The sequence below is a fragment of the Salmo salar genome, chromosome ssa10 (genome assembly GCF_905237065.1).
Source record: "Salmo salar chromosome ssa10, Ssal_v3.1, whole genome shotgun sequence".
Lineage (NCBI taxonomy): Eukaryota > Metazoa > Chordata > Actinopteri > Salmoniformes > Salmonidae > Salmo > Salmo salar.
In genome coordinates, this window is record NC_059451.1 from 96,595,952 (window position 1) to 96,740,130 (window position 144,179).

The 144,179-nt window shown below is 43.4% G+C and overlaps 1 protein-coding gene, 1 long non-coding RNA gene and 3 pseudogenes across 2 annotated transcripts; 2 read left to right on the forward strand and 3 right to left on the reverse strand.

Moving 5' to 3' along the window:
• Positions 1-3,371: 3,371 nt before the first annotated feature.
• On the reverse strand, positions 3,372-68,692 carry LOC123724568 (serine/threonine-protein kinase WNK1-like). Its single transcript, XM_045688743.1, is given in 27 exon segments — positions 3,372-4,782; positions 4,972-5,174; positions 5,348-5,449; positions 5,622-5,809; positions 6,307-6,947; positions 7,426-7,504; positions 7,656-8,676; positions 8,902-9,045; positions 9,147-9,198; positions 9,305-9,430; positions 9,602-9,718; positions 11,578-11,737; positions 13,852-13,931; positions 16,565-16,702; positions 17,118-17,153; positions 17,507-17,584; positions 17,727-17,887; positions 18,013-18,149; positions 18,151-18,422; positions 18,528-18,629; positions 18,879-19,098; positions 19,310-19,398; positions 21,221-21,378; positions 23,016-23,236; positions 23,395-23,567; positions 64,457-65,730; positions 68,417-68,692. Coding segments are annotated over 26 exon segments (5,853 nt in total). The 5' UTR covers positions 65,258-65,730; positions 68,417-68,692; the 3' UTR covers positions 3,372-4,428.
• A 5,186-nt stretch (positions 68,693-73,878) lies between these two features.
• LOC123724493 (uncharacterized) lies at positions 73,879-75,104 on the forward strand. The gene is made up of 2 exons (XR_006757045.1): positions 73,879-74,699; positions 74,812-75,104. It is a non-coding gene; the product is annotated as an uncharacterized lncRNA (long non-coding RNA).
• Positions 75,105-91,588: 16,484 nt separating this feature from the next.
• Positions 91,589-116,774, forward strand: LOC123724569 (ELKS/Rab6-interacting/CAST family member 1-like; annotated as a pseudogene).
• A 12,445-nt stretch (positions 116,775-129,219) lies between these two features.
• On the reverse strand, positions 129,220-131,915 carry LOC123724488 (F-box/LRR-repeat protein 14-like; annotated as a pseudogene).
• A 2,369-nt stretch (positions 131,916-134,284) lies between these two features.
• The window catches only part of LOC123724570 (E3 ubiquitin/ISG15 ligase TRIM25-like), a 10,666-nt pseudogene continuing 771 nt past the window's right edge, over positions 134,285-144,179 (reverse strand).

A 144,179-nucleotide genomic window follows, 5' to 3' on the forward strand; every position in this document is an offset into this window, starting at 1 on the left:
TGAGGTTGCTACAACCTAGCCTATGAATGAAAGTTTACAACGTAGGTGCACACAGGTCGAGATACATTTTTGAGCTGACACATGGACAGGGACACATTCAATACCGCCTTACACACTCTTGCCTACGTCTAGCTGATATAGAGTGTAATCATTAGTCCAACAGTTGCAAACAAGTTTCTATTGGACAAATTCAGGTATGTTTATCCCATTTTTGTTCCCGTTTAAGAAAAGTTTTTCAACAGAATCGGCAGAATTAATATACCTCTGTGTAAACACAGTTCACTTTCATAGCAGCCACATTGTGTTTATGCGCTGTCCCTTCGCTTGTGGACTTCAATGCACAACACATCGGCTGTATGTGGAAGAAAAAAAATATTTCCATGCCAAACCATATAACCGCTACACACAGCCTACATCGTTGTCACCATATTAGCTAAAGTAACGTCATAGTCAACATGGCTAACAGAACTAACGCATTAATAAACCCGCTACAATCATGCAACGTTAGAGTCCAGTCAATAAGCAGTTTAGCGTTTACACCAGTGGGCCTCAGTGGCAATAAATTAGTAAAACCAAAAGCTTACCTAAGCTAGCTAAATTAGCATCCCTCTGTTTGAGCAGGGTGTTTGAGTAGGCTAAACTAGCTACGTGAAACTGAAGAAAAAGAAATCATCTCAATTTCTCCTCTTTTGGAAGATATTTTGTTCAAAACTGTTCAACTATTGTCTTTCTCTTTGAGTCAACTACTTCCCACATTTTATGCAGTGCTAACTAGCTGTAGCAGTATTCATTCTCTGATCCTTTGATTAGGTGGACATGTTGCAAGAGCTCTGATAGGTTGGAGGACATCCTCCGTAAGTTGTCTTAATTACAGCATTATTCTATGGAAGTGGGTGAGAACCATGAGCCTCCTAGGTTTTGTATTGAAGTCAATGTACCCAGAAGGAGCTAGCTGTTCTCCAGCAACACCATGGTGCTACCCTACAAAGTGCTGTTGAGGCTACTGTAGACATGTGATTATATTTAGTATAGTCTTATCCAAGGATAACTTTTTAAACATAAAAAATAAAATCAGAGGATGGTCTTCCCCTTCCTCCTCTGAGGAGCCTCCACTGGCAGAAATAAGCATACACTAGGTCTACTTGGTGCATGTAAAAGACAACACAGTCATAATGATCAGTTCTATTTTTATTTATCTTTTTTACATTTTGTACAATGTGAAAAAACATACACAAAACTATAGAGTAGACTGGTTACAAGAGCCAGAGGACAGGTATCCAAGGGTACAACATTAAATAACTTAGTGATATGTCATTTTGCCGGGATCATCTTTTAACCACTTGAGGATAAATAACATATTTACTGTTAATAGGATGACTAGTAGCTTGTGTGAGCATGTGCTGTACAGTGGGTTGTGTTGTAAGTAAGCCCAAGGTCTAAAACCAGTTAGCATGCAGAATTCAGGAAACATATTGATACATTGACAACTGAAAGATGTGCCTGTGACAGCGGTGAATGGCAATTAAAGATCGGCACTTTGTGTGGACTCACTTACAGCAAGGCAAAGATGAACAAAAAAAAAAGCAGGATCTCAGTTTTCCAAATATCAAAAACACTGTTTTTCTAAAGTCAGTAACAACCACCCTCAGCATGCAAACGTCTCCATTCCCCCTCGGTTCCTATAGAACTTTAATCATAGCATATTCTGCAATGTAGTAACTTAATATTCTCTAGAGAAGTGAAAGTAGTTGTTCAATCCAGGACTGGGTAGGTGAGAAGGGCACTGTAGTGAGGGGAATGGTACCATTCATGTGAGGTGGCAAAGAAGCAAGAGTATGGTATCAATGAGGGAAAAAACAAGACAACGGTTTAGTTCTCCTTTTCTTAAAATAAGTGCTGCTATGCAATACTGTACTGATTACATTCATTCAGAAAACCTACTAACAGACAAATCTATCTTCAACAACAAATATAGGATAAACAGCTTACACACAAACGCCGTTGGTAACGACAGAAAATAACTTGTCTTCATACAACCCTGTGTGCTCTGCATTCAATTAGTCAGTCTTGTGTTGGTATACGACTGTCACCTGCCTCTTCTGACACTGACTTGTTTAGGTATGTTAAACTTCCTCAACCTCCACATTAGACATTTACCTCTGTCTGAGGACGTTTCTGATGGATCTCACTGGTTGGTAATAAAAACATGTCTTTCAGTCACTGGACTTTAAGCCATCAGAACCGCAGGGCTAGGTGATTATGGTGGAATTTCTCTCAGTAGTGAGAATGCAAGGCACTAAAGAGTTCTGCAAGTTTTTACTGTTACTGTGTGGGGGTGGGTTACAGCAAGACACATAGTACTCTATGATGAGCATTATGTGAAAGCATCATTTACTGTGTGTGTACAAACAAATATGTATGCATGTATGTATGTATGTATGTGTATATACGCATGTATGTAATGTATGTGTATATACGTATATTTGTGTATGTATGTGTATATACGTATATTTATGTATATATACACATATATACACATGTGTATACATATATATACACGTATGTATGCATGCATGCATGTATGTATATATATATAAATAAGTGTGTGTGTGTGTGTATATAAATGTGTATTTATATATGTATATATAAATGTGTATGTATATATATATAATGTATGTGTATATACGTATATTTATGTGTATATGTATTTATATATACACACATACATACATAACACACATCTACACACACACACACATACATACATACATACATACATACATACATATGCACAGTAAAACAAGATAAAATTACAGGGTGGTGTATGATAAGAGCAGAAGAAGCACATAACTACTCCCCTGTGTGACAGATTATAATACTAATAATAACCCTGCAATTGCACTTTTATATTCCTTTACTACATGTTGTTTAACAACCTTTAATAATTACTGTGAAACATCAAAATCTGATCGCTGAACAGGTCGATAAAGAACATCTCTTTTGTATTTTTATTTAAAATATACACATAAAACAAGCCACAGAAACCCCAGACAATTTGTCATGATTCTGAAAGATGACAACTGGAAATAAGGTTAAAGACATTTTTGTTGACATTGCTTAGAGGTCTGTGTGTGAACACCATGCACCGTTCACTCGCTAGATAACCCTATGCCTCTAGAATGTAATGCCTTTCTAACAGAACTGTACCAAGGACCATAGCCTTGCTTACCAGAGTCTGACTACAGTACTCCAGGTGGTGAGGTGAGACAACTGACTGACACAGTAGCTAAGGTCGAAAACCAAATGATCACAGTAGCTGAAGCCAACAACTCAAACCACTGAGCCTAACCAGTCGCTAAGGCGTGAAACCTAAATCACTCATGGATACAGTCACTTCAGGGTAAATCCAAAGCCTGGACAAGACAGGTGAAGTAGATATTAATAAACTATCTACAGACAGGTCTGTTACTTAGCTCACACTAACGTTAGGTGATGGTCTCAAGAAACTAACACACCCAGTCAGGCAGAACGTCACATCAGACCAGCTCAGAGGGACAGATGGTCAAATATAACCATAACTTAGGACAAGAAATATCTCTATATACAAAGACAATGTGTATATGTGTTTGGGGGTTTAAGGCCACTCTTACACAGGGGGCTCACTCCTTTCCTCACATTGCTATTACTGCATCTTACTGTATGGCGATCAAATGAGTAACACTAGCCAAACACTATCCACTATAACCCTACCTAAACAACTTCCATTCACCATCTTTCACTCATTCCACCTCCTTGCTTCTCTACATATATCTCTCTCTCTCTCCTTTCCTTATACAAACTTGTTACCCACAATTAATCAGTTTCTTATACCATTCAATGCCTCAATCTCAGCCAATGACAGTAGTGCTAGGAGGCGCATGTGTATGTGTTTGTGGGGGTTCTCTCCATCTGCTAACTCTGTCCTAGGTAAGGCCAGTTACAGTCAAGAAGTAATTAAGAGTTCCCCCTCCCTACCCTCCTGTTTAAGGGAATGATGAGATCACAATGGTGCTTTCAACAGATGTCTTTGGCCGTTGCCAGTTGTGCCCTTGGGTCCATAGCTTTCATTGGACAAACCCAAATTTCAATCACAGCCTGCTTCCACAGCCATTGGCAGAAAAGACTGGGCCCTGGTAAGGGTGAAGGTGTGATTGTGTGCTGTGGGTATGTATTGCACTCTCCCTCCAACTGACAGACATCGCTCTCTGTCTGACAGGACTGAACCACAGCCTCCTCTCCTCCATTTTCACTTCATCCTCTTTATTTCACCTCACCAATTAGTGAAACAGAACGTCAGATAGTAGTTGTTCTCCTATGGCTCTCTTCCTCCCTGCCCTCAGTCCCTATCAGCCCAGCCTTATTAACCCAGGTCCAGGGCTGCAGACTGGGCTATGTGGGCCTCAGGTTGGGACCTCCAGGGTTGCTAACAGGTTTCTGGGTGGCTCCCATGTGGAAGGCCTGCTGAAGGGGGGCTGAGGCTGCGGAAGGGGCCTGGTACTGGGCCAGGAGACCCACCTGACAGGGTCCTGCCCACTGGGGGGCGCTGTAGGGGGCTGTGCCATAGCCAAATCCCTGGGGAGGGGGGCCTAGAGAGCCCTGACGCTGGCAGAGTGGGTTGGAGGGGTTAGTTGTAATGGGGAGGTGGGCACCTGCCAGGGTGGTAGACGGGAGGGTGGGGCACAGGTGGCCGGGGGCAGAAAACTTTCGGCTCATGTTTGCTTGTGGAGGGATATGTAGAGGGATCTGTAGTTAGGGAGGGGCCATAAGAGGGAAAGACAAGGGGAAGTTGCAGCTCAGTTTAGTTACATTAGCACATAACACATGTTCAAAACTACAATTAAGAGAGAAAAAAAGGGCAAAAATGATGTAAAATAGAGCTAAAAACGATTTATTGAGATGCACTGGTCTTTAGACTGAGAAGTGTGGCCTTACGTCATGTCCCTGGGCTGTCCCCTTGGGTCCTTTCTTGCCCTGGGAGAGGCTGATGGCGTCTCGGGCCCAGTTGTCAACAAGCTGGTGCAGGTCGTCTGTGAACGTGCCCTTTCGGTTCTGTGTTAGGGCCGGCGCTGGGTTAGGGCCTGATGGCTGGGACTGGCTGGTGTTCACTCCACTGTCTGAACTGGTCCCACTCACTCCTGGAAGGAACACAGGGACAAGTTCAACCTGGGAAGCCAACTCATTTCTCAATCAAGTTTGGCTTCTCTTCTGGAGAGTTCTCTCTTGGTTTGAGGAATATTGCTTAGGTTTTCCTTTTTAAAACATGTAGTGATGAAGCATAGACAATAGGAAAACAGCTCTGTGTGCTTACCCATGGTGGAAGTCCGGCTGTCTGACTCAGAGACCCCTGCAGTGGGGGGAGACGTCTGCTTAGGGGGGGACGCTGGGGGGATCTGGCCTGTGACTGGAGCTCCTAAACATACACACCAATCAGAGAATTGAGAGGAGAGAAACAGATCACATTACATTTACACATCCTAATCTAGCAGCCTCTACCCTTTAATATCGACTAATTAGTTGTTGCTTGCAGTCGTGTAAATTTCCATTCAGCAGTGCACAGACAGACCAATCATAACTCTGGTTACCCGAGTGCTGGGGGCTGGCCTGGGCGCTGCTGCGGGCTGATTTGCTGGCCTTGGTCTTGGGCCTACGTCGGCCCCCGGCCATAGCGGGGGAGAGGACAGCTGGAGGAGGTGGTTTACCCAGCCTGGTGAACAGAGCATCTATTTCCTCCTTCTGCCGTGAATGGAGGGTCTGGATCTCTATCATATGTCTGTGGAGGGGAGGAGAGGGCAGGGTTGGAACTAGTGCTGGCACAATTACTGTGTAACCGATGGTTATGGATGAAGAGCGTCATAAAAATAAAATGACTCATAACCGTTTATTTTTTGTTGTTGTTGCAAGGACCGGCTGACTAAAGGCATTCATGCGGTTGAGTCAGTTTCTGTTGTAACATGGACTCTTAACAATGTGATTAAACTTTGTTGCTCCTTGCTGAAACAAGCAAGTTGTTGGAGCAAACAACTGTGTATATATTTGCTATTCTAACGGTTATTAGAGGACTCGGTCATTTGGCTGGCCAATTACCGTCATCCAAAATTCCATGACCATCACATCCCTAATTGTAACAAAATACAGTACAACAGTCACCCCTCTCCTTTTATCCTTTACTTATGCAAGTGATCCCATTGAGATAAACAAATATAACAGAAATATAGCCCAAAACAGCAAACTAACAGGTTAAATATTGGAGAAGTGAAGGTAACGTACTTCTCTCGGAGGCAGCTCACTTCGCTCTGGAAGGCCTCGTCCTCAGGCCCCGAGTCATCCTCGTTGTCGCTGGTCATGTAACGGTTAAATGAACCACTGTTCACGCCAGGGGCGGAGCTACGGAGGTCAGAGGTCGAAGAGGAAGGGCCGTTCTGATGGGAGAGGCTAGACCCCGGAGGTGCTGTGGGATTCACTGCGGCTGGCATCACTGAGAAACGGCCCACCTTAGAGACAGAATTAGGGCTGGGGCCAGTGCTGGCACTAGTAGACACCTGGAAGCGTCCGATGGTGGTAGGCTGTGTTGGGACAGAAGAGAGTGCATCGACGGAGTCTCCTCTCCGGACCCCTTTGGAAAGGAGGGATGAGGAGCGGTGGAGGGTGTTTTCCGGGCTGGAGAGGGAGGAAGAGGAGGAGGAGGAAGAAGAGGAGGATGAGGAGGATGGGGTGAGAGAGGAAGATGAGGCAATGTTGGAGGGGTCAGGAGTGCTGCCGGTGCTAGCGTCTGCTGCAACGGAGACTTGGAAGCGTCCCAGTTTAACGACCCTTGTGGAGGGCGAGGCTGCCTCACTGCTCCCTGGGATGGTCTCTGGGCTCAGAGCTCTCCCTAGCTGGCCGTCCAGACTACCCACAGGCTGCTGGGACTGGACACACACAAACAAGACATGTCAGTAACAAACATACCAACACAACTCACTCAGAAAGTACCACTCAAAATAACTCACCACTACTACCACAACTCATACCTAACAACTAATATAAAATGACTACAACCACAACTCATACCTAACAACTAATATAAAATGACTACAACCACAACTCATACCTAACAACTAATATAAAATGACTACTACCACAACTCATACCTAACAACTAATATAAAATGACTACAACCACAACTCATACCTAACAACTAATATAAAATGACTACAACCACAACTCATACCTAACAACTAATATAAAATGACTACTACCACAACTCATACCTAACAACTAATATAAAATGACTACTACCACAACTCAAAGATAACGATAGTAAATAATCACCTATTCCACACACCTACAAAACTCACAACTTCACACAACTTACAACTTCTCAAAGGGACAAGTTGTGAAAAGAACTAACCTGGTTTGGTCCTGGGAATGGAGGCAGTTGCTCGGAGGTAGGGGTGCCTGCCTGCTCGGAGCCAACAGGATACACCTGACAGACACAGGAAGATTTCATTATTATCATCATCGAGGTGGGAGAAAATCATACTCAAGTTACAACTGAGGAAAGAGTAGAGGGGGAAAAGCATTTAGTACAAATACTGTATCTTCTCAGTCACTAGACAAAGTTCCCTCCATTGTACCTGTGCGCTGGTGGCTTGACCAGGCTTGGCTGGAGGTGTCTGTGCATGTCCCCCTGGTGTGAGGCCCTGTCCTGGGGTCGCGGTGGGGCCCTGGGCTCCCTGTCCCCGGCGGTGAGAGACAGGTTGGAGGGGGGCACCATGACCGCCCCGGGGGGAGGGGAGATGGTCCCTGTGGAGGGGGAGGTGGTCTCAGTGTTGCCAGTGTCCGCGGAGGATGTGTCCTTAAAGAGGGAGCGCAGCTTCTTATCCAGGGCATGTATGTCATCTATACCAGGGACCTTGGACTGGGACTCTACACCATCTGGGTCCCCTGGCTGAGATGGTTGGGAGGGCAGGGTAGAGGGTGGAAGTTGGGTGGAGGCCATTGCAGGCTGTGCCACAGGGACAGAGGAAGGGATAGGCTGGGACGAGATGGGCTGAGTGACAGGTATGGACTCAGGGATAGGAACAAGGTCAGCTGCAGGGTGCTGTTCTGAGCTGGCCACAGTTCCAGAGTTACTGGGTGGAGCTCCAGAGACAGGGGGGAAAGGGGCAGAGCTGCTTCCCAGCTGGGGGGTAGCAGCTGGGGGGACAGGTGCCGGGGTGGCCTGGGGAGCAGCTGGAGGAGGAGATGTGATTGGGGCAGGGGTAGGCTGAGAGGGAGCAGCTTGGTAGCCAGGCTGGGGGTGTGGGGTGGGATCAGTGGTAGCAGGTGCAGGGGCTGGAACTGGGGTTGGAGACACCCTCCCAGTGGCAACTTGGCATGTGGAGGGGGGAAGAGTGGAGGACCCAGAGGGGATGACTGAGACAGGAGGCAGGGTGGAGAAGCTGGTGTTGGTGGGGACTGTAGCCTCTGGGGGAGCCAAGGTTTGGTGAGGGTGGGAGAGAGGGGAGGCTGGGCGCAGGGAGGAGGGGACTATGCTGGTGTCTGGCTCGGCTGGGTTGCCCATGGTGGCTCGTCTCTCCCCATGCGGCTGCCTCATCTCAGTGAAGGCCTGCTGGAGGTGGCCCGAGGGGGCAGACAGGGACAGGCCCAGACTCACTGGGGTTGAAGGGAGGAACACAGAGTCACTTACATAAATTACTTGTTGTAAGTGTACAGGTTATCATCATGACTTCAAACATACTGGTATATGCATCACGGAACATGTTTTATTCTTAAATATTCCAGAGATGGAAGAGGGGCACATGTTTGGAACACAGCGTTCTAACATACTATGAGAATTCTAGTTGCACTCTATGGCCCACAGATTCCAGTCCATCTCACCTTGAGGGGGCTCATCCCCAAACGAGGTGTTAGCAGATGGAGGGCCGAAGAATTGCTCCCTCAGACGGGACTCTGGGACAGGGCTGACGATGAATCTCCGGCCTGCAGAGTGGACTACCTGAGCTGCAACGCTGGGAGGAACACCTGGAGGGCAATGGGTTAGAGGTGAGGGGTCAAGGGGTGAGGAGGTGGAGCTCAGACAATCATCTTTCAGTAGAGATAGTAATGTGTAGGTGCATGTTTACCAGGCAGATGAGTGGGCATGTCAGGTTGCTGTGAGGGGTCATCCACCACAATCTGTGGAGAGAGAAGGACAACACCATGTCAACTAAAGGCTGCCCAGGAGTTAGTGGGCGGGTACGTGAAGAATGACGTGTCGCTGTGTATTGTTTGAGTATGTTACCTGTGTAAAGGGTGGTTGAGCGTAGCCTTCCTTCATGCCCTCTCTATCGTCTGCCATTTCGATGACCTCACGGACCTGCTCGATGAACGACTCACGTTCGCTCTCCAGGATAAACTCACTCAGCACCTGAGAGAAGGACAGATATTGAACTACAATACCCACAAATCGTGCCCATTTCAATCCACATAGATCTGTAGAGCTATCAAATTCCTTTACTTTTGACTACAGAGCCTTGGGGAACATTTGATGGAGATTCAATACAATCCAGATTGGTGCTTGTGTGTTTACTATCATTACCATGATCTGTGCAATCTCCTCTGGGTTATCTCCGTCCAGGTCAAACTTAAAGGTCACCATCTTCCTGTTGTGGGTCTCCAGCTGGCACTCTGCCACCCGGTCTCCCATGTTGGAGATCTGAAACAGACACACAAAGATTAGTTCCTTCTTCCTGCTATCCAGGACCTCTATACCAGTTGGTGTCAAAAAATGGTCAAAGACTCCAGCCACATTTTACATTAGTCATTAAGCAGATGCTCTTATCCAGAGCGACTTACAGTAGTGAGTGCATCCATTTTAATGGAACCCACAACCCTGGCGCTGCAAGCACCATGCTCTACAAACTGAGCTACATGGGACCAGCTTCCAGCCACCCAGGTCATCTCTCTGCTACTGCACGGCAAGAGGTACCAGAGCGCCAAGTCTAGGTCCAAAAGGCTTCGTAACAGCTTTTTACACTGCTGCTACTCAATGTTTCTTATCTATTCATAGTCACTTTACCCCTACCTACCTACATATTACCTTAATTACCTCGACTGACCTGTACCCCCGCACATTGACTCGGTATCTGTACACCCTGTATATAGCCTCATTGTTATTTTGTTACTTTAATTTCTTTAAAACAAAATGGCATGGTTGGTTAAGGGCTTATAAGGTCTACACCGGTTGAATTCGGGGGCATGTGAAAACATTTTATTTGGTGTGTCAGATGACACCAACTGAAATGTACATGTAACAATTTCAAATATTTTACTGAGTTAGTTCATATAAGGAAATCAGTCAGCTGAAATAAATGCATTAGGCCCTAACCTATGGCTTTCACATGACTGGGAATACAGATATGCGTCCAGTATCTGATGTGACCACCATTTGCCTCATGCAGCACAACATCTCCTTTGCATAAAGTTGATAAAGCTGTTGATTGCGGCCTGTGGAATGCTGTCCCATTCCTCTTCAATGGCTGTGCGAAGTTGCTGGATATTAGCGGGAACTGGGCCGTGCTTTATCATGCTGAAACATGAGGTTTTCACATGACTGGGAATACAGATATGCGTCCAGTATTCCCAGTCAGTTTTTCCTAGCCACCGTGCTTCTTTCACATGCATTGCTTGCTGTTTGGGGTTTTAGGCTGGGTTTCTGTACAGCACTTTGAGATATCAGCTGATGTACGAAGGGCTATATAAATGCATTTGATTTGATTTGGATTTGATTTTGATTTGATTTGAGGTGATGGCAGCAAATGAGTGGCATGACAATGGGCCTCAGGATCTCATCACGGTATCTCTGCGTTCAAATTGCCATAGATAAAATGCAACTTTATTCGTTGTCCGTAGCTTATGCCTGCCCATACCATAACCCCACCGCCACAGGGCACTATGTACACAACGTTGACATTAGCACACCGCTCGCCCACACGACGCCATGCACATAGTGTGCGGTTGTGAGGCCGATTGGGCGTACTTGAGACATCTGTGGCATTGTGTTGTGTGACAAAACTGCACATTTTAGAGTGGCCTTTCATTGTCCCCAGCACAAGGTGCACCTGTGTAATGATCATGCTGTTTAATCAGCTTCTTGATATGCCCACCTGTCAAATGGATGGATTATCTTGACAAAGGAGAAATGCTCACTAACAGGGATATAAACTAATTTTACACAACATTTGAGAGAAACAAGCTTTTTGTGTGTATGGAACATTCCGGGGATCTTTTATTAATATTATATTTTTGTTCAGTGTACAACTGGACATCTGTATAGACAGAATTGTAGAATTCCTGCAATTTTCCCAGAATTCACAGGTTTTCCTGGAATCCCAGTTGGAAGTTTCCAAGTGTCAGTAGGGAATAAGCAGAAATGTTGGAATCCTCCAACCAGCATTTCAGGAAAACCTGGGTATGTTGAGAAAGTTAATGGAAATTTGGCCAACAAAGGGGGCATGAGGAGATAAAGTTGCCATGTGGGAGAATACAGTGAGTTGAGGTGAAAGTGACTCTTACATTGAGGACGTTGAGCTTGGCCTTGGCGGTCTTATCATGCCGAGAGCGGCTGCGTACGGAGCGCCGCTGGTGCCGCTTAATCATGGAGCGCCCCTCGTGTCTACCACCCGACGCCCCTTCATAGCCGTCACTCAGACCTGACGCTGCGTCTGACAGGCAACTGGGAGATAGAGATGAAAAGAGAGGTGGGGTGGGGGGGGGGAAGAGAGAGGGGTGAGGGAGAGAGAGAGGGGTGAGGGAGAGAGAGAGAGGTGCGGGAGAGAGAGAGAGAGGTGAGGGAGAGAGAGAGAGAGAGGTGAGGGAGAGAGAGAGAGAGAGGTGAGGGAGAGAGAGAGAGAGAGAGAGGTGAGGGAGAGAGAGAGAGAGAGAGAGGTGAGGGAGAGAGAGAGAGAGAGAGGTGAGGGAGAGAGAGAGAGAGAGAGGTGAGGGAGAGAGAGAGAGAGAGAGGTGAGGGAGAGAGAGAGAGGTGAGGGAGAGGTGAGGGAGAGAGAGAGAGAGGTGAGGGAGAGAGAGAGAGAGAGAGGTGAGGGAGAGAGAGAGAGGTGAGGGAGAGAGAGGTGAGGGAGAGAGAGGTGAGGGAGAGAGAGGTGAGGGAGAGAGAGGTGAGGGAGAGAGAGGTGAGGGAGAGAGAGAGAGAGGTGAGGGAGAGAGAGAGAGAGGTGAGGGAGAGAGAGAGAGAGGTGAGGGAGAGAGAGAGAGGTGAGGGAGAGAGAGAGAGAGGTGAGGGAGAGAGAGAGAGGTGAGGGAGGGAGAGAGAGGTGAGGGAGAGAGAGAGAGGTGAGGGAGAGAGAGAGAGAGGTGAGGGAGAGAGAGAGAGAGAGAGAGAGAGGTGAGGGAGAGAGAGAGAGAGAGAGAGGTGAGGGAGAGAGAGAGAGAGAGAGGTGAGGGAGAGAGAGAGAGGTGAGGGAGAGAGAGAGAGAGGTGAGGGAGAGAGAGAGAGAGGTGAGGGAGAGAGAGAGAGAGGTGAGGGAGAGAGAGGTGAGGGAGAGAGAGATGAGGGAGAGAGAGGTGAGGGAGAGAGAGGTGAGGGAGAGAGAGGTGAGGGAGAGAGAGGTGAGGGAGAGAGAGAGAGAGGTGAGGGAGAGAGAGAGAGAGGTGAGGGAGAGAGAGGTGAGGGAGAGAGAGAGAGAGGTGAGGGAGAGAGAGAGAGGTGAGGGAGAGAGAGAGAGAGGTGAGGGAGAGAGAGGTGAGAGAGAGAGAGAGGTGAGGGAGAGAGAGAGAGGTGAGGGAGAGAGAGAGAGAGGTGGGGGAGAGAGAGAGAGAGAGGTGGGGGAGAGAGAGAGAGAGAGGTGGGGGACAGAGAGAGAGAGAGGTGGGGGACAGAGAGAGAGGTGGGGGACAGAGAGAGAGGTGGGGGACAGAGAGAGAGGTGGGGGACAGAGAGAGAGGTGGGGGACAGAGAGAGAGGTGGGGGACAGAGAGAGAGGTGGGGGACAGAGAGAGAGGTGGGGGACAGAGAGAGAGGTGGGGGACAGAGAGAGAGGTGGGGGACAGAGAGAGAGGTGGGGGACAGAGAGAGAGGTGGGGGACAGAGAGAGAGGTGGGGGACAGAGAGAGAGGTGGGGGACAGAGAGAGAGGTGGGGGACAGAGAGAGAGGTGGGGGACAGAGAGAGAGGTGGGGGACAGAGAGAGAGGTGGGGGACAGAGAGAGAGGTGGGGGACAGAGAGAGAGGTGGGGGACAGAGAGAGAGGTGGGGGGACAGAGAGAGAGGTGGGGGACAGAGAGAGAGGTGGGGGACAGAGAGAGAGGTGGGGGACAGAGAGAGAGGTGGGGGACAGAGGTGGGGGAACAGAGGTGGGGACAGAGGTGGGGAACAGAGGTGGGGACAGAGGTGGGGACAGAGGTGGGGACAGAGGTGGGGACAGAGAGGTGGGGGACAGAGGTGGGGGACAGAGAGGTGGGGACAGAGAGGTGGGGGACAGAGAGGTGGGGGACAGAGAGGTGGGGGACAGAGAGGTGGGGGACAGAGAGGTGGGGGACAGAGAGGTGGGGGACAGAGAGGTGGGGGACAGAGAGGTGGGGACAGAGAGGTGGGGACAGAGAGGTGGGGACAGAGAGGTGGGGACAGAGAGGTGGGGACAGAGAGGTGGGGACAGAGAGGTGGGGACAGAGAGGTGGGGACAGAGACATTTTGCAATTACTAGGACATCAATGAACACAGGGCCGTTCCATATAAATATGTATTTTTAATAGAACATATTGAGTAGCAGAAAAGACGTTCTGGTGTGAGCTAGTTCTAGGGCTGTTGTGGAGAGATGATGTGATGCCTTACCTCTCCACAGACTGAGGGACCAGTGTTGTCGGTCCTGCTGCCTGCTCGGCTGGCGCCAGCTGGGATACACTCACAGAGGCCTGAAACATCGTCACACACACTGTTCGTTAAAGAAGCTTTCCAACCATGTCATGTCAGGCATGAAAGCAAGGGCTGGATCTGGCTTCACCTTAAGCACTAAAAGGTGTGTGATCTGACCAAGGAATTAGCAGTGCTTTGAGCAAACACACTGAAATCAACTTGGTTTATTCTTTGCGTGCACAGATTTGCAGATGCTATTGCAGGTGCAGCGAAATGCTTGTGTTTCTGACTCAAACAGTGCAGTAATACCTATCAATCATTTAGAAAAACAATATACACATCCAGATGTTTTTATATATCAGAACGAGCACTCTCAGACCGGAATATAAATGTATATACATATAATGGACCGTTTGGACAGTATATAAATAGAAACGGTATGTACAGCAGTAGTTATATAGGATTAGCCATGACCAGAATGCAGTATATAACAGTGGTCACCAACCGGTCCATCGCAATAGACTGGTCCATCTCCAAGACATTCCTAGTTGATCACCAAACATTTCTGTAAAAAAACAATAAAGCCCTGCGTTCCTATTTTTGTATTTATTTGTTGTGCTGTTGGAAATAGGTGCACTTGATTCAGCAGCCCTAGTGTTCCCATTTTGAACCATTTCACGCGTCTGAAGGTAGAACGCCGGCAGGCCCAGAGAACAAATCAAGTGCCTCTATAGGCCTACCACTGGCCAATCAGATAGCTCAGATCATTGTCTGCAGTTTCCTCGAGCCATAGACTGCAAAAACAAATCTTGAACGTACAGCAAAGTTGATACTGTGAGATTTAAAAACTTGTTCAACACCGTTATAAGCCATAAAATGTGTGTTCTCCCTCCTTCCACTCACACTACAACCAGCACTGCAGCTGCAATGAATTACTATAGCAAAGTGTTCCCATACGCTTGTGTTATTAGCAGCTTGTGTATTTTTAATATCTATGAATATTTCACTTTCTCTGGTCATAGTAAAAACATGAATTGGTGCATGAGGCAGAAATAATGCAGTGCGACTTGAGATTCGCCATCAGCTGGAAGACTGTCCCCTTTTCTCAGCCGAGGGAGAGAGCGAGGATGAACAGTGAGTGAGGTGAGAGGCAGCCTCACCGCTGCACTCTACCTCCCTTCAGACTGACCATCAGATGCAGACCATCAGTCCAGTAAAATCAAAACTATCCTAAAATAAATGTATGCTGACTCAGCTGTAATATTACCAGTGTGATCATATACCAAATGGTTTAAAATATAATTTATAAAATGTTCTGAGATGAACATTGGCAGGGCAATTCAAGCACGGCCAATATGCAGTGTTAATGTATAGACCTATAGCCTACTGCACAAACCTCATAATGCTCATTGTTTTTTAAACATGACTTAAAACGTAAACCAATCTGAGCGGTAGATATCGGCTTGCATTTTGACTCAAAGTGATCTTGACTAAGGTTGGTGACCACTGGTATATACATATGAAGTGTGTAAAACAGTGTGTAAACATTAAAATGTCATGAGCGTTCAATGACTATGTACATAGGGCAGCAGTCTCTAAGGTGCAGGGTAGAATACCGGGTGGTAACCAGCTAGAAACCGTGACTATGGTTCAGGGCAGGGTACTGGGTTCAGGGCAGGGTACTGGGTTCAGGGCAGGGTACTGGGTTCAGGGCAGGGTACTGGGTTCAGGGCAGGGTACTGGGTTCAGGGCAGGGTACTGGGCAGGGTACTGGGTTCAGGGCAGGGTACTGGGTTCAGGGCAGGGTACTGGGTTCAGGGCAGGGTACTGGGTTCAGGGCAGGGTACTGGGTTCAGGGCAGGGTACTGGGTTCAGGGCAGGGTACTGGGTTCAGGGCAGGGTACTGGGTTCAGGGCAGGGTACTGGGTTCAGGGCAGGGTACTGGGTTCAGGGCAGGGTACTGGGTTCAGGGCAGGGTACTGGGTTCAGGGCAGGGTACTGGGTTCAGGGCAGGGTACTGGGTTCAGGGCAGGGTACTGGGTTCAGGGCAGGGTACTGGGTTCAGGGCAGGGTACTGGGCGGAGGCCGGCTAATGGTGACTGTTTAACAGTCTGATGGCCTGGAGATACAAGCCGTCTCTCAATTCCAGCTTTGATGCACCTGTACTGTCTTCACCTCCTAGATGGTAGCGGGGTGAACTTCTCATAGGACGTGTGTGTCTGTTTGTAGGCTCCTTAAACTACTAACACATGTCAAGCCTAACAACTAACACTAATCACACACGCTGCCCCTGGCCTGTGGGTACCTGCATCACAGAGACGTTTGTGGCCTGATAGAGGAAGTAGAGGTGCTCTGCATTGATTGGAGGAGACAGGATAGGAGGGCTTGGTTCATTGGCCCATGACTAACAGCCATGCAGGAAAAAGCAGCAGCATGCAAGAGAAACTCATGAAAGAAAGTGGATGAAAGAGTGGAGACCGACACAGAGCCGTTAGTCAAAAAGCAGAAAATAACTTAAAAAAAGGGAAATAATAGAAAAGAATGACGAGACCGTACATGCGTGATAAAACATTCACTAGATGGAATACATTGTGTGTCCTTGTTTGTAGATTGTCGGAGTGTTTTAGCGTTAGTATGAGGGTAAGCTGGGGGTTTTGTGCACTTGACCAATGTGTTGGTGTGGGTGTCTCACCTGTATTTGCTGGGCTCCAGGCTGGAGAGGTGGTAGTGCTGAGCTCTGAGGTGCATCGCTGACCTCTGGCTGTGGCTGCTGGATGTGCAGAGGAGGGATGGGCTGAGAGGGGGGCAACGTCACCTGCTGGGGGGGCACCTGCAGGGGGTAGCGGGAGTGACAGAGATAAGAGATCTGCACAAATCAAACAGCCATATCTCAGAGAAGACAAGACTCTCTCTTCATTATCTATTCCCCAACACACTGCTCTTCAAACAAACCCACCATCCCTCCCCCAGAGGCCGAACCAGCTCCGTTTTAAACTGGCTCTCATCCAACATGCAACTCCCCCAGGCACTTACCTACTGCATCACATAGGAATACTAGAAATCAGTCTCATATGGCCTCAGTACAGGTTTTATAGCATGGATTCTACAGTACACACACTACTCAAATTGCAGAAGGATAGCATATAAATAGTGTATGTATACCATATAAACAGTATATGTTAAGAGAAAGGCGGTGGGTATGACAGGGAAGAGGTGTGCGTTTGCAAGGGACAGATTTTAAGTACCTGAGGGGGGAGCGGTGGGTGGTAGTAACCTCCGTACTATAATAAGAAACAAAATACAACAAAGGGTAAGAGGGAGAGGAGAGAGAGAACAGAGGTGAGCGGAAAAAAGAATGAGAAAGAGGATGGATAGAAGAAAATAAGGAGAAAGCATAGGAAGAAAGAAAGAACCAAAAGGAACGCAGAAAGAAACAGAAAGAAAGAGGGAGAGAGAGAAGTGAGAGGGTCCACCAACGATTTCAACAACATGCTAATATTGGCCTTTTGGTAAGAGCCCACAGAAACCTCTGATCCAGATCTATTCATAGTGTTTTGATCGATGATCTAGGTGTGATCAGCTGAGGAACAGCAGTGTTGTGGTGGTGAAGTTGTATTGTGATGGTGACGTGTACCTGTTGTGGGGCCCCAGGGGCAGGCTGGGAGCTTGGAGCCCCAAGGGCAACAGTGGTATGCTGGGCAGCAGGAACCACCTGACAAACAGGACAGAGGGAGAAGGAGAGAGAATGAGATTGAAACTACATGGGACTTCGTGATACATGCAGAGACAAGAGTTGGGTACTGTTACTATGAGCACATATTAAATGCATTGTGTGTGCCACGTTAATGACTCACCATGGTCTGCTGCGGCTGACGCGATGGGTCTGTTTGGACAGGAGGAGGGGCCTGGGGCTGAGGCTGGTGACTGGGAAGAGAGGTGTATGACATCACCGGCTGAACCGGGTGCGTCTCATGAAGGACGGAGGAACCCTGAGCACTATCTGTCATTTGATTGGCTGAAAGAGGGAGGGGTAGAGAATGGGGAGATGGTTTGTCAATTGATAGTTCATAAACACTAGATTAAGACTATAATGTAGGTCAATAATACAGAGCTCAGAGCAAAAAGGCAGAAGGTACAGACCAGTCTCGGTCGGCTGTGGGTACTGGTCCACTTCTGGCCTCTCTGATTCTGTCTGGACTGGAATCTGAACTGGAACCTGGGCCGATACTGGGACTGGGACAGAGACTGGGAGCTGCCCTGTAGACTGGGGTATATAGGGGAACCCCCTGTGGCCCCAGCTGTGCTGTCTGAGAGGGAATGTAGGGGGCCATGGGCTGGGCTGGCTGCTGGGTGGGTTGTGGGGGGATGTAGGGGGCAGCCTGTTGGCCTGGCTGGGGGGCTGCCTGAGGGACGGGCTGGGCTGGTTGGGGGGCCTCTGTGCCGGGCTGGAGCCCTGGTTGAGATTGGCCCAGCTGTTGCTGCTGCAGTAGTTGTTGTTGCTGCTGGCCCTGCTCCTCCTCCAGCCTCCTCTTCTCCTGTTCCTCTCTCACCTTAAATTTAATCCCATCTAGTTTAGCTTAGTTTAATTCACGATTGCAATACCATACACATTTATCCAGGATTCAAACCAAAGATTCCACTGAGCCGGTACAGACCTGTTGCCTCTGCTCTCGCTTCCTGCTGATGAGGGAAACTCTGTCCTTGATGGCTTTAGCCATGGTCTTATGGTCCCCTTCACATACGTAGCCAGACTCCACCTGACAAAGAAAAACACACACACCGAACAGGGCAGTGTTAGGACTTGACTCACATTTAATGTTATTTAGTCTAGATGATGTTTCTAAGTCAAGGATTCCTAAATAATCAGGAAGAATAAAGATTGTGTCCCAAATGGCAGCCTATTTCCTATGGGCCCTGGTGAAAATGTATGCACTATATAGGGAAAAGGGTGAAATTTGGGACACAGTCAATCTCTCTCTGAAGTGGACATTGTGTTGGTCACCCACCATTTCCTGGGCCACATCCTCAGGGACGTCCTTGCTGAGGTCGAAGGAGAACTCGATGGCCTCGTTGTCCTTGTATTTCCCCTTCAGCTTCTTGACATCCTCTATCCTCAGCCACAGCTTGATGGCCTCCATCTCCCCGTCGTCCTCCTCGGCCAGCTCCACACGTACCCCTGTCTCCTCCTGGAAGAAGGCATGGTTCAGCAGGTCCTTTATCGAGTACCTGGGAGAACGTGAGAGAACAGAAGACGGAGAGAGGATGAGTCAAATCAACAGACATCTTTAACACTTTGAAACGGGTCTTATTTTGAGAAGGTCCTGGGTGGTTGAGTATGAATACTCTCCCTGTATCTGTCTCATTAGCTGGTTATGAAGCTCAAATCACCCTGGATAAGAGTGTCTGCTTAATGATCAAAATGAGAATGTGAGCTGACCTCTCGTCCTTGTTTTGTCGGATGCATCCCTCGATGATCTCCTTCACCTCGGGGATCGCCACCTTGTCGAAGCTGGCCGGCTTCACCCCCTGTAAGACACAGACCTCCCAGTCACATCCCACACATTGTCAACACTCTGTTTCCGTGATTCTAACTTCCGGGTCTATCCAGGGTTGCAGATAGAAATGTCTTGTACAGAGCTGAAATTATGACATATTTTACATGACAGAAGTACGTCTGTTCTATGTAATATATTTCTATCTGCACCTTCTGTGGCGTTGCTCTGTCGCCTCATATCAGAGAACAGTGTATAACACTATTGGGCTGCAGTGCACGCTATATGTTCAAACTCATGTAATTGTAATGTGATCTACTTGAGTGTTCCTTGTGGGAAAACAAAGTTGTTCAGGGGAAAAAGAGCCAAATAGTAATGGAGTCTTTTTACAGGCACTAACTTCGTGATGGTTCGTTGGACAAAGCGTATGAGGAAAATGAATGGTATTTTTGTAGGGGTTTTGGATAAACACAGAAAATAAGGTCTCTGGTAAACACAGGTTTAGGAGATCTTTACATTCTGTTCTATGAGATAAATCATCATCAGCTAACATCACGTTGTGTGAATTTTGAAGAATTTATGTAATAAAAGAAAACACAAATCACATAGGCTTCATAATTCATAAAGGTCATGTTAACTGACTAATCTCAGAACAAAACGTACAACATCTCCTAAGCCTGTATTAACCTCAGACCTTGGGAATGGCATTACCATAGGGATGTCTGAACAAACCAGAGGTAACTTATTTCCCGGTTTTAAGACTACAAGCTGGCGAGCTCCATAATCACCAGGTACAGCAGTCTTGTCTCAGAGCAAGGTTCAGCAGCAACCCACTGTGTCCAGGGCCTGTGCTGCTGAGGACCACTAACCTAGAAATCTACATGTGAACTCTGGAGTTATGGTGACACTCCCACTCTTTGAAGATTAGGGGCTGGTGCTGTTGCTGGGAGTTGGGGAGAAGAATGGTGGGGGAGAGCATGGATTCCAGAAAACAGGGGTTGATGAGGGGAGAGGAAGGAGAAGTGAAGGAGGTAAAGAGTGAGAAGGAGGAATGGAGGAGGGAGCAGAGGGTGTATGTGTGATAGTGTCCAGTGATGGATAGGTCTACAGAGACAGCAGCAGACTGTCTTATATGATATCTGAAGCTCTGATACAGTCACAAGGTTGCACACTTCTGATGGTCTCAATGCGATACGTCTGTGGCGTATATACTGATTCCTGGAATGCATGTTACTTATCAAGGGAGTTTAACAATGTTTAGCTAAGGTAAAAAGTAACCTGTGTCATGTGGCGCTCATGGAAGAAACAGGCATGTGGAGAAGGTGTACCTACTACCTCCCAACGTAGCTGATGATCAACTGTGCTCACTGAAACTGGCAGCAGACATTCCATTCCTAGAATGGCAATGCTGATTGGTGAGAAAATAGGCTCACCTTCAAGGCCCATTTCTAACCATAAAGCATGAAGTATCTATGCTGAGGTGTGTGTGTGTGTGTGTGTGTGTGTGTGTGTGTGTGTGTGTGTGTGTGTGTGTGCCAAGCCCCAGTTACACCCAACACAAATGACAAGTGCAAAAGATAGAGAAAAATAATGTAGGTTGCAGGATTGAAGGAGGTGGGAAAAGAGGTAACGGAGAGAGAGAAAGAAGGCTCGCAGGGAAGACAGAAAGAGTGGGGAGGAAAAGACAAAAGTGGCAAAGAATGGCCAATGATGCAAATTAAAAAGAAATGAGCTCAAAAGGGACAGCCTAGCAGTGAGAGGAGAAGGGGCAGGTAAAGAGGGAACTGGAAAGAGGAGGAGAGCGGGTGGCAGAGCGAGGACAACAGGCAATTGGGGTTGAGGCAGCGGAAACTTACGCTGGTGACTCTGCGGTAGATCTGTGCAGCGTTCTGGCACTCGGAGTATGGGTACTCTGAGGTGGCCATCTCCAGCATGCACATCCCAAAGGCATACACATCCACTGACTCGTCGTACTTCTCCTCATACATCTCAGGCGCCATGAACTCAGGGGTACCTTAAATCAAATACAACCATTCAGAACTCTGTGTCTCTGTGTGTTCGTCTCCATCTCCGAGTGTCACACCCCAAACGCCCCTCTTCTCCTCTAACCAAGAGGAGGAAGAGTGACCGGTCCTCCGCTGCCTCCAGGTGAGCAGAAGCTGCGAAGGAGAGTAGAGAAAGAGAGAAAGGAGAGAAAAGAAAAAGGGGGGGGGGGTGCGGGTTCAGTTAGACTGTAGAGAAAGAGGCACAAGTTTCTCTGTGTAAGACCTGGTTATCTGTGGGGTGACACCTTGTATAGGGAGTCTACAGAAGATGGCTGGTGTACAGAAAACATTGTAGGGGCGCCAAACTGGTGTTAGACACACACTGTCAGTTTAACTACTGACAAGCTGAAGAATGGCCCGGTTTACCAGTCAGAACCTGGTTAGTGAGTTGAGCATCAATGATCAGGGGCCTCAAAATGGCATAGAAGGGGCACAAATAGTAAAACTAGCTATGGAAATAACTTGTGTCAAGACCTTACATTTCACAACTAAACCCTCAAACATAACCCGTTTCATACAAACATACCTTTGAGTAGTCTGACTCACCTGTCCTCCTTGACCTGGGGAGTAAGGTGTTATGGTGATGGCCGAGAGAAGCAGATCCCATAGCTAGTTAGTGAAACAGTGCATTTCTGGACACCAGCCTTATTCAAATAGCAGATACTCTGCTCTCAATCTTCTAATGGTCTTACACAGAAAAACTCTAAATGGATATTTGAAATGATTAGTTTTTTGTAAGGTGTGTGTCACAGTGCACTCGCACACTTACCAGGCCATTACAATACTCACTGACCAGCAGTACCCTACTTATTCCTTTACTGCAGAACGGAGCACAGCTGAGGCTACAGCCTAGTCTCAAAACATACCCGAGAGTGTGAAAGAACAACAACAAAAAGGCTGATAAAGGAGAAGAGGAAAGTGGGAAGGGGGGGGGGCTTTCCAGACAGAAAAAAAGCAGACATTATTCTCTGTGCTCCTGAAATTGTTTAAAGGACAGAGACAAACACTGACAAAAACCTGTAGGGGCAAACCCTTCAAAAAACAGAAACGGCAAACGTTATTGGCATCACTGGCAAACAGACCACATATTTCCAAACCACAGAGCAAAGACCAGTCTGAGACGGAACACATAACCAGAGGCCATACCTGTAACCCTGGCCTGGCTAGCCTGACGGTTAAAGCATGACAAGTGGATTGAGATTCATATTTCACAGAAATTGGCACGACTTACTCTCAGTAGGAGCTTGAAAGTGAACTTTCACTTTGTGGAGGAAAAAGAGAATCAAATCAATTCTGTCACGAGTAACCAGCCCTGATGGACTCGCTGACATAACACAGTGTGTGTAAAGAGAGGGTTAGTGTCTCCCCACGGCCTGGCCTCCACTTCAGCTGTGGTTTGAAAAGAGAGCTGAAACATTGTGGTCTGCTTTCCAACCACATTGTCAGTCAAAAAAAAAAGAGAATAAATAAACCCCCCCCAATCTAACCCTTCACAACCTCAATGTTAACCACAGTATAATAACCTTACACAAGATATCCCTATTGGAGTGTAGTGAGGAAGAAAGCAGAGCACAGTAAAAGGTAGCTGGTGATGTTGGGGTCTTACCTATGACACTCTTGGCGAAAGAGGACCTCTTGAGTGTGGCCAATCCCAGGTCTCCTATCTTGACGGAGCCTGTGGGGCCCGTAATGAAGATGTTGTCACACTTCAGGTCCCTGTGGATGATAGGCGGGGCCCTGGTGTGGAGGAAGTGAAGGCCCTTCAGGATCTGCCTACACCAGCTCCTCAGAACTTTGATCTTCATGACCTTGAAGCGCTTCAGATACCTACAGAACCGGATGGACAGAACAGGACGGACATAGGGGTAAAGATAGACATCACACAACCATCCTCATCACATTTCACTGATTTGGGTAACTAGGACCAACAATTTAATCATGATGATAGACTGGTGTTGATGTCTGTGTGTGAAAGTGAGACTCACGTTTTGAGTGTTCCAGAGGTCATGAGCTCTGTGACCAGCACAATACACTTCCTGCCTTTAACAGGGGCCTCCCAGGAGTCGTAGAAGCGGACGATGTTGGGGTGCTGCAGCCCCTTCAGCATGCCCGCCTCCTCCTTGAACCGCTGGCGCTCCGACTTGGACAGCTTACGGTCCTACAGGGGGAAAAAAAATCATAGGAACGTTAATGTTACATACAGGAGAGGGAGAGCGTCAATACAGTTGAAAAGAGTGGATTTAGCTTACATGCTTATATGACAAATACTTTTTATATGCAGGAGAGTCAAATAACAATGGGAACAGTAGCCCATTACTAGTATGCCAAAGTCAAAGCAGTTAGTCTACATATTGGCAATTAGGCCTAGTGTTGTTCTTACAATAAGAATGCTTAGCTCACTAAACTCTTGGCAAGAGGACAAGTGCAAACATTTCCGTCAGTTAGCCTACAATTAGAAAGTCTTTAGCATGCTTGAGACAAAATGCTTCCGCACTTGTATCTTTCAAAGCTGTAAGGGGCATCGAGTTGGATGAAAGTGCTTTAGAGTATAAAGAACACTAGTATGTAAACCTATAGCCTCTAGACCTACAGGTTATCACATCAGATGAAACAGCTTTCAAACAATATCAAACAATCGTGTGCATGCTGGCTCACACACACACACACACACACACACACACACACACACACACACACACACACACACACACACACACACACACAGAGTCTGGGGTGTAGCGCAATTGTCAATGTTTTCTCTGGCGTGGGGCAGTGACATGAGAGGAATGTGTGCAGCTTTGGCCTACTTTTCCACCAAACGAAAACAAAAGAGCCAAAGCGTGAGAGATGAATGTGAAGTGGATACATTTGAAAAACCTAATTTCCCCTGTCTACTAACCAACTCCCCTCAGTCTAACATCGCAAAGCACGCAAAATGTCATCAGTAGGGACGGGCGTTTTTCTTGGTCAGGTCATGTGGTCAGGAAAAACAGATAAATCTACTCAGCAGACAAGGCCAGCCTACGACAATACAGCTTCATGCATCTATTTGAAACAATTGATTGCTGATAAAGAGTTCAAGTCAACATACAGATTAAGCAGACTACTACTCCTAGTGCGCTCTAATACAAACACAACGTTCAACAGGTGGCCAGCCTAAAGCCCTGACAGAATATCAATTACAAGTCAAATACCTTCATGCATGTGTAGGCTAGAACTCTTTATGACAGCCAATCCCTACATTTTTGGACAAATAAAAGAACCAACATTTTCTTCATCAAAAGAGCCAGCCAATAAATTGTTCTAATTAAAAAGTCAAATTTTACTTTTACAATAGGCTTTTGTAAATACTAAAACAAGATTAAAAATGGCCAGAGTCGTTAGGCCAAAATGAGGCTAATAAGCCTCCGTCTCAGGGTTGCCAGATATACTGCTGGACTGACCTACATTTGCACTGAGACCAGACCACAATATAAAACCTCAGCGCAACCTCAGTGGCAACCCACCACCATTCAACCCAGCCCAGAATAGAATCCCCTCAGTCAAAGACCTGGCACCCTGCCAGGTTGTCCAGGAAACACTCCCCATTGTTTGAGGAGAGCACAGTGGAGAGAGAACTTTCTCAACAAAAGAACAATGAAACAGCACACTGCACTGCAGTTAAAGAGGAACTGAGCTGTTCCAACTCTGGGGCTTAGGTCTGACTGATGAGTGTTGGGGGCCATTACTAGGGAGGGGGTTTTGGCAGACAGGAGCGAGAGGGATGAGGATTCTTTGGAAACGAGGCAGCATTTGTTGTAGGGGGAGGGGGACAGGGTTGAGGGGGTGACAGGAAACCAGAGTATATTTTAGTCATAGGGGTGACCCTGAGCCTGGATGAGGGCGAATGTCAGGGTCAAGGGGGTGACAGGGAACCAGAGTATATTTTAGTCATAGGGGTGACCCTGAGCCTGGATGAGGGCGAATGTCAGGGTCAAGGGGGTGACAGGGAACCAGAGTATATTTTAGTCGGAGGGGTGACCCTGAGCCTGGATGAGGGCGAATGTCAGGGTCAAGGGGGTGACAGGGAACCAGAGTATATTTTAGTCGGAGGGGTGACCCTGAGCCTGGATGAGGGTGAACGTCAGGGCCGAGGGGGTGACAGGGAACCAGAGTATATTTTAGTCGGAGGGGTGACCCTGAGCCTGGATGACGGCGAATGTCAGGGCCGAGGGGGTGCTTGCTGTGCCCCCTGACCAACTGACCTAGTTTCAGTTCCTGCTGGGCCCGTGGTGTGGGCCAGTGGTTCCCCTTCCAATTTCTTTGCTCTTTCTTCAGTGCATGTGGAAACAGTCAAACAAAACATCCACGGCAGAACTCAATAGCTGCATTCTTCACCCCCACCCACCATTGCCCTTTTTTTCTAATCCCAAACAGGCCCCTCACCCCTACACATTAGGGCTGGGCGGTATTGATGCACGGATCGGTTTGGGTTTTAACTTTACCTTCTATAACAGTATGTGAATGTTTAGTTTGTTATATACAGTACCAGTCGAAAGTTTGGACAAACCTACTTATTCAAGCGTTTTTATTTATTTTTACTATTTTCTACAATGTAGAATAATAGTGAAGAAATCAAAACTATGAAATAACACATATGGAGTCATGTAGTAAAAAAAAAAAAAGGGTTATTTTACATTTCAGGCTCCTCAAAGTAGCCACCCTTTGCCTTGATGACAGCTTTGCACACACACTTGGAATTCTCTCAACCAGCTTCAACTGGAATGTTTTTCCAACAGTCTTGAAAGAGTTCCCATATATGCTGAGCACTTGTTGGCTGCTTTTCCTTTACTCTGCGGTCCAACTCATCCCAAACCAACTGAATTGAGTTGACGTCGGGTGATTGTGGAGGCTAGGTCATCTGATGCAGCACTAACTCTCCCCTTCTTGGTCAAATAGCCCTTACACAGCCTTGAGGTGTGTTGGGTCATTGTCCTGTTGAAAAACAAATGATAGTGGGACTAAGCCCAAACCAGATGGGATGGCATATCGCTGCAGAATGCTATGGTAGCCACGCTGGTTAAGTGTGCCTTGAATTCTAAATAAATCAGACAGTGACGCCAGCAAAGCACTTCCACACCTTCAGACCACCACCTCCATGCTTCACGGTGGGAAATACACATGCGGAGATCATCCGTTCACCTCAAATCAAATTATATTGGTCACATACACGTGTTTAGCAGATGGAATTGCGGGTGTAGCAAAATGCTTGTATTTCTAGTTCCGACAGTGCAGCAATATATAACAAGTAATATCTAACAATTTCACAACATATACCAAATATACACAAATCTAAGTAAGGAATGGAATTAAGAATATATAAATATATGGATGAGCAATGTCAGAGCGGCATAGACTAAGAGTAGAATTGTATAGAATACAGTATATACACATGAGATGAGTAATGCAAGATATGTAATCATTATTAAAGTGACTAGTGTTCCATTTATTAAATTGGACAATGATTTCAAGTCTGTATATATAGGCAGCAGTCTCTACGTGCTAGTGATGGCTATTTAAGTCTGATGGCCTAGAGATAGAAGCAATTTTTCAGTCTCTCGGTCCCAGCTTTGATGCACCTGTATTGACCTCGCCTTCTGGATGATAGCAGGGTGAACAGGCAGTGGCTCGGGTGGGTGTCGATCTTTTTGGCCTTCCTGTGACATCGGGTGTTGTAGGTGTCCGGGAGGGCAGGTAGTTTGCCCCCGGTGATGCATTGTGCAGGCCGCACCACCCTCTGGAGAGCCCTGCGGTTTGTGAGGGTTTTAGGTGACAAGCCAAATTTCTTCAGCCTCCTGAATTTGAAGTGGCGCTGTTGCGCCTTCTTCACCACACTGTCTGTGTGGGTGGACCATTTCAGTTTGTCAGTGATGTGTATGCCGAGGAACTTAACTTTCCACCTTCTCCACTGCTATCCCCACAATGTGGATGGGGGGATTGCTCCCTCTGTTGTTTCCTGAAGTCCACGATCTACCTTTGTTTTGTTGACGTTCAGTGAGAGGTTATTTTCCTGGCACCACACCCCCAGAGCCCTCAACTCCTCCCACCACATCTTTGTTGGTAATCAAGACTACTGTTGCGCCGTCTCCAAACTTGATTGAGTTGGAGGCGTGCTTGGCCACGCCGTCGTGGGTGAACAGGGAGTACAGTAGTGGGCTGAGTATGCACCCTTGTGGAGCCCCATTGTGGAGGGTCAGCGAAGTGGAGATGTTTCCTACCTTCACCACCTGGGGGTGGCCCGTCAGGAAGTCCAGGACTCAATTGCACAGGGCAGGGTTCAGGCCCAGGGCATCGAGCTTAATGATGAGCTTGGAGGGTACTATGCTGTTGAATGCTGAGATAGTCAATGAACAGCATTCTTACAGGTATTCCTCTTGTCCAGATGGGATAGGGCAGTGTGATGGCGATTACATCGTCTGTGGACCTATTGGGGCGGTAAGCGAATTGAAGTGGGTCTAGGGTGACAGGTAAGCTGGAGGTGATATGATCCTTGACAAGTCTCAAAGCACTTCATGAAGACAAAGGTGAGTGCTACAGGGCGATAGTCATTTAGTTCAGTTACCATTGCATTCTTGGGTACAGGAACACTGGTGGCCATCTTGATGCATGTGGGGACAGCAGACTGGGATAAGGAGAGATTAAATACGTCCGTAAACACTCCAGCCAGCTGGTCCGGGCATGCTCTGAAGACGCGGCTCGGGATGCCGTCTGGGCCGGCAGCCTTCCAAGGGTTAACGCGTTTAAATGTCTTACTCACGTCAACCACGGAGAAGGAGAACCCACAGTCCTTGGTAGCGTGCCGCATCGGTGGCACTATGCTATCTTGCAACCGAAGCGGGCAAAGGTGTTTTTTATTTACCTTCATTCGTCGAAGGAATGAGCATGACACCGAGGCCTGTACTCTGGAGCGGGATCGATTTGGAGGTGGAGGGTCCGTCGTGGTCTGGGGCGGCAATCTCAACGCTGTGCGTTACAGGGAAGACATCGTCCTCCCTCATGTGGTACCCTTACTGTAGGCTCATCCAGACATGACCCTCCAGCATGACAATGCCACCAGCCATACTGCTCATTCTGTGCATGTTTTCCTGCAAGACAGGAATGTCAGTGTTCTGCCATGGCCAGTGAAGAGCCCGGATCTCAATCCCATTGAGCACGTCTGGGACCTGTTGGATCGGAGCGTGACGACTAGGGCCATTCTCCCCAGAAATATCTGGGAATTTGCAGGTGCCTTGGTGGAAGAGTGGGGTAACATCTCACAGCAAGGAACTGGCAAATCTGGTGCAGTCCATGAGGAGGAGATGCACTGCAGTACTTACTGCAGCTGTTGGCCACACCAGATACTGACTGTTACTTTTGATTTTGACCCTCCCTTTGTTCAGGGACACATTATTCCATTTATGTTAGTCACATGTCTGTGGAACTTGTTGAATCTTGTCATGTTCATACAAATATTTACACTCGTTAAGTTTCCTGAAAATAAACGCAGTTGACAGTGAGAGGACTTTTCTTTTATTGCTGAGTTTATGTACTGAATTAAGCACTTAAGGGACCTCATGGGCACCATGAACCTTCTCACTTAAATTTAAGGGGGAAAGTCACCTTAAAATGTTTTATGCAACTGACAACGTTAGAGAAATTATGGGAAAAGTAGGAAAATGTTTTATGCAGCTCCTGAGCTCCCATCAGCAGCAGATATGGATTTAAAATGGAAAATAAATGTGTTCATGCAAAAAAATGCACTGCATCGAATCGTATTGCATCAATTCATTTCCCGAATTACACCAAATCATTTCAAACTAAAGTATCGTTCTTGTCTCGGAGCCAATCAGTATCTTTTCTATTAGTAGTAGTAGCAGCAGCTAGCTAGTCAGTGTAGCCAATTTATCAAGGTGACAGATACAACACAAGAAGTGGTTGCTTGGTTGTAATGATTTTTGGCATTAACATTGTATTTAAAAAAATGATCAAAACTAAATTAATCCTGCACACACAGATGGCTACACTACTATACTAACATAATGCCCTGGACCAGAGCACAGGCACCGACTGACACCCTGGAACATATCCCAAGTTCAGGTCGCATGGGCACATAGCATCTGAGACCAAAAACACCATCTGAGACCAAAAATTGGCAGACGCACGCGCTTTGAGATTCGCAGACCAGGGGGCCTCAGCCCGCATAATCTGCTGATGGATGCATCTCTGTCAATCACAGCACAGCCTACTGACTGTAGCTAAGGGGACCCATAAACAGATTATAGCGGTCACCACCAGGGGAGATGGCCAAGACCACCACAACATTAACACGGGTGCAATGGCTCCCTTCCAGCCCTACTTTCCTCTGCTAATTGTCTTCTAAAACTAGCTGGTGAAAATATATGACCACCTTCTCTCACAACAGTGGTGGTAAAGGAAAAGAGAAAAGGCAAGGAAGCTAGTGGAGACTTGAGACACAGCCAACATCCTTCAAATGTCATTTGAAAGGTGTGCCAGCCAAAGGAAGGGACCTATAAAATACAGGAATAAAGCAGTAATAAATCCCTGGGTGGCAGGCAGCTGGCAGCCATTCAGTGGGCAGGCAACAGCAGTAATGAGTGACTAGACTGCAGTCGTGAGTCACAGCAGCAGCTCTCAGTGTGTGTGTCAGACTGGGAATGAGTCAGCTCAATAAATAGCTATGTTGCCACTGCTGTATTTCAAGCCGATACCCTAGCATGGATAAGAAATAGCTAGCAGGTGTATGCCTTTTTACTTCTTAACGAGGGGAGATTCCTGGCACAACAGCCAGCACTGGGCTGTCAAATGTCCCAGGTGCTGTGAGGCCGCTTCCACATAGAGCATTATGGATCCGCTCTAAAGCCAGTCAGACCCAGGCTTCCATGGAAGAGCACACACTGCTACCAGGCAAAGGCTGTCATAAATAACCTATGTAGTCTATAAATAGAGCAAGGAAAAATAGAAGGGTCTGTGCCCACTCTGAGGCCTGGCTCTGTCAGGTCTCTGCTCTGAGGATGACATTGGGGGAAAATACACTTAAAGGGAAGCGGTTTCACTGGTCTGACTCAGGCCATACTGGCAACAGTGGCAGGGCACCTATTTTCCATCGATAAGACCGTAACACCTTTAATCAATTAGCCCTCACATAGATTTGGTGATAGATTGATTGCATACTTGACTGATGTTGTTTGGCTACAATCCATCAACTGCTACTTCCAATTGCGGTGTCCTCTATACATTTTACATGCATGTGTGGAGCTCCCAGATGGCCACAGGGCATGACAGTAGAGGTTAGTGGTTCAGCATATACAGAGAGATGAGCAGTCAGCCAAGCTGAACTAGAGCTGGACTAACAAAATGACTAGCTGAGTTCCGCAGGTCAGTGGAGGCTGGTAGAAAACTCACACATACACATTAACCCCATAACATATGTCGGTTAGTGAGTGCATGCATGCATGCGGGTGTGTGCCCAGCGTTTGGCCCAGCGTCGTCCGGGTTAGGACGTCATTGTAAATAAGAATTTGTTCTTAACTGACTGTGTGTAGCAACTAGCGAGATTGTGTGTGTGGAGAGCTGGTGTACGGCAGTATGGGGGGGCAGAGGTGGGGGGCAGAGAGGGTGAAGCACATGGTATCTCAGGCGTTCTGGCTATATAGTGCCTTAAGGGTACTGACACATGTGATGTTGGCCAATGAATGACTGCTTTTGCTTGTCAAGGTCCAGGAGCAAAGCTAATGATTGACATTGAAGATGTTTTGCTGACATACGGGAAACAAATGTCACAGAAAAATATTCCCAGGTGTAAATTCACTAGAAAATGTATTAAATTAATGAAGTACAAGCCAGCTAACCAGCTAGGAGAGGCTGTTTGAGCTCAGAGCAACAAGCTCATACAGATCTGCTTATCCTCCTGATCACATTAGATTGAGCATTTTCTTTGGTTCACACAAAACATAAAAGAGCTACAGCAAAGCTTCAGTCTTCCCCTCTTTATCCATTAGATTAAGATTTAAAAAACAAGGACTGTCTTTGTACAGAGAAGCCTCTAGAAATCTCTAGTCTAAATCACATCAGATCACGCTAACAGAGTTAGCCAGAAGCCAGCCAGAAATCCTGCTTGTACGAACCTCGGAAATGGCTAATCTCGTTAAAACAACATTGCGGGTTGGAAAATAACCATTAAATTCTGGCACAGAATGGTTTCCTAATTCCACAGCGGTCAGCTTTCTAATACAATAGCTAACGAGTGTTTTGGCACAAAATGGTTACCTTGTGTGTCACTGGCCGCAATGGAAGAAACACATTGGTTTTGCCACGTGGATGGATGGGATGTTAAGCCTTCACTGGCCAAACCGAATATAGTCATCCCTTGAAACGATGACCCCTCCATAACATTTTAAACCCATCAATGGGTTAACAGCTATGGATGCAAAAGTCTATGGGAGGGGTCACTCATCTCCACATAGTGATTGACTGAAGGGAATTTCAGAGGATCATATTACAGGCCCTCGAACACATATGGTCCAGAATGGCAGCACAGTTGCTCCAACATAGCTCTGGAATGCCATTGAAGAGCAGTTGGGAGAAGAGACAAGGAGAGGCCACTAGAATACTATGGGGAACATAGCCTGACCAGCTGGCATCGTGGCAGTCCCTGGATTATACCAGCTCTGAGCCAGGCTGGCAACCTTCTGCACCAGGCCTTCTGAAGGATGCCTGCCTCACAGTTGTCCTGCTCAGCTTTCTATGCTGGGGCTCAGCCAAAGGAGGACGGGAGGGGGGATGACATGCTTCATTGAGGCCGGGTGAGAGAAGTCTCCTCCTCCCCCCCTCCTATGCGGTGACCTATTTCTTGTTCAAACATGCCTGCAATGTGAGATCCGAATGAGACAGAGGGTGTGTGCGCACAGGTGGGTGGATGATTCAACGTTTTTACCAGACCAGTATGGACATATGGCTTCCAGATTGAAAGTATTAAGGGGCCATTTTATTAACATTTTGTTTGTTGTTTTAACACTAAAACAAGATTAAGGAGCTTTATGTGGGGAAACTTGTCAAATGTGTTGCTGTCTGGAGTAGTGCTGTTGCATTCAAATGCTTCCAGCTTCATCTCACACTTCCGTAGAGCAAGCAATAGCAAGTCTGATTAACATATGCGCTGATGAACACAGATCAACAGGCTCTTCCACTAAAACAGGTTCCTGCCCGAGTCTGATTAATTTCAATATCCTAAACAACCTACAGATACATCAGGGAACGCATTTCAACATGATCACTTTCATAACTAGGGTTGTCACAATACCAGTATCGCGATCCTCAGGTATTGTGGCAAGGAAACAAAACATAAAGCAGACTGAATTTCCTGAGGAAAACAGCCCTAATGTTGGAAACTAGCAGCCTTATGTTGTCACCCAGAATCACATTTATTCTCCAAGCTGTGGCACACAATATTTTACATCCAGTAGGTTTAGTCTGCTTTACGTTTTCCTTTTTGCCATTGAAAATCAAGTTTCGTAGTATCGGGATACTGGTATCGTGACAACCCTAGACATAACTTGTACACAATGTACATTTACTACAATAACAGTTGGGTGCAATTTTTTGCCTTGGCTTTTTTTTAATCAACATTACACTGGTGTGTGTGTAGTGTACAATAGTTAAATCCACAAGAATTGTGCTGTCAGTCAAATACCAAAACGTACTGTCCCTTTCATGTCTGTCTGACCACACATGCTTAAGATATAGACAACACAGAGAAATCAATACACATGGAGCAGCAACAACTTCGCTTCAATACCCAAGGTACTGTGGCCCAGCCAGATCAGATAGGCCTCAAGAGGCTCTTGGCACTAACATGCAGTAAAACAATAAGTTGAAACCTGACTGGTGCCATGCCAGTGAAGAGCTGTGTATTTAATACTGTAGTGACTTAGGTCCACAGAGACATGGGTGGACTGGGTTACAGGCAGGGAGGGAGGGAGAGAAAAGCAGCACGTAGTTTTGCGTGGGTCAATGGAATCTTTCGTAGACACCTTTATGATTTTACATTCAAATCATATCAAATTTTATTGGTCACAGACACGTGGTTAGCAGATGTTAACGCGAGTGTAGCTTAATGCTTGTGCTTCTAGTTCCGACAAAGCAGTAATATCTAACAAGTAATGTAACAAATTCACAACAACTACCTAATACACACAAATGTAAAGAGATGAATAAGAATATGTACACATAAATATATGGATGATCAATGGCCGTGCGGCATAGGCAAGATGCAGTAGATGGTATACAGTATATACATATGAGATATGTAAACATTTAAGTGGCGTTATTTAAAGTGACTAGTGATACCTTTATTAAGTCAATTTATTAAAGTGGCCAGAGATTTGAGTCTGTTGGCAGCAGCCTCTCTGTTAGTGATTGCTGTTTAGCAGTCTGATGGCCTTGAGATAGAAGCAATTTTTCAGTCTCTCGGTCCCAGCTTTGATGCACCTGTACTGACCTCACCTTCTGGATGGTAGCGGTGTGAACAGGCAGTGGCTCGGGTGGCTTTCCTGTGACATCGGGTGCTGTAGGTGTCATGGAGGGCAGGTAGTTTGCCCCCGGTGATGCGTTGGGCAGACCTCACTACCCTCTGGAGAGCCTTGTGGTTGAGGGCGGTGCAGCTGCCGTACCAGGCGGTGATACAGCCAGACAGGATGCTCTTGATTGTCCATCTGTAAAAATCTGTCAGGGTTTTAAGTGACAGGCCAAATTTCTTCAGCCTTCTGAGGTTGAGGCGCTATTGCGCCTTCTTCACCACACTGTCTGTGTGGGTGGACCATTTCAGTTTGTCCGTGATGTGTACGCCGAGGAACTTAAAACTTTCCACCTTCTCCACTACTGTCCCGTCGATGTGGATAGGGGGATGCTCCCTCTGTTGTTTCCTGAAGTCCACAATCATCTCTTTTATTTTGTTGACTTTGAGTGTGAGGTTATTTTCCTGACACCACACTCCGAGGGCCCTCAACTCCTCCCTGTAGCGTCATTGTTGGTAATCAAGCCTACTACTGTAGTGTTGTCTGCAAACTTGATTGAGTTGAAAGCGTGCATGGCCACACAGTCGTGGTTGAACAGGGAGTACAGGAGGGGGCTGAGACACACCCTTGTGGGGCCCCAGTGCTGAGGATCAGCGGGGTGGAGATGTTTCCTACCATCACCACCTGGGGGCGGCCCGTCAGAAAGTCTAGGACCCAGTTGCACAGGGCGGGGTCGAGACCCAGGGTCTCAAGCTTAATGACGAATTTGGAGGGTACTATGGTGTTAAATGCTGAGCTGTAGTCAATGAACAGCATTCTTTCATAGATATTCCTCTTGTCCAGATGGGTTAGGGCAGTGTGATGGCAATTGCATCGCCAGTGGACCTATTGGGGCGGTATGCAAATTGGAGTGGGTCTAGGGTATCATGGAATTAGAATGATTGTGTCTGACCACAAATGCTCCCCTCAGACTTCCACAAAGAAGAAATATGAGTCCAGGCAGAGAAGCACGAGATTGAACTTCACTCAACGTTCTACAGTTTTCCCATTTAGTTAACATTATCAATGGTTCGCTCTACTGTGGCAATTGTGATCGAATCAACGCATTAGCCACTTCCAATGTAATGTACTGAAACAAAATGAACTATGCAAGATTTAATATGTAAAACTGTTCTTGTTGGCAGAGCGCATTGGAATAGGATTCTATTGCATTGACAGGCACGACTCTCACTCTACACAGACCGGTCCACCATAACCAATCAGAGCTGTAGTAGGCCTATATGCAAATAGACATTAACATATACGGATCTGTGCAATTCACTTTGAACTGGACTGTGTTTAGGCTCCAGTATGAGCGGTCGTGTGTAGATCCGCTCGGTTTGATATCAAAGTGAGAGCTGCATGTAGCCACCTGTGCACATTTATTCATATTCTTTCCTAGTTAGTGAGTTATCAGCGCAATTACAGCTAATTTGTAGTCAATGGGGGAATGGTTGCTTCCAACAGGAGCACAAAATGTGTGCATTTCTGGCAATCTTTGAAAAGCGAATCATGTTTAAGGGATTTTTGGTGTCTTAAAGGAGCAGTGTTGCATTTTGAGACAGACTTGAATAAGCTAAGTACCCAATAGACAGAGAGTAGCATAATTTGTCAGATTCTCTGTTAATGGTATGAGAACAATGACTTACTACGTAAAGTGGTTTCTAGCATCAAACAACATTCAGTCACCTTCTCTGAAAGACAAGTGGATAAACAGGTTTACGTCAAGACCTGCAAGTCTCACGGAATGTAGACATTGAACACCACACATTGGCTGCTACTGTAGGCTGAATGACAGAACAGCTAATTCCATGTTAAAATGTTATGGGATGCATTTTTCCTCCATTGTTTTGATAGTAGGCGACTCTGGTAGACCTATATTATGATCAAACAGCCACAGTAGGCTACTGGGCCTCTGTTAAAACTAACTTTAAGCGGGTACATCCTCCGTGTTCACAGTAAACGCTCACCGGAAGTTGCACAGAATTTTCAAAACTTTCAAATTGCCGCTCAGCTGATTTTTTTGTTGTTGTTGCGAACATTGGTTGACTACACACTCCAAAGCCTGTGGGTTGATAAATGGAAAGCAGATCTAAAAATAAGCTACACATACAGTTGAAGTCGGAAGTTTACATACACTTAGGTTGGAGTCATTAAAACTCGTTTTTCAACCACTCCACAAATTTCTTGTTAACAAACTATAGTTTTGGCAAGGACATCTACTTTGTGCATGACAAGTAATTTTTCCAACGATTGTTTACAGACAGATTATTTCACAATTCCAGTGGGTCAGAAGTTTACATACACTAAGGTGACTGTGCCTCTAAACAGCTTGGGAAATTCCAGAAAATTATGTCATGGCTTTAGAAGATTCTGAAAGGCTACTTGACATTAATTGAGTCAATTGGATGTGTACCTGTGGATGTATTTCAAGGCCTACCTTCAAACTCAGTGCATCTTTGCTTGACAAATTAGAAAAATCAAAAGAAAATCAGCCAAGAATTCAGAAAAGAATTGTAAACCTCCCAAGTCTGGTTCATCCTTGGGAGCAAATTCCAAACGCCTGAAGGTACCACGTTCGTCTGTACAAACAATAGTATGCAAGTATAAACACCATGGAACCACGCAGCCGTCATATCGCTCAGGAAGGAGACGTGTTCCGTCTCCTAGAGATGAACGTACATTGTGGCGAAAAGTGCAAATCAATCCCAAAAGACCTTGTGAAAATGGAGGAAACAGGAACAAAAGTATCTATATTTACAGTAAAACGAGTCCTATATCGACATAACCTGAAAGGCCGCTCAGCAAGGAAGGAGCCACTGCTCCAAAACCACCATAAAAAAGCCAGACTACGGTTTGCAACTGCACATGGGGACAAAGATCATACTTTTGGAGAAATGTCCTCTGGTCTGATGAAACAAAAAAATAACTGCTTGGCCATCATGACCATAGTTATGTTTGGTGGAAAAAGGGGGAGGCTTGCAAGCCGAAGAACACCATCCCAACTGTGATGCACGGGGGTGGCAGCATCATGTTGTGGGGGTGCTTTGCTGCAGGAGAGACTGGTGCACTTCAAAATAGATGGCATCATGAGGCAGGAAAACCATGTGGATATATTGAAGCAACATCTCAAGACATCAGTCAGGAAGTTAAAGCTTGGTCGCTAATGGGTCTTCCAAATGGACAATGACCCCAAGCATACTTCCGAAGTTGTGGCAAATTGGCTTAAGGACAACAAAGTCAAGGTATTGGAGTGGCCATCACAAAGCCCTGACCTCAATCATACAGAACATTTGTGGGCAAAACTGAAAAAGCGTGTGCGAGCAAGGAGGCCTACAAACCTGATTCAGTTACACCAGCTCTGTCAGGAGGAATGGGCCAAAATTCACCCAACTTATTGTGGGAAGCTTGTGGAAGACTACCCGAAATGTTCGACCCAAGTGAAACAATTGAAAGGCAATGCTACCAAATTCTAATTGAGTGTATGCAAACTTCTGACCCACTGGAAATGTGATGAAATAAATAAAAGCTGAAATAAATCACTCTCAACTATTATTCTGACATTTCACATTCTTAAAATAAAAGTGTTGATCCTAGCTGACCTAAGACAGGGATTTTTACTAGGATTACATGTCAGGAATGGTGAAAAACGGAGTTTAAATGTATTTGGCTAAGGTGTATGTAAACTTCTGACTTCAACTGAATGTATATATAACTCAGCAAAAAAAATAAACTTCCCTTTTTCAGGACCGTCTTTCAAAGATAAATCCAAGAACTTCACAGATCATTTTAAAGGGTTTAAACACTGTTTCCCATGCATGTTCAATGAACCATAAACAATTAATGAACATCCACCTGTGGAACGATCGTTAAGACACTAACAGCTTACAGACAGACGGTAGGCAATTAAGGTCACAGTTATTAAAACTTAGGACACTAAAGAGGCCTTTCTACTGACTCTGAAAAACATCATAAGAAAGATGCCCAGGGTCCCTGATCATCTGCGTGAACATGCCTTAGGCATGCTGCAAGGAGGCATGGGGACTGCAGATGTGGCCAGGGCAATAAATTGCAATGTCTGTACTGTGAGACGCCAGAGACAGCGTTACAGAGAGACAGGACTGACAGCTGATCGTCCTCGCAGTGGCAGAATACGTGTAACAACACCTGCACAGGATCGGTACATACAAACGTCACACCTACGGGACAGGTACAGAATGGCAACAACAACTGCCTGAGTTACACCAGGAACGCACAATCCCTCCATCAGTGCTCAGACTGTCTGCAATAGGCTGAGAGAGGCTGGACTGAGGGCTTGTAGGCCTGTTGTAAGGCAGGTCCTCACCAGACATCACCCGCAACAATGTCGCCTATGGGCACAAACCCACCGTCGCTGGACCAGACAGGACTTGCAAAAAGTGCTCTTCACTGACGAGTTGCGGTTTTGTCTCACCAGGGGTGATGGTTGGATTTGCGTTTATCGTCGAAGGAATGAGCGTTACACCGAGGCCGGTACTCTGGAGCGGGATCGATTTGGAGGTGAAGGTTCCATCATGGTCTGGGGCGGTGTGTCACAGCATCATCGGACTGAGCGTGTGGTCATTACAGGCAATCTCAACACTGTGCGTTACAGGGAAGACATCCTCCTCCCTCATGTGGTAACCTTCCTGTTTGCTCATGCTGACATGACCCTCCAGCATGGCAATGCCACCAGCCATACTGCTCATTCTGTGCACTTTTTCCTGCAAGACAGGAATGTCAGTGTTCTGCCATGGCCAGCGAAGAGCCTGGATCTCAATCCCATTGAGCACATCTGGGACCTGTTGGATCGGAGGGTGAGGGCTAGGGCCATTCCCCCAAGAAATGTCTGGGGAACTTGCAGGTGCCTTGGTGGAAGAGGGGGGTAACATCTCACAGCAAGGAACTGGCAAATCTGGTGAAGTCCATGAGGAGATGCACTGCAGTACTTAACCTGTTATGGCTAGGGGGCAGTATTTTCACGGCTGGATAAAAAAACGTACCCGATTTAATCTGGTTACCACTCCTACCCAGTAACTAGAATATGCATATACTTATTACATATGGATAGAAAACACCCTAAAGTTTCTAAAACTGTTTGAATGGTGTCTGTGAGTATAACAGAACTCATTTGGCAGGCAAAAACCTGACAAGGTTTCATGCAGGAAGTGGCCTGTCTGACAAGGTGTCGTTCTTCTTGTCTCTGTTTATTGAAGAGTGAGGATCTTAGCTGTCCCGTGACACTTCCTACGGCTGCCATAGGGTCTCAGAAGGCGGTAAAAAGCTGAATCGTGGCTTTGCAGGTTCTAGCTGAAAAAAAAGTAGCGCGTTTGGGTAGTGGCTGGTTACAGTACTGTGAGACTCAGGCTCGTGCCCGCGTCGACCGAAAGCTTTGTTTACTTTCCTCTGTTTAGCTAAATGGACATTCCCGGTCGGAATATTATCGCTTTTTACGAGAAAAATGGATTTTAAACAGTGGTTGACATGCTTCGAAGTACGGTAATGGAATATTTAGATTTTTTTGGTCACGAATTGCGCCATGCGCGCGACCCTGATTTACCCTTTCAGATAGTGTCTGGAAGCACGAACAAAACGCCGCAATTTGGATATAACGATGGATTGTTTTGGACCAAACCAACATTTGTTATTGAAGTAGCAGTCCTGGGAGTGCATTCTGACGAAGACAACAAAAGGTAATCAAACTTTTATAATAGTAAACCTGATATTGGTGAGTGATAAACTTGCCGGGTGTCTAAATAGCTAGCCCTGTGATGCCGGGCTATGTACTTAGAATATTGCAAAATGTGCTTTCACCAAAAAGCTATTTTAAAATCGGACATATCTAGTGCATAGAGGAGTTCTCTATCTATAATTCTTAAAATAATTGTTATCCTTTTTGTGAACGTTTATCATGAGTAATTTAGTAAATTCTTAGCAAATTCCTCCGGAAGTTTGCGGGGGGTATGCTAGTTCTGAACGTCACATGCTAATGTAAAAAGCTGTTTTTTGATATAAATATGAACTTGATTGAACAAAACATGCATGTATTATATAATGTCCTAGGAGTGTCATCTGATGAAGATCATCAAAAGGTTAGTGCTGCATTTAGCTGTGGTTTTGGTTTTTGTGACATTATATGCTAGCTTGAAAAATGGGTGTCTGATTATTTCTGGCTGGGTACTCTGCTGACATAATCTAATGTTTTGCTTTCGTTGTAAAGCCTTTTTGAAATCGGACAGTGTGGTTAGAAAAAGGAGAGTCTTGTCTTTAAAATGGTGTAAAATAGTCATATGTTTGAAAAATGGACGTTTCGGATTTGAGGAGTTTGTATTTCGCGCCACGCCTATCATTGGATATTGGAGCAGGTGTTCCGCTAGCGGAACGTCTAGATGTAAGAGGTTATTAAGATAGCTCGTAAAGACATGTTAACCTGTTGGGGCTAGGGGGCAGTATTTTCACGGCTGGATAAAAAAACGTACCCGATTTAATCTGGTTACTAATCCTACCCAGTAACTAGAATATGCATATACTTATTATATATGGATAGAAAACACCCTAAAGTTTCTAAAACTGTTTGAATGGTGTCTGTGAGTATAACAGAACTCATTTGGCAGGCAAAACCTTGAGACATTTTCTGACAGGAAGTGGATACCTGATGTGTTGAATTACCTTTAAGCCTATGCCATTGAAACACACAGGGGTTGATTAATGTTTTGGCACTTCCTATTGCTTCCACTAGAGTCTTTTACTGTGAGATCTGACCGAACAAGAGCCATGGAACGGTGATGGCCGATTAGACTCTGGCGCGCGAGTTCATGTTGGGTACCCTCGTTCCAATACGTTATAAAAGAGAATGCATTCGTCCACCTTGAATATTATTCATGTTCTGGTTAAAAAGGCACTACAGACTTATGCTATACAACGTTTGACATGTTTGAACGAACGTAAATATATTTTTTCCCCTCGTTCATGACGAGAAGTCCGGCTGGCTTAGATCATGTGCTAACAACACGGAGCTTTTTGGACATAAATGATGAGCTTTTTTGAACAAAACTACATTCGTTATGGACCTGGGATTCCTGGAAGCGACATCTGATGAAGAGAATCAAAGGTAATGGATTATTTACATAGTATTTTCGATTTTAGATCTCTCCAACATGGCCGTTTGTCTGTATAGCAAAGCGTATTTTTCTGGGCGCAGTGCTCAGATTATTGCAAAGTGTGATTTCCCAGTAAGGTTATTTTTAAATCTGGCAAGTTGATTGCGTTCAAGAGATGTAAATCTATAATTCTTTAAATGACAATATAATATTTTACCAATGTTTTCTAATTTTAATTATTTAATTTGTGGTGCTGACTTGACTGCCGGTTATTGGAGGGAAACGATTTCCTGAACATCAACGCCATAGTAAACCGCTGTTTTTGGATATAAATATGAACTTGATAGAACTAAAAATGCATTTATTGTCTAACATAATGTCCTAGGAGTGTCATCTGATGGAGATTGTAAAAGGTTAGTGCATCATTTTAGCTGGTTTTATGGTTTTGGTGACGCCTGTCTTTCAATTGACAAAACATTACACACAGCTATTGTCAATGTACTCTCCTAACATAATCTAACTTTATGCTTTCGCCGTAAAACCTTTTTGAAATCGGACAACGTGGTTAGATTAAGGAGATGTTTATCTTTCAAAGGGTGTAAGATAGTTGTATGTTTGAAAAATTTGAATTTTGACATTTATTTGGTTTCAAATTTGCCGCTCTTGAAATGCACCTGCTGTTGATAGGGTGCACCACGGGTGGCACGCTAGCGTCCCAAATAGCCCCAAGAAGTTAAACAACTGATTGGCCTCTCGATGACCTGTCTTCACACATAGGCTCTGTCTGGAGCTGGGAGGCTGGAAAGGCTGTCTGGTCTAGTCTAGAAGGGAGGAGATGGGCCTCAGTGTACATGGGGTTAGGGTGGTTGGTGTGTAGCCTTCTTAGGTTATGTCTGGGGAATAAAGCAGAGTGCTTCAGTTTACCTGATCATGGGACAGCTTTAATAATTGTGTGAGGGGATTTCAGGTCCTCCCAGCATAGTGCCAACAGCAGAGTCTAGTAATGAAAAGCTACTAGACAGATGAAAGATTCTTTGAGGCATTCCAGCCCTATAAACGCATATTAGCCTGGGGAGCCCAGATCAGGTTACACACACAACTTTGTTTATGGAAGTCAGCTCGTATCCCCATCAGACTTGACAAAAATCAGGGTTGGCGAGAAGTCCCACACCTGAAGACATGGATGAAAGCCAACGTTCTGCTTTCTTAGGACAGTGTTTTCCCAGTGGTGGGTCAGGCGGTGGACTGTGGCCAATCATTACCTGGTCATGAACGATTGAACTGGGCAATGGTTTGTTCATCTAAAAGGCCAAAAGAACACTTGAAAAGCTTTAGGTATTAAAAAAATAAAAATGCATTTTCAAAAACAGACGATCAAAAGTCTGCATTTGAAAACATTTGACCTGGGTTCCATATTGGAAGGCAACAATGGTTTTGCACTTCAATAGAGGGGCATGTAACTAGTTTTCATCACAAAATAAATGAATGCAAAACAATAGCATTGTTTTCATTAGATGACAACAGAAGCGCAAGTTACCGCAAGGCTATTTGGCTCGCAGCAACACAGAAGTAAATGAGCAGCGTTTCATTACTAGACTATATAATGAAAGACAAAAGTATTTTTTGCATAGACTATGCATGGCCATGATGTTTACCATGGAAAGAAGGTAACCAGCTACATTTCCCAATGTTTTTTTACTATTACTTTTATTTAACAAGCAAGTTGGTTAAGAACATCTTTACAGTGACGGCCTACCAAAAGGCAAAAGGCCTCCTCGCGGGACAGGGATTAAAAATATAGGACAACACACATCACGACAAGAGAGACACCACAACACTACATAAAGGAAGACCTAAGACAACATAGAATGGCAGCAGCACAAAACAGGGTACAAACATTATTGGGCAAAGACAACAGCACAAGTTAGACAACAATACATTACGTAAAGAAACCACAACTGTCAGTAAGTGTCCAGGATTGAGTCTTTGAATGAAGAGAATGAAATAAAACTGTCCAGTTTGAGTGTTGCAGCTCGTTCCAGTCGCTAGCTGCAGTGAACTGAAAAGACGAGTGACCCAGGGATGCGTGTGCTTTGGGGACCTTTAACAGAATGTGTTGCATGTGGAGGATTAGGGCTGCAGTAGATATCTCAGATAGGGGGGAGTGAGGGGGGAGTGAGGCCTAAAAGAGTTTTATAAATAAGCATCAACCAGTGGGTCTTGCAACGGGTATACAGAGATGACCAGTTTACAGAGGAGTATAGAGTGCAATGATGTGTCCTATAAAAGGAGCATTGGTGGCAAATCTGATGGCCGAATGGTAAAGAACATCTAGCCGCTCGAGAGCACCTTTACCTGCTGATCTAAAATTACGTCTCCGTAATCTATCATGGGTAAGATGGACACTTCCTCCTCCCCCTCCCTCTCTGCGGATGACTTAGTCAACCATTTTGAAAAGAAGGTTGACGACATCCGATCCTCGTTTGTTAAGTAAAACGACACCACTGGTCCTGCTCACATTGCCCTAGCCTATGCTTTGACCTCTTTCTCCAGATGAAATCTTGCGACTTGTGACGGCCGGCCGCCCAACAACCTGCCCGCTTGACCCTATCCCCTACTCTCTTCTCCAGACCATTTCCGGAGACCTTCTCCCTTACCTCGCTCATCAACTCATCCTTGACCGCTGGCTACGTCCCTTCCGTCTTCAAGAGAGCGAGAGTTGCACCCCTTCTCAAAAAACCTACACTCGATCCCTCCAATGTCAACAACTACAGACCAGTATCCCTTCTTTCTTTTCTCTCCAAAACTCTTGAACGTGCCGTCCTTGGCCAGCTCTCCTGCCATCTCTCTCAGAATGACCTTCTCGATCCAAATCAGTCAGGTTTCAAGGCTGGTCATTCAACTGAGACTGCTCTTCTCTGTGTCACGGAGGCTCTCCGCACTGCTAAAGCTAACTCTCTCTCCTCCGCAGTCATCCTTCTAGACCTATCTGCTGCCTTTGATACTGTGAACCATCAGATCCTCCTCTCCACCCTCTCTGAGTTGGGCTTCTCCGGCATGGCTCACTCTTGGATTGCATCCTACCTGACAGGTCGCTCCTACCAGGTGGCGTGGCGAGAATCCGTCTCCGCACCACGTGCTCTCACCACTGGTGTCCCCCAGGGCTCAGTTCTAGGCCCTCTCCTATTCTCGCTATACACCAAGTCACTTGGCTCTGTCATATCCTCACATGGTCTCTCCTATCATTGCTACGCAGACGACACACAATATTCTCCTTTCCCCCTTCTGATAACCAGGTGGCGAATCGCATCTCTGCATGTCTGCCAGACATATCAGTGTGGATGACGGATCACCACCTCAAGCTGAACCTCGGCAAGACGGAGCTGCTCTTCCTCCCGGGGAAGGACTGCCCGTTCCATGATCTCGCCATCACGGTTGACAACTCCATTGTGTCCTCCTCCCAGAGTGCTAAGAGCCTTGGCGTGACCCTGGACAACACCCTGTCGTTCTCTGCTAACATCAAGGCGGTGACCCGATCCTGTAGGTTCATGCTCTACAACATTCGCAGAGTACGACCCTGCCTTACACAGGAAGCGGCGCAGGTCCTAATCCAGGCACTTGTCATCTCCCGTCTAGATTACTGCAACTCGCTGCTGGCGGGGCTCCCTACCTCTGCCATTAAACCCCTACAACTCATCCAGAACGCCGCAGCCCGGCTGGTGTTCAACCTTCCCAATCCTCCGCACACTCCACTGGCTTCCAGTTGAAGCTCGCACCTTCTACAAGACCATGGTGCTTGCCTACGGAGCTGTGAGGGGAACGGCACCTCCGTACCTTCAGGCTCTGATCAGTCCCTACACCCAAAGAAGGGCACTGCGTTCATCCACCTCTGGCCTACTCGCCTCCTTACCTCTGCGGAAGCACAGTTCCCACTCAGCCCAGTCAAAACTGTTTGCTGCTCTGGCACCCCAATGGCGGAACAAGCTCCCTCACGACGCCAGGACAGCGCGGTCAATCACCACTTTCCAGAGACACCTGAAACCCCACCTCTTTAAGGAATACCAGGGATAGGATAAAGTAATCCTTCTAACCCCCCCCCCCCACACACAAAAATATATAGATGTACTATTGTAAAGTGGTTGTTCCACTGGAAATCATAAGGTGAATGCACCAATTTGTAAGTCGCTCTGGATAAGAGCGTCTGCTAAATGACGTAATGTAAAGGTCATCTGAATCAGGGTAAGTTTGGCAGCTGGGGTGAAAGAGGAGTGATTACGATAGAGGAAACCAAGTCTAGATTTATCTTTAGCCTGCAGCTTTGATATGTGCTGGGAGAAGGACAGTACCATCTAGCCATACTCCCAAGTACTTGTATGAGGTGACATCCTCAAGCTCTAAACCCTCAGGAGGTAGTATTCACACCGGTGGGGAGAGGGCATTCTTCTTACCAAACCACATGACCTTTGTTTTGGAGGTGTTCAGAACAAGGTTAAGGGCAGAGAAAACTTTGTTGTAGAGTGTTTAACACATTCTGGGGAGGGGCAGCTGAGTATAAGATTGTATAAGACTAATTCTCTTTCTTTCTCTCGGAGGACCTGAGCCCCAGGACCATGCCTCAGGACTACCTGGCATGATGACTCCTTGCTGTCCCCAGTCCACCTGGCCGTGCTGCTGCTCCAGTTTCAACTGTTCTGCCTGCGGCTATGGAACCCTGACCTGTTCACCAGACGTGCTACCTGTCCCAGACCTGCTGTTTTCAACTCTCTAGAGACAGCAGGAGCGGTAGAGATAATCTCAAAGATCGGCTATGAAAAAGCCAACTGACACTTACTCGTGTTACTGACTTGTTGCACCCTCGACAACTACTATGATTATTATTATTTGAGCATGCTGGTCATTTATGAACATTTGAACATCTTGGCCATGTGCTGTTATAATCTCCACCCGGCACAGCCAGAAGAGGACTGGCCACCCCTCATAGCCTGGTTCCTCTCCAGGTTTCTTCCTAGGTTTTGGCCTTTCTAGGGAGTTTTTCCTAGCCACCGTGCTTCTACACCTGCATTGCTTGCTGTTTGGGGTTTTAGGCTGGGTTTCTGTACAGCACTTTGAGATATCAGCTGATGTAAGAAGGGCTATATAAATACATTTGATTTGTAATCGGCATATAAAATGGATGAGAGAGCTTCCTACTGCCTGATCTATGTTGTTGATGTAAATTGAGAAGAGCGTGGGGCCTAGGATCAAGCCTTGGGGTACTCCCTTGACAGGCAGTGGCTGAGACAGCATATGTTCTGACTTTATACACTGCACTCTTTGGGAGAGGTAGTTAGCAAACCAGGCCAAAGACCCCTCAGAGACACCAATACTGCTTAGCCGGCTCACAAGAATGGAATGGTCTACCGTATCAAAAGCTTTGGCCAAGTCAATAAAAATAGCACAACATTTCTTAGAATCAAAGGCAATGGTGACATCATTGAAGACCTTTAAGGTTGCAGTGGCACATCCATAACCTGAGTGGAAACCAGATTGCATACCAGAGAGAATACGATAGACATCAAGAAAGCCTGTCAGTTGATTATTGACAAGTTTTTCCAACACGTTTGATAAACAGGGCAAAATAGAACAGGCCTGTAACATTTAAGATCCGCTTGACCTTCCCCTTTAAATAAAGGATGCACCGTGGCTGCCTTCCAAGCAATGGGAACCTCCCCAGAGAGGAGAGACAGGTTAAAAAGGTCAGAGGGGAGGGATCGCGTGACCCTTGAACGAGATGGCCGCATGAACTAAGAGCTACGCACAAGTAGTTTCCAATTCCTAATCTTACCTCCACTTCAAGTTTAAACCCCTTTAGCTTTAGTCAAAAAGTCATGGCGGCTACAAAAGGCAACATTACAGGTGACATTTTTACCCGGACACGAGCATTAGCGACGGAAAAAGCCTCCAAGAAGCAGTTAGCTTCAGAAAATGCTAGCGCCATTAGCCAGGAGCAAGAGGACCTCACACTCTGTCGAAGACATCCTTTCTGAGCTGAGATCCCAATGTACAGAACATTAAATTTGATCCCATTAACTCTCAGCTCAGTGCGATAGAGGGCAAGGTGACAATCCTGGAAAATGCTTTGCCTGACATCAACAACAAGAACCATAAACGCGGGACGCCTGGACGAGGCAGAGGGGCGAATCCTATCCATGGAAAACTTATTGACAAACACCATGGAAACAATAGCATATGCTAAAAAGAAAATAGAGCATCTGGAAGAGAAAACAGAGGACCTGGAAAACTGGGAGTGAAGGAATATTTGTGTTCTATTAAATCTGGGCGAAAAATGAAGAGGGAAACATGCCACTGATCCGCTACCTGCAAGACAAACTTCCCAAGTGGCTCCACCTGTCCACCGACAGGCCCATAGAACACGAGAGAGCTCACCAAGCATTGAGGCCCCCACCAGCAGCCAGACAACCACCGCGCTCAATCACCATATGTTTCCTGAGATTCACCGACAAGGAACGAGTCCTACAGGCGGCGAAAATCAACACCATTACAGTGGGAAACGCCAAACTCACTTTACACCAGGACCTGTCAGCTGGAATACGCCGAAAGCGCCAAGAGTTTGACGAGGTGAAGAAATACTCCATTGACCGAGGCATCTTTTGGGGATTCAAATACTCAAACGAGCTCAGGATTCTTCACCAAGGAGCCCTGCGACACTTCAAAACTCCCAAAGAGGCAAAACATTTTTTGAAAGACAATCCTGGTCAATGAGAAATGGACCAATGACTAAATGCGATTACTGTTATTACTAAAGGAGGTAAGAAAACATATAGCTGACATCCAGAGTCCCACCCGCCCCGCTAAATGTCATTATAGCCGTCTAATCTATATTTATTTTCCTTTAGCTGTGGGGGATAGGCTCTATAGCCTAACCTAGGCCTACTAACATTTCAGCCTACTTTTATTTCGTTGCTATTATTACTTGTGGTTCCCTATATCCCTTGGGGGAGGTATATGTAGGCTGGGCTATTGATTTAATTTTCTCCCTCTTTTAAATGTGGTCTGGACGGGGGCTACGTTGTCATTTACTCTTTGCGGGGCGGAGAGGACGAGGCATTTCTTTGGTGGGGAGGGGGAGACGTTGTGCGTTGCCGTTTTATTTTGGAACACAGAATTGAGACTGAGCGGGGTGGGGGGAGGGGAGGGGGGGTGTAATAGATCCAACGGGATATGTCCAGTTGTTTGGGAACTCGGCTGGGATGTTCAGAGATTGTTATTTTACGTACACCATTTATTTTCCTTTTATGTGAACGCAGCTGTAACTATTTTCCACTTTTACCGAGAGATGACTTGTACTAAAGTTCGATTACTGTTCGATGACGATGACTAGTACCTTAAATCTACTGACATGGAACTGCCATGGTCTAGGTCATGCAATAAAATGTGAGAAGTTGCTATGTGATCTAAAAAAGGAAAAGAAAAAAACAATTCAGACATTGCGCTATTACAAGAGAGACACCTCTGTGATGCCAAACTCTGCAGAGCTTGGGTGGGACAGGTGTGTTTCTTATCTTTCAAATCAAACAGTAGAGGCACAGCCATACTTATCCATAAGAATGTTCCATTCATAATTGACAAAAACATGTCTGATCCGGGGGGGAGATTTATTTTGATAACTGGGTCACTGTATGGACAACCAATTACTATCTTAAACATATACGCCCCTAACACAGATAGTCCTGCTTTCATGTCAAAAATTATAACCCTATTCAATGAGCATTGTGTTTCCTTTGGCGTGGTGGCCGGAGATTTGAATTGTACCTTTAACCCAACCCTAGACAAATAATCTCAAGTCCCCACCACAAATCCTAGATCTGCAAAGATGTTGAACTCTCTTACTAAAGAGATGGGACTGATAGATAATCAGGAGAGAGACTAATAGCTCATCTATGGACTATACATACTACTCTAATGTCCATAACACCTACTCCCGTATAGATTACATTTTTATCCCAAAGAGTTTCATAAATACAGCCACGTATACAATCGGACCCATAGCACTTTCAGGTCACGCCTCTGTCCACCTCCGCTTTGACCTCTGCAAAAACATCCCGAGGTCAAAGAGCTGGAAATTCAACACCTCCATGTTATCAAACGAAGCGTTCCATACATTGTTAACTACATGGATAGACAACTACACACAAGACAACAAAGATTCTCCTGTTTCTCCAGCCACAATGTGCGACGCTGCTAAAGCCACACTAAGAGGTCATCTAATTTGATATGCTTCCTCTAAGAAAAAAAGCTATGGAAGCACACAGGGTAGATCTTGAGAGGGAGCAGGAACGCTGTGAAAAAGTACATAAACAATCCCAGACAGCACCTCCTGGATTCAACTTAAAGCAGCCAAAGCCAAACTGAATTTGGACTATACTAAAAAATTAAAAAAAGAAATACCATGAGTATAGCAATAGGCCGAGTAGATTGCTTGCTTACCAATTAAAAAAAGAGCAGTCAGAGCGTACAAGCATGGCTATCCAAACAGCAGAGGACAAGGTCACATATGACCCCAAAAATATAAATGTAACTTTTCATGATTTTTACTGCAAACTATATACCTCTGAGAGAAAACACACATAGGCAGAACTCCACTCCTTCCTAGAGGGACTCTCGCTACCTAAATTATCAGAGACCGACCAAGAAGATCTCAACTCCCCCTTCACTCCTGAGGAGGTCCTGGAGGCAATTACCTCCATGCCACCTAATAAGTCCCCAGGCCCAGATGGATTCCCCAGAGAGTTCTATAAAGCTTTTTGGCCCCAGCTTAGCCCTATTGTCATGCCAATGCTGGAGGATTTTTGCAAAAACGAAGTTCTCCCAGACTCAATGCACACAGCTCGCATTACAGTGTTGCTCAAAAAAGACAAGGACCCTCTATCCTGCTCGTCCTTAAGCCCATAAACTTGTTGGATTTCGACTGCAAAATAATTACCAAATTGCTCGCCAAAAGACTAAACACTCTTCTTCCCAAAATAATAAAAGCGGACCAAATTGGATTTATTAGAAACAGATACTCTTCTGATAACATTGGCCGTCTTTTTGATATTATTGATCAAGTAAACGCACAGAAGACCACTGTCCTGCTGGCTTCACTGGATGCTGAGAAGGCATTCGACAGGATGGAGTGGAGCTTTCTGTTCCCAGTCTTAGAAAAGTTCAATATGGGCCCAAACTTTATTAAGTGGATCAAATCACTATACTCTCATCCACATGCCATGGTGACTACTAACGGACTGAACTCTGACAGATTCCCTTTGGGATGGGGCACAAGACAAGGGTGCTCGCTGTCCCCCCTGCTCTACTTGTTGGGGTGGAGCCTGTGGCAGAGTTGATAAAGAGCAATCCAAGTATTATGGGTGTTTCTGCAGGCGGCCTGCAGCACAAGATTTCGCTCTACGCGGATGATGTCTTGCTCTACATATCCAACCCTGAGAAATCCCTCCCTCCCATTTTAGACAATTGCTCAGCATGGCAAGTTTTCAGGTTATAAGATACATTTTAACAAATCCACTGTCTGCCCTCTCAATATTACACTCACCAGCTCTATGAAGACACTATGTCCATTCCAATGGAAGACACAGGGGTTTCAATACCTTGGGATCTTCATAATACCAGATCTGAATAGCCTTTTCAAGGAAAATTATCTTCCACTCCTGGATCGAATCAAGAACGATCTCCAAACCTGGATCTCCCTCCCAATTAGCTTGGTAGGAAGAATTAATTAAAAAACATTTTTTTAGTCATTTAGCAGACGCTCTCATCCAGAGCGACTTACAGTAGTGAATGCATACATAACATACATTTTTTTCTCCGTATTGGTCCCCCATGGGAATCGAACCCACAACCCTGGCGTTGCAAACACCATGCTCTACCAACTGAGCTACACGGGACTTAATGTCATCCGTATGAACTATTTATTTCAGATGCTCCCAGGCCATCTCCCAGTTTCCTTTTTCAAAATCACTAACCAAAGCATCACCAAATTCATATGGGGCAATAAAAAAACCTAGGATCAAGTTCTCCACTCTATCGAAACCTGAATCTAAGGGTGGTCTTGCCCTTCCCTCCATTCAATTGTACTACTGGTCTGCCCAAATCCGCAACATGTTAACATGGATCACAAAACAGACAAGAGTCAACGTGGATTCTGATAGAAGCCCAATCCTGTGGTTCATTGCCCCTAAGCTCAAATATATTCATTAACCTGTTATGGCTAGGGACAGTATTTTCACGGCTGGATAAAAAAACGTACCCGATTTAATCTGGTTACTACTCCTGCCCAGTAACTAGAATATGCATATAATTATTGGCTTTGGATAGAAAACACTCCAAAGTTTCTAAAACTGTAGGAATGGTGTCTGTGAGTATAACAGAACTCAAATGGCAGGTCAAAACCTGAGAGATTCCTTTACAGGAAGTGGCCTGTCTGACCATTTCTTGAACTTCTTTGCCATCTCTATCTTTTACAAAGGATCTCTGCTCTAACGTGACACTTCCTACGTCTTCCATGGGCGCTCAGAGCCCGGGAAAAACCTGAATGTCGTCATCACAGCCCCAGGCTGAAACACATTATCGCCTTTCTCAAGTGGCCGATCAAGGGACTGTGGGCTTAGGCGCGTGCCCTGGCCGCCCCCGTCTTTGTGATTTTTCCTCTGTTTGCCGAAAAGGAGATTCCCGGTCGGAATATTATCGCTTTTTTACGAGATAAATTGCATAAAAATTGCTTTTAAACAGCGGTTGACATGCTTCGAAGTACGGTAATGGAATATTTAGAATTTTTTTGTCACGAATTGCGCCATGCGCACGACCCTGATTTACCATTTCGGATAGTGTCAGGGACGCACGAACAAAACGCTGCTATTCGTATACAACGATGGATTATTTTGGACCAAACCAACATTTGTTATTGAAGTAGCAGTCCTGGGAGTGCATTCTGACGAAGACAACAAAAGGTAATCAAACTTTTATAATAGTAAATCTGATATTGGTGAGTACTAAACTAGCTGGGTGTCTAAATAGCTAGCCCTGTGATGCCGGGCTATGTACTTAGAATATTGCAAAATGTGCTTTCACCAAAAAGCTATTTTAAAATCGGACATATCGAGTGCATAGAGGAGTTCTGTATCTATAATTCTTAAAATAATTGTTATGCTTTTTGTGAACGTTTATCGTGAGTAATTTAGTAAATTATTAGCAAATTCCTCCGGAATGCTAGTTCTGAACGTCACATGCTAATGTAAAAAGCTGTTTTTTGATATAAATATGAACTTGATTGAACAAAACATGCATGTATTGTATAACATAATGTCCTAGGTGTGTCATCTGATGAAGATCATCAAAGGTTAGTGCTGCATTTAGCTGTCTTCTGGGTTTTTGTGACATTATATGCTAGCTTGAAAAATGGGTGTCTGATTATTTCTGGCTTGGTACTCTGCTGACATAATCTAATGTTTTGCTTTCGCTGTAAAGCCTTTTTGAAATCGGACAGTGTGGTTAGATAAAGGAGAGTCTTGTCTTTAAAATGCTGTGAAATAGTCATATGTTTGAAAAATTGAAGTTTTTGTATTTTTGAGGAATTTGTAATTCGCGCCACGCCTATCATTGGATATTGGAGCAGGTGTTCCGCTAGCGGAACATCTAGATGTAAGAGGTTAATAACTTTAGTGAAGTGGGCAACATAGCCAAAACCTTTGTGATTTACAGCACCGTACTAGCGTGGAGGGACTGTAAGTAATACCTGGGCATTTCCTCCCAAATATGTTCTCACTCGCCTATAGTAGGCAACCCAGACTTGCCAAAAGCCCTGAGGGATGCCAACTTTAATCTTTGGCATACTCTAGGAATCAGGACCTGTGCAGACCTATTTCATCAGAAAACCACTACACTGAAATCCTTTCAAGAGCTCTGCAGTGAATTCAATGTGCCAAGATCCTTTTTTTAAATGTTCTTTTTAAAATATCTTCAAATTATACATGTCATTTCCTCATTTACTTCCAAGAGGAGGTTTAGAACTCAGTTGAATGAAGTTGAAACCCTTCTTGTCACAGCACAATCCATTAAAGGCAAAATATCTTATATCTATAGACTCCTTTCTGAGAAAGGAGGCTTCTTTACTCCTTTGAAAATAATCTGGGACAAGGACCTTGGTCTGACTATCAGTGATGAGTTATGGGTGGAGGTTTGCGACAGGGTATACTGCTCCTCTACTAATGTAAAAATTAAAGAATCTAATTACAAATGTGTACAAATTGATTTACACTCCTTTGAGACTCCATAGAATGAAAAAATAAATTTCTCCTAACTGTAAAAGATGTACTTCTGAAAGTGGAACCTATATGCATGTATTTTGGAGCTGTAGAGAGATTGCCGGATTTGGGCAATCTATACATACTGCTGCACAGAAAATACTAGATGTACAGTTTGATATGACCCCGTGTATCTATCTTCTTAATGCCCAGCAGGACTTTGTTCTTGATCCTGACAGAGAAAATGTGTTTATGACTATTACATACGTTGCTAAGAAATGTATTCTTCTATTGTGGGCCTCTAATACCTCTCCTACATTTAAAATGTGGATTGACCAGATTGTTGACTTTCTCCCTCTTGAAAAGCTTACTTATGACCTCCGCAAGAGACAGCCCAAGTTTGATAGACTCTGATCTCCACAACTCAACTATATTTCAAATTGGACCGAGTGAATGGGGTGATTAGGGAAATGAGCAGATACATGTTGTGTAAGGTGCTGTAAAATCCAAAAACGAATTATTTGCTCGTCGTCTCAGCTAAGGCTGGAAATAGCTAATAAGAACCTTGATAGTGCTGCTGCAAGTTATATATATATTTTTTTTTTTTAAATTATTCTTTGTGTGTATGTATATAATATATATTTTTTATATATTATTATTTATTTATTTTTTAAGTCTGTCACATCTGTGAATGTAGAATGTGTTTTGTTGGTTGATTGAAAAACAAGAAAACTTTCAACTTTAAATAAAAAATATTTATATATTTTTTAAAGTCAGAGGGGCAGCAATCTTAAAGAAGAAACGGTCTAAACCATCTGACCCAACGTGAGGATCAACGAACACCAAAACAAATAAAAACAAGGGTCTAAACTATCTGACCCAGATGTTTTTTTGGGGTCAAGTTTAAGGAGCTCCTCTAGCACCTCGAACTCAGTGACTGCCTGCAGGGAGAAACTTTGTAACGGGGCAGGCGAAAAAGAGGTAGGAGCATTGGGGCTAGTCACATTAGAAATGGTGGGAGGTGAGGAAATGTTGGACGGGCAAGAAGGCATGGCTGAGTCAAATAGGAATCCTGACTTAATGAAGTGGTGATTCAAGAACTCGGCCATGTGCTTCTTGTCAGTAACAACCACATCAATGTTAAAGGACATGGGAAGCTGCGAGGAGGTTTTATTCTCCTGGTCTTTAACCATACTCCAGAACTTGTTGGGGTTAGACCCACAGAGAGAGAACTGCTCTTTAGGGATGTGCCCCCTTTTTTCAATTTTCGCCTAAAAATGACACCCAAATCTAACTGCCTGTAGCAAGGATATGGATATTCTTGATACCATTTGAAAGAAAACACGTAAGTTTATGGAAATGTGAAATTATTGTGGGATAATAATACACATTAGATCTGGCAAAAGATAATACAAAGGAAAAAAAAGGTTTTTTGTACCATCATTTTTGAAATGCAAGAGTAAGGCCACAATGTATTATTCTAGCCCTGGCACAATTTAGATTTTAGCCATTAGATGGCAGTGTATGTGCAACGTTTTAGACTTATCCAATGAACCATTGCATATCTGTTCAAAATATTGTATCAAGACTGCCCAAATGTGCCTAATTGGTTAATTAATACATTTTGAAATTCATAATTGTGCAATCTCTTCAAAAACAGTAGCATGTGTTCATGTTACTTACAACCTCAAGCTTATCACATTAGCCTATGTTAGTTTAACCGTCCCGTGGGGGGGGGAGGAGACACCGATCCTGTAGAGGCTAACTTAATCATCTCTATCCCTCAACCAGTATTCTACAAGAGCACAGGCACAACAGACACACCGGTCTCTACATTGCAGATGAGCTGAAGGCAGTTATCAATGACCTTGGACCACAGAATGCATTTGCACTGGTGACAGACAATGCTGCAAACATGAAGGCTGCTTGGACTAAAGTGGAGGAGTCCTACCCTCACATCACACCCATTGGCTGTGCTGCTCATGCATTGAATCTGCTCCTCAAGGACATCATGGCACTGAAAACAATGAATACACTCCACAAGAGAGCCAAGGAAATGGTTAGGTATGTATAGGGTCATCAAGTTATAGAAGCAATCTACCTCACCAAGCAAAGTGAGAAGAATAAGAGCACCACATTTAAGCTGCCCAACAACACCTGTTGGGGTGGTGTTGTCATGTTTGACAGTCTCCTGGAGGGGAAGGAGTCTCTCCAAGAAATGGCCATATCACAGTCTGCCGATATGGACAGCCCCATCAAGAGGATCCTCCTGGATGATGTATTTTGGGAGAGTGGTAAGCAGCCCGAAACTCCTGAAACCTATAGCAGTAGCCATAGCACGGATTGAGGGAGACAATGCCATCCTGTCTGATGTTCAGTCTGCTTGCAGATGTAAGAGAAGAAAGCCGTACTGCCCTGCCCACTTCACTGTTGTTCCAAGCAGAGGAAAGTGCAGTTCTGAAATATATAAAAAAGCATGAAGACTTCTGCCTGAAGCCCATACACATGCCACAACGTACATGTTGGACCCCAAGCATGCTGGCAAGAGCATCCTGTCTGGTGCAGAGATCAACAAAGCCTATGGTGTCATCACTACCGTGTCTCACTACCTTGGCCTGGATGAGGGCAAGGTTCTTGGCAGTCTGGCGAAGTACACTTCCAAGCAAGAGCTTTGGGATGGAGATGCAATATGGTAGTCGTGTCAACATATCTCATCAGCCACCTGGTGGAAGGGACTTTGTGGATGTGAGGCTCTTTTCCCCTATTGCCTCCATCATCCTCCAAATCCCACCAACGTCAGCCGCCTCAGAGCGCAACTGGTCCTTGTTTGGAAACACACACACAAAAAAAAGCACGCAACAGGCTGACCAATACAAGGGTTGAAAAATGGGTGGCCATCCAGGCAAATGAGGCTTTTTGAGCCTGACAATGAGCCATCCTCAACAAGGTTGGAAAGTGAATATGAGGCCTCAGAGTCTCATGTTCAAGAGGTGGACATTGTGGTCCAGGGAGAAGACATGGAAGCCTGAGAGGAAGACAACCAAAGCTTTAGTATCTAGACTATCATTTTACAGATGCATGTTGAAAACGTTTTTGGGAAATGCGATGCGACCAATGGATCATTCAATTTTCCTTTAGTTGTTCAGTGAATTCAGCCCATGTGAAGAGTCAACTCATTTAATTAAAAGTTCAATTCCTAACTAAATAGTTTTTTTATTTAAATTTGAAGGATTTAATAATTTGCAATTATGTCTACCTATGATAAGGTAAAATGTTTGTGTCTCCATATGATATGGTAAATATATCCAATGCAAAAAACATCTACATTTAAATGGTATATTCATTTGCATATATTCCCGTTAATTCCCACGGTAAGTTTCCACCTCTGAATATTCCCCAAAATGTGCAACCCTACTGCTGAACGAATGCCTGTTCGTGAATGCGGGAATTTAATTGGTCTAAAGACAAGTGCAAAGATCTGTCATCCGAGTGGAAGCACAAAATGAGTCAGAAGCTGAGCAGAAATTACAATAAGAAGCATTTTAGATCTGAGTTTACAAAACACAGCAAGATCTTTCTGCATTCTCTTTTCTTGTTATGTGTGAAAAATGCAGAATTCTGAATTACAGCGACCCCTGTTACACAGATAAAGAACAGTGCACATTCAACACTGATATACGCAACAATGACTGAGTAATAGTTGCATTAACATGAGGCAACTCATGTGGAATGTTCATATGAGATGACAACGTGCTCTTCACCAAACCAAACATTTATCCATTCTCTACAGGACTTTTGCCTTTTGGTAGTTCGTCATTGTAAATAAGAATGTGTTCTTAACTGACTTGACAAGTTAAATAAAATTTAAAAAAAATAAGGACTATAAAGGTTTGAGATGGAAAGTTAGAGGGAGCATAAATGCAAGTGAAAAGGCAAGAATATATCGAGAGTCAAAGCAACAAAAATATTTACGAGCAGTTTGATTTGGTTATATGCTTTAGGTCTGAATCCTGGGGAGATATGCCTCTAAGTCAGTCACATGCCACTGTCAACATCATCTCTGAAGAATGGAGGGGGCTGAGGAGAGAAGGAGGAACGGGAGGGAGAGGGTGGATGCATAGATGGCTCAAGGGGGACTGGATGGGTAGAAACCAGTTGTACTTCACACAGAAGATAAGAAATGCCTCTGTCAGGAATCTGACCCATTTCACATTCAAACAAGCATTGAGCTCAGGAGCGCACTGAGCATGTGCAGGATCGTCTCTCTGCACTGAGCGACAGGGGAGGGGGCCTGGTCTGTGTCAGCAGTATCTCCACAGGCTGTGTTGTCAGTGTGTGTGTGTTGTGTGGAGTCTGTGCTGGTTCTGACAGGCTGAAAGCGAGTCAACATAAATATACATGTACTGAATGGGGTTAACCTCTGCTGTGCGTCTTGTCCTTTTCCCTGGAAAAGCAGACAGCCCGTCTGAGCCTGTGCTATCGTTGGGCCTTTGGCTTGGCCAGAATCACCCTTAGCTACAGCTACTAAGCTAAAGCAGAACGCTACAGCCCTTTCACTACAGGGAGTAGAACAAGAAACAGCACTACAGAGTTACGGAAGATGGCGAGTCAAAAATAAACTCTAGGGGGAAATGAAAGTGTTATTGACTGTATTCAGGTGGTCTATTTAACTAAGGCCCGAAGCCAGGTCAAAGCCTAATAAATAAATAACGCTTTTAGAAGAAATCAATATATGCATGCTAATGGCGGCCCGGCCTTTTAAAGGGGAAACATCGTGGCTGTGACTCACGAGACTGAATCAGCGAGGAAATCACTCTGGCTGTGGGCCACGAGAACAAAGTCTACTGGAACGCAAAGACAAACCAGTCACCGGTGTTGTGTGGTCGCGTGGACCTAAGGAACAGGACTGGGTCCAGCAGGCATGAAATGATATAGAAACAGATCAACAAGAACAAAGATTGTCATATTCCTTTTCAAAAAGCTTTGCTGCTTTTTGCACTAATGAACAAGACCCTTACATTCAGGAAGGGGTAGGTCCATCCTGAAAGAAAATATATTTTCAGCTCTGTAACATTATATTCTATTGGCAATGGGATAGATCTCAAAGAGGAAATGCCAGCAACTCATGACTAAGGAGATAAGGCCTATCATAAATACAAAGGGAGATTGCAATAACGTAAGCAGCAAATGTCAGGAGAATTATTCTGTTTCCCCTATAGTCATTTAGCAGCGGTGGCCCGCCACTGCTAAATCGTTGCCGCTACACCAAGAAATATGCAGAATTGTTTTATAATATATATATTTTTATACATATATATATATAATTTTAGATGGTAAAACGTTGTCAGTGTAAACTTAAACTGGATGTAAAGTATGAAAAGTTAAAGGAGCTATATATATATTTTTTAATAAGCTCTTTGAGAACTAACAATCAATCACCAATAAAAACTAGACGACCTGAGAGAAAAAAAAGTGTCCTGTATGAGGGACCCATTGATTTTGTTAGAACGTTTGAGTCACAGATAGCATAGAACACAGCATGGCAAAATGTGTCGAATTGCACGAAATCTGCTTTAAAACCGCAAAATTGTGTCTCCGTGGCCAAGAGGAGGACCTTTAAAATCTTTGGTCAGAGACTGTGCATGCAATTGGCCACGCTCACGCCCCATGCTAACTTTGCAATGGCTGCTGAAAAAAATTATAAGGGAAACATTGTTATTGGACTGTCCATTTCCCTTTTAAGAATGAGTTCTACGATTACAACAGACCACTCTATCCATCAAGAGATCCTTACTTTGATGGATGTAATTTATATGGAGTCCACAGCTCGCATTCATGGAGCTAAAGACACTTTGAACTAGTGATGCACCGATATTACATTTTTGGCCGATACCCAATATTTTCCTTGCCAAAAAAAGCGACACCAATATATATATATTTTTTGCAGCCTTAAGCATTCTAGTACAGTTAAATAATTGACACACATGGATGCAGCGGTCTAAGGCACTGCATCTCAGTGCAAGAAGCATCACTACAGTCCCTGGTTCAAATCCAGGCTGTATCACAACTGGCGTGATTGGAAGTCCCATAAGGTGGCGCACAATTGGCCCAGCGTCATCCGGGTTTGGCCGGGGTAGGCCGTCAAGGTAAAAAATAATTTGTTAAATAACTTGCCTAGTTAAATAAAAAAGGTTACACACACAGAGACCGAAAAAGTATTTTGCTGGGATTTACGCATGTCCCCATTACCAGTAAAACATAATCTAAACCTATTTCTTCACAAACTTGCTGTTTCGTTGTTCAGTCGTTTCATTCTCAACCAGGATTTCTATGGAACACCGTTTGGTTCGTTGCATGTCAAAAAAGATACACGTCAACTAAGGTTGTTGACCAATCAGGACTGCACATCACATAATTTAAACGCATTCATAAATGTTTTTATGTAGTTATTACACACTGATTACACCATCACTCGCATTTCATATGTCACAACGATTCATCGATACGTACAGTTGAAGACGGAGGTTTACATACTCTTAGGTTGGAGTCATTAAAACTCGTTTTCAACCACACCACAAATTTCTTATTAACAAACTATTGTTTTGGCAAGTAGGTTAGGACATCTACTTCATGCATAACACAAGTCATTTTTCCAACAATTGTTTACAGATAGATTATTTCACTCCTGCCCAGAAACTAGAATATGCAATATAATTAGTAGATTTGGATAGAAAACACTCTGAAGTTTCTAAAACTGTTTGAATGGTGTCTGTGAGTATAACAGAACTCATATGGCAGGCCAAAACCTGAGAAGATTCCATACAGGAAGTGCCCTGTCTGACAATTTGTTGTCCTTCTGTAGCATCTCTATCGAAAATACAGCATCTGTGCTGTTACGTGACATTTTCTAAGGCTTCCATTGGCCCTCAGAAGGCGCCAGAAAGTGTAATGGGGTGTCTGCTGTCTCTGGGCGAAGAACAGAAGGATAATTTGTTAGTGATCAGCCTGGGAACAATGACACTGGAAATGCGCATCCACGAGACTACTCCATTTTTTCTTTCAGCCTTTGAATGAATACAACATCGCCCGGTTGGAATATTATCGCTATTTTACGAGAAAAACAGCATAACATTTTATTTTAAACAGCGTTTGACATGCTTCGAAGTACGTAATGGAATATTTTGAATTTTTTTGTCACGAAATGTGATCGCGCGTCACCCTTCGGATAGTGACCTCAACGCACTAACAAAACGGAGCTATTTGAATATAACTATGGATTATTTGGAACCAAAACATTTGTTGTTGAAGTAGAAGTCCTGGAAGTGCATTCTGACGAAGAACAGCAAAGGTAATTCAATTTTTCTTATAGTAATTCTGAGTTTAGTGAGCACCAAACTTGGTGGGTGTCAAATTAGCTAGCCTGTGATGACCGAGCGATCTACTCAGAATATTGCAAAATGTGCTTTCACCGAAAAGCTATTTTAAAATCTGACACCGCGATTGTATAAAGGAGTTCTGTATCTATAATTCTTAAAATAATTGTTATGTATTTTGTGAACGTTTATTGTGAGTAATTTAGTAAATTCACCGGAAGTTTGCGGTGGGTATGCTTGTTCTGAACATCACATGCTAATGTAAAAAGCAGTTTTTTGATATAAATATTAACTTGATTGAACAAAACATGCATGTATTGTATAACATAATGTCCTAGGAGTGTCATCTGATGAAGATCAAAGGTTAGTGCTATATTTAGCTGTGTTTTTGTTTTTTGTGACATATGCGCTTGCTTTGAAAATGGCTGTGTGATTATTTTTGGCAGGGTACTCTCCTGGCATAATCTAATGTTTTGCTTTCGCTGTAAAGCCTTTTTGAAATCGGACAATGTGGTTAGATTAACTTCTTGGGGCTATGTGGGACGCTAGCGTGCCACCCGTGGTGCACCCTATCAACAGCAGGTGCATTTCAAGAGCGGCAAATTTGAAACCAAATAAATGTCAAAATTCAAATTTTTCAAACATACAACTATCTTACACCCTTTGAAAGATAAACATCTCCTTAATCTAACCACGTTGTCCGATTTCAAAAAGGTTTTACGGCGAAAGCATAAAGTTAGATTATGTTAGGAGAGTACATTGACAATAGCTGTGTGTAATGTTTTGTCAATTCAAAGACAGGGTCACCAAAACCATAAAACCAGCTAAAATGATGCACTAACCTTTTACAATCTCCATCAGATGACACTCCTAGGACATTATGTTAGACAATGCATGCATTTTTTGTTCTATCAAGTTCATATTTATATCCAAAAACAGCGTTTTACTATGGCATTGATGTTGAGGAAATCGTTTCCCTCCAATAACCGGCAGTCAAGTCAGCACCACAAATTAAATAATTAAAATGAGAAAACATTGGTAAAATATTATATTGTCATTTAAAGAATTATAGATTTACATCTCTTGAACACAATCAACTTGCCAGATTTAAAAATAACCTTACTGGGAAATCACACTTTGCAATAATCTGAGCACTGCGCCCAGAAAAATATGCTTTGCTATACAGACAAACGGCCATGTTGGAGAGATCTAAAATCGAAAATACTATGTAAATAATCCATTACCTTTGATTCTCTTCATCAGATGTCACTTCCCGGAATCCCAGGTCCATAACGAATGTAGTTTTGTTCAAAAAAGCTCATCATTTATGTCCAAAAAGCTCCGTGTTGTTAGCACATGATCTAAGCCAGCCGGACTTCTCGTCATGAACGAGGGGAAAAAATATATTTACGTTCGTTCAAACATGTCAAACGTTGTATAGCATAAATCATTAGGGCCTTTTTTAACCAGAACATGAATAATATTCAAGGTGGACGAATGCATTCTCTTTTAAAACGTTTTGGAACGAGGGTACCCAACATGACCTCGCGCCAGAGTCTAATCGGCCATCACCGTTCCAAGGCTCTTGTTCGGTCAGATCTCATAGTAGAAGATTCAAAACACTTTGTAAAGGCTGGTGACATCTAGTGGAAGCAATAGGATGTGCCAAAACATTAATCAGCCCCTGTGTGTTTCAATGGCATAGGCTTAAAGGTAATTCAACACATCAGGTATCCACTTCCTGTCAGAAAATGTCTCAGGGTTTTGCCTGCCAAATGAGTTCTGTTATACTCACAGACACCATTCAAACAGTTTTAGAAACTTTAGGGTGTTTTCTATCCATATATAATAAGTATATTCATATTCTAGTTACTGGGTAGGATTAGTAACCAGATTAAAATCGGGTACGTTTTTTTATCCAGCCGTGAAAATACTGCCCCCTAGCCCCAACAGGTTAACGAGAGTTGTCTTTAAAATGGTGTAAAATAGTCATATGTTTGAGAAATTGAAATTATAGCATTTTTGAGGTATTTGTATTTCGCGCCACGCTCTACCATTGGATATTGGTGAGGCGTTCCGCTAGCGGAACGTCTGTCCCTAAAAGGTTAACGTTATCTAGTCTAATATGGCATGATTCCACCAATTGTAACCTTCTGCATCACTTTCAAAGAGGTACTTTTATTCTGAAGGCAAACCTCAAATTCTACTACTGTGCCTAATCCTTCTTGTGGCTAGCTTCACAACACATAACCCGGACAGGTCGAGCCTCACTTGCCAAAAATTTTCTGACTCTTTCAAATGACTGCTCGATCCACACAGCAGACCTTGAAGGCTTGGTTAGGAATGCTGTGTTGCAGCCGTAGCGCCAAATTGTACATGGCGTCATTACATCATTATATAGGTATGCACGTCAGCTTTGACATCGGTTTTGCACATCGGCGTTAAACTAGAGATAGGGTCGATACCGATCTTGGCATTTTTAGCTAATATCGGCCAAATCCAATATGTTCACCGATATATTGTGCATCCCTACTTTGAACCATTGGCTTCAAATGGTCCTGTGTTCACTGGATTTGCAACACCACAACTGAAGGGATAACTGACTGATTGACTCCCGGTGACAGTTACAATGTCCAAATGCCCTGAATGTGACTCAAAGACAGCATAAACGCCCATAGTCACCGCTGAAGAAAAGGCAGACTTTTGGGCCTAGCCTGACAATATGAGCAGCCTGGTCTCAGACTAGACATGACATAGTAAATGTAAATCGGGTCAAATGTTGGTATGGCAAAAACATAAGTAGGTTGGTCGGCATGGATGGGTGGGCATATAACGCGAACGTTTAGCAACCCAAAGGCCACGTGTTCAAATCTCATCAAGGACAACCTTGCAACTTAATTTAACCTTTATTTAACTAGGCAAGTCAGTTAAGAACAAATTCTTATTTTACAATGACGGCCTACCCGGCCAAACCCAGACGACGCTGAGCCAATCGTGCGCCACCCTATGGGACTCCCAATCACGGACAGATGTGATACAGCCTGGATTCGAACCAGGGACTGTTGTGATGCCTCTTGCACTAAGATGCAGTGCCTTATACCGCTGCGCCACTCGGGAGCAACTAGTTACTACTGTTTAGCTACCATGCAACTACTTAGCATGTTTGCCAACCCTTCCCCTAACCATTTTAGTTAACCCTACCCTTAACTCCAAGCTAACATTAGCCAGCTAGCTAACATCAGCAGTAGCCACCTTGCCAATAGCCACAAATTGGAATTCGTAACACGCTGTACTTTTTTTCATATTCGGAACAAATTGCAATTTGTAACATCACATGAAATGGATGAGGAACATCCACAAATTAATACATACCATACGAAACTCAACATACAGTATCATACTAACGATTTACGTACAGAATAATACAAAATGCTCTGAGACCAGGTTGAGATGAGACTAGTATATTCTTCTCACAGATTTTGTAGGTTATGAGTGACTCTACAGGTTTTGTATGGGTCTGATTAGGGATCAACCGGTAACCTATAAAGAGCCAATTTTGTAATCACTGGGCTTATGAGTGTTGCTCTTTCATATTAGTATTCATGGAGGGAAATGAGGATGCAAGTTTGTTAAGCTACATAGATAGTATTGAGATGTAGCCCAGTCTTACCTGCAGCTCGCACCATGCCACCTCCACTGTGGTCTCTGTGTCCAGGCCCTTGTAGACCGTCTTGAAGGAACCACGTCCAATCTCAATGTCAAACTTCAGGAAACGCCCATCCGGCGATGTTCCCACCGCTTTCGTCTCGGCTTCCTCAATGTCATCTTGCACCTTCTTCTCAGCCTCTCTCAGTTCAGCCTCTACCCGGGCTTTCTCCTTCTCTTCCTTATCTGCTTCCTTCCCCTCTCCTTCTTCACCCTCTCCTTCTTCACCCTCTCCTCTCTCCTTCACCTCACTCTCATGTTCAGGTTCTGTCGTTTGGCTCAGAGGTTGGGCAGCTAGACTGTTTGCTTGCTGAGCCACCACTGCTTCCCCATCACAGATATCCTGCAGTATAGCAGCCTTCTGCTCTACAGACACCACATCCACCTTCACTCCACCTTCGCACTCAGCCAACTCCTCCCTCACAGTCACACGGGGTGCAGGTCTTGGGGTGGGGAGTGCACCAGAGTGCCGGGGCGCGACATCTCGCACGCGGGGTACAAGGGGTGCAAGGACAGGGATTTTACTGGGTAAGGGGAGGTCAAGGGCTGTGGCGTTGGAGTCGCTGATGACGCTGCGACGGAAGAATGTTCGATGTTCTGCGGCGCAACGGTCGCGCTCCATGGTGTGGTGGCGCCGCCTCACCTCCGCTGCCATCCGTTCACCAACAAGCGAGTCCGAGCCAGACCCGTTGTTTCCGTTACCATTACCACTCTTGGGAAGGGGAGTCAGGAACTTAACCATCTTGTTGTTGGGCTTTTCCGACATCCCACCACCCCCAACGATAGTGAGCGGATATGATTCAACAGAGAAAAGAAAACTCAAACTTCCTCCATAAAGGCTTTGGTAAGAAATGGAAATCTATGTGGTCAAAAAATGTATCAGACTGACCAATTAAAACAGGAGCTTGTTTTGCAAATCTCCCTCTCCTATTCCTACCTGTGTGACTGCTGCTTAAATACAGTTCGTAGGTATACAGGGCTCAGAGTCTGGGTGGAGGATTGGGGGTGTTCTTTTGTAAATAGAAAAGAAGAGAACACTGTCACAGAACAGGGAGTGCTGCCAACACACGAGACCCTTTAGATCCACACCATCCATCCTGCAAAACACAGGGTACAGCTGCAATCCAGCATAAGGAGCCACCAGAAGGGAGGGGGAAAGCGCTAGACTCAGCTCCAGGCACCAAGCCTCACTGTGCAGGCAACGACAGAGCACACACTCCCAGCAGAGATCCAGTGTCACTGCAGGGGGAAAGAAACAGGGACAGACGAGATCAGTATAGCAATGAAATTTAGGGGGAAAGGGGCTAACTGGTTTAACTGTGAGTGAGGGGGTGGTCAACAAATCTGGAATTCCTGACTTAACAGGTAAAATTCCATCACTGACTGCAAAGCGGTGGGAGAGGAGTGTCTGATTAAAATCATTTTTAAGAAGCAGTACAAACTACAGAGTGAATGTTCAGTATTTATATATAAACAAGATGTGTCCCTGTCATGTTGGTCAAGTGCAGACAGTTATCTCACGCTTTACAAGACACAGCAAAACAAGTGTCCTACTAGGTAACTAAATATCATAATACACAGAACATACACATAATACTACAATAGCTTCACTAGCTTGTGGTGCAGTCAAGCTATTAAAAATATTGCCTATTTATTCCAACTGGCTAATAAATTCTGTGTGCTACGGCAAACAGTGCCTACAACTGACCATAACTTGTCTATACTTCCCCAATTTGAAAGACAGACTGTCTTCTAAACGTCCATGTCTAGTTGCAGGGGGTTCTTTTGAATTTAGAAAATGCTCTGTTAATAAACCGAATCCATTTTCTCACCGTTAAGTAATCCAACAACGTGCATGTCGCCTTCTTGTCTATTTTAAATCTCTCATTGATTGGGACAGATGGGTGTCCATCCCAAAGTGCTGCATATCATTATGACACTCACTGGTCTCAATAAATGAGAGAAGATTTCAAAAAGAAAAGACGGATAACTTAATTTATTTTATTTAATAACAGAGCATTTTTTAATTCAATTATAAACTGGGTGGCTCGAGCCCTGAATGCTGATTGGCTGACAGCCATGGTACCACAGGTATGACAAAACATGTATTTTTACTGCTCTAATTACTTCGGTAAACAGTTTATAATATCAGTAATGCACCTCGGGGTTTGTGGTATATGGCCAACATATTGGAGCAACATATTGGCCATATACCACACCGCCTCGTGCTTTATTGCTAAACAAACCCTCTGCAACTAGACTTTGGCTGTCTTCCCAACGCCAAGTTAAGGTTGGTTGAAAATTTGTTGCGTTAGGCCAAAAAGCACCTACCCTGTAACAGCTAATGGAAAAACACATTAGCCCATTACAATCTGCTAGCTAGGTGTAGTCTGAATCAGTATCTGGGCAAAGAGGAGATTATTAATATGATGAGTCTCCTCTCTAGCCCAGTTAGCTACCATTAATTTTCCTATTAAACAGCTGTGAAAGTGTTGAGTCAAAATACGTTCCTTTGTCACCAAATATGGAGTTTCGATGAGCAACTACAGTCATTTACTGTTTTCACGCCCGGTGTGTACTTCCAAAAAAGGTCTTAAAACATAAGCAACACAAATATTGTATTGTCAGGAAAAAATATGTATTGTTTTTTACCAAGCGTGCACGTGCTTCCACCTCCTCAGTACTTCCAATAAAATCACGAATAATCTGAATAATTAGTGACTAATTACCGCAGCAGTACAGTATCCCGAAAGATCATTGATTTTATCACCTACAACAGTATTAATGTCTTATCAACCGGTTGTTTCACACATGCTACACGAAATGCAATAATATTTCATGTAAACAGATTAAGTAGTTAATATAGGTGACGTTTTTACAGAAATCTTAATGAATGTGGAGATTTGGCGCAGATTTTATTTATATTTTTGACCTTTTTCGGAAGTATCTACCGGGCGACAGCAGTAAATTACAATAGTTACACAAATAAACTGCACGCGTGGGGAGTAACTAACGTATGTTGACAATATAACGCTTGCAGAGCGGTCTAAAGGAAAACGAATGGTAGCTAACTGGGCTAGAGAGGAGACTGGTCATATTCACCGTCTCTGCTTGGATTAATTTCGGAGTTTCGCAGAGAAAATCACGTGTTACATTTGAGCACAGCCATAGCCGACACTTGACTGGCTGCTGACTGTAGATAACAAGGCTTTTAGTTTACCACAACGGCGTTAGCTACGACAAACAATATTATAGAACACGAAGCTGACGTTAACTAGCCATTGCTGGTATATACCGTTACCTAGTTATGTCATCTATCAATGTAAACTAGTTGACATTGAAAACAGTAAACAACATTTCACACATTAACGTAGTTAATATATTTAAAACTGAATAATCCTTTTTGTCTGGACAAACGTTGGGGTTAACTTGCTCACAGGCATCATCGTTCCATGTTGGATTGCGCATTTAGCTAGCGATCTAGCTAACGTTAGTGATAGCTACACTCTTATGCCTGATGATGGCGGCAAGCCAGCAGCTTGGTAGCTATCTAGCTAACGTTAGTGATAGCTACACTCTCCTGCTTGATGGCGGCTAGCCGGCTAGTTAGCAGACCGCTCTAGCTGGCTAGCTACCCCAGCTTAACTAGTAAAAGAGCAATTGAATAACGTTTGTCAAAATACATAATCGAGAAATCGAAACGATAAAACAAATCAATACAAAAACGAACATTGAATTTTCCCCTTGACCGTTTTAAATCTGTCTGATAAATGTTAGCTTTGGCTAGCTGGAGCGAGGGTTCTTTGTTAACGTTATCTCCGCATAGAACATCGAATGAAAGTTCCGCGTTGCCATAACTGCGATTCACTCCCCGCCATAGTAGGCTACAACTAATATAAATACGTTGATTTGTAGTGTCATTTACCGTCGTGTGGTCAAGTTTCCATCCATAAGTAGTCTTCAAACGGTGAGATACCTCTAACACGTTTACCAAAGCCAAGGAGCCTGTTGGAATCACTGAGGTATAATAATTACTGTCGGAACGTTCCCAGACTGGCAGCGTTCATTCTACAGATGAGGCGGGTCTTCTCTCGTGCTAGCGGAGGACTAGAACCGCCTCCTTCCCACTAACGACGGCCGTTTGCTAGCTTCAAACCAGGCACTCCCCCAAATTCATCCGGCTACTAGCCGCAAGATAGCTACTGCTACGTTGTGGGTGGTCAATAGACACCACCGCTAGCGTAACTGAATATGGCGACCTCACAAGAACACTCACCTCAGTGTTGTCACAAATAGAACAGCTTTGGTGTTGTCCATAGAAATAGAATCGTATTCTATAACGGATCCTATCTGTATGGTGCTGTGCAAAAGTGCTGCAGCTTCGGACAGACACAACCTGTAAACCGATTATGAAAATGTAAACAAGAGCACTCAAAAATGAAATGTAGGCCGAGTTTTAGAAAGCATAATTTCCCATTAACTATAGCATCATGACCCGTTTGAGATCATGCAGAAGAAGAGTAATGACAAAACATACCATGCAATTGTACAGGGATAGTTAAATCGACTTTAGTTCAAGGGATAGGGGGCTTGAAGCCTCACTGTTATCATAATATAGGTTAGAAAGCTGGGCCAGAGGTAAACACTGCCCTCTGCAGATTTGACAAAGAATACAGATTGTATGTGTGAGTGTGTGAATGAGATTGAAAAAGCTTCTTCCACTTCCCCTAACACAGTTAAATTAAGGTTACATTTTTTAAAAACAATTTTTTAAAACACAGGTGGTCATCTCCATCCTGCTACCACAAAAATATGTTCACCCTGCCACCATACAACTGGTGAATGCAAGCATTTCCCAGGACTGTGCCTCAAAACCTAATGTCTACCTGGCCCACCACTACACCCTGGACTTGAACAGCCTTTACGACCAGTTCCACCTCTACAAGGCAGCAATCCCAACTTTTGCCAGGACCCTGAAGGACGTCACCCTCAACCGCAGCCCCAGCACCTCACACTGGAGCAAGACACCCCACACAGACCTGCGAGACACCCTCCCGAAGAACTTGCACCAAGCGAACCCCCATCCCCAGCCGAGACGCCCCCAAACAAACCTTGGCCACACCCTATATAGGCCCTCCCAGATCAGACTTATGCCCCTTCTGCCCCCACCCCAATAATACACCTGCCCAAGCCCCACTGGATGCATGTTATGGATATTTTTTATTCTGTACAGGTTTCATTCTTTTCCCTTTGTCAATTAGGTCAGTATTGTGGAGTAACTACAATGTTGTTTATCATCCTCAATGTTCTCATATCACAGCCATTCAAAACTCTGCAACTATTTTAAAGTCACCATTGGCCTCATGGTGAAATCCCTGAGCGGTTTCCTTCCTCTCCGGAAACTGGGTTAGGAAGGACGCCTATATCTTTTGTAGTGAATAGGCGTATTCATACACCATCCAAAGTATAATTAATAACTTTACCGTGCTCAAAGGAATATTCAATGTCTGTTTTTTTACCAATCGATGCCCTTCTTTGCGAGGCATTGGAAAACCTCCCTGGTGTTTGTGGTTGAATCTGTAAAATTCACTGCTCGACTGAGGGACCTAACGGATACAGTGCATTCGGGAAGTATTCCGACCCTTTAACTTTTTCCACATTTCGTAAAGTTACAGCCTTATTCTAAAATTGATTAAATAAATACAGGTTTTTCTAAATGTTTGCTAATTCACAGCCTCGAGTCTTCTTGGGTATGACGCTACAAGCTTGGCACACTTGTATTTGGGGAGTTTCTCCCATTCTTCTCTGCAGATCCTCAAGCTCTGTCAGGTTGGATGGGGAGCGTCGCTGCAGCGTCGCTGGGAACATAATTCCACTTTGACATTATGGGGTATTGTTTGTAGGCCAGTGACCAAAAATCTAAATTTAATCAATTTTAAATTCAGGCTGTAACACAACAACATGGAAAAAATTGAGGGGTGTGAATACTTTCTGAAGGCACTGTATATTTACAGAAGAATACATATATGGGAGCAGTCGGCCTAGTACATCAGAAAGCCCAACTGCAACACATTTTGACTACTAGAGTCTTCCTTAGGCAGCACTGTTGACGGAAGCTGACGTGTCTAGAAATAGAGGTGGGGACAGGTAAATGTCACGACAGGTAAATAACTATATACAAAACACAAAATTCTACATTATCACGTCAGTGTAAAAAGGCAACATGAGAAATAATATGAAAAATAAATAAGTAGTTGCAGTTGTGCATCCTGATGTACAAGACTGACTCCTCCCATATTTATTATTTTGTAAATATATTATGTTAATAGTTCACTAAAGTTTATTGTGAACGTACCGGCCGCCTACTCATCATCTTCCTTCTTTAAAAATTAACAGAGAAACAATTCCTCATGTGTGCCACCTATATCCCGCTAATAGAATCCCCATACTTTAACGATGACAGCTTCTCCATCCTAGAGGGGGAGTTCAATCATTTCCAGGCCCAGGGACATGTACTAGTCTGTGGTGACCTAAACGCCAGACCTGGACAAGAACCTGACACTCAGCACACAGGGGGACAAACACCTACCTGGAGGTGATAGCATTCCCTCCCAAATATGCCCCTATGACAAAACAACCAACAAAAACAGGCCTCAACTCCTACAGCTCTGTCGCACGCTGGGTATGTACATAGTCAATGGTAGGCTTCGAGGGGACTCCTATGGTAGGTACACCTATAGCTCATCTCTTGGAAGTAGTACTGTAGACTACTTATCACTAACCTCAACCCAGAGTCTCTCAGAGCATTGACAGTCAGCCCACTGACACCACTATCAGATCACATAAAAATCACAGTCAACTTGAATAGAGCAATACTCAGTCATGAGGCATCAAATCCAAAGGAACTGCATTATACTAAGAAATGGTATAGATGGTAGGAAAGTAGTGTAGAAACCTACCAAAAAACAATTAGGCAACAACAAATTCAATCCCTTTTAGACAACTTCCTTGACAAAACATTTCACTGTAATAGTGAAGGTGTAAACTTGGCAGTTGAAATCCTAAACAGTATATTTGACCTTTTAGCTTCCTTATAAAATCAAAAAATTTCAAGCAGACAACATAAGAAAATGAAAAACAATGGTTTGATGAAGAATGCAAAAACCTAAGAAAGATATTGAGAAACCTATCCAACCAAAAACATAGAGACCCAGAAAACCTGAGCCTCACTGTGGTGAATCACTAAAACAATACAGAAATACACTACGGAAAAAGAAGGAACAGCACGTCAGAAATCAGCTCAATGTAATTGAAGATGCCATAGAAGCTAACCACTTCTGGGAAAATTGGAACACACTAAACAAACAACATGAACATTTATCTATCCAAAATGGAGATGTATGGATAAGCCACTTCTCCAATCGTGTTGGCTCTATAATAAAGAACAAAACAGCAAAAGCATACATGATCAATTAGAAATTTTAGAATCAGCTATTAAAGACTTCCAAAACCCACTGGATTTTCCAACTACATTGAATGAACTACAGGACAAAACACAAACCTTCAACCCAAAAAGGTTTGTGGGGTTGATGGTAAATTAAATTATAAAATATACAGACCACAAATTCCAATTGGGTATACTTAAACTCTTTAACATCATCCTCAGCTCTGGCATCTTCTCCAATATTTGGAACCAAGGACTGATCAACTCCAATCCACAAAAGTGGGGACAAATTTGACCCCAATAACTACCGTGGGATATACGTCAACAGCAACCTTGGGATAATCCCCTGCATTATCATTAACAGCAGACTCGTATATTTCCTCAGTTAAAACAATGTACTGAGCAAATGTCATATGGACATTTTACTAAATTACCATATGACAGACCACGTATTCACTCTGCACACCCTAATTGACAAACAAACAAACCAAAACAAAGGCAAAGTCTGCTCATGCTTTGTTGATTTAAAAAAAGCTTTTGACTCAATTTGGCATGAGGGCCTGCTATACAAATTGATGGAAAGCAGTGTTGGGGGAAAAAGATACAACATTATAAAATGAATGTACACAAACAAGTGCGCAGTTAAAATTGGCAAAATACACACATTTCTTTCCACAGGGCCGTGGGGTGAGACAGGGTTGCAGCTTGAGCCCCAGCTCTTCAACATATATACAGTACCAACGAATTGTTAAGGGCACTAGAAGTCTGCAGCACCCGGCCTCACCCTACTAGAATCTGAAGTCAAATGTCTACTGTTTGCTGATGATCTGGTGCTTCGGACCCCAACCAAGGAGGGCCTACTGCAGCACCTAGATTTTCTGCACAGATTCTGTCAGACCTGGGCCCTGACAGTTCATCTCAGTAAGGCAAAAATAATGGTGTTCTAAAAAAGGTCCAGTTGCCAGGACCACAAATACAAATTCCATCTAGACACCATTGCCCTAGAGCACATAAAAACAATACATACCTCGCCTAAACATCAGCATCACAGGTAACTTCCACAAAGCTGTGAACGATCTGAGAGACAAGGCAAGATGGGCTTTCTACGCCATCAAATGGAACATAAAAGTCAACATCCAATTAGGATCTGGCTAAAAATACTTGAATCAGTCATAGAACCCAATTGCCCTTTATGGTTATGTGCTCTGGTGTCTGCTCACCAACCAAGAATTCACAAAAATGGGACAAACACCAAATTGAGACTGCACGCATAATTCTGCAAAAACATCCTCCGTATACAATGTAAAATACCAAATAATGCATGTAGAGCAAAATCAGGCCGATGCCCGCTAATCATCAAAAACTGTAATTCTACAACCACCTAAAAGGAAGTGATTCCCAAGCCTTCCATACCAAAGCCATCACCTACACAGAGAAGAACCTGGAGAAGTTTGCTAAGCAAGCTGGTCCTAGGACAGCAACACAATTAGACCCAACCAAATCATGAGATAACTAAAAGATAATTACTTGACACATTAAAAAGAATTAACCAAAAAACAGAGCAAATTGGAATGCTATTTTGCCCTAAACAGAGAGTACACAGTGGCAGAATACCTGATGTGTCAGGTATACTCACAAAGTATAGACCAGGTGCACTCAAGTACTATTTGAGAAGGTCCGGTCACAAAGTTCCCGCAACACGTGCGAACCCAAACTGTTGACGCACCTCTTGTTGGCTGAGATAACTTTTGCAGTGTTAAAGCTAATTTCACGCAATTCTACCGATTTTGCACGTGGCAGAGTTTTTCTTCTGTTTACAGCTAATTTCCTGCAATTCTATGCATTATTTCATGTATTGTGTGTGTTTATATGATACCGGGTCACAACTCAAATCGACTACAAAATCCACAATGCAATGCCTCTCTATGGGCTATTAGCAAGCAAGCAACCGTAACTATACACAAAAATACCAAAGTCAATATCAGCATGTAACGTAGCTAGTTAGCTGTAAAATCTCCACTATCACTTTAGGAGTCTTCAATCGCACCATGTTCAACCTGGGTCCTGTTTCAGAAAGCCGGTTTAGTGAAAACTCAAGAGTTGAAGGAAACGGAGTTTTCGGTTTGACAAAGCCAGTTGAGCTTAACTCTGAGTCAGTTACTATGGCAACATACTATGTGAAGCTAACCTGCTCGCTGGCAGTTTCTTTTCAACTAACCCGGAGATTCTCCTCTTCTTTGTTTTAGACATCCGTGGCGCTTAGCATATTTCTAAGGCAACCGTCAGTCGGATTGTCAGAAATGTGACTCTTGCATTGAAACGTTTACTGTACACTTTTGTGGTGTTCCAAGTCACAGACCCACAAGACTCAAACAAGAATTCCAAAGAATTGCAGGTATCAGTCTAAGCAATCATTTATTTATTATGAAGCTTTGAAACTTGAAAAACAAATCAATTAATTTGATATATTTTAGGGATTTCAGGTGTGATTGGCTTCATAGATGGCACTCTTATTCCTATCACACCTCCTTCAGTAAATGAAGGAGATTATGTGAATTGTGAATAGGAAGTCTTTCCACAGCATTAATGTGCAGGTAGGCCTAAATAGTAGCCTTTAGCATTCCAAATGAAAGACACTTCACAATACAGCTACTGCAGCTAAGATCATGTTATGCAGCCCACATCATCAGCAACGTGGAAGCAAAGTGGCCTGGGTCTGTGGCTGACTCGCACATTTTTAATGAGTGCGCTAGATTTGTCCGTGGTGAGTTTTATATATATATATATTGTTATATATATTATTGTTATATATATTATATATATTGTTTCCTCCTATTACAAATGAACATTTTCACTGTATCCTCGTTTTATCATAGGAGAGTTTGATGGTTACCTGCTCGGTGACAGAGGGACAGGGTATAGATGACCATTGGGATGCTCAAGGCCCGGTTCCAGTGCCTTCGTAGGCTCAGGGTCAACCCAGAAATGGAAATGGACATTATTGTGGCATGTGTGATTCTGCACAACATTGCCACAATTAGAGGAGAACAATGTCCTACTCAACCAGTGAACGATCCTGAGATGGAAGAGCAGTCAGACACAATATGCTACCATCATTTCTGATTGACCCATCACCTCCCCAGTGTCAAATAAATACATTATGCCTTTCTTTTTATGAAGTCTTCTTTATTTCCTGCAAGTACAAATGCAGTACAGTAGTTAGTATTGTTTTATGTTGTTCAAACAAGTAAAATCATCCACCTGTGGGCACATCACCCACCTTTAACTGATGTTCCATCAGTTGTATTTCTATTTTTATCTTTTGCATCTGCAGCCTTGTTGTCAATTTCGAAATTACATTTTTTATTTTGTTTCTCTAAGTACACCTTATACAGCTGTTTCAAAGGGAGCTATAGGAACACAAAAAATGACATTGAATTTCACAGTGCCAGGTCTATTTACTTTCATTGTAAGTCATGGGCCAATGCTGAACAACATCTTACTGAGGTAAGTTGTGCTGTGGAGGTGGATGGCCCTCTTCCTCATTGTAATTTCCAGCATTGCTCTGTTAGAGAAAAGGAAGGTGCAAGTTTTATGGTACAATGGTGCAACACTATCATCAACTGTTAGATGTTATTTTTAAAGTGTAAACCTCAATAGGCCTCTCTGTATCTTCCCTCTCTGTGGCAGCTAACAAGGTGTCTTCATCATCCTCATGTAATGAAAATTAACAATTTTGGTGTTCTACTCCAACCCATTATGAAAACTCTATGGAGTATTAAGAGTACATACAACTGCATGGAGGTCTGTTATGGCAGAAGGCTCCACCAGACAGATTACACCATCAGTAACTGGTAGAAGATGAAGATTAGACAGCTCAATTATAACTTTACCCAGAAAAATGACCCACCTAATTTGAATTTTACAACAGTGTGCAGGCCGCATCACAATTTTTCAAATATAGAACTTTGAGTCATCTTAAAATCGATGATGTCTGAAGGACAACTAAGAATCTGAAAAAGTAACAGCAGTCAATAAAGAATTGTACCGCTACAAGAAAATCAGTGTGCTAAGTTGTGTCTAAGATGGATGGTGGGCATCACTGAGGTAACACTGGCAAAAGGATGAATGTACATATGTAATTAATTTGAATAACTAACCTCTTATTTAGGCCCTTGTGTGTGGTTGGGTCAGATGAGCTTCCTCCAGAGATGCCTTCAGCAATAAGTCGCCCACTGTTTTGAGGGCTCTCTCTTCAGCCTCTGTGAGTCGTGGTGGAGGTGGACCCTCACCTGTTTTTCAGCCCTCAACCTTTTTCTATTGGCTATAATGGAGGTCAAATTTGAACATGTCCAGTAAGCACAAATTTGGAGACTGAAAAGTATATATGTTTTTGCTAACTACTTAAATATATGACATATTGAATGTAACCACTGAATGCTGTATAATTAGGTAGGGTAGGCTAAACAACATCACAATTGCTTGTAATGAAATTATACCTTATCTGTTTGAAGTATATTTTTAGATTTAATCTTCAGTTGCTGCCAAGTACGTTTCGTGCCTGTTGGGTTGCACCTGCATAAATATTAAAATACACACATTATATAAATGTTGAATAAGTGTAACTCTGAAGATACCTTTTTTTTTTTTTATGAATACTGACGCATTGACTTGGTCAGCAATTTTCTGCCACGCCAGCTCACGTTCTTTTGCTGCTGCATTGCTTTTTTTCTTTAATATATACTCATATTCTGCATACGCATTCATTAATATTTCTAACTCCACTGGAGAGGAGGTTCGAGCCCTTTTTTCTCCTGTTGCCATGATGAATCATGTTATCTGCGTTCAATTGATGACAGCTTTTTATCTCCTCATGCACCTTTAATGAAGGCTGATTGAGTTTCACTGATTATATCAAGGCATTTTTTCCAGCCTATTCGCATAGACATGGGCTAGTAACTTATAGTTAGTAGCCAACAACGTGATTGGTCTCCTATTGTCCAGGTAAAGAGAGTCCTTCTTTGGTTTGACTATAAGAACTATTCGTCCCCATCTCAAAGAAGGAAGTAAGATAGCATTAGCAATGCCCTCTTTGTAGACCGAAAGCAATAACTCTAATATCAGGCCAAAAATGTCAATAGAACTCAGGAGTCAGGCCATCCGGTTCAGATTTACCTATAGGCATTTGTTTAATGGCTTGGTCCAACGCAGTAATATTTATCAGAATCACAGTTTCTTAAACCTTTCTTCGATAGGGTTAAGAGAGTTAATAACTGAATCAAAAAAAGGAATCCAAGTCACCTTCTGAAAGATGAGATTGATAGTGTATTTTCTAATTAAATCACTTCAAGATCATCAGATAGTATTACATTCATTTATGTAAATTACCTATTCGTAGTTTGCCTACCCTTCTCCAAATTAAAGAAATGTTTTTTCCTCCCCCACCTTTTTCAATCCATTTGGCCTATGTCGTCCAAATCACATCGGCATTTAGCAAGCTCTAAATAAAGGTACAATGTTTATTGTACCTTTATTTAACTAGGCAAGTCAGTTAAGAACAAATTCTTATTTTCAATGGCTAACTGCCTTGTTCAGGGGCAGAACGACAGATTTTTATCTTGGGGATTCGATCTTACAACCTTTCGGTTACAAGTCCAACGCTCTAACCACTAGGCTACCTGCCGCCTCAAGTTTATTACTCTGCCTGTTACTATCAACAATAATATCCATCTGCTTGGAGAATATTTTCTGAGCTAGCAGAAGAAAGAGCAGAATCGAGAAAGTGTAATGCGATGCTACTGGCGGCAGAGAAGTCAGGCGCAGGACAGCGGAAACTGATTTACAACGATTGTGTTTAATAACTATAAACCACCGTCAACAGAACAATACAATAAATGGGTCAAACAAAACCCGGTAAATACCAGCATACCGTGCACAAGCACTATAACAAACAATTACGGACAGGGGGGGGCAGAGGGTTAAATACACAACATGTAATTGATGGAATTGGAACCAGGTGTGATGAAGACAAGACAAAACCAATGGAAAATTAAAAGTGGATCAGCGATGGTTAGAAGGTCGGTGATGTCGACTGCCGAACGCTGCCCGAACAAGAAGAGGGACCAACTTCGGCGGAAGTCGTGACAGAAAGGTCTCTCTGATTAGAGCTTTAGACTGTAAACAAAATGACTCATTCTTTAATAAAAGAAGAGTTACATTTCCAGTATGCTTTAGAAAATCTCATCATCAAAACAAAAAGGAAAGAACAATGGTACCATGGTCTGTCAGAGGAGCTGAGGAAATACTACATTCACTGACAAGATTCATAAGATTGGAAGATACCAACCAATAATCAATTCTAGATTTTAATTGTCTGTCCCTATTTGTAGAGTTGAACCAAGAAAATTGCTTTAAAAAGTTGCATTCTATGAACGCTAAATGTCAGAAGTTAAAAGTTAGCGCAGAAATGTCTGGAGGGATACCTACCCATCCAGTCATCAGGAGCAACATTAGAATTACATTAGAATTACCTGTTATCTGTAGAATATTGTTTTTTCAACTCAATTAAGACTTTACCAAGATGTTAGATAGATTTTTTTGACCGTATGTTATAACCATGAACATTTACCAATATGTAACATGAGCCTTTATATTCAACAACAATAGATATCCAGTGACCCTCATCACACCTGCTTTCTAAAACCGTACCTGGAAACCATCTGAAAAGCATTGCCACACCAGCAGGATGAGACGAGACATGGCTAAAAATGATCTGGTCACCCCATTGTGAAGTCCAAAATTCAACATCTGAGGAATGTCTCTCTTGAAATAAAAGACAATTGGACTTTATTGAATCTTTACAAATACAAAAAATTGCCTTGCGTTTTAACTTATGTAAACCCCTGGTGTTCAAGGATAAAAAGGAAAGAGAAATGTTGGATTAGAGTATACGAAATAAAGAGTCTAGAATAAACAGGTACCCTGAATAATATTAAGGTAGCAAAAACCCTTCAAAAATGTACTTGACAAACAGTAACCACCATAAAAGGAAAATAAATGGATAGACCGTGTAATAACACGTTATATTAATAGTGTATTACTTAAATTGAACTCAAACTTAAAATAAATCTCTGAAAGCTAATCAAGCCACATTAAATGTTTTATTGAGATTTACTTAATAACGATCTTAAAACAATTAATAAAAACTAACTTAGTAAGCCAGAAACAAAAATCTGTGTGCTTACGTTGGTTAATGTTCACATTCAAAACTCGCCACTACGAACAGTACGGCCCAATGCAATATCACCTATATGCGACGTTCAGATAAACGATTGCATGAATAAACTCACCAGTTGAAACGGTATATGGCTTCATAAGCCTACTACTGTATAAGCAGGCCAACTCATAAAGCATAAATCAGTCAATCACGTAGCTCCACCCTGCGGCCGTCAATGACAGCAAACCCCTCCCGAAAGAAGGCTTTCCCCCCTGCGTCTTGCCTCATCGACTTGTGCCACAGCTTGGCACGGGCATCCCTGTCGCGCTTGCTCAAATCTTCTGCAAACGCAAATGCCTTTTCCCTGCACATCGGCGCAAGTCTGGCAGCTCTCCACACCTCGTCTATCATGTTCCTCAACGCAAACATCATGATGACCTGTCTGTCTGTTCATCTCCTTTCTCTTATCTCCGAGACGGTGTACAAGATCTACAGCGATGTTCAGGGTAGCAGGGGCATATGTCAATCACAATCCCTCTGATATTCTCCCCATCAGTTACAGGTAGCCCGTTCAGATCCTAGCCCCCATCGGCGCTTGTATCGGTCCTGTCCAGCACTGGCTGAGCGTAGCTCCTCGTTCTCTTTTGTCAGGGCGTCAACTTTATTTTTCAAGTTTCACATCAGTGGTAATATTCCTGATAATGCCTGATATTAATGCCTGATAATAATGCCTGATGCATTAAACTCTGTAGTTCTGGAAACGTTTGCAATCGAGAGGGTATTTTTATGAATCCTCTCATCAAAGCCATTCAGCCAAATAGCTTGTTCGTCAAATGTATTGTTTAAACCCTGGATGGCCTCGAAGTTGGCTTCATTTGTGAAAGGCTGGGGTGGTTGAGTCTGCCCGGCGTCATTTTCTCGTAGTCTCTTCATGTAGGGGGGTTTCGAAGGGGTTATTTGGACACCAGTACCGAAGACGAATTCATCCGACCTCGGTACCGTTACTTCTTGGGGAGTGTCAGAATCTTCCCTATAGTTGGCAGTATCTACCTCGGTTATGACAGCTCCCTCTACATTTTTGCTAGATTCCATCTCAGCTAATGTTATGACTGAATTTGCTTTAAGTATAACAAAGTGGTGTTCGGTAAACCATCAAAATAATAAAATAAATACCAAAAAAGATAGCAAAAAAACGTAATTTTAACTGTGTTCGTCGTCAAACTCAAATTAGGGCTTGAATTAAATTTAAAGTTCAGGAGCTCAGTTTAATGCGACCACTCACTCCGCCATCTTGTCCCCACCAGTGGTCGTACTCCGCTTTACTCAGGGTTAACTTAACTCAGAGTTGATTAAACTAATTGTTATCACCTGTTCTGAAACTCAAAACTCTGAGTTTGACAGCTCAGAGTTAGTCAACCCAGAGTTCAAGTTTAAACTCAGAGTTTGTTAAACCTGCTTTCTGAAACAGGGCCCTGCAGATTAATGTCACTAAGAGTCAGACTACAGTTTAACATTCGCAACGGCAGTTATACTTTTGAGGGAGATTGAAAAATTTATAATTTTACGTCATTGGGCTGCGCGGTGCATTCTGGGCAATTCTGAGACAATGAGCGCTCTCTCAAGGAGTGAATGGGAGTCTATTGAGTGCTCGCTCAAAAACCCAGATTAGCACGAATTTCGTCAAAAAAGTACAATATTCCAAATCTTTTCCGAGATGTGAGATAATTAACTTACTATCTGTAGTATTGTATAGCTTTGGAATCGTGATATTACGTAATTTCGACGGGATTTCGAGACGATTAATTTAGCAACCGTGTGACACAGCAGAACAACCTGAACGCAATTGGTCGACAGTCTGCTTGGTGGGGCGTTAGACGTTCTTAATTCAATGGATTCCTATCTCCTTTTTGTAATATATCTGACAACTGCACCGCGGTTAAATTATATACATATTTGATGCAATGCACCCTGGACTAAAGAGGCAGACAAATAGGAAAAATGTGCTAGACAACTCAGATACACATGAAAACATCAAATGACCCAGGGAATCGACAGAGATGCACAAAAACAATTTAACATTCAACATTGGTGAAACTTTCCTTTAAGACTTCCAGTTGAACGATTTTGCCTTCAAAATAAAAGTCTGCGATTAAACGCTATGTGTATAATACATCACTGGGTACATCACACTGGGGCCAAGCTTCTTGCCATCCAGGACCTGTATACTAGGTGGTGTCAGAGGAAGGCCCAAAAAATTGTCAAAGACTCCAGTCATCCAAGTCATAGACTGTTCTCTCTGCTACCACATAGAAAACGGTACCGGAGCGCCAAGTCTAGGTCCAAAAGGCTTCTTAACAGCTTCTACCCCCAAGCCATAAGACTGCTGAACAATTAATCAAATGGCCACCCAGATTATTTACAATGACAGCCCCCCTTCCCCTGGCAGCCCTTTTGTTTTTACACTGCTCCTACTCGCTGTTTATTATCTGTACATAGTCACTTTACCCCTACCTCCATGTACAAATTACCTCGACTGACCTGTACCCCCACACATTGACTCGGTACCGGTACCCCATGTATATAGCCTCGTTATTGTTGTTTTACTGCTGCTCTTTAATTACATGTTACTTTTATCTTTATCTGTATTTTTCTTAACTGCATGTGACTAATAAAATTTGATTTGATTTAAATATTTTATTATTTCTATTTCTTGAACTGTGTTTTTGGTTAAGGGCTTGTAAGTAAGCATTTCACAGTAAGGTACCTGTTGTATTTGGCGCATGTGACAAATAACATTGTATTTTATTTACAATCAATATTTTTTGTATCTTTGCATAGTCATAGCGCATAATGTAAGAAATTATGAAACTAATGAGAATTACTACTTAAAATAAAGAATAAGATAAAGAATATTATAATGTGGAGAAGATTTAAAATCAAATGTTTAAATCAAAATTTCACATTTAAACAAATCTAAATGTATTGGTCATGTAGACATATTTTGCAGATGTTGCCGCGGGTGTAGCGAGCAATGTCGGAGTCCAGACTATAAATATATATGTAGATGATGGTGTGTATAGACATTATGGGCAGTGTATGAATAGACAAGGTATGTACAGCAGTATTTATATAGGATGAACCTTGACTAGAATACAGTATATACTGTACATATGAAGTGGATAAAACAGTATGTAAACATTAAAGTTTCCAGTGTTCAATGACTATGTACATAGGGCAGTAGACTCTAAGGTGCAGGGTTGAATACCAGGCGGTAGCCGGCTAGTAACAGTGAATAAAGTTCAGGGCAGGGTACTGGGAGGAGACTGGCTAGTGGTGACTATTTAATAGTCTGATGGCCTGGAGTTAGAAGCTATTTTTCAGTCTCTTGGTCCAATCTTTGATGCACCTGTGCTGTCTCCGCCTTCTAGATGGTGTCGGGATGAACATGCCATGGCATGGGTGGCTGAGGTCCCGTGTGAAATGGCTATGTTATTTATATAACTGGTGCTATGCTTAAAAGTGTTTATTGGTTCTTACAGATCCTTTCACAGTTTTAATGTATTTCCTGTTTGCTTGAGATGTATTCCTGGATGATTATATAATCAGCCCCTTTTTTTCAATATTCGCGTAAAATGACATACCCAAATCTAACTGACTGTAGCTCCAGACCTGAAACAAGGATATGCACATTCTTGGTACCATTTGAAAGGAAACACTTTGAAGTTTGTGGAAATGTGAAAGGAATGTAGGAGAATAACACATTAGATCTGGTAAAAGATAATATAAAGAAAAAAACCAACTGTTTTTTTTGTATTTTTTTGTACCATCATCTTTGAAATGCAAGAGAAAGGCCATAATGTATTATTCCAGCCCAGGTGCACCAACCCTGAAGTTAATTAATGTGTCTTATCCTAGTAGCACCCTCTAGTGGCTTAAAGCCTCATGTCTTATTCTAGTTCTGTGAAACCTTAACTCTATGTGCTGTGCCCAGCAGTTGTCTTTACTATCTTTTGCTAATAGATACTAATTATTTGGTCGTTCAGAGTTTGACTATTGAGGTCTTCCCATGCAACAGAACATAGCTGCCAATGCAGTTCACTGTATATGGAATACATATTGGACTGTAAAGGAACAAGTTTACAACCTGTCTCAGCTAAAGTGAGGTGGAAAAGACTCAGTAGGGTCTCTTTTAACCAAATATGTTTAGTTTGAGGGAAACTGTGTTGTATAGATTGTTGCTGTCTTTTACTCCTCCCCCTCTTTAGCCCCCAATGCAATACACTGTTTTGGGCTGTCTAATACCTGTCTCAGATAAAGTGGGGTGGAAAATACTCAGTAGGGTGAGTTCGAACAAAAAGCTAAGTTATAGGGAGTTTTGCTGGACTTTTACTCTGGTCAAACAGCTTCAAATGTGGTGCCTGAACACTATGGTTCAAATATAGCACATATTGTTCTACCAAAATACCCTTTAATGTAAAAGACAAATATCTTATAATCTTCTTTTTGGTGGACACTTCTGGTGGATACAACATGTTTATTCAAAAGGCAAGAGAGATGCAAGTTCACTTTGTCCAAAAAACATACTTTATTCATAACAAATATCACATTGATCATCAACAGTTACTCAGAAGTTTCAAATTAGTTTTGAGTTGTCACATGCACAAGTACAGTGAAACGCTTACTTGCTAGTTCTTTCCCAACAATTCAGTGTTCAATATCAAATAGTATGAAGTAGATTTCTTTTAAACACACAAGAAATAAGAAAAACATGAGACATGAGGCTATATACAGGGTCCGTGCCAGTGCCAAATGTGCAATATGCAGGGATACTGGAGTGGTTAAGGTAGATACACTATGTACATGTAGACAGGGGCAAGGAGAAAGTGAATGATAGCAGGATAAATAGTAAAAATAATCAATATAGCAGCAGCATAAGTAGTGGGTGTATGTGTGTGTGTAGGTTGGTGTCAGTGAGTGTGTGCAGTAGAGTCAGTGTTGGCGTGTGTGAGTGTGTGGGTAAAGACCCATGAGTGGCATAAAATCAGTGCAGATAGACCATGGATGAACGTGGGCAGCCATTGCTTAGCTGTTCAAAAGTCTCAGTGCTTGGCGATAGAAGCTGTCTCGGAGCCTGTTGGTCCGAGAACAAATGCTCCGGTACCGCCTGCCAGATGATAGCAGAGAGAACAGTCTATGGCTGGGGTGGCAGGAGTCTGGACAATTTTCACACCTTCCTCAGACACCGCCTGCTATGTATGTCCTGGATGTCCTTATATGCAATATCAGGGTTCAGCATATCAGCTCCTGAAATGCGCCAAACAATCCGAGAACCATAGTACATTTGCATGTTACACCACTTAATGAAATCATTGCAGATTGATCTCCTTTTGACAGTGTACATGGAAGCATTCCTTCATGACATTCACTATACTTTCATGGCGTTCACCATCATACTCAATGAATCTGATATACACATTCTTGTAACATTAACACAATAATCTTCCTTCTGATAATTCATACAAAATACATCTCATGTTGTTGTGAATGGACTGCTTTACTGAACAAACATATAGGGACCACAACTACGTCCATCTACCTGAGCTTTGAAATTCCCACAATGAGAAAATTCATATTTCAGAACAATGTCCACAACCTTTCCATGTCAAGCCAAATACTGTAGCGCCAGATATTTCTGTAGTGAGTGCAGAATGCCCTCCAGTTCCTTCTCATACTGCTTTAAGGAGTCCATTATTTTAACACTCAATGTTATACTATTTTGAGCACAAACACATTATCCAATGTGCTTTTAAATTCACAGGTACTATTATATTCTCAAAACGCCCCCAATTGAGAGGTATCACATTCCTTGCATTTGACAGTGCATACAGTAAGTGAATGTGTCACATGCGTCGAAAGGATTGGACCAAGGTGCAGCGTGTTGAGTGCTCATCTTTTATTATGAGAGAACACTTAAACAAAATAAACGCCAAACAGTTCCGTAAGGACAACGACTATACGAAATACAACCACACACAAAACACAAAGGAAAACAGGCTGCCTAAGTATGGCTTCCAATCAGAGACAACGAAAGACACCTGCCTCTGATTGAAAACCATACTCGGCCAAACCTTGAAAACGAAACATAGAAAATGAAAACTAGAACACATTCCCCTGAAACCAACAAACCCCCCTGCCACGCCCTGACCATTCTACTATGGCAAATGACCCTTTTCACTGGTCAGGACGTGACAGAATGACTTCTTTCAGACCAAAGTGGAGAACCTCTACTTATCCGGTCATATGCAACGAGACAACATGTGTCTTTGTGCAGCAATTTGTTGAGTAATTCTAATCTATAGCCAACTGGCAACTTTGATGTCTCAGTGCAGTTTACGTGCCAAAACTGGTCATGACATGTATACAGTTTCACAAATGGGTATTCGTCTGAAAATGTGACTACTAGAAATAGTATATGTATGTTTGCTAAATATGCAAAGGAGAGTAAAGCTTCTAGGTAATTTGATCCTATCCCTGTCTATTTTTACAAGCAAAGTCTGTAGAGCATGGGTTACATAAAAGCTTGAATGTTGAGTGCCTTTTGAATTCTTAGATATATTACATGCTCTGCTCTGTTGATTTAAACCAACAAGGTATTGGCCTACGCGTTCTGCAGAAATGTCCCTGGGTTCTACGATCAGTTGTTTGGTAGTCTGGCCATACACTGCCTGGGCATCACACTTACTGGAAATGTTCAGACTGTGAATGTAGAGCACTTGCCAAGAAATTTGCAGGTAGAATTTCCTGAACAAAATGTTCAACTATGTCCTTTACACCACTGTAATGAAGTTGTTCTTGAACCATGGATTGTGAAAATGTCGCTGAATTCAATGCTTCAAACTGGGAAATTGCCTTTTTGAAGTGAGGAGACGGTTTCCTTTGGTCAGCAATAAGTAATATCTTATGGCATTCAGAAAATGCTGATGTAGTGTCAAGAAACATGTAAATGAGCCACCTTATATCCACTGTGTGATTAGAAAATTATTCATACTGTGGAATGACATAAATCTCTGATTCTTAATCATGTGCTTGAACTGTACATCATGGCAATTTGTTTGCATCTGAGGCTCATTAACTACTTCATATAAATATATAACCCCTTCTGCACTTGTGCCAACTCCTTCCCTATTCATGCCAACAGAAATGTGTAAGTCATCTGCCCGTATCTTAAGTGTCAAAAGCCAGTTCTGTCCAGAAATACCCCCTTGTAGATTTTGTGCCTGAGTGAGATATTACAGAGCTTAATCTGTACATCTGTTTCTTGTTGCCAACAACTGGGATTTCCATTGTACTGGAAGGTGCTACACGGGGAACAAAAATAACAAGAATATCTGGTGTGGTGGTCCAAACAGTCTGTCTAATCAATACACCATCACATTGACTGCATTTTGTGGGTGCACCCCATTTAGTGATTAATTGCCTAACTAGAATATCAAGCGATGATGTGTCTGTATTTAGTCAAACCTGAAAAATTGAGCTGAAGTAATACTCATTGTGTGAGATGCTGTTTCTGCAAGTTTCACTGCTATGAGTATGCATAGCACTGACCACTGTTTTAATGCCCAAATCTTGTAACCAGGGGAGTAATTGATATATAAAAACATTATGCCAATGATGGAATGGTCATGTTTATCTCTACCAAAACTTGCTCAAACTCACAGTGCTTAAAGATGCATCCAGGCCTCTGAACTACAGACAAGAGAGCAGCAAAGTTATCTTTAATATCTGAACATTCTGTCATGGATTGTGGGTCAAGATGCTTGAAGGTACTTTTCACTATCCTGGGATGTAACAAAGACTGCAAGGAGGAGTTGAACCAACAGTTTGCAGCTCTGTTTTCAAATCTACATATTGTTATTTTGATATCATGCAGGAAATCCTGCTGAGATTTCAATCTATTGACCGAATGTGGCTCACAACACAATAAATACTGGATCATTGTTCATCCCTGTCTTTTTATTAAGACCGAATGATTTCGAATGTATAGCTGGAGGAATATGAAAAGACCTACGGAGATGCCTTGGTGTTTTTTTCCTTTTCTCCCAGCTTTTCTCGGGTTGCGGCAGTATGCGTTACCTTTTGGGATTGGAAAATGTGATTTTCTCACATATGTCTCTCTGGCCAGCTTTATGCAGAGTGCAATTTGACAATACACTTGTCAATTCTATGTTCTGTATCAACAAGAAATAACACCCTTGTGGTTTTGAACGTTACCTCACTAATTGCTGTACTTTTCTTATTCTGCCTTGGATTTGACTTGTATAATGCTGAAAACGTCTGTACATTTCCTGCCAAAAGGTCAGACCAAATTGGTATTACAGGGAGAAAGTTTTTTAAAGTGTGTCCAACTGCATGGTTCACTTTTAGAATGTCTGTTCAACTCCCCCCACCCCTTTTGCCTTCAGAACCGCCTCAATTCGTCAAGGCATGGACTCTACAAGGTGTTCCACAGGGATGCTGGCCCATGTTGACTCCAATGCTTCCCACAGTTGGGTCAAGCTAGCGGGATGTCCTTTGGGTGGTGGACACATGGGAAACTGTTGAACGTGAAAAACCCAGCAGCGTTGCAGTTGGCATCCTACTACCATACCCCGTTCAAAGGCACTATATATTTTGTCTTGCCCATTCACCCTCTGAATGGCACAGATATACAATTAATGTCTCAATTGTTTCAAGGCTTAAAAATCCTTATTTAACCTGTCTCCTGCCCTTCATCTACACTGACTGAAGTGGATTGAACAAGTGACATCAATAAGGGATCATAGCTTTCACATGGGTTCACCTGGTCAGTCTGTCATGGAAAGGATTCACCCGGTCAGTCTGTCATGGAAAGAATTTGCCTGGTGAATGTAGTCTATGTCATGTTTTCAACACTCAGTGAACATGCTAACTCTATACCTATCATCTTTACCACATACATTTTTTACAGAGTTCACAATCCTGTTGCATTAAATTACTTTTGCATGCTTGTATGACACAGAAGTCAAGATCTCTTGCCCTGGCTTGTTCTGTCTATTTTCCAGCAGCGCTGCAAATACATCTCCATATTGTTCCTATTAAACACTTTCAATGGTACATTCAACAACTCTATAGGACTTGGGGAAGCAGAGAATGTTCACCTCCAGGTCACACTGACCTTCACGGGTGATCCTGGTACTGCAGATGAGGCCACCATTCACTTTACCCTGTAATCATATGGATATTTTAGGTTTTGCAGTGATTATCATACTTTAACCTGATGCATTTGGCACATGTGGCTGGCCGTGGGCTGATTTTAAATGTGTAAAGGCACGTTCTATAAGCCAATATGTATTCCATATACAGGGATGCGCATTGTGGCCAACGTAATAGGTGGAGTAAAATGCCAGCAACACGCTTTGTTATTCAGAGCCCCATAAAATGACACTATATACATTCTACAGACCCTACTGAGTATTCCCTACAATACTTTTACTGCTGCACCTCAAATATTTTTTTCTCTATAAGCCAATATGTATTTCATATACAGTTACTTGCAGTGGGGGCATTTATTTGACCTTGGAACATGTTTTAAAACCCACATTTAATGCAAATGTCACTTAAACATGAATAAATATGAATCATTGTTAATGTTCAGAAAATTATTTTTCATATATCATGAATAATAAATACAGGTTATAGACACTTTTGTACGATTACATGGGGAACTTTTATTAGGAAAATGTCCGAAATTCCGTGACCCGGAAATACTTGTTTAGTGTAGCTGACGAGACGCTGCTGAAGAAGAAAGCCGCTGGTTGTGTTGGCAAAAATATGGTAAAATCGGATAGAGGTATGCAGAAGAAATAAGGGAAAATGTCCGTATATGGAGCCGTTTTCCATTTGACGCAGGATACAGCGAACTGACTTGACCCCATCGGACATAGCTACAGCAAAGTACGTTACTTCACTCTAAAAGTGATTTTCATAATCACTGTTTTCATTGCTAATCAACAAAAAACGGATTCTGCTTGACCATATCCGATTCCTTGTATTTATTAATTTGTATTCATCGGGATATTATGAGCTTTTGTCGATTACGGCATTTGTGTAAATTTTTTACGGGAGAGCGACTTACTTTTAATGAAGGAAAACTCCCTAAATAATGTTCAGCCCTAAAGCAATGGAGGAGGAGAAAGGGATACATATGAGAGGGAGATTTTCGGTGGCTCCTGAGCCCCTTGTCTGTATTTCCAACGAAGAAAACATTTTAGATGTTGTCCATTTTCTAAATAATTTAGACGTCTTGCCATCTAAGTTGACAATTGTATTATTACCCTCGCCTCGGACCAGCTACATATCTTGCGCCCATTTTTTTTATTCCCAAGGTTTAAATGGCCAACCCTTTAGGTCGGTGTATCCAACAGTTAATATAGCGATCCACCTAGCGAGCAAGAAACAATGTAGCACGCTTCCTTGCTCATTATAGTGCTGCCAAAGAGATGCTACTTTACAACAAAAAATTATATTGCGGTAAAACGTTACATTGTAACGCTTGATAACACAGCCATATTAACTTAGCTTTTACTGCTAGCTTAACTTGCCTGCCAACTAGCTATGCTTACGTTTATGAGGAGTCTGCAATCGAAATTGACCGTGATGAAATGTATTATGCATATAGATAGTGATTTTAATTTAATTTTTTATTTTTTTCAAATTCTGTAGCATTTTTGGGGCCACAACTCTGTCATTTGATACAACTGAAAAGGGGCGCTCATCCCTACATTAGCCAGATGACGTGATACATAGCATAACGCACATGCGCCCCTATTGCTTTTTCTCTGAGTTGTCAAAGCAAGCAAAGCAGAAACTGGCTACTCTTTGTCTGATGAAGCTGGCAAAGTAACTGCTGTTTGACTTAACAAAAAAAAGTATTTATTCCCAGTGCTGAGCTAGTAGTTTAACTGACGTGTAGCGTTAGTTAATGTTTCATCCCTTATCGACTGCATTTCTGTCTGAAGTGAATGAACTAACTCTACCACAGCCAGTTCAGCTCTAGCCTCTAGCTATCAGTCAGGTAGCAGTATCTAACAGCTGGTGTGTGTATGGAAATGTTTTGTAGCCTGATATTCTGTTTTTGACAGCGCATTGTGAGTTTTTATTAGTCAGTATAGCAATGTAAAGTTATTGATCTGCCAGGTTCCTTAGCTAATTCCCTACTTTTCACACTGACACGGTATAAACAGCTCTACAGGCTTCACTGTCATGGTGCACAGTCAGTACATAACACTATGCTCATCATTTATTAGCAGGATCAGATGGTGACAGATGTCCAAGCAAAGCCAGACAGCCAGGAAAGACAAGTCTACGAATTTTGCAGTATAATATAGCAATCAATGAATGGATACAAAGTTACATCTTGAGTTGATGGGTAGGCTTCAGTTTGGGACCTAGGAATAATGGTCATTTCAATTATTGTACCATTGATTCTATTCTTGGATAATATAATGTATAAATATACACCAAGGTAATTCTTTGACATTCCTCATCTGAGAAGGGTCAGCAGGGTCAAGCAACCAGGGAAGACCAGTCTGTGACGGCGCTGAGATTACACTTTATTCTCTCTGTGCAGAAAACACTGGACAAGCCAGGAGCTTCAAAGATTGAAACTATTTTAAGGCAGTCTGACAAACCTCAAAAGTTGATTTCCAAACTGTATCAAGGGTTGATAGAGGCTTTTCCCGATGACACAAAACATGTAAAACAAACATGTGAGGAAGACCTGGTAGACACTATTGATGATGCTGAATGGATATTTATATGTTTGAATGCCCAGTCATGTTCATGTAATTTCAGTCATAAATTAATGCAGTTTAAGACCATCCATAGAACGTACTATATGCCAGTGAAACTGAATATCATGCACTCAGAAATGTAATTCCTCTGCTGGAGGTGTAAAACGCAGAAGGGGACATATTTGCATATGTTATACTCTTGTGAAGGCTTGGTGAATTCTGGCAAAGAGTATTTTCTTTTATCTCAGCAGGTCTTCAGATTCTCCCTTCTCTCTGTTTTGGTTTGCTTGGAAATGTTGATACTTGAGACTGTTATCAGAAGAAACTATGTAACCTAGCATTTATAGCGGCTAAGAAATGCATTGCCATGAATTGGAAGGTTGATTATCCTCCCACACTGTCACAATGGATGGCAGAAATGTCCAGTTATGTTCAGTATCACTAGATTTGATTTATTACAAGATTAAGGGTATATTGTGCTTCTTTCATAAGGTCTGGATGCCCTCTATGGAATATTGTACGACAAAAGGAGTCTGTATTGAAAACATGCCCATCTCAGGAGAGATTTTCTAGTCAGGCAATCTCTAGCTGCTGATGATCCCGTTTAAACTCTGTTCCTTCTTCCAGATCAGTTTCCTGTGTGTGGACTCTCTGAATGGCTGTTCTCTCGCTCCAAGAACAGCTGTCACCCAGTCCCTTCTGAGAGTGAGTGAGCGTGAAGAGAGCTCAACGATTTCACATGAATCAAGCGCTCACTTACTCCAGTTGAAGCCGGAACAGAGAGACACGTCAGCACAAACTCACAGATCTTCTGTCAAAATCTCATACACACACACACACACACACACACACACACACACACACACACTAGGCAAAGCTACATCCTCACATTTCAGACACTGCACCTCTTCATTCCCACCATCCATACGTTCACTTCTCTGCTTCAGTGAAAATGTACGGCAGCTCCCGCTCCGTGGGCAGAGCGGATGCCAACCACAGCGGAGGAGGGAGAGATGGGGGGAGCACCCAGGGTTCGGGTCGCTCCCCTCATCTCCCCCGTTCCCCACGGATGGGCCACCGTCGCACCAACAGCACGGGGGGCAGCGGAGGATGTCCAGGCGGAGCGGGGGGTAAGACCCTCTCCATGGAGAACATCCAGTCCCTCAATGCTGCCTATGCCACCTCAGGACCCATGTACCTGAGCGACAACGAGGTTGCCATGTCCGACCACGTTAACAAGAGTGGTCGAGAGATGACCACAATGGGTCGACAGAGGGTGACCTACGGGTCAAGAGCAAGCGCAGGAGTGGGTGGAGGGGTGGCAGCTAGCACCCCCAACATCGCCACATCTGCCCAGGCCAATGCTGTGCTCCCTGGGGGAATGATGGCAGGTGACGCTCTGGCTTTTGGGGATCACCACATGGCCTCCACGGTCCCTCACTCCCTGAGACAGGCCCGGGACAACACCATACTGGACCTGCAGGCCCAACTCAAAGAGGTCAGTAGCCACAGTTGGTAACGTTAGTCTGTCTGTAGAATGACAATGGACAAGGAAAGCTCAATGCTGTGATGTCATAAGGAAAGTTAGTAATAACTTGTTTGAGATGTACCCTACTTTGAGCAGAAGATCCAGTTTGACTTTGATGTTGAGTGTTCTGCTATTAGGCATGTGTGAAAATATTTTGTATTTGTAGTGTGTGTGTATGGAATTGTATGTTTGACTGACTGAGACCCCTGGTCCCTCAGGTTCTGCGTGAGAACGAGTTTCTGCGTCGTGAGGTGGAGGTGAAGGAAAGCAAGCTGAGTTCCTCCATGAACTCCATCAAGACTTTCTGGAGCCCAGAGCTGAAGAAGGAGAGAGCCCTAAGGAAGGATGAGGTGTCCAAGATCACTGTCTGGAAGGAACAGTACCGCGTGGTGCAGGATGAGACACAGGTGTGTGATATTTTTCATCCATGTTATTGTGAAAGAAAGGATTGGGGGTTAGTTAACTTACATCTAGACGTTCCGCTAGCGGAACACCTGCTCCAATATCCAATGATGGGCGTGGCGCGAAATACAAACTCCTCGAAAATACAAAAACTTCAATTTTTCAAACATATGACTATTTTACACCATTTTAAAGACAAGACTCTCCTTTTTCTAACCACATTGTACGATTTCAAAAAGGCTTTACAACGAAAGCAAAACATTAGATTATGTCAGCAGAGTACCCAGCCAGAAATAATCAGACACCCATTTTTCAAGCTAGCATATAATGTCACAAAAAACTAAACCACAGCTAAATGCAGCACTAACCTTTTGATGATCTTCATCAGATGACACTCCTAGGACATTGTTATATAATACATGCATGTTTTGTTCAATCAAGTTCATATTTATATCAAAAACCAGCTTTTTACATTAGCATGTGACGTTCAGAACTAGCATTCCCACCGAACACTTCCGGTGAATTTACTAAAATTACTCACGATAAACGTTCACAAAAAACATAACAATTATTTTAAGAATTATAGATACAGAACTCCTTTATGCAATCGCGGTGTCCGATTTTAAAATAGCTTTTCGGTGAAAGCACATTTTGCAATATTCTGAGTAGATAGCCTGGCCATCATGGCTAGCTATTTTGACACCCACCAAGTTTGGCCCTCAACAAACTCAGATTTACTATAAGAAAAATTGGATTACCTTTGCTGTTCTTTGTCAGAATGCACTCCCAGGACTTCTACTTCAATAAAAAATGTTGGTTTGGTTCCAAATAATCCATAGTTATATCCAAATAGCGGCGTTTTGTTGTGTGTTCAAGACACTATCCGAAGGGTAAAGAAGGGTGACGCGCCGGCGCGTTCGTGACAAAAAAATTAAAAATATTCCATTACCGTACTTGAAGCATGTCAAACGCTGTTTAAAATCAATTTTTATGCGATTTTTTCGTAAAAAGTGATAATATTCAGACCGGGAAACCCTGTTTTCGTTCAAAGACTGAAAATAAAAACATGGAGTCGTCTCGTGCACGCACGCGCCAGTCTAATTGTTCGCAGATCGACCACTTACCAAATGCGCTACTGTTTTTCAGCCATGGACAGCAGATTCATCATTCAACGTTCTGGCGCCTTCTGAGAGCCTATGGGAGCGTTAGAAAATGTCACGTTACAGCAGAGATCCCCTGTTTTGGATAGAGATGATCAAGAAGGCCAAGAAATAGTCAGAGAGGGCGCTTCCTGTTTGGAATCTTCTCAGGTTTTGGCCTGCCAAATGAGTTCTGTTATACTCACAGACACCATTCAAACAGTTTTAGAAACTTTGGAGTGTTTTCTATCCAAAGCTACTAATTATATGCATATTCTAGTTTCTGGGCAGGAGTAATAATCAGATTAAATCGGGTACGTTTTTTATCCGGCCGTGAAAATACTGCCTCCTATCCATAACAAGATAATCTGATCCTAGATTTGTGTTGACGGCAATTTACTACCTCAAGCACAGGACAGGTTATAGCCTATAGGCTAGGTGTTTTGGTAGTTGTTTGTAGGTTTTCTCTTTGACCGGTATTGCCAGCATTATCCACTGGATTTGCTGCAGGTGGAAAATCCTAGGAAATGCTCTTTAATTGACACAAGCTGTCTCCAATCAATCATTCAATGTCTGGAGGGTTTTGTAGGGGGATCGCCTAAACCAGGGCAGGCGTAGCTTACGAATCTTAATTGCACATGGACTAATATTTGGCAGGAAATACTATTTGTAGATCAGTGGTTCTACACCTCAATTTGCTCAAGCTGATCCTCTCCAACAGACTCAAACCCTGATCATAGGTGGTTTTAAAAATGGGGCAATTAGGACAGTTAAAGTGGAGAGACTATGAATCCAACCAGAAAATATAAACAATTCTAAATCAGAATATCGCTTGAAAAAAAGAGCATGCAAATACGCCGCTGGGACGCTCTTTGCAGACAACAATATATTCTGCAAAACCTGCAATTTAGCATTAGATTATAAATGGAAAGAAAAGTAGCCATCTAAAAGTATATATAAACTCAGCAACAAAAGAATGTCCCTTTTTCAGGACCCTGTCTTTAAAAGATCATTTGTAAAAATCCAAATAACTTCACAGATCTTCATTGTAAAGGGTTTAATCACTGTTTCCCATGCTTGTTCAATGAACCACAAACAATTAATGAACATACACCTGTGGAACGGTCATTAAGACACAAACAGCTTACAGACGGTAGGCAATTAAGGTCACATTTATGAAAACTTTAGTGTCCTTAGTTTTCTGGTGCAGTCCATGAGGAGGAGATGCACTGCAGTACTTAATGCAGCTGGTGGCCACACCAGATACGGACTGTTACATTTGACTTTGACCCCCCCCTCCTTTGTTCAGGGACACATTATTCAATTTCTGCTAGTCACATGTCTGTGGAACCTGTTCAGTTTATGTTTCAGTTGTTGAATCTTGTTATGTTCATACAAATATTTAGACATGTTAAGTGTGCTGAAAATAAACACAGTTGACAGTGAGAGGACGTTTCTTTTTTTGCTGAGTTTATATATACTGCTCAAAAAAATAAAGGGAACACTTAAACAACACATCCTAGATCTGAATGAAATAAATAATCTTATTAAATACTTTTTTCTTTACATAGTTGAATGTGCTGACAACAAAATCACACAAAAATTATCAATGGAAATACAATTTATCAACCCATGGAGGTCTGGATTTGGAGTCACACTCAAAATTAAAGTGGAAAACCACACTACAGGCTGATCCAACTTTGATGTAATGTCCTTAAAACAAGTCGAAATGAGGCTCAGTAGTGTGTGTGGCCTCCACGTGCCTGTATGACCTCCCTACAACGCCTGGGCATGCTCCTGATGAGGTGGCGGATGGTCTCCTGAAGGATCTCCTCCCAGACCTGGACTAAAGCATCCGCCAACTCCTGGACAGTCTGTGGTGCAACGTGGTGTTGGTGGATGGAGCGAGACATGATGTCCCAGATGTGCTCAATTGGATTCAGGTCTGGGGAACGGGCGGGCCAGTCCATAGCATCAATGCCTTCCTCTTGCAGGAACTGCTGACACACTCCAGCCACATGAGGTCTAGCATTGTCTTGCATTAGGAGGAACCCAGGGCCAACCGCACCAGCATATGGTCTCACAAGGGGTCTGAGGATCTCATCTCGGTACCTAATGGCAGTCAGGCTACCTCTGGCGAGCACATGGAGGGCTGTGCGGCCCCCAAAGAAATGCCACCCCACACCATGACTGACCCACCGCCAAACCGGTCATGCTGGAGGATGTTGCAGGCAGCAGAACGTTCTCCACGGCGTCTCCAGACTCTGTCACGTCTGTCACGTGCTCAGTGTGAATCTGCTTTCATCTGTGAAGAGCACAGGGCGCCAGTGGCGAATTTGCCAATCTTGGTGTTCTCTGGCAAATGCCAACGTCCTGCACGGTGTTGGGCTGTAAGCACAACCCCCACCTGTGGACGTCGGGCCCTCATACCACCCTCATGGAGTCTGTTTCTGACCGTTTGAGCAGACACATGCACATTTGTGGCCTGCTGGAGGTCATTTTTCAGGGCTCTGGCAGTGCTTCTCCTGCTCCTCCTTGCACAAAGGCGGAGGTAGCGGTCCTGCTGCTGGGTTGTTGCCCTCCTAGGGCCTCCTCCACGTCTCCTGATGTACTGGCCTGTCTCCTGGTAGCGCCTCCATGCTCTGGACACTACGCTGACAGACACAGCAAACCTTCTTGCCATAGCTCGCATTGATGTGCCATCCTGGATGAGCTGCACTACCTGAGCCACTTGTGTGGGTTGTAGAGTCCGTCTCATGCTACCACTAGAGTGAAAGCACCGCCAGCATTCAAAAGTGACCAAAACATCAGCCAGGAAGCATAGGAACTGAGAAGTGGTCTGTGGTCCCCACCTGCAGAACCACTCCTTTATTGGGGGTGTCTTGCTAATTGCCTATAATTTCCACCTGTTGTCTATTCCATTTGCACAACAGCATGTGAAATGTATTGTCAATCAGTGTTGCTTCCTAAGTGGACAGTTTGATTTCACAGAAGTGTGATTGACTTGGAGTTACATTGTGTTGTTTAAGTGTTCCCTTTATTTTTTGAGCAGTGTAGTACCAGTCAAAAGTTTGGACACCTACTCATTCAAGGGTTTTTCTTTATTTTTACTATTTTCTACATTGTGGAATAATAGTGAATACATCCAAACTATTAAATAACACACATGGAATCATTTAGTAACCAAAAAAGTGTTAAACAAATCAAAATACATTTTAGATTTTAGATTCTTCAAAGTAGCCACGCTTTGCCATGATGACAGCTTTGCACACTCTTGGCATTCTCTCAACCAGCTTCATGAGGAATGCATTTTAATTAACAGGTGTGCCTTGTTAAAAGTTAATTTGTGGAATTTCTTTCCTCAATGTGTTTGAGACAATCAGTTGTGTTGTGACAAGGTAGGGGTGGTATACAGAAGATAGCCCTATTTGGTAAAAGACCAAGTCCGTATTATGGCAAGAACTGCTCAAATAAGCGAAGAGAAACAACTGTCCATCATTACTTTACAGACATGAAGGTCAGTCAATCCGGAAAGCTTTAAGAACTTTAAAAGTTTCTTCAAGTGCAGTTGCATATATCAAGTGCTAATATGAAATTGGCTCTAGCGAGGACCACCACAGGACAGGAAGACCCAGGGTTACCTCTGCTGCAGAGGATAAGTTCATTAGAGTTACCATCCTCAGAAATTGCAGCCTAAATAAAGGCTTCAGAGTTCAAGTAACAGACACATCTCAACATCAACTGTTCAGAGGAGACTGTGTGAATCAGGCCTTCTTGGTCGTATAGATGCAAAGAAACCACTACTAAAGGACACCAATAAGAAGAGATTTGCTTGGGCAAAGAAACACAAACAATGGACATTAGACTGGTGGAAATCTGTCCTCTTGGTCTGATGATTCCAAATTTGAGAGTTAAGGTCCCAATGGCCGTGTCTTCATGAGACGCGGAGTAGGTGAACGGATGATCTCCGCATCTGTGTTTCCCACCATGAAGCATGGAGGAGGAGGTGTGATGGTGTGGGGGTGCTTTGCTAGTGACACTGTTGTGGATTTATTTAGAATTCAAGGCACACTTAACCTGCATGGCTACCACAGCATTCTGCAGCGATACGCCATCCCATCTGGTTTGGGCTTAGTGGGACTATCATTTGTTTTTCAGCAGGACAATGACCCAAAACATACCTCCAGGCTCTGTAAGGGCTATTTGATCAAGAAGGAGAGTTAATAAGTGCTGCATCAGATGACCTGGCCTTCACAAACATCCGACCTCAACCCAATTGAGATGGTTTGGGATGAGCAGGACCGCAGAGTGAAGGAAAAGCAGCCAACAAGTGCTCAGCATATGTGGGAACTCCTTCAAGACTGTTGGAAAAGCATTCCTCATGAAGCTGGTTGAGAGAATGCCAAGCATGTGCAAAGCTGTCATCAAGGCAAAGGGTGGCTACTTTGAAGAATATGAAATATAAAATAAGCTCAGCAAAAAAAGAAACGTCCTCTCACTGTCGGCTGCGTTTTATTTTCAGCAAACTTAACGTGTAAATATTTGTATGAACATAAGATTAAACAACTGAGACATAAACTCAACAAGTTCCACAGACATGTGACTAACAGAAATGGAATAATTTGTCCCTGAACAAAGGAATCAAAAGTAACAGTCAGTGTCTGGTGTGGCCACCAGCTGCATTAAGTACTGCAGTGCATCTCCTCCTCATGGACTGCACCAGATTTGCCAGTTCTTGTTGTGAGATGTTACCCCACTCTTCCACCAAGGCACCTGCAAGTTTCCAGACATTTCTGGGGGGAATGGCCCTAGCCCTCACCCTCCGATCCAACAGGTCCCAGATGTGCGCAATGGGATTGAGATCCGGGCTCTATGCTGGCCATGGCAGAACACTGACATTCCTGTCTTGCAGGAAAACATGCACAGAACGAGCAGTATGGCTGGTGACATTGTCATGCTGGAGGGTCATGTCAGGATGAGCCTGCAGGAAGGGTACCACATGAGGGAGGAGGATGTCTTCCCTGTAACGCATAGCGTTGAGATTGCCTGCAATGACCACAAGCTCAGTCCAATGATGCGGTGACACACCGCCCCAGACCATGACGGACCCTCCACCTCCAAATCGATTCCGCTCCAGAGTACAGGCCTCGGTGTAACGCTCATTCCTTCGACGATAAACGCGAATCCGACCATCACCCCTGGTGAGACACAACCGCGACTCGTCAGTGAAGAGCACTTTTTGCCAGTCCTGTCTGGTCCAGCGACGGTGGCTTTGTGCCCATAGGCAATGTTGTTGCCGGTGATGTCTGGTGAGGACCTGTCTTACAACAGGCCTACAAGCCCTCAGTCCAGCCTCTTTCAGCCTCTTGTGGACAGTCTGAGCACTGATGGAGGGATTGTGCGTTCCTGACCAAGGCTCTTCTCCGCTGATTGCTCAGTTTGTACCACATGAGGAAGAATAAGAGTCTTGGTGGTTCCAAACCTCTTCCATTTAAGAATGATGGAGGCCACTGTATTCTTGAGGACCTTCAATGCTGCAGACATTTTTGGTACCCTTCCCCAGATCTGTGCTTCGACACAATCCTGTCTCTGAGTTCTACGTACAATTCCTTTCAAATGAAATTATATTTGTCACATACACATGTTTTAGCAGATGTTAATGCGAGTGTAGCGAAATGCTTGTGCATCTAGTTCCGACAGTGCAGTAATATCTTACAAGTAATCTAACAATTCCCCAACAACTACCTAATACACAAATCTAATGGGGTGAATGAGAATATGTACGTGTAAGTATATGGATGAGCGATGGCAAAGGTGCAATAGATGGTATAAAATACAGTATATACAGTTGAAGTTTACATACACCTTAGCCAAGTACATTTAAACTCAGTTTTTCACAATTCCTGACATTTAATCCTAGTAAAAATTCTCTGTCTTAGGTCAGTTAGGATCACCACTTTATTTTAAGAATGTGAAATGTCAGAATAATAGTAGAGAGAATGTATGTATTTCAGCTTTTATTTCTTTCATCACATTCCCAGTGGGTCAGAAGTTTACATACACTAAATTAGTATTTGGTAGCATTGCCCTTAAACAATTTAACTTTGGTCAAACGTTTGAGATAGCCTTCCACAAGCTTCCCACAATAAGTTGGGTGAATTTTGGCCCATTCCTCCTGACAGAGCTGGTGTAACTGAATCAGGTGTGTAGTCCTCCTTGTCGCACACACTTTTTCAGTTCTGCCCACACATTTTCTATGGGATTGAGGTCAGGGCTTTGTGATGGCCACTCCAATACCTTGACATTGTTGTCTTTAAACCACTTTGCCACAACTTTGGAAGTATGCTTGGTGTCATTGTCCATTTGGAAGACCCATTTGTGACCAAGCTTTAACTTCCTGACTGATGTCTTGAAATGTTGCTTCAATATATCCACATCATTTTCCTGCCTCATGATGCCATCTATTTTGTGAAGTGCACCAGTCTCTCCTGCAGCAAAGCACCCGACAACATGATGCTGCCACCCCCGTGCTTCACAGTTGGGATGGTGTTCTTTTGGCTTGCCAGCCTCCCCCCTTTTTCCTCCAAACATAACGATGGTCATTAAGGCCAAACAGTTCTATTTTTGTTTCATCAGACCAGAGGACATTTCTTCAAAAGTGCGATCTTTGTCCCCATGTGCAGTTGCAAACCGTAGTCTGGCTTTTTTTATGGCGGTTTTGGAGCAGTGGCTTCTTCCTTGCTGAGCGGCCTTTTGGGTTATGTCGATATAGGACTCGTTTTACTGTGGATATAGATGGGGTTGAGGGCGGTGCAATTGCCGTACCAGGCTGTGATACAGTCTGACAGGATGCTCTCAATTGTGCATCTGTAAAAGTTTGTCAGGGTTTTGGGTGACAAGCCAAATTTGTTTCTGTGATGTGTACGCCGAGGAAATCTCCACCTTCTCCACTGCTGTCCCTTTTGATGTGGATAGGGCGGTGCTCCCTCTGCTTTATCCTGAAGTCCACCATCTCCTTTATTTTGTTGACTTTGAGTGAGAGGTTGTTTTCCTGACACCACACTCCGAGTGCTCTCACCTCCTCCCCGTAGGCTGTCTTGTCGTTCTTGGTAATCAAGCCCACTACTGTTGTGTTGTCCGCAAACTTGATGATTGAGTTGGAGACGGTCATAGCCATGCAGTCGTGGGTGAACAGGGAGTACAGGAGGGGGCTGAGCACGCACCCTTGTGGGGCCCCTGTGTTGAGGGTCAGCGAAGTGGAGGTGTTGTTTCCTACCTTCACCACCTGGGGGCGACCCGTCAAAGTCCAGGACCCAATTGCACAGGGCGGGGTTGAGACCGGGCAGGGCCTCCAGCTTGATGATGAGCTTGGAGGGTACTATGGTGTTGAATGCTGAGCTGTAGTCAATGAACAGCATTCTTACATAGGTATTCCTTTTGTCCAGATGGGATAGGGCAGTGTGATGGAAATTGCGTCATCTGTGGACCTGTTGGGGCGGTATGAAAAGTGGGTCTAGGGTGGCCGGTAAGGTAGTGGAGGTGATATGATCCTTGACTAGTCTCTCAAAGCACTTCATGATGACCGACGTGAATGCTACAGGGTGGTGGTCATTTAGCTCAGTTACCTTTGCCTTCTTGGGTACAGGATCAATGGTAGCCATCTTGAAGCATTTGGGGACAGCAGACTGGGGTAGGCATCGATTGAATATGTCCGTAACCACACCAGCCAGCTGGTCTGCGCATGCTTTGAGGACGCGGCTAAGGATGCCGTCTGGGCCAGCAGCCTTGCGAGGGGTTAACACGTTTAAATGTTTTACTCATGTCAGCCACGGAGAAGGAGGGGGGTGCAGTCCTTGTTAGTGGGCTGCGACGGTGGCACTGTATTATCCTCAAAGCGGGCAAAGAAGGTGTTTAGTTTGTCTGGAAGCGTGACGTCAGTGGATTTCTTTTTGTAGTCCGTGATTTCCTGTAGACCCTGCCACACACCTCTCGGGTCTGAGCCATTGAATTGCGACTCCACCTTGTCCCTGTACTGGCATTTCGCTTGTTTTAGGGAATAGCTACACAGTTTATATTCAGACATATTCCCAGACCTCTTTCCATGGTTAAATGCGGTGGATCGCACTTTCAGTTTTGTGCGAATGCCGCCATCCATCCACAGTTTCTGGTTAGGGTAGGTTTTAATAGTCACAGTGGGTACAACATCTCCAATGCACTTCTTTATAAACGCACGCACTGAGTCAGCATATAGGTCGATGTTGTTCTCTGAGGCAGACCGGAACATATTCCAGTCTGCGTGATCAAAACAATCTTGAAACGTGGCTTCCGATTTGGTTGGACCAGCGTTGAATGGTTCTCGTCACTGGTACATCCTGTTTGAGTTTCTGCCTACAAGATGGAAGGAGCAAGATGGCATCGTGGTCGGATTTGCCGAAGGGAGAGCAGGGGAGGGCTTTGTATGCATCGCGGAAGTTAGAGTAGCAGTGGTCGAGGGTATTGCGCATGCGCATAGCACAATCAATGGGCTGTAAGAATTTAGGTAGACTTGTTCTCAAATTGGCTTTGTTAAAATCCCCAGCTACAATAAATGTAGCCTCAGGATGTATGATTTCCAGTTTGCATATAGTCCAGTGAAGTTCATTGATGACCGTCTTGGTGTCTGCTTGAGGCCTTTTCCCAGTGAGGTGTTTATTCCTGTCGGCGCAATGCATGGAGAAGCCCGGTGGCTGAACCGATTCCGACAACATATCCCAAGAGAGCCATGTTTCCGTGAAAAGAGAATGTTACAATCTCTGTTTCTCTGGAAGGCGACTCTTGTTCGAAATTCGTCTACCTTGTTGTCAAGAGACTGGACATTGGCTAGTGGTATACTCGGGAGTGGTGTGCGATGTGCATGTTCACGGAGCCTGGCCAGGTGGCCGTTTCATTTGCCCCTACTGCGGCGTTGTTGTTTTGGATCGCCTACTGGAATTATCTCCATTGTCCTGGGTGGTGGTCCGAACAGAGGACCCGCTTCGGGAAAGTTGTAATGTTTGTAATTTGACGTTGCTCTTATATCCAATAGTTATTCCGGCTGTTTGTAATAAGACTTAAGATTTCCTGGGGTAAGAAATAATACATAAAAAACGAAATACTGCAAAGTTTCCTTAGAACTCGAAGTGAGGCGACCATCTCTGTCGGTGCCATGCAACAACCTCATGGCTTTGTTTTTGCTCTGACATGCACTGTCAACTGTGAGAGCTTATATAGACAGGAGTGTGCCTTTCCAAATCATTTCTAATCAATTGAATTTACCACAGGTGGATTCCAATCAAGTTGTAGAGACATCTCAAGGATGATCAATGCATACAGGATGCACCTGAGCTCAATTTCGAGTCTCATTGCAAAGGGTGTGAATACTTAACTAAAAGTATTACATTTAAAAATATATATATTTGGAAACATTTAACCTGTTTTTGCTTTATCATTATGGGGTATTGTGTGTAGATTGCTGAGGGAAATTATTTATTCAATTCATTTTAAAATAAGGCTGTAACGTAACACTGTGGAAAAAGTCAAGGGGTCTCAATAATTTCTGAAGGCACTGTAGGCATATAAATGTGTCAATTTTTGGATTTCATGGTATTTCTGATTGGCTTAACGCACCACCACTAATCACCTGTTGAGCGTCTCAACGTAATGTTTGCTTCACCTCAAACAGCAACCATACAAAGTCTGTTTTTACATCCATTGAGAATTACAATAGTTGCTCAATGTATTTGAAAAATATTTTCAGCTCTCTCCCTTTCGATAACCACTCAACATGAAAGGGAAAAATGTTATGCTCTTATCCAGTGCAAATGTTATAAAATAGGCCTACCTGATTACATCTTATCAGTGCTTGACTTGGACTAAAATAAGTTCCTGTACTCATTTTGGGTGCTGTTACTGTTTAAATTTAGGTGCACGAGTTCCACAATACTTTTGAGCTAATGTTCTATAAGAGCAACAGGAGCTCAAGCAGTAGAACATTTGAGTTGCCAGTACTCTGCTCCGGTAAGCTCCTGCCAAAGTAAAAAACGGCTTATTTTCCCTTGTGCAAATAGCCTACAGCCGTGTCTGTCCTGAGCTCACTATAGCAGGGAACTCTAGAGGGCCCAGAATATTTCATGCAAAGTTGCAAGTTCGTTAGTGCAAGCTTCTGGCCAGACCCAAGTTAATAGTTGATGCAATGTTTCAAGTTTGGCTACACATGGCCTATCTGCAACAATGTGATTTATAGGATATTTGTTTTTATCTGAATATTTTCTACCTGCTGGCTGCAATGTTTTATTTGTTGGCTTTATGTAGGCTATTTCTACATAGATGGCAATAGAAGTAACTTTTTAGCTTTGTAACATTTTAATTTAGATTTGGATAGAATTTTGATTAACCACATGATAATTATTTTGCGATAGGAAGACGTTATTATAAATTACCGTAATTTCTGGACTATAAGCCGCTACTTTTTTCCCACACTTTGAACCTCGCGGCTTAAACAATGACGCGGCTAATATATGGATTTTTCCCGCTTTCAAATATATATATATTTTTTTTAAATACATTCTGTGACGTGCTCAGTTTTTTGGCGGCATGAAGCTTTCATTAGATCAATGAAATTGCCGAACGGCTTAAGGTCAAACAACTTTTTTTGTTTACTGTTTAGATTAAATCAAGTGCGCTCAAACTTCCCATCATTCTGATTACGGTAGTCATTTTGTCACCCTCATCATGGCAAAGACACGGAGAAATGCATATGATGCAGCTTTCAAGTTGAAGCCGATTGATCTGGCTGTTGGAAAAGGAAATAGAGCTGCTGCACGGGAGCTTGGTCTGGAGCAATGACTTTCTTGGTAGGCTACTGTTTACTGCAAATGTTTAATTTTTTGTTACAAGCCGTGTTTCGTTAAAGCCTGTGTAAAGTTCATTTGTTTCAATGTACCGGTAGGCATCTGCGGCTTATAGACATGTGCGGCTTATTTATGTTAAAAAATATATATTTTTACATTTCTGTGGGTGCGGCTTATATTCAGGTGCGCTTAATAGTCCGGAAATTACGTTAACTGAAACTTTCAAGAAAATGTGCATATGAAAACCATAACTTCCATGCAGATAGGTAGTAATAGTAAGATAAATTGGCATTCATCATGAGCAAGGTTGCCTAGTCCTCATGTAGCCTATTACCGGAAACTTCAGGAGAGTAATGTCAGAATCTGTGAAAGCCTGCTGGAGTGGGAGGAGAATAGTTGGGTCATGTTTTTTCTTCTGGTTATCTAGATCTCTGGCTCCCTCTTGATGCATTTGTCTCATTTCATCAAACCTTAAGCTTAAACATCAGACACGCTCGATGAATATTGGTGATTTTATTAAAACACATAGGGTCTGTCTATATATGGAAAAATGCATGTTTAAAAATGTCGACCAATCAATCAAATGTATTTATAAAGCCCTTTTTACATCAGCCCATGTCATAAAGTGCTATAATCGATTTGTCGAAAGAACAGACGACTTTCAGTCTACCAAGATCTTTTGTTGTTGGGGGGTGGGTGTGCGTAGCATTAGCAACATCCAGTTAATCCTCTTATATGCAGCTATATGCTCACGCTCCATAGATCAAAGTGGTGTTTAATGGCTGCATAAGTCTGTACACAACATCCCCCCATGTTAGAGGAATGGGAGGAAGTTGGCAACAGATTTGAGGGGAAACCTGTAAAAGAGGAGCTGTGGATTGTTAGAACGCTACTGTACCTGCCACAGAGAGGAAAGGAAGAAGCACAACAGCCTCTTGATAAGACGCAGAGTAAATAGCAGGCTCTTGGGGAAAGCACTCTGCATTTCAAAACGAACGTTTAGTTTCCACCGTGAGTGAGCAAAGTTTTAGTTTTCTTATCGGCTCACAACTCGGCATACTGAAGACACACTTGCTAATCAGAGACCAAGATGCATGCATGCACGTGTCCTGAGAGAGAATTTACTCAAGCTGAAGCCCAGCTGAAATACCAGAATGTCAGTACAGTATTGTGTGCTTTGCTTTAGCAGTCAATGACATTTGATTCACCAAAGAAGATACTGTGACAGGAGACACTGCGTTTTATCCAATGGTCAGCAACAGGTGGGCACCAATTTCATTTCTGAAATCTGTTCAAGTATTCCCACGAATAAAAAAGAGACATGAGATCGTGTCTCACTTTTTTGGCTTATTTGTGATCAATTTGCAGTGTACAAATTATAATTGTGTTCCCGACCAGCCTCACGACAAAAATCATCCTGGAGCTGAATGTAGTTTCCTACCCCTGGTTTAGTCTAATGACCAGCTCAGCACTCCATCACTGTGTGTGTATAAATATGTGAATGTTGGGAGGGGAGATTTTCTGCACTTCAACCTTCGGTCTTCTAACATAGGTGTGTGCGTGCAGATGTGCATTATGCTCATTTTGGCCTTAGCTCTTGCAATGCTTTTCCAGGGATCGCAATCCTGGTTTAACAGGAGATTAAGTGTATAAGAAACAGGGACCAGTTCTGTTTCAGGACTAGTGTATCATCTACGAGTGAAACCATGTAGTATGAACCAGATGTCTGGAAAACCTGGAGGATTTTTCACCTCGTGTGTTGTACTTCACTACTCAAATCAATGTATTTCCCCTCTGAACGCTGGCACCCTGACAGAAAGCATGTCTTTAATGACTAGTGGAGTGGATGGGCTGATCTGGATCATTTGGTGTTTCTGTTCCAGCCCATTATGGCCTGCTGAGTCACACACACACTTATCTAATGCCCCACTACTGTCCGTCTAACCATCCACGTCCAGCCCCTCACACTGCCAAGCACTCTCCCGTGTGTGTGTGTGTGTGTGTGTGTGTGTGTGTGTGTGTGTGTGTGTGTGTGTGTGTGTGTGTGTGTGTGTGTGTGTGTGTGTGTGTGTGAGAGAGCAAGTGTTAAGAGGTGGAGAGAGCGGGAGAAAGACAGACCACTGTAGAGGAACAAAGAGAAAGACCTGCTGTGCGTGGATGTATGTTTGTGTGTGTGTGTGTGGTGTGTGCGTGCGTTGGCTGCAGCTCTCTTGTAATCCCTAGTATAAAATAGAAGACATTGATCCCCTCATCCACAGTGATAAGTGACTGCTATTAGTCTTTGAACGCGTGGCAGACGCTGTAAAATGGTTGTCATATTCCATCTCCTACTGTAGCACCACTGATACGCAACTCATTTACATTGCTCGTTACTCACTGAACACTTCTCTCCACTCAAATACACCATCTGTCATGTCAGAATGTTCAATGTAAAATATGTTTAATTGGCAACAATTTAAAGTGGATCTATAACAGATATGTGATAAGAGAGGGAGGGAGATGAGTTAGGCTAGTGTTTGTTGTACGTTTGACCCATAGCAATGTACCACAATGTGTGTTGTGCTGCAGATTTGACCCTCTGTAGCAGAGCCTTGCTTACTGTGTGTGTTTTGTTTAGATCAGCTTGCTGCATCTCATCTCTTAAAGGCCAAGTGCAGTCAAAAACAGGATTTTGCTGTGGTTTATATACATTTCCACACTGAGGTTAGAATAATATTGTGAAAATGATAATGCCCTTTTAGTGTAAGAGCTGTTTGAAAAGACCTGAAATTTCAGCTTGTTTTGGTGGGGTTGAGTTTTGGCCTGGTGATATCACCAAGTGGTAAATTAGTTTAATAAGAAACCGTTTCGAAACTCTCTGCCAATAACAGCTAGTTTTCTGCCTTCCCTCCCCACTCAGACCACTCCCAGAGAGTCCTAGCAAAATTCTTGCTTGAGAAATTGCTCTTGGCTAGGGAGCAATTTTAGTTTTTGACAATTTTTTTCAACAAAAATAATCCTTTACAGTCCTGGCAATTGGCCTGTATAGATAGAGCTAAGTTGAAATGTTTCTTCCAGAAGAAATATGAAAAGCATATGCATAAGCATAGTAGCAATTGAAAGGGAACAATTTAGAGATGATGGGAAAAGTATTAGACTAAAGTTGAGGACACAACAGTTCACCTGACACAAGACTGAATCCAAACATTACACTGTTCATTTTTATGTGCGTTTCACATTTACTGTACTTTTCACAGCATTTGTGATAACAAAATCTGAAAATATTCTGGATACATTCAGTAAAATGTTAAGACTATTCCTGGGGAATGTGGGGTAGGTACAACATTACACAAAAAAATGACAAGGGTTTGAGTGAGCGGACTAATTGGTGTCTCTAAGTGGCCACACACCTCTCCAAAGTGTGTGCAGTTCCTAAGTCATTTCAATGCACTTTTATGACTCAACTAAAAGGTGTTTTTTTTAGCTCTCCTAGCTGTGCTGTTGAGGAACTAGAGGAAGCACACTTGTAGTTGTTTTGTTTGGAACACAACCATGCATCCCCACCATCACACAATTACTGTTGTTTATGAAATCGCTTATCTGGGTCAGGTGACAATCATTTTAAGCTTGTTCTATTTCCAACATGACTAACTAAGTTATAAAATACAATCTTCCAGTGTGAGGCTTTCACAAAGCAATTCAGAGAAACGGATCGTAATTTTGGTGCGCGAAAGAAAGGAGTCAGAATAATGGATTATCTTTTAAATCCCCAGAACACATCACTACAACTGTACTGGGTCATTCAGGTTCGTGTTCCGCTGTACATTTTCTTCACAATAGACAGTCTCATTCTGTTCTGAACAACCCAGGGTATGACACCATGTCATCTTGTAACATCAGACATGATCATCAACATTGACACTGTGTATATGACATTAGTTTTATGATATGGAAATGTGGCTTTCTTGTATGACATCAAAGCGGTATTTATTATACTCAACGTCTAATCTCTCAAAATAGAGTCCTCTTAATTTACAGCATTTCCCTCACTCAGACGAGACATCTTTTTCAAAAGTTGGCCAATTAGCGGAAGGGATGGGGGCAAGTTGTTGTTACGTGCAGTTCTCAAGTTCAGAACGGCTGTCAGTCATACAGCGCTGTGAAGCGCAGTCTGAGCTCTGTCATTTATTTCATATTACTGTACAGCCACTGCGTTACCATTTAGGCGCTTATCAGTGCCCAAATCTGCTATTTTCAACCCATATACAGATATGAGTGTGAAGGGCTACTTGTTATCCAGAAATTAGATTTTGAGATAAAAATGGCTGAACTGTACCTTTAAACGCCTCTCTGTTGTCTCTTAGAGCGAGATCTCAGTGAGTCAGACTTAGTCACTGGGTATGGGAGGAGGAGAGAGAATGAGGGAAGGTGAGAGTGAGCGGGAGGGTAAATGAGTGAAAGAAACATAGTGAGTGGCAGAGGAGGAGAGCGATGGATACAGGCACTGACTTGTTTTTGTGCTGTTGTCTGAAATATCTCTCAGCTGATCCAAATGAGAGAATAGAACACAGCATTGTATTTCTGTCACATAGCTGGTCTGACAAAGAACTGTGGCAGTACAGGCTCCAAAGAATGAATGCTGGCTGATTTGTACTTTTGCTCACTCTGTATTCCACTGGATGGGAATGCCCTGATTTTGAGTAGATGGTGTCCTACTTGTTGCTGTATCCTCCTGTCCTTCGCTCCACTTCTCCTCTCTCCCCTTCCCCCTCTATTTGATAAATAAACAAATTAATCCCTACTCCATCTTATGTTATGCAGCACCCTGAAATGAAAGGTGAAACATAAATAGATAACCTCTGTCTCTCTCTCTCTGTCACCCCCCCAGCACCTCCATATGACGGTCCAGGCCTTGCAGGATGAACTGAGGATACAGAGAGACCTGAACCAGCTGCTTCAGCAGGACCCTGCCAGCCAAGGTCGTGACCTGGCCCTGACCTCTGAACCCACGGAGGAGAACTACCGTCGGCTGCACGGGGACCACGAGCGTCAGGCCAAGGAGCTGTTCCTGCTCAGAAAGACCCTGGAGGAGATGGAGCTGAGGATAGACACCCAGAAACAGACCCTGGGCGCCAGGGACGAGTCCATCAAGAAACTGCTGGAGATGCTGCAAAGCAAAGGTGGGTTACCGTGCCCCACACACTGTGTCCGTATTACTAATGTTTTTATATTAACACATCTTCTAAAATGACCATATTATTGTATTATATTCCAGGGCCGTCGGCTAAGGCGTCAGAGGAAGACCAGGAGAGAACTAGGAGACTGGCTGATGCTGAGATGCACAGACACCATCTAGAGTCCCTACTGGACCAGAGAGACAGGGGAGACAACTGCTCTACGAGAGGTGAGGGACTCAGCGAGAGGAGAGGGAGGGAGGTAACAAATTGAGTTTAAGTTGGGTCACAACACAAACTATTAGGGTATGAGTGGTGTGTAGTAGACAACGTGTGAAGCGTAACGACCTTGTTCTCTTTAGGAGCTGCACCGTCGAGTACGAGGGAACCCCAGAGTCCACAAAAACCAAGGCTCTACAGACCGTCATCGACATGAAGGTACCCATCTCTCTGTGTGTGTGTGTCTGTAAGTGCATGTGTGAGTGAGTGTATTATAGGGCTGACCCCATTTAGTCGACTGGCCGATTGTTTGGTCGATAGACTGCTGGTCGACCCAGATTTCTTCAGTCAAACAGTAGCCCCCCACCCCAAAATAAATCATGGTGTACAAGAAACCAGTATAATTTGCACCTAAGCAGACTAATCCACTGTGGAGGTTGTGGGGATGGCACAGTCCATCACTCTTAAGACATGTGCTACTGACTCCCAATGTGATACAGCCTGGATTCGAACCAGGCAAAAATTGTTTATCCGACATGTGGTTGGGTGAGGCTTGGTGCTTACTGAATCAGTAGGCTATTAAACAAACATTCAAACAGGCAACAGAAGCAGGATCTGTCTTATTTTTGTAGATATACAGTGTGGCAGCGTAGCCTAGTGGTTAGAGCGTTGGACTAGTAACCCAAAGGTTGCAAGATCGAATCCCGAGCCGACAAAGGAACAAAAACTGTTGTTCTTCCCTGAACAAGGCACTGTTCCTAGGCCATCATTGAAAATAATTTGTTCTTAACTGACTTGCCTAGTTAAATAAAGGTTATACATCACACTGACCAAAAAGTTATTTTGTTGGCATTTACCAGTAAAACATAATCAAAACCTATTTCTTTCACTTGCTGTGCTGTTTCGTTGTTCAGTCGTTTCATTCTCAACCAGGAGTTCATCATACATGTCAAGCAGTGAAGTTTCAGCTCTGTCTGTCCGTGGTCTCTCTTCCTCGGTGCGCACTGTCTGTTTCCAACTTGTCCAGCTGTGTCTGTAACATTTCACGTAAACCCTGTTTCTTGTCTGCATTGAAGTAGCGGTCCTTGTACCTAGCATCGAGCATGGTAGCGACACAGTAAAGAGGCTCAGAGAGAATGCCACCGAATTGCTTGTTCACAGTCTTGAGTACTTTTGTAAGTTTTAACCCCATGGTCTATGTCTGCAGTTTTGTTGAGCAGGTGTTTCAATACCCTGACAGAGGGTACCACGTCTGCTGCAGACGCAGTTGATTAGCTTATTTCTCCAGTCAGTTGTTTGAATGGAGCTAGCTGAGTGTGTTCATGTTTCAAACATGTTCTCAAATGCCATTGAAATGGCAGCAGCAGTATGAGAACCAGCACATTCTTGAGCATGCAATACGGCTTTCCTCAGTACGAAATCCTCGTCGACCCACTGTGCTGTCAGACTCAGCATGCTCATGGGGTTGACATCGCTGGTCCAAAAGTCAGTCATGAAGCTAATAGCAGTGAAGCCCATAGCAAGTACTCAAGGATGTGTTTCAGCAATACTGTGTAACTTGGTAGTGTGCTTCGACCAGTCGGCGAAAGCCAACATCATCCACGACAGAGAACAGTTGATTGTCAAGGGCAATGAATTCCATTATCTTGGTGTTAATGGATTTCGCCTTTGAGTTGTCTCTGTGAAATGTTCTTACTCTTTCAAATGACTGCTTTCGAGTTGAACTTGTTTAGTTGTTGGAAATGTGCGCTTAGTATTTTTCTGTTTTTATTCGTGTAGCGCTGTTGTTTTTGTGGCGTCATTATGTCATCTACCTACGTTTTATATTCGTATGCATGTCAGCTTTGACATCGGTTTTGCACATTGACGTTAAATTAGACATCGGGCCAATGCCGATGTTGGCTTTTTAGCTAATATTGGCCGATTTTGATATGCTCACCGATATCTCGTGCATCCCTAATTACAATAATAAGTAATGTCATTATCATTGGTAGACTTAGTATAGCAGCCTTGTATAACCACCATCGAGTTGCAGGCCTAAGAGCGCATCCTGTTTAGTCTTAATACCGTAACTTACTTGGACATATTTCAATACTTATATAGGCGACTGTATCAATCAATAATTTATTAGTTGTCATCACGCAGCATATGAGTCATTCATGATTTGAAATGCCATCAAGCATTTTAGTTTTAACAAAATATCAAAGCGACCCCCTGATTAGCGTAAAAAATAAATAAACCGTTGCATTTTGGAAATTGCATTCACGAATGAATGCGACTGTTTTTAGACTCTGCTGTAATAAAGGCTTAACAAAAAAAACTTTCATTGATTTAGTGTTGACATTGTTCCAAACGGTCAGAAAAATGTAAATTGTAATCTAACAGCACCTGTTTGGCACACATAATATGCACGTAGTACTTGCTCCTTACCTTCCCAGTATTTTCCACAACTGACTTCCCCTTTACCTCCTGAGCAACCAGTAAACATTCCCCTGTTTTTGAGTTTATTTCTCATGTCCTCTGCATCCATTTTTGCTGTTACGGTGTTAAAAATTTGTTATAACTAATGTATTGATGTGATTATGATATGCTATAGGACAGACCCTATTGGTCACTTGCATGCGATGCATATCTGTCTCATGTAAAGAGAGCAAGGGTTGAGGGAATGGGGAACGTTTTTCCTAAACAAATGTGGGATTTCAGTAAAATAAAATGTTCAGTCAGGAATGGCTGTAATTATATTGCAGCTTCAGCAACAAGGACAATGCGATAAACACAGATGTTCTGTGGTGGTCGCTGCAGCAGGGGAGGCGAGAGAGACAACTGGTGCTAGTCACAGTCACTTGCTGTCATTTTAACACAATGCAGCAAGTCTGAGTCCGGCACAATCAAATCAATTGCAATCAGACTCCTCTAGTCATTTGTGTGTCTTAATTATTTCATCAAACAGTGTTCTTCAAGCATCAGACAAGCTCAATGCATGTAGTTGATTTGATTAAAACACATAGGATGTGTCTATGGATGGAAAAATACCCGTTTTAAAATTTAGACCAGACTCTTGTTCGACCAAGATTTTTTTTTGTCGGGGACAGCCCTATTGCATTAACCCCTTCTCTGTCTGGTGTTTGTCAGGATGCTAAGATCAACTCTCTGGAACGAGGTCTGAGGGACATGGAGGAGGAGGTGATTATGTTGAAGTCCAACGGCCTGCTGAGCTGTGAGGAGAGACAAGAGGAGATGAAACAGATGGAAGTCTACCGCAGCCACACCAAGTTTATGAAGAACAAGTGTGTGAGGTCACTTCCCCTCAGTTTCATTGATCAGAATTCCATTTCTATCAGTTGATATTGGTCCGGACTTCAGTTCACCTTGGTTCTGAGAGGTCAGAGGTCGTTTCAGTTCCTTCCAATCAGCTCAATATAAATCTGTTCTGTAGTTGTACATGTTCTCTTCATATCCCAACCCTCCTTCCTCTGCTCATCACCCTCTACCTCTCCTCTACATCCCTCTTTTGCTCTTGTTGTCCTCTTCCTCCACCCTCCCTTCTTTCTCCTCTTCTCCTCCCTCTCTCTCGCTCTCTTTCACTGTCTCAGATGGACCAGGTGAAGCAGGACTTGTCCAGGAAGGACACAGAGCTGCTGGGTTTGCAGACCAAGCTGGAGACTTTGACCAATCAGTTCTCTGATAGCAAGCAGCACATCGAGGTCCTCAAGGAGTCGCTGACCGCTAAAGAACAACGAGCTGCCATCCTACAAACAGAGGTACACACACCCACATTTCAGAACAAGCAATATAAGTATATAGACACTCACTGGCCAGTTTATTAGGTAAACCAATCCGTTCTCGAAAATTGATTGCCCCTACAGACAGTGAGTCATGTGGCCATGACTTGCTATATAAAGCAGGCAGACAGGCATTGAGGCATTGTTACTATTTGATTGAACTTTGAGCGTGGTATGATCCTCGGTGCCAGGCATGCCAGATCCAGTATTTTAGAAATGGCCATCCTCAACAGCTTGTTGATGAGAGGTCGAAGGAGAATGGTAAGAATCGTGCAGGTTAACAAACAGGCAAATAACGGAGCAGTACAACAGTGGTGTGCAGAACGGCATCTCAGAACCCACAACTCGTCAGTCTTTGTCACGGGTGGGCTATTGCAGCAGACGACCACACCGGGTTCCACTCTATCAGCTAAAAACAAGAAGAAGCGGCTCCAGTGGGCACGTGATCACCAACACTGGACAGTTGAGGAGCGGAAAAACATTGCCTGGAACATGACAGTGAGTTCAGTTACTTGAGTGGCCTGCAGACCTCAACTGAATGGAGCATCTTTGGGCTGATATGAAACAGGCGTTCGCAGTATATATGTACCGCTGTCCAATCTGCAGCAACTGAGTAATGCCATTAAGGCGTCAGCATGGACTAACATCCTTGTGGAACGTTACAACGCCTTGTAGAATGCCCCACAGAATACAGGCTGTTCTGGAGGCAACGGGGAGTCCTTCCCAGTAATTGATGGGTGTACCTAATAAACTGTCCGGTGAGTGTACAGCGCACACACACAGACCCAGTATGCTGAGTAGTTCTCCTCTGCCCTCTGCTGGCCAGGTGGATGCGCTGCGTCTGCGTCTGGAGGAGAAGGAGACCACGCTGAACAAGAAGAGTAAACAGATCCAGGAGATGTCTGAGGAGAAGGGCACGCTCAACGGAGAGATCCACGACCTCAAGGACATGCTGGAGGTCAAGGAGCGCAAGGTCAACGTCCTGCAGAAGAAGGTGGGCCTCGACTAATGTGGCACGCTGTATAATACAATGGAATACATTACCTCACACTACATCCTATTTAGCAGGCTTTTTTCTGTATGTCTGTTGTCTAGCTTCGTCTAATTTTGTGTGTGTGTGTGTCCAGATTGAGAACCTGCAGGAGCAGCTGAGAGACAAGGAGAAGCAAATGAGCAGCCTGAAGGAGAGAGTCAAGTCTCTACAGGCGAGACACCTCTAACACAGACACCGCTCACCACACTGGAGGAGTCCCTTGCTGAGAAGGTACACACACACACATGCAGACACACACTCTGACTCCAACAGAGAGAGCAGTGTGTGTTATTTAAAGTCATGCCGTTTCTGTCCTGGATGTTTGTAATCCTCTCATATGGGCTCTGAATTGACGTGACGATGATGTTGTTCTGTGCCTCCCCTCCTATTCTCTCCCCTGTAGGAGCGTATCATCGAGCGTCTGAAGGAGCAGCAGACCGAGACGACAGGGAGAAGACTGAGGAGATCGACAGCAACAAGAAAGAGCTAAAAGGATCTGAAGGAGAAAGTCAGTCTGCTGCAGGGAGATCTGTCTGACAGAGAGGTGAAACACACACACACACACACACACACACACACTGTTGACACATTTTATTAACCCCACCCTCCCTCTCTCCAGACTAACCTGTTGGACCTGAAGGAGCATGCGGTCGTCCCTGGCTTCCCTCAGGGCTGAAGAAAGACTCCAAGCTGAAGACTATGGAGATCTCTCTGGAGCAGAAGAAGGGAGGCATGTCTCAAACTGGAGAACCAGCTCAAGAGGGTGAGATATTTGCCTTAGACACTGATCTAAGACCACTTTTGCTATGTGTGTGTGTGTCTGACTGTGTGTGTGTGTGTTTCCAGGCCCAGAATGCGACGTTGGAGGCCAAAGCGAACACAGAGCTGTCGGAGCGCATCACCTCCCTGGAGAGGGAAGTTACACGACACCGAGAGGATTCTGGGAAGGCTCAGGCGGAGGTGGACCGACTGCTGGAGATCCTGAGAGAGATGGAGAACGAGAAGAATGACAAGGACCGCAAGATCAACGAGCTGGAGAGGTGTGTGTGTGTGTGTGTGTGTGATGTTTATCTTTCTCTGTCGCTGACTGTTTGTTTGTGTCTGTGTGTCTGACTCATAGTCTCTGTAAACAGCAGTCTATCTATAGAAATGTGTATGAGCTCCTACATGGTCTAATGTAGGTGTTTTCTTCTGAAATACCACACGGTCCTACTCTTCTCCTTCCTTCTCATCTTCCTGCTCTCTGAATCTGTGTTTCTCTCTCCTGCCTTGTCTTTTTGCTGGAACTCTGTCTCCTCTCCAGTCAGTCCTCCAGGTTAGTAACATGTTTTCTACATGGCCTCTATGAACTGGCTTGACTTCCTCCCTCCTTCTCCCATCCCCCCTCTCTCTTCTTCTCCTCAATTGCTTTTGCTCTCCCTCCCCCCCCCTCCTGCTCTCACTTTCACCAGTTTCTTCACCCGCTTCACTTTCTCTCTCTCTCTCCCCCCCTTTTTCTAACCCCTCTCACTCTGGGATGCTTCAGTGTAAGTGTGTAACCCAGTCCTCGTGTGTCCCATGGTGCCCTGCAGACAGACCAAGGACCAGAGTAAGAAGGTGGCGTCACTGAAACAAAAGGAGCATGTGGAGAAGAGTAGGAACGCCCAACTTATGGACGAAGCCAAAAAGAGAGACGGACAACATCTCTGAGAGCTCAACAGGTCAAGGTGGAGGTGTGGGTGGGGGCAGTATCAATGTATGTGACTAATGTCAAAGCTTCTCTTGTTGTATTAAATGTAGTTCGACATCAATATCCTTAATTGTCTTCCGCTGTCTTCTCCTCCTCCCGTTCTCTTCCTCTCCCCTCCAGGACTCCCTGGGATTGAAGACTCGAGCGATCGAGGAGTTAGAGGAGGCTCTGAGAGAGAGTGCTCGGATCACAGCAGAGAGAGAGATGGTGCTGGCACAGGAGGAGGCTGCCAGGAACCACCAGGAGGAACAGGTACGCCACATGCAACAGAACGACACATCCGCACGCACCACACACACACACACACTTGCAACACAAATACACACACACGCAACACAGGTGGACACACAAACTTGCACACACTAAAAAGAACACCTTGAGAAAGCGCACACACACACACTTACAAAGCTAACACGAACACAGACACACATACACACACATACGGCTAATCTCCTCTCCTTTCAGCCCTGCTTGCTACGTTTCACTCTCTCCCTGCTATCCCTCCTTTTCTCAGTTTTCTTATCTCTAATTTTCTCCTGTTTTATCTCTGCTACTCACTGCCTCTCAGAAGCACTCACACAAACCAATGCATGGAGTCCAACAACGCCCACTTTAAGTGGTCTAAGGTATGACATAATAATGCCCCTCTGTTGTATTTCAGCCTTTAGACCATGTTATCATGCTCACTATTTACCTACTATTCACTTTGAAATGGCATGGCGTCCAACTAAACTACAACCTTCTGGTTAGAGCCTGACCCATGTGTTTTTGGGGTCCAATTCCGATTTCTAGGAGGCAACAAGCGTATCGATATATTTGCCGATATACTGTTTTACATCGGGGAAATGGAAAAGGTGTCTTTTCCACACTGAATTCTCATAAAATGTCCAATAACTATGCTTCAAATGTTATTTCATACATTGTGTCAATGACACAACATGAAAATGGCTGCAAGTGTTCAGAAAAGCATGAGATTTTCTGATTTTCTGAGATTATTGAATATCGGTGGAGTTAACGTGAAAGCGTAAAAAGGTCAATATTGGCCGGTTTTTATTATCGTGTGCAGATTTTAATATAGTAGGGCTCTACTTCTGGTAATGATTCTACCAATGCCAATCTGTAACTGTTATAACTGTCATGATATAATGATAGTATGGTGATGGTGCTATTTAGTATTTGGACCAGATAATTCGAATAGCTTAGTTATTTAGCCATTGAGTTGTACTGTTAACCATGTGACTTGGAAGCAAATGCCAAGTAATTGAAAGTACTGCGAAGTGGTATATTTAGTGCTGTTTAGAGCTGTCATTGGAGCCCCTTGTTGTAATCCAACCCTCAGTGGGGTTGGAATTAAAGTCAGAACATAAAACCCCTAGCTGCCCAGGGGTTGGCAAACCACCCAGCCGAATGATTTATTTTTTTATAAAATGATTTTAGTTTTTTGGTCCAAAAGTTTTCAGAAAAATGAGAATCTGTTCAAGTATTCCCACTATTAAAAATAAAAAGAGAGCGTGATCGTGTCTCAATGTGTAATCAAAGTATGAAATTAGGTGTTATTTTTTAAAATACAATCTCTTTTGGGCTTGCAGATGGTCAATTTGCAGTGTACAAAATTATTATAATTATGTTCTGACCCCTGACCAGTCGCTCCGACAAAATCCGACCTATAGCTGAATTTAGTTGCCTAGCCCTGTTCACCATATTGTTAGGTCTATTACCCATCAATCCAATTCAGATTTACATTCTGCTCTCAGGGGGCAGTGGTGAGAAAGTACTCCAATTGTCATACCGGGTAAAAGTAAAGATAACTCCAATAGAAAATGACTCAAGTGAGTTCATCCAGTAAAACTCACTACGAGTAAAGTCAAATTATTTGGTTTTAAATATACTTAGGTATCAAAGTGCGCAGTGGTCTAAAGAATTACATCTCAATTTTACAAGCGCGTCATGCAAATTCTATGGTTCGATTCAAACTGTATCACAACCCGGCTGTGAGTTGAGTCATAGAAATGAAAGCGGGACAAATTGGCATTGTGTCGTCCAGGTTAGGGTTTGGCGGGGTGAGCGATCCATTGTAAGTCGGGAGTTGTTTTATTATAACTGACCGCTGGTTAAATAAACCGAAATAAAATAAATACATTTCTTGTTTTTTTACATTACAATGGATGATCGAGGCATGGTTTGTTACAATCAAAACACTTTGTCTCCTGTGTTGAGTGAGTGCGCCAGATCAGAGCCAATAAGGATCAAAACAGTATTCCGCCACTTGATAGAGTGTGCAGATTGTTACTTTGCAATTAAAATATAACAGTACTTTTGGGTGTCAGGAAAATGTGGGTAAAAGTACATTAATTTATTTAGAAGTGTGTTGAAGTAAAGTTGGCAAAAATATAAAAGTAAAGTGAGAGACATATTTCTTTTGTGTGCTGAAGTACTTTTACTTAAGTGCTTTACACCACTGGCTAGGGTGTAAGGGCTAGTGCAAAGGTTGAGTTCTTTCTGGGTGAATATCATTTTCAATAACATACAACCTCTGTTTGTTTTCCCTCTTAGAGTGCCTTTGATTGACAGTTCATCAAAATTGGTCTACATGCAGTTTGTCTTTGAATGATGAACACGTGTCCAGCCTCGGCGTGACCTGGACACCACCCTGTGGACCTCCCACCGCCTCGGTGGTGACCCGATCACGGATTCAACTCCCCAGCATTATGATGGGCCTGCCTGCAGACGGCGCGGGTCCTAATCCCCCAGGCCTTGTCATCTCCCGCCTGGTTTGCTGCAACTCCCGCTGTTGGCTGGGCTCCCTGCCTGTACCACTAAACCTACAACTCATCAGAGCACCAGTAGTCTGGTGGCCTTCCCCAAGTTCTCCCTCACGTGCTTGGCTCTTAACTCTCTCCCAAACTGCAGTTGAAGCATAGCATCACTTCAGATCCATGGTGGTGCCCTCTGGGACTGAGAGCAACCCACCTCCATTACCTTCAGGCTCTGATCAGGCCCTACACCCAAACAAAGGCACTGAGACTTCCATCCACCTCTGTTACCTGCAACTTTCTACCTCCGAGCACAGTTCCCATTCAACCCAGTCAAAACTGTTAGCTGCTCTGGCACCCCAATGAGTGAACAAGCCACTCGCGCCAGGACAGGAGTCAAATCACCACACCTTCCGGGAACACCTGAGAAACCCCACCTCTTTAAGGAGTTGCTGGATGGACAAGTAATCCTTTTAAGCCTCCCCCCTTAAAGTTGGATACACTGTTAGTTCCACTGGATATTCTCCAGGTGAATGCCAATTTGTAAGTCGCTCTGGATAAGAGGCGTCTACTAAATGTCTTAAATGATGTAAACATCCATGCATTTTCTTTTCTCTGTGTTCATCATTACAATTCTGGTGTATTTGCAGATTGAGGAGCTGCTGAGTCCCATGGAGGAAGACAGAAGCAGGAATGAGTCCATGAGGGCCAAGCTGTTGTCTGCCCAGCAGTCCCTGTGTGAGAGGTCATCTGTGTTGAGGGCTGAGCATGAAGGCTGCCTGGAGGTGCTGGAATAAGTAAAGACAAACATATATTTATCCCACTTCAAGTTAACAAACATGTGAAATCGGTAATATTGTTAACTCCCATTAATAGATATCCTGCACAGTGTAGATGACGCGTTATTCTGAAATGCCACCTGATTCTTCCTCACGGTGTAGACGGGAGGCGTACTTGGCAACCATCATTCAGAAGGATGCCAGCGCCATATTTCCCTGCTGAATATCATCGTCAAAGAAGAAGAAAACGCAGGATGAGGTGGCTTCACCACTGGAAGAAGGACGTGGACGTGGGCAAATCAGACGTTTGGGACATTCCATACAAGTGTGACTGGATATGACCTGCTGACCATTAGGGTTCAATAACAGTCGCTGGCAACTCTGCTCATCTCTGTCCATGTTGGATGGAGAGATAAACAGACCTGGATAGTTTGCCAGATGGCTGAGCACCGGTTGTGGGATAGGAGATGGTGTGTGGAAGTCTCAGCCTCAGTAACAACCAATGTTGTGGTGAAGATATTTAAATTATCTCTGCAGAATCGCGAACGCGCCTCTCTTATGTATATACGTATCCGCAGACCAAACATCTTGAACTCCGGGCGTGTGGACAATGGTGAATAATTTGCGGGGTGGATGAAGCGAAGGCCTTGACCGGAACGATGGACGTTTGGATGGGATGAAATCTGAACAGTCCATATCATGTTGGCGACCAACGTGTGTCGTATTGGGGCGCTGCTGCCGATGGCCGAAGTGCCGGCATACAACCGCCTGGCTGAAGTGAGATGTGTCTCGTGTATCAATTTAATAACAGATGGCTTAGCCTCGTGGTTCCTCTGTCTTTGTTGTCTGTATGCCATCATCAGTGTTCAGCCTCATTGGACAATGTCCATCTAATGGATGATGAGGAAAGTGTGGGCATGTGATTTACAGTGTACCATTAAGAAAGATGATGGATGGGCGTCGATCATGTGTGTTCTTTATCTCTGGGTATCTTGGCTCTAAGTGTTGGTGATGAAGTTTCTTATGCATCACGTTTGTGTGGTTAACTTCAATGATGACTGTTAATACGTGTGACCACATGTCATTCTTTACATCAATTGTGGATCTGTCTTATTATTTACCAGTGGTGATGTGTGGACATTCAGTGTTAACATTAGCCTTCCGGGAATGAACTGATCAGATATTTGGACGTTATTATTGTTGTGTTGACAGAAGCAGTGGATAATCTCAGCGTCACAGCTGATGGACGGGATGGAATCATGGGTGTTACCAGCGACGCGGATGAGATATTACGCGACGGTGACTGAATCAGTTATGGCGTTACGTGTAAGCAGGGCGATCAGATCATTGGGACATTGGTGTCTTTACCTCGAACGTGCTCGGTGGTAGGTACATGCCACCTCTTATCTGTCGGTGGCGAACATCGTGGTTGTATGAGGCGCTGGATGACGGAAGGTGACTCTTTCTTATCGGTGGCTGTGACAGTTCATTGACATAACATTTTTACCTACCCTCTCACCCTTCTTTCACCTCAGTCCTCATTCATGGTGGGATGGTGGTGAGATGTGGTAGTGGGCAGACATTTGATAGGGTTATATCAGTGGTTGTGTTTAGCCACTACCAGCAACCTGACACAGGAATATGGTTGACTCTGGACAGTGCTGTGATGATGATCTTTTTGTTGTTTTACATTGAAATGGACGTTAAAGATAACCTTGGATGACATTAATAGGAGACAAGCATTGGGGCAGATGTGAGTGATGAAGAAGGATGTGTGTGGGACTCAAGTTGTATTGTATCTGGGTGGACGGACAACTGTTCATGGATATAACAGATGATCTTTGAAGAGCAGTGAATCTGGATGAGTGGTGAACAGACGTGTCTTGCCTGTGTAGTTGTATATATTCTGTGTAAATAATAGATATATATCATTTTATGAATATGGGCGTTAACAGCGTGTGTTGTTGCTGAAAATGGAATGGCGAGACAACTGAGATATTGATGAAGAAGTAAGGAAAATATTGTGTGGAATGTTCTTGTTGAAACTAATCTTGTGGTGGGACGATAATGTTCATAATAAACCTCCTTCCATCTGTTGTTTATTCAATGGTAACAGAAATGAACAGAACTCTCGTTGGTGTTCACACTGATCGTGTTGAAGCATTGATGAATGGATGTGAGATGGTATGTCAACACTTGGTGTGGGTTGAACAGTTTGATTGGTGGAATGTTCCAGACTTGGTGATTTATTCTTGTTGCAGCCTATTCTTGAGTGGTGATTAGACAATCAAATGTCAGATGGATGTTTGAGATACAGCGCTTTAAATTGAATATAACAAAATAAGCCAGCCTGTTGATTGGACCATTGCATGGACAGTGGAAAACAAGAGACATCTTCTCACATTATCTGGGTTTAGCTAATTTGAGATGTTGTGTTGAGACAGTTGTTTGAAAGCTGCCTTATTCATTGTCTATGCAGGATCTGTGATGGCGTGCCTTATTAAATAATGATGAACAGTCAGTGAGACTCCAGACAGATATGTAAAATCTGAAGTACCAGCGGGTATTAAGTTGGGACAGAGATGTACTCATCATTGTTAATGAGTGACCACCAGATATTGAATCTTAGATATTCATGAAGTGATGGAAGAGGGCATGTGAACCAGTGATTACTCCCAAACAGAGCTCAGTTCCCTCAATGAGGCTAAGTCTTAGAGGATATTTACTCAAAGTACTCCATGGATGGACGAACTGGTAGGGTGTGATGAAATAAATATCTTTGTGATGGTTTGTCAAAGCGCTCAGGACATATCTTGACATTGGAGAAAACAGATATCTTATGAGTGTTGTCTTGGGTTAGCGTGTGCTCGTGGTGATGTGGTGAAGATGACAAGATGATGATGGTGATGGTGAAATAATCTTTGATCATTCAAATAACGTGACAAAATGAGCCTGATCTGAAGTTATGAAATACTTAAGATGCACTGATGAAGATAATAATCTCTGATCTTACGGTGTGGATGGGACAAGTTTGAGCTGAACTTAATGAAACTCAGTTTGAACCAATAACATAGAAATATGCAAAGTGACAATGGGTGGTTCGTCGTGTCTACAAATCTTCTGGTTGCATCAAGCAGTTCATAAATCAATGGTTGTTATGGTAAATCTTATTAAGTGTTGGCCGTACCAGTGCATCCTGGTCTTATTAAGATGTGGTGAAGGTGGAGATGTTTTATTTACCATGTTCAGATGGATGATGTTGGGACAGAGGTGGTTATGAACTCTTGGGCGAAAAGCACACGCATTCAAGACTAAATTACAATTTTGTCAATCAGACCACAGAACAAGTGGCGAAGATGTTAGATGCCGAACTCCAGGTTGTCATGTTGCCACCTGGGAAGTAAGGCTATCCATTACCCGCAGGAACGGATGAGTGCAGACTGTGCATAACCAGAGTCTTTCATTAGCCACAGAATCTGGAACATCATTCTGGTTGTCCTCTAATGGATGCCACCATTATTCAGTTGGTGAAACATTCAGCTCTGAAAATAATTGCCATACCAAGATCTGTAATATAAGTTGTGGAGACCATTTGGGGGTGTGAGATGACATTCGCTCATATGGACAGCTGGATAAAGCCCACTGTCAACTGGACAATAAATGAATATCACATTTATCTTGAAGATCTGGACGGATGTTGTATAATTCTACTCAGTTTTATCAATATTAAATATACCAATGAACAGGTGTGTTTCTGTGTGGATGTGATAGTTGTGTGTTAGATCAATTCGTGACATCTCAGGGATGATGAAAATTGGTTCTTGAAGCAATATTGTTATCATGTGGAAAGGTGAATATATGAGTCTTCTGTTTGAAATGTTGATTGAAGGCTAAGTGAAGTGGACAGTCAGTGGATGATACAGAACAGCGGTGGTGGATGATTGAATGGTGCTGATGAAGGTGTTGAATCATTGCCATCCACTCGTTGGTGATGTTGTGATGTGATAACAATGACCTGGTGTATCTGTTAACATCAATTGAATCTGTTGTTGAAATCAAAGACAGGGAGACCTCTTCATTATTTCACAATGTGAGCGAGTGGGTGATCTTAAATGAAGTGGATGTGTTTGGATGTGGAGACAAGTCTGATAACAGTAATGATTCAGGGATGAAATGATTGTGATTCAAATAAAATCGATCAGAACAGACAAATGAAGATAATCTTAATTGCTGAGTTGGATAGTTAAAATTAACGTGAGTGACAAAATATGTGAGACATCATGGGAATATTTGATTGGTTGTTCTCCTTGGCTGGGATGATGAAGCTCTTACACAGTGGCCTGATGTTGTCTGCTCCTGTGGCTGCAAAATTACCAGCAGATCAGTGTGAGACAGACTTACTGTGTTGATGGATGGACATCTGAACATTATCGTGGTGTTACCTATCAGTGATGGTGTTGTTATGAAGACTAGGACAACATTAGGGTTCTGTAATACAGATCTGGAAGGCTGGTGAAACAGATGAAAATGACAATGGGGCCCCAGGATATGTGATAATAGCTAAGGCATTCAGTTTGCCATGATAAGCCTGAAGATTCAACAGTTTCAGTTTAATAACCTTGATATAGCATCTTGCACTGATGATTCATTGGATGGTATCAAACCACCTTCCGTCATGTTACATTCGTGTTGATTGGGCCGAACTATAATTCAGATCAGGGATGAAGCGGATGTGAATAACAATTATCAGTGGACATGAATATGGTGAACATGGATCTTTGAACATTCATATATCTTAAAACAAGCATCTTTTGTTGGCTTGAAGGCGCTCATTATTCAGGTGATCGTGTGTTGACTAAACATGGACCATACCAATCAGGTGGTGAGTCTCCACAACAGGAGTGGGTGTGGAGATGAACAGATATACAGTGGAACAAGAACATTGTTATATGAACATCTTTTCATTTCAAGTTGGTGTGAATATTGAATAGTTGTGTTGAGGCTGGCGCTGTAAGCATGGATCATCGCCAGTGTGCTTCTTCAGTCTTTGTGGTCGGTATTTGAAAATTAACTGTAACATCTGCGTGCTAACACAGGATGCTCAGAGAATAGTTTACCAATGGTTGGCAGCTGTTGTCCTGCTGGTGATCGCTGATTGCAACAATATCTGTTAGGGATATTAAGTTTCGTGGATGTTCGTGTTAATCAACCATGGGCATGATGTTCTGCGAATGAATGAGATGATGGTTGACAGCGTTTCTGGGCGTGTTGTGTGGAGATGATGAGTGTTGAACTGTGTTATCTTGGGCATTATAGTGAATATTGGTGGTCTTTCTCAATATTTCTTAGATAAATAGATGTTTGATCCATGAGCGTGGATAATGCCCCATGAATATCCATGACTGGGAGGCCATGGCATTGTTTCTGATCCAGTTATTTGGATGAGCCTGAGCTGTATGGTGTTTGTTTGACCTTGAAGGTGGCCTGGGACGGGGTGAGCATGTGCTCATTCAGTGTTTCAAGTGTGCAAAAACATATATCTGGAAGGACAGACTCTTGATCAGTGTAGACCTGTTTTGATTGTGCTATTTATTGTTCTGGTGAATGACAAACCAGAATATTAAATAAGTGAGATGTTTTAGTTTGTTAAGTAATGGATAAAGCATCTCTGGATATTAGATCATAAACAAAATGGTAAGCGATAGTAGAGACCTTATTTATGCAGAATAACAGGACACTAGAAGACATAAGCGCAGGATGTGAATCTCAACGTTAAATGCAGCACCTTATCATATGTTGGACAGATGGATGACATTGATTGGTTACACAGGCGAATGAGTTGATTGTTTTGATAAGGCCTTCCATTATCATAATGTTAACCATCAACAATGTTGGACCTCAATAAAAAAACAGAGTGGGATGAAATGTTGCTCAACATCGTGTTGAACAAGTTGCAGTGGCGGAAGAGGCGAGGGCTGGCGGATATATGGATGACATGGGATGCAGCTGTTCTTAACGTCTTCAGACAGTGATCATGCAAGATCCATCCCAACCACTCTGTTGCTGGTTTTCCTGCCTCGAACAGCTGGTTCCTGGTATTCCTTCATCCAACTAGGTCAGGCAGGAAGCCTGGGCGTGGGTACTCAACACCAATTCTTCAGACTCTGTGAGGTTATATATAGACACAATGGAACAGGCATGAGATGTCGTGATGAAAGATATGTATTGGATTATCTTCATTGGGCGACCACAGTTACTGTAAATATGGTGTATCTGGATAACCTACAACCTTATATTAAATGATAGTGATGTAGGTGACCAGAACTCAGTTTTAACAGTGTGGTGTGGAAGTGAAAGGTGTGTTCCAGAATCTCCAAGTTGCAGACAACAAATGCTGTTTGGATCAATGGAAAACCAGCTGGGTTGTTGAATGCCAGGTGGCCTTCTTAACATTGGGACAACTCTTGAACAGGAAGATGTTCTGGTGTTATTAAATAATGTTGGCTGTTGGGTGGATATCGTGGATGGGGAGTGGTGGCATTTGACATATACATATGAAGGCGTTGGTTAGTGACATTCTGGGTGATTACCAGTTCCATTCAATTGTCAAGTTGCTCAACAGAATGATGTCTTGGCAGGAACTTCAATTATCTGTTGGATATCTTGGTAAGCAGGGAAGGATCAATGTGGTTAACGGATGTTGTTTCTGGCGTGGAACAGTGGATAATTTGGTGGCGATCTTCTAACCAAAACAATGGATGGTGGTTAAAACCTCAGTGTGTTTTGAGTGGTTCAATTCATAAATACAAATGACACCATTTATCTTATCAGACATAATGGATGTGAATATATGAATAAGGATGTAGGAAGAATGTTAAAAACCTGGATGTATTAATAAGTTTCATCAAATCTACACGTGACTATATATAAGGTAACCCAGTGGAAGATAGTTGTGAATTCTATTTAATATATATATATATATACACACACACACAGTAAGGAAAGCTAAAAGCAGTGCAGTCCGTGTGTCTCAGATTCGTCTGCAGACAGGATATATTTGACAAGTACTGCCATAAGTCGCAAAGTCATGTTCTATAAATATATATACATATACAAAGTATGATGGTGACCATATGGATATATGCATTGAACTGTTTGCACAGAATGCTAAGTGAGGGAGCAAGTCCCTCTGGTCAAAGTTGTGGATTGTGTCCTCAGCTAAAACTGAAGAAATGTGTCAAGACGTTTTGTGTCAAATTAACTACAAATATTTTCAAACCGTGACTGTGTAGAGGAGAGTACTTTTCTTGCATTTGTTTCTAAATTGTTTCATGTTTTATATACACACTTTTGCCGCATTATGTAAACACTTTCACCCTTAGGTTCCAGTGTTTTGTTTTTCATCTGTCTGAGATGTGAATGAGGTGTTTAGAATGGCGCTACCTAGACTGGCGTTCCTCTTATGTTCTCTCACATAGTAGTCTAAAGCCCTTTAGGACAGAGGGGTCTCCAAAACATAGTTGTCCTGTGGCCTGATTGGTGAGGGTTGTACTGTATAGAACAGACATCACTCTCTGCCAGTCTGGCTATTTATAACTGCTCTATACAGTGTGTTCCTATGCCAATCAGTCAATGGTTGAACAATATTAAAAACCTACAGATCAGCTTGCTCTCCAGGACCAGAGTTGAACTAGAGTTACTGTTCAGGTTATTTTATCCTGCCCCTTGTCCATAGGCCCTATGATGAGAAAGTTCGAATCACATCCTGGCAATCCCATTAATGTCTGACCTGAAGAAAAGCAAAATCATGGGTCGAAACCAAGGGGTTCCACTTGTCAGCTTTCACCTATTCAGGTAAACGTTGGAGCATCGTTTTATTCTAGGAAGGAGGAACGGGGGCCTAACTGTGGCATCCTGCCTTTGCCCTTAATGTCTGTGGACTCACCATTCTGTGATAACTTCATGTTTTACAGTTTTCATTTAGGAACAGTGCTTGCTGTTAAAGGGGCTACTACTACCAAAGTCATGGTTCGCTTTTTTTGTGTTTAAAGGAAATGTACTGCCTTCTGTGTTGATGAAAAAAAGTAAAACTATGTAAAAGAAAAGATGAGTATTTGCATTTTGTATATGTATGTAAATAAACATATCCTATCAGTCTTTGACTCTGAGGGTTTGTTTTACAGGAGCACCATGTGCATAGTTATCAGCAGAATGAAGTGTAACATTTGTCTCTATTTTAATATCTGCCTCAATTGCTAAGAATGGTTTTCATTCCTTCAGACCCTGTCCTGCTGTTAATCCAGTAAGGTTCATGTGACAGACAAGCCCTCCCTTAACTTCTGGATAGGTGTGTAAGCAGTGACAGAAACTCTAACGCCATGGTAGGTGGTAATCTCACATTTAATATGTATCAGGTTCAGATCAGCACACAAAGGGGAATAGAAAGCTAGAAGGGCCCGATTAAACTGGTTGTGCAACCTCAAACCTATAGTCAATCTTGGTCCTAATTGTTGTTTCTGGACCAGGCATATAATAGAGCAATAATGTTCTCAACACCCTGCACCTTCTGCCTGTTTCCTGTTCTTCCCACAATAGGTAAACCCCTTACTGGACGACAGAACTCAAATGAAAAAAATTTCCCCCAAAAAAAACATTTATGCGTTTTTATTAATAAATATCACTATCGTATGAATATAAACATTTTAAGTTAGCCTTAACACTCCAATATCTTTCCTTGGAGGCTTTACAGGAGAAAATATGTGAGTTATTTGATATGTTGCATACAGAAATACATATTCTTGATAACCAAGGACAAGATAAAGGGCTTTATTCAATCTATCGCTGAAGCATTAGATTGCTCAATAAATTTTAAAGGTTATTTCCGATTGAGCCAACATTTGCAGCGTTTACCGTGAATGCAGTCTCCGCTAACGTGGGAACAGTGCCTTTAAATTTCAATCATGCTGTAACAACTTCCGGGATACAGATTGAATTGAGCCCAAAGTCTATTTCCACTCTCCATTCTAAAGTCCCCAGGAGGAAAAAGGCAGTTTACCCCTGTCATATCCACACTGTTCATGTTGACAAGATGGAGTAAGGCATATTACAATGTTTGATACAATGTAACTCCTCAGGAATGGGAACTACCAATTAAAAAACAAAACACTTCAATTTGAAGTACAATGTTCTGGACTACAGCCATTCATAAAAAAATACCTTCATTAACATAAGCAAAATACTTCGGCTGAAGAATTCCCCTGCTCACACCTTCAATCCAAGGCGTTAACGCCGTTGTGCAGTGTTGAGGACTGTGTTTGAACAGAGATGTTTTGCATGAGTCATGTCTATCATCAATACTGGTAAACATTTAAAGGGAAAGTTTAAAAAAAATGAGTTTGTTTTGCATGGAAAGATGCTGTGTAGTGGGGTTGTGTCCCAGACAGTACAGTTTCTTGAATGGATGAGGTAGCTAGTCAAAACCTTATAGATGTGATACAGGGACAGGATAGTTAACACTGAAATAAGAGAGAAAGCAATTGTACCAAAATAAGGGGTGGAATATTGCTGTGACAGTGAATGTTTAAAAAGTGTTTCCTTCTGCTAAAATTAAGTCACAGTATTGTAGCTATTAAAGTTAATGTAATAGTCTACGAGCTGTTCCGCTCAGATAATCTCTGTGGATGAAAAATATTACACCTTCCACAGTGAAAACCCCACTTGGCAGTTCATCCCAGTTTGGCTTTCACCTAACTTTCTCACTCTCCGTCATCTGCCAGAGTCCCAGGTTTAAAACTTTAAGGCACGGGAGCTGCGTTATCCTCTCCAGACCCCGCTTGGTGATTTTGGTACACCCGTACAGGTCGATACCGGTGAGCTGCGTCAGGTGGTCGGCAATCAGCTCCAGCCCCTTGTCAGTGATGCGTACACACTGCCCAATGTTCAGCGTCTTGAGCTCGTGCATCTGGCGCACCATCCGGTTGATCCCGTCGTCACTGATGTGGCAGGAGCACAGGGACAGAGACTTGAGCTGGTACAGCCCCTGGGCGATGTAAGCCAGGCTCTGGTCACCTATCTTGTCGCAGAAGGAAACGTCCAGGCCAGAGAGAGCTGCAGAGACCCCATGGCCAGGTGCATGATGCCCATGTCACTGATGTTGTCACAGGACCGCAGGTTGAGGCTTGACAGGTGAGTCATGTTCGACAGATGGATCATACCTGCGTCCGATATGCCTCCGCAGAAGCTGAGGTTGAGCACCTTGAGCTTGGCTAGTCCCTTGGAGACATGTTTGAGGGACAGGTCTGTCAGTTTCTGGCAGTCCTGTAGGGTCATCTGCTCCAGGGAAAGGCAGCCTTCGGCAGCGCTCGGGTCATCCCAGCCAGGTGACCGATGCCGACATCTGACACATGCCTGCAGCTCCGCAAGTTAAGGCTCTTGAGTTTGTGCAAGCCCCAGGCGATGAGAAGAAGGCCTGTGTTGGTGATGTTACTGAGGCCTCCAAGTTCCAGCACCTCCAGGTTTTTGAGATACTGGGCAATCCTGCCCAGGCTTGAGTCTGTGATTGGTTTGCAAAGACTGAGGTTGAGGATTCGCAAGGACGGGATGTCTTGAACAAACGCATGTCCGAGGCCGTTGTCCGTGAGGTTAAAACAGCCACATAGGTTAAGGCTTTCGATGTTTGGCAGCCCCTGGATTACATAGCTCAGGCTTCGCCGCAAGCTTAGGATCTGGACCTTCCTAATGCCTCGGGTATGGAGGCTGGGGAACAGGGACGGGTTGGCCCTCCGCAGATGCAACTTCGCTTCCACCCCCTCCACACAGACTTGTGATACGAAGCGTCCTCCAGGCCGCACACACTTGGGCCACCCTACCTTTGTCCCTTACGTCCAAGTAACTGAAAATTATAGCTAAAATTTCCGGGAAGAGGCCAGATATGTGTGTTTCCATTTCAAACATGTTTGGAAAGGGAGAGGTTAGATAAAACTAACCATGTATCCGCTTATTCGAGTAGGCTAGCTAACTGTTAGCTAGCTAAATTAGGTAATGTTACTCAGGAAAATAACCTGTTCAAAGTCCAGCCATCTCTTCATAATGCATATCCAACAAGAAGTGTGGAGGTTGAGTTATAATAGATAGGTTATAATGATATTATTCTAATCAAATGAGATAGCTAGCTACGTCCTACAAAAACTTAGGATAGCTAACGTTAGTTAGCGTACTAAAAGGCGGAAAACAGTGACGGTCAGGCGACTCTACCCAATTTCAAGTCAGATGACCGCTGTCGTTCTTCAAACGGATCCAGTCGGTCGTTCATTTTCAAAACAAAAAGTAGAAATGTATTTATGAAAACCGCAGTATCTGTTTCTTCTGTGTCATCGATTAAAATGCAACGTTTCTATTATCATTTCGGTTCTGTTGTGGGATTCTTCCTGTGCTGCCTTTGTCTGACCAACCATTTCAAACTAGCTTGCTACGCAGAAAGTCAGCAGCACTTCCTTGCTTTGGGGGGTACAAAAACAATACATATAAACGATTGACATTAATACGAGAAAATGTAATAGGTCAAAATTGACAACATACATATTAAAAAGTTAGACATGTTACACATAATCACTTTTCTCAGAAATTCTAAAGGATTTTTTGTGAACCACCCCTTTTTATTTTGGTTTCGCCCAATTAGTTACAAGGTAGCTGTCCGCTGAAAGCGACTTGTTTTTTTCTACTTGAACCACATTCCTTAAAATAAGTAGTTTGTTATATAAATACATAATTTCGCGAGTTTTAAAGTGAGTGTCCATACTCACGAATGGGCAGGAATGAACCATGTTGATAAATGTGACCTGGACCAGGGTACAACCAGGTTGCTTCATCAATAAAGACAAAGGCTAGTTATTATGCAATATTGTACAGCATCCCAATGTTCACTTTTGGGATGTGGGATATTCGTTCTCACTCCTTGATCGATTTTCACAACCTCTATTTGAATAAAGTGTATACAGGGCTACAACAGCCAGGACATTTACTTCAAACCTCCTTCAAGTCAGCTTCAGTGTCTGTCAGTAGGAAGTAGGGGCTGTGTAACCAAACGCAAACTCCTGATAGCATGAATGCTCTTCAAGGGCCACTGGAAACCAAATACTCCCTTTATCCTAATGGTCAGTTCACACCAGTGGTCAAACTCTGGTAAACACTCCATCTAAGGAGTAGGGGTGATGGTTTTGCATATGGTCCAGAAGAAGAGTAAGAATATATTGAAATGTAATCAATCGTCAAGGAACATTTTCTTGTGGGGGAAACTGACAAAATGAGTGGTCCTTGGGAAAATGTGATGCAATTTTTATGACTCTATGTAACTGTGAATCTTGTGTGATGTGTGTTTTGTCCTATTTTTATTTAATTTATTTTTAATCCCAGCCCCCATCCCCGCAGGATGCCTTTTTTCCTTTAGGTAGGAGAGCATTGTAAATAAGAATTTGTTCTTAACTGACTTGCCTAGTTAAATAAAGGCTAAAAAAACCTTTAACCTTTAAAAAACGATTGATTATGAGATCCTATTAATGTCAAACTGTAGCATTAAGATTACTGCATAAATTGACGCCAATAATCAATCAATGTTTTATTAATGCCAGGGATGGGCAACTTATTTGAAGATACCCCCCCTCCCCAATTTTTTTTTTTAGAATTGCAGCAAACTTGCTTTAAAACTGCAACATTGTCTCTACACCACTTGGCAAAATGTATAGAATTGCACGAAATTAACTCTAAAACGTAGATTTTTTTTGTGGCCTCAACCTCCATCAAAGTTGCCCATCCCTGATCTTCAAGGTAGCTTCAAGGTACATTGAAGCTGATCTGGCTCATGGTGGCCCAAAGCTCTATTAAGAACCTTTATGTTGGTGTTTCCTTTATTTTGGCAGTTACATGATAATGAGAGACAAGGGCTATTTCTTAATTGTTTATTCTCAATTTCTCCTGTCCTTCTTCACCTTTCTTTCTCACAATAAATTGCAGGCAAGGGTCCGACGGGAGGAACATTGTATCTTCTCTGGCAATGCATTCTGAGAATTTAGTAGGCGAAAAGAGAGGTTGGTGAGGGAGGAAAGACAATACAGAAAGTTCCTATTTCAGTGTCCTCAACATCAAGTGTTGAACTACAAACTGTAGCATACTTTCAAATGATAGTATATATAGATTAAACAGTATTGCAGTGCCAAACATGCAGTAACGGTCATGCAAATGTATTCTTAATCCACAATATTTACTATTACAGGTTGATCATTGCGGTAGTGGGGCTCTTCCCTGCTGATCTCAGGTCAGTGTATGTGTGTGTGAGAGAGAGGCGTATATGACATACTATAATGATAAAATTATGGTTCAAGCCTGTGTTCATGGGACTCTAAAAGTCAGGATTTTGATTGGCAATGGGCCCTATAGTGATGGAGAGGCTACGTTTTGGAACTGGAAGAGAGGGGAACCAAATGGGTATGGTAGAGAGAATTGTGTGGGGATGGATCAAGAAGGAAAGTGGAATGATGTAGAATGTAGTCAGACATTTGACAGTGTTGTTTGCTACGATAGCGAGTCTAATTGGGAATGGGGATTTCACAAAAACCACCAGCAAGAAAACACACACACACACACACACACACACACACACACACACACACACACACACACACACACACACACACACACACACACACACACACACACACACACACACACACACACACACACACACACACAGTCTGCAGAAAGAGAACCTAGAAAAACAATACGTGTATAATACATGCTCACATATCAAGATAACAATGACCACACATTCACACGACATTTTTCAAAACATTCTCCTATCTGCGTTTTTGATGGGTGAACCAAAACACAGCTCAGTTTAAGATCATGTTTGAAAGATGCCTGCTTCAGAAGACAGTCTTTTTACTGTCATCTGACCTGGAGGAAATGGATGTGGGCCTCTGTGTGAGAGAGCTGCTTTATCTCAGCATCTTTCCTCCTCAGCTCAGCCACCTCCTGCTCCAGTTGCTCCAGGAGTCCTTCAGCCCAACTCACTTCAGCCTTCTCCTGGGCTCTGTTCAGCTCCTTCACCTCAGAGTGCCTTCTTTTAATGTAGTGGATCACCTCAGTAAAGATCCTCTCACTGCCCTCCCAATTCCACCTGTGCTCAGCGCTGTAAGGACACACACAGAGACAGGAGGGAGTCCATTTCAACTCGTCCATTCACCCAGCTCTCACTAGGACCCCAGACAGCCTGTAAATGTAAACATTTAAATATATACAGTGGCTTCAGAAAGTATTCATACCCCTTAACTTACTCCACATTTAATTGTGTTACAGCCTGAATTCAAAATTGATTAAAACATTTTTTTTCTCACCCATCTACATACAATACCCCATAATGACAAAGTAAAAACATGGTTTTAGAAATTTGTATAAATGGATTGAAAATGAAATATCTCATTTACAAAGGTATTCATACCCCTGAGTCAATACATGTTAGAATCACCTTTGGCAACAGTTACAGCTCTGTCAGGTTGGTTGTTGATCATTGCCAGACAGCCATTTTCGAGTCTTACCATAGATTTTCAAGCCAATTTAAGTCAAAACTATAACTAGGCCACTCAGAAACATTGTCATCTTGGTAAGGAACTCCAGTGTATGTTTGGCCTTATGTTGAGTTTTCACAAATAACTGATCTCAGTCCTCTTTAAAGTGAATTCTGCGGTAAAAAAGCTAAAGAACTCAGTTCTCTTTGTATTCACAATATCCTGGCCTTTGAATGAGGACTCAATTCTTTTGCCAGTTCACATCACCTATTTAGTGGTACGAGTCTTCTTTGCATTCACATTGCTATGTTTAGAAAGGAACCAAGATCTTTTTCCAATATTCACTCAATGCACTCTGGGTTTTTGCAAAGTGCTGGACAAGCCATTCCATTTAGTAAAAAAGGGGATACATAATCATTTTAAAAAGAAGATACTATTATAAATATTATTGGTAACAGAATAAATAGCAGAAGAATAATTGCAGATGAAATAATACTGTAATTGAAAACTGTACACCCAATGTAGGCTACTTCCCCTACAAGAGCTCAAATTGATTTTGTTCACTATGTTGTGATTCTTTACCAAATATGTTGTCTTCTCACACTACTCAAACCCCACAATCAAGTGAACAGTTTATGAACATCTCTTAGCCTATAGATCACATATTGCAAACAAATAATCTGAACTAAACTCCACACATACAGTGTATTCGGAAAGTATGCAGACCCCTTCCCCTTTTCACATTTTATTACATTTCAGCCTTATTCCAAAATTGATTAAATTGTTTTCTTCCCCTCAATCTACACACAATATCCCATAATGACAAAGCAAAAACAGGTTTAGACATTTCTAGCAAATTTATTAAAAAAATATTTAAAAAATGATGTCACATGTACATAAGTATTCAGACCCTTTACTCAGTACTTTGTTGAAGCACCTTTGGCAGCGATTACAGCCTAGCGTATTCATGGGTATGATGCTACAAGCTTGGCACACCTGTATTTGGGGAGTTTCTCCTTCCTTCTCTGCAGATCCTCTCAAGCTCTGTCAGATTTGATGGGGAGCGTCGCTGCACAGCTATTTTCAGGTCTCTCCAGAGATGTTCGATCAGGTTCAAGTCAGCCCTCTGGCTGGGCCACTCAAGGACATCCAGAGACATGTTCCAAAGCCACTGCTGCGTTGTCTTAGCTGTGTGCTTAGCATCGTTGTCCTGTTGGAAGGTGAACCTTCACCCCAGTCTGAGGTCCTGAGCACTCTGGAGCAGGTTTTCATCAAGGATCTCTCTGTACTTTGCTCCATTTATCTTTCCCTCGATCCTGACGAGTCCCCAGTCGCTGAAAATCATCCCCACAGCATGATGCTGTCACCACCATGCTTCACCGTAGGGATGGTATTGGCCAGGTGATGAGCGATGCCTGGTTTCCTTCAGACGTGACGCTTGGCATTCAGGCCAATGAGTTAAATCTCGGTTTCATCAGACCAGAGAATCTTGTTTCTCATGGTCAGAGTCCTTTAGGTGCCATTTGGTATACTCCAAGCGGGCTGTCATGTGCCTTTTAATGAGGAGTGGCTTCCGTCTGGCCACTCTACCATAATGGCCTGATTGATGGAGTGCTGCAGAGAGGATTGCCCTTCTGGAAGGTTCTCCCACCTCCACAGAGGAACTCTGGAGCTCTGTCAGAGTGACCATCGGGTTGTTGGTCACCTCCCTATTTAAGACCCTTCTCCCCCGATTGCTCAGTTTGGCCAGGCGGCCAACTCTAGGAAGAGTCTTGGTGGTTCCAAACTTCTTCCATTTAAGAATGATGGAGGCCACTGTGTTCCTGGGGACCTTCAATGCTGCAGAAATTCTTTGGACCCTTCCCCAGATCTGTGCCTCGACACAATCCTGTCTCGGTGCTCTACGGACAATTCCTATAACCTCATGGCTTGGTTTTTGCTCTGACATACACTGTCAACTGTGGGACCTTATAGAGACAGGTGTGTGCCTTTCCAAATCATGTCCAATAAACTTGACTCCAATCAAGTTGCAGAAACATCTCAGATGATCAATGGAAACAGGATGCACCTGAGCTCAATTTCGAGTCTCATAGCAAAGAGTCTGAATAGTTCTTTTTGCAAAAAATCTAAAAACCTGTTTTCGCTTTGTCATTATGGGGTATTGTGCGTAGATTGATGAGGGGAAAAAATATTGTATCAATTTTAGAATAAGGCTTGAACGTAACAAGATGTGGGAAAAGTGAAGGGGTCTGAATACCTTCCCGAATGCACCCTATTTTGGAATTTCGGTGCGTTCTTGATAATCTCTAATTAATATCTAAAAACAGCGCACATTTCTTTCTGCGAACCTGCACATCATCATCTTCTCTCTTTTGTGGAACCAATGTGAGGGTTATGGAAAGTGAAACGCTTTTGCAATAGTCTACTGTGTGGTGCGGGAATAATGACAAGCAAATCTGGGGAGCTTTGTGTTCACATTGCCTTAAAAAAGGGAACCGAACCAAGGAATTCAAGCGAATGGAACTCAGACCAGCTCTAGAGATGGTCTCAGTTTGGTTTGCTTCTGGGGATCTTTTCAGGGGTTTGAGTTCCTTTGGGGTGTTCACACTGCACAAAATAATTAAGCTAACTGCACTGAGTTGCAAAAAATTGTCTGAAAGGGACTAAGTGTCTCCCAGTGTTTGTTGAAAAGCAGACTGAACCAGGTTTTCCTCTATGATTTTTCTGGTGCTTAGCTCTATTCCGTTTATTTTAATTTTAAAAAACTCTGTAGATGACAAGCATACCCATAACATGATGCAGCCACCACCGTGCTTGAAAATATGAAGAGTAGTACTCAGTGATGTGTTGTGTTGGATTTGCCCTAAACATAATGCTTTGTATTCAGGGCATAAAGTTAATTTCTTTGACCCATTTTTTGCAGTTTTTCTTAAATGTCTTATTGCAAACAGGATGCGTGTTTTGGAATATTTCTATTCTGTACAGGCTTCCTTCTTTTCACTCTGTCATTTAGGTTATTCATTGTGGAGTAACTACAATGTTGTTGAGCCATCCTCAGTTTTCTCCTATCTGTAACTGTTTTAAAGTCACCATTGGCCTCATGGTGAAATTCCTGAGCGGTTTCCTTCCTCTCCGGCAAATGAGTTAAGAAGGACGCCTGTACTGTCACAGGATCCAACGAAAGTGGCGCCCCTCCTCGGTCGGGCGGCGCTCGGCGGTCGTCGTCGCTGGCCTATTAGCTGCCACCGATCGTTGTTTCTGTGTCGTTTAGTTTTGCCTGTCTGTTCCGCACCTGTTTTGTGTATGTCATTAGTGGGGACTTATTTAATGTGTGTTTTCAGTTGGGATTTTGTGCGGGATTGTTTATTGTCCACGTTGTGTGATCGATAGTTTGTTTTTGTGAAAGGATTTACCGGGCTGCGCTCCTTGCCTTAGAAAGTGTATTTTTGTTTGTGCTGTACGGGCGCAGTTTACCAGTTACTGGAACTTTGTATAGCACCCTGTGCTTTTCGGCGTGTGAGTAGGATCATTAAAGACACTCACCTCCAGCACCTCTGTCTCCTGCACTTGATTCCACCCATCCACCAGTCCAAGTCAAACGTGACATGTACCTTTGTAGTGACTTGGTGTATTGATACACCATCCAAAGTGTAATTAATAACTTCACCATGCTCAAAAGGATATTCAATGTCTGCTTTATTTTTTATTTTGACCCATCTACCAATAATGTGCTCCTGTGAGGCATTGGAAAACCTCCCTGGTCTTTGTGGTTGAATCTGTTTTGAAATTCACTGCTCGACTGAGGGACGTTACAGTAGGGTAAAGAGAAAAGGTAGTCATTAAAAAATCTGGTTAAACACTATTATTGCACACATAGTGAGTCCATGCAACTTATGTGACGTTTAATGCAAATTTTTACTCCTGGACTTATTTAGGCTTGCCATGACAAAGGGGTTGAACACTTATTGACTCAAGACATTTCAGCTTTTCATGTTTTATTAATTTATAAACAATTCTAAAAACATAATTCCACTTTGACATTATGGGGTATTGTGTGTAGACCAGTGACACAAAATCTCAATTTAATCAATTTTAAATTCAGGCTGTAACACAACAAAACGTAGAAAAAGACAAGGGTTGTGAATACTTTCTGAAGGCACTATATGTAATGTAAATATATACGGTCCAACACACAGCCTATTTCAGGTCCTGCATCTCCTTCTCTCTCTCCTGGATTCTCTGCTGGGATTTCTGCTGATTCTCTCCCAACTGCTTCTGCAGAACAATCTCCACAGTTATTGTAAAGAGTGTGTGTGTTGGCACTGAGTATTGACTAGTTAACGTTTTACTTAGTGCTTCATTAGCATGGATTCACTCTGAAGGATTAAACCATTATAGGCCTATATTTAATATGTATTTTGAAAGTGTGAAAGAGCTTGCATTGAAATGTTTTGGTCCTTACCTGTTTCTCAGTCCTTTCTGCTGCAGCTGAGACTGTATCATGGCCTTTATGTTCATCCATCACACACAGCAGACACTTCTCATCGGTACGGCAGTAAACCTCCAGCAGTTTGTCATGAAGTGAGCAAATCTTCTACTGTAGTTGTCCAGTGACATCAATCAACTTGTCTTTTTCCTGGGTTGAATTCATTGTGACAAGATTTAATGGCTTTGAGTTTTCTTCCATTGCAGACGTCACACTCCACATCTCCAGGTCCAGTTTAACAGAGAGCAGGAGGAGCAGCTTGGAGTCTTGTCTTATGTTTCTCAACAAGTCCAACAAAAATAATGTTTCTGTTCAGAACAAGTCTTGGGGTGAATCTTTCCTTGCACCGGGGACAGCTGTAGATACCTTTCAGGTCATCCTGATCCCAGCAGTCCTTAATACAGCCCATACAGTAACTGTGTCCACAGGGAATAGTCCCTGGATCCTTCAGTAGATCCAGACAAATCGGACAGCAGAAAGGATCCTGATCTTGTAAAATTGCCTCTGCCATGTAGATACACTAAGGTAGGGTTAGGGTGTTATCTGCCTGGTTGTTTTTATTTCTCTGGAAATGCTTGTGCTGCAGTAGGAGTTACTTCCTGGTAGAGTACTTGGGGATAAGCAAAGGGAAACATGACAATAGATTGAGAGCACAATCACAAATCTAAGCTTCAGTTTATTTTCATCCAGTAGGTGGGAGCAAAGATTTAGATATAGAATTGAAAGTCTGCTTCAAGACAAATAGCTTTTTAAAAGTTGAACTAGGCAAATCAGTTACGAACAAATTCTTATTTACAATGACGGCCTACCCTGCTCTGGTTTCAGAGCTGGTCATGGGTGCACCTCAGCCACGCTCAAGGTCCTAAACGATATCGTAACCGCCATCGATAAGAAACAATACTGTGCTGCCGTATTCATCGACCTGGCCAAGGCTTTCGACTCTCTCTAATGATTGCCTCGCCTGGTTCACCAACTACTTCTCTGATAGAGTTCAATGTGTCAAATCGGAGGGCCTGTTGTCCGGGCCTCTGGTAGTCTCTATGGGGGTGCCACAGGGTTCAATTCTTGGGCCAACTCTTTTCTCTGTATACATCAATGATGCCGCTCTTGCTGCAGGTGAGTCTCTGATCCACCTCTACACAGACGACACCATTCTGTATACTTCTGGCCCTTCTTTGGACACTGTGTTAACAACCCTCCAGACGAGCTTCAATGCAATACAACTCTCCTTCCGTAGCCTCCAACTGCTCTTAAATACAAGTAAAACTAAATGCATGTTCTTCAACCGATCACTGCCCGCACCTGCCCGCCCATCCAGCATCACTACTCTGGACGGTTCTTACTTAGAATATGTGGACAACCACAAATACCTAGGTGTCTGGTTAGACTGTAAGCTCTCCTTCCAGACTCATATCAAACATCTCCAATCTAAAGTTAAATCTAGAATTGGCTTCCTATTTTGCAAACAAAACATCCTTCACTCATGCTGCCAAACATACCCTCGTAAAACTGACCATCCTACTGATCCTCGACTTCGGCGATGTCATTTACAAAATAGCCTCCAATACCCTACTCAATAAACTGGATGCAGTCTATCACAGTGCCATCCGTTTTGTCACCAAAGCCCCATATACTAACCACCACTGCGACTTGTACGCTCTCGTTGGCTGGCCCTCGCTTCATACTCGTCGCCAAACCCACTGGCTCCAGGTCATCTACAAGACCCTGCTAGGTAAAGTCCCCCCTTATCTCAGCTCACTGGTCACCATCGCAGCACCCACCTGTAGCACACGCTCCAGCAGATATATCTCTCTGGTCACCCCCAAAGCCAATTCCTCCTTTGGCCATCTCTCCTTCCAGTTCTCCGCTGCCAATGACTGGAACGAACTACAAAAATCTCTGAAACTGGAAACACTTATCTCCTTCACTAGCTTTAAGCACCAGCTGTCAGAGCAGCTCACAGATCACTGCACCTGTACATAGCCCATCTATAATTTAGCCCAAACAACTACCTCTTCCCCTACTGTATTTATTTATTTATTTTGCTCCTTTGCACACCATTACTTCTATTTCTACTTTGCACTTTCTTCCACTACAAATCTACCATTCCAGTGTTTTACTTGCTATATTGTATTTACTTTGCCACCATGGCCTTTTTTTGCCTTTACCTCCCTTATCTCATCTCATTTGCTCACATTGAATATAGACTTATTTTTCTACTGTATTATTGACTGTATGTTTGTTTTACTCCATGTGTAACTCTGTGTTGTTGTATGTGTCGAACTGCTTTGCTTGATCTTGGCCAGGTCGCAATTGTAAATGAGAACTTGTTCTCAACTTGCCTACCTGGTTAAATAAAGGTGAAATAAAAAATAAAAAACCCTGGTCAAACTAATTGTGGATCACCCTATGGGACTCCCAATCACAGCCAGATGTGACGCAGCCTGGATTTGAACCAGGGACTGCAGTGACACCTCTTGCACTGAGATGCAGTGCCTTAGACCGATGTGCCACTTGGGAGCCACCACAAGCAACCGCAAGCATCAGAGCCACCACAAGCATCAGAGAGAGAGAGAGAGAGAGAGAGAGATCATATAGCTTTTTTAGTGTGTAATATTGACTGATGATTGGGGTAAACATAATATCTGTGTATCTCGCAGCACAAATGGTTGAACAAAAGCACATTTCCCATTGCTAGAACAACCCTGTTATTAATTCTCTCTCTCTGTCTGTCTGTCTGGCTGACCGACCGACCGACCGACCCACCCACCCACCCTCCCTGATCCTGCCCCGGGGGCAGCCATTTTACAACAGGTGAGTCTCATCCCCTTTCATGAAGGGACTGTGTCCCAGCGAATGCACACATCGTAGACTGTGGCAAGAAGAGCTAGAGTGAACACTGGGAAGACTACTAGGTGTTCTCTCTATAACAACTTCAGTTGGATGATCTCATCTTGTTAGAGAGGCTGTGTTTTGCCATAGAGAGAGAATTCTATATCTTGTGAATTTATTAGAAAGTCTGACACTGTATACAACTGTTGTAAGTATTTGTTATAAAAAGCAACATTGTACAACAGCGGATGTAGTAGGGTTCATATGTATGAGTATAGGTTAGAATGGTATATAAAGTTTGAATGTAGCCTACTGAGCAAGATCGGAATGCCTTTTTCCCAATAAAGCTTGAGTATAAACACAGATGATTGATTCACTTTACATGACTCATAGAATACTTCATGTATTTATTTTACACAATGACATGTCATATACAATGAATACAATGGTAGAGTTTGTTTAAATAATATTACATTTTCATAGTTTATGTGAGGGGGTGGGGAGAGGGAGGGAGAGAGGAGAGAGAACAACAGTCCAAACTATTTAACATTCTGTCTTAAACCATACTTCAACCACAACCCTTAACTTGTCCTGGATATAGAAAAGGCCCACCAGCAAAAGCTCACAATTTCTTGATCACTAAATAGGTCTCAGTATACTCACAGATGATCTGGATAGAGGGTCTGTGGTCTGTGCTGCCTTTTGCTGACAAATGACAAACTGACCATAGACCAGTGTCTAGAGGCAACTTCACCCCTGGCTTTATAGACCAGGGAGGAGTGCCCCCTAATCCTACATCAACACCACTTAATAAAAAATAATATATACAAAAAAAAATATGAATGAAAGCAAAGTAAATGTGCATTTAACAATGCCATGGCTTTGATATCCCAGGCATTACTTCAGTAAATACATTTTCTGTCATCATTCTTAAAATCCAATACTTTAAGATTTTTTTATTTTAACCATTTTCCTTTTTTTGCCTAGTCAAAGCTCAATCAAGGTATTTCCTTTTCTTTTCTTTAAAATATTGTTTTATTTTTCTTGCACTGTTTTATGTTTTAGTTATTTTTCCATGTTATGTTTTTCCTCAGTCAAGTGAGATTCAAGGTTCCCAATTCAGTGGCTTATTAGACACTTGGAACACCAGATGAGTTGGTCATAATCACTGGTAAGCCTGCAGCACTGCCATGGCTTCAACCAACTTGGTGCGGAGAGACTCTGCAGACTCTCCAGCAACATGTCAATCTTTCCAGTCAGGCTGGAGTGCATATTCTGGTTGAGCGGGAAGAGGCGCTCTCCCAGCATTTGCTTCTGTTCCACTGGCCAGCCTCTTGGGGGCCCCCTGGCGAGATTTGGTTGGGCCCCCACCGTGATAAATATTTTGCACACGGGCCCTGCTTGTCCTGCCTCTGTCACTGAATTGATCAACTGGACATTTCTGACAGGTAGGCCTAGTAAATAGCTTGCTTAGGTCTGACAGTGACTGACATAACGAGGAAAACTGCTGCACACTACAACATTTCAAAATGGTGCCTTATGTATTCTACTATGCCAACACTTCACAGTAAAAACAAGTAAAAACAAACAAAACAAACAAGAAAATACTAATAAATAAACGGAAACTTAGTTGGGGGACCCTTAGCAGCAGCTTTTGTTGCATTGCAGTCAGGCCAGCTCTGCAGGGGCCCATGGTGTGACCGGCCATGTGCTGAGTGGAAAACATGCAAGGCGCTGCAGCCTGGAAAGTGGGCTTCATGGTCAGTTGCATATACTGAAAATGTTGTGGCTTCATGACCTGGGTTCCATAAGCGATGGCTGGGTCTCCTCTGCTTCTTTAGAGAATAATGACAAGATTTTGTAACTACTCCTACCATTATCTTGAAAATAACTTGTGTGTGTGTCTTTGATGGCACCGAGTGTTAACTAGGTACAGTTTTACCCAGTGCTTCATTAC